Source organism: Triturus cristatus, chromosome 12, assembly GCF_964204655.1.
Source record: "Triturus cristatus chromosome 12, aTriCri1.1, whole genome shotgun sequence".
Classification (NCBI taxonomy): Eukaryota; Metazoa; Chordata; class Amphibia; order Caudata; family Salamandridae; genus Triturus; species Triturus cristatus.
In genome coordinates, this window is record NC_140595.1 from 738,581,611 (window position 1) to 738,725,789 (window position 144,179).

A 144,179-nucleotide genomic window follows, 5' to 3' on the forward strand; every position below is an offset into this window, starting at 1 on the left:
CCACATCCACTGCAGCAAATCCACCGCTCCTTCACATGGGTGGAGGTCTCCCTGCTTCCACGAAGGAGCTCTTATCCCCAGAGGGAGGAAGACCCTCTTTCTTCCACCAAGAGCAGCCTCTTAGTTCTCAGAACATGTCGGCTTTCATAATGATCAAAATTCCGAAAGAGCCTGAGCTATTACAGGAAGGCCAAAACCTTTTTTTATTCTACAAACCTGAGTACTGGTTCCAGAGATATTTGTAGAGGGTAGGTCTTCTAGCTTAACGCCACCTTGTAAATATGCCCCTTTCCGCCTTAGTCCTCTGCGGCAAACTGCGGGTAATGGGTGTTGCAGTGGGCGTTCCATTGCAACACCTATTGCTTTTTGATTCTGCCCCAGATTTACAAGGCTGAGGCAGTGCCAAAAACGAACGCCAGGGAATACCTGGTCTTAGTATGAGGATACACGAAGGAATTATTAATTTCTCCTGTGTTTTTTGCTCTTTCTATGTGTGCTGCAGAATAGCTCTTATAGAAAGAACAAATTGCCATTTTTGATTATTTATGTACAGGAAGGTATCGCTTCCTGCACTGCAGGCACCCTCGCCACACAGCAGGGTGCCTGCACTGGTGCGAACCAGGTTTTTTTTGCGCTAGCTCCAGGGGAAACACAGGGGTGCGCAGTATTCTTGTGAATATTGTGCCTCCCTGCGTTTCAAAAATGTCGGAGCACGCCGTTGCCAAATTTGGCATAGCACAGCGCTCCAACATTGTTTGAAAATATGTTGCCCAGCGTCATCAGATGGTTTGCAGCACACTCCACAGGCCGCACTTCTAAAACAACCAAAAGAACCCACTTCCGGTTCCTTGCCACAAAGTTCAGTTGATAGACACCTTGTCCTACCCCTGATTTGGAAGGGCATTTCCTTCTCGCAAAAGATTGGTGGCCCTGGAACAGAGACTCCTCTGTCCTGACGGCTTCAAGCCCCCTATGACATGGCCGCCACATTTGTCCTTTTCAGTTGAAACAATCTCTCTAGGGCTGAAGACATGCGTTTCTCTTCCCCAGGGGAAGATTGTTTATATGCAGATAGAAAACACAGCTGCTCTGCTGTACCTGAAAACCAGGGAGGGACAGCTCACCGCTTGCAAATCAGCTGTGCGGCTGGCAGGCCACAACAGCAAGTACCTGTCCTGCTCCCATCGAGGGGGAAATCAGAAGCCGATCCCTGCAGCACGTTTATGTGCACCCACACTGTGTACAGATTGCGTTCAGATGCTGTGTGCCACAGATAGGAATTGTCAATGCCCCGAAACAGGAGCTAGGTGGAGTGGAAGAGAGGTTCTCTAGGGAGTGTTTACTTCTCATAACTCTTCGGGGTATCCAGAAGCTCAAGAAATACTGATGATTTTGGGAACACATTTCTGACTTGGCACAATGTGGGGTTTGATTTTTTGCTCGGGTCTCAGAAGCTTCTGTTGTTTCCCCGCCTCAGGCTCCAGCAGATTGGATTTGATCCTTCACTACCCTCACGGAACCTTAAAGGCTTTGTTCCAAAGAAGGTAGTCTACGCCTATGCGGGCATTAGGGTCCAATATTGCCTCTATGCCCTCATTATAAACCGGGTGGAGCAGTGCGCACCAGGGTGGTGGCGGGGTGCATGGGTATGTGTTTTATCAGGTGCAGGACCAAAAACGCTTCCTCAGATATTTTCCACCAAATGACATCTGATAAAAGTGTCCGCAGAAAAGGCCTTTGAGGAACGCGTGTGATGAAGGACGCAGTATTTCCGGGTCTTCCGGTTCTTCTTCACAGTATTTCCGGGTCTTCAGGTTCTTTTTCACAGTATTTCCGGGTCTTCCGGTTCTTCTTCACAGTATTTCCGGGTCTCCATGTTATTCTCCATTCCAGGGCTGAAAGGTTGGAATGTCCAGGCATTTTTACGAGGCCTAGCGGGGAGGGCAGTGAGACCTGAATTGCTAACTCCACATCTCTGTGTCACCCTCTAATACCCGGGTCTCTTGTGATGAGCCCTTCTGCGTGATGCAAACGTTTGTTAAACAACAGTACAAAACACAAGTGGATCCGACTGTGTAACCAGGCCTTCAGCAAACAACTGGTTGTGTTTCTTGGTTCATGATAGGAGCTCATGCATCTTATAGCAGCAAGAGTCATAGGTTTGTCGACCCTACCTCTCAATCCTCGCCTATCTTAACAGACCAGAGGTTACGTCTTCTCTTGCACACGAGGCCATAACACAACAGTTCGATGCATGCCTCGTGTGCCTTCCCCCTGCAGATGCAGCAGTACAAAGGGATCTTCACCTGGTGCAACTTTGCTGGTGCACAATTTCCTCAGGCCCCTGCTGGCTTGGCTTGGAAGACAGGTTGGGATCACCTCTCACAGAAGAATCGATAAGTTTCAAGCATGCTTTCTCTAATTATCCGTTAAAATCTCATCTTACATAAACAGGAGGTAGTATGTGTACTGGTCCCTTATTTCATTTTGAACGAGGAAGTTATTCTGCTACCTTTTCAGTCTAAGGCCACAGACATTCTCCGCCGAAGAATCCCTCTATAACCTGCTTGGTTCCAGAGCTTTGACACTCTACAAGGAGAAAATAACTCCCTGCTGGGTTTCTTATAATCAGGGGCACTGGAATTACGTGTTTCTGCGGCCGCTGCTTCCCCCCTCCCCCCCCCCCCCCCCCGCATAATATTAATATGGCTTTTTCCGCATTTGCCACATATTCGATCATCTGGTGCATAATTTGCAGATTAACAAAAAAATTGTTTCTAGCTCAAACATGTCAAAACGCGTCTGTTTCTGAGCTGTGGAAAGCCCCTCACAATGGTTAACTGGTCATCTTTCAGTTACATATATCTATTTTTGGACTGGTATTAATGAGGTGACATTTTTACCCAGACAGTATTACCATGTGTAAAAATCACAAAATAATGAAGTAGTAATATAAAAAAAGTGCTACTTTATGCCGCATGATTTCGGGAACCCTACCGCATAATTTGGTGCTCCAACATAATTCCAGTGGCCCTGCCTATAATACTTATTGCATGCAGTGAACTATCCTTGGAGAGTAAGGCACTGAACGCTCCTATTGCAATGTGTAGCGTGTCCTATATTTTAAAATCCTATGTAATTGGAGCATGTTGGGAAGGAGGGCGATCCAAGCATAGGAATGGGGATAACCTACCTTCATGACGATTGCAACATGCTTGACCCTTGCTTGACCCTTGCTGTACCTCCTCCTCCCGCACCTTAACCTCAGGTATCACAGCCGTAGGCATGGATGAAGTCAAGCGTCTGGTTGGGTCACTTGGGGTGTACAGGTAGAGCCCTCAAGGGGGAGGCTCTTTGTGGGATCCCTCTAAAGTTTTAGAGTTTGCTTAGAAGCATTGTCCAACCCTGCCTCCCAGACAAGTGTGAAGTGAGGAGAGTAAAGATGAAAGGCCTCATCAAGAATCCTGTTGGAATCCCAAGTCAAGTGGAAATACAGTTTTTGCTCCAATCAGGATTTCAAATTATTAGAGAACATTGATGCATTAAGTGTTCTCTCCACATTTCTTTACCAGGTAAGACCCCGGTGCAAGGAAACACTGCAGGATTGGGAGTCTTGCAACTCAGGATAGGTTTATACCCCATAGTATCAGGATTCCCACGTGTGACTCAGAATGAGTCCCTACAAGTACGAAAGAACCATGATGGCCATTTTCCCTGTATGTTCCATCTTGTGTATGTTCCTTTATGTTTGTGATCCCATACGGGGTTGGTTTTATACACGGTGTACTACTAAAGGATCAGGTGAACAGGAGAATGGAATGCGTGTTCATGTGTTTTGTAGGGTTTTGGAGGTGCCTCTTCGGAGGTGTCCGCGTGTGATGAAGGGCCTCGCTTTGTGCCTGATGACACGATATGGCCCAGAAAATCATCTTGATGAGGAAAGGATCTGATGTGAGTGAGCTTTGGAGCACCATATTATCAAGCGCTCCAGAAGGCCACTATATCACCATTGAACCAATGGGTTGGGAGCGCAATCTAAACATTTCTTAATAGTGTTGACGCTGTTGGTAATAGCTGGGTGTTTGGACTAGTGGACCAAATAACTCACAATATTGTTGGTTACCTCTGAGCTCTTGGATGTCCTTGGTGCACCCTATTGTAACCACAATACACTTTCTATAGGTGGGTAAAGATCATTTCTTTGTAGGAGTGATAGTTGAGAGCAGACTTTGATTTCAATATGTCTGAATACTGGTTCATATGGTATCTTTTTTCCAAACCTTCGTTTCCTCCTAGATTCCGCTTCAACTGTTCCACTGAGCTACTCTCAGAGAGTCCACAGTACACAAAGAGTACTTGGGGCCAGATGTACAAAAAATCAGTTTGCAATCTCCTAATAGTGAATTTTTGCAATTAGGAAATCGCAAACAGCTATTTATTTATTTATTTATTTTGAAAGTCTTATATAGCGCGAACAAGATCCTTGCGGATATCAGAGCGCTTTACATAACGACAATTGTTAGTTGGAACAAACAATAATGTGCAGATAACAGTCATATAAAAACAACATTGGGAGCAGGAAATAGTAGGAGGATTAGTCAGGTAGTGCATTTTAAACAGGCTCTAAAGAGCTCGGGGCATGGATGGCAAGTGTTCATGTAAATTTTGCCATGAGCAAAGCTTTAACTTCTTTTTTGAACGATGCGGAAGAGTCATTCAGTCTGGTTTCAGGGGGAAGAGAGTTCCATATTTTGGGCGCCATCCCTGAGAAGGATCGTTTATAGGTTTTCTTCTTGTTGAACATTTGTGGTTTCAGTAGAAGTTTTCCAGCATTTCTAGAGGACCTTAGGCCCCCAGAGATAGTCAGTTTCTGCGCGAGGTAGCTGGGAGTGCTGTGATGTAGGGCTTTATGAGTCATGCACGCAATTTTTAGATGGATTCTAGCTTCAAATGGTAACCAGTTCAGTGCTTTAAGGTCCGGGGAAATGTGAGCACTTCTTTTCGAGCCAGTGATGAGTCTAGCTGCCGCGTTGATAGTTGCTCGTAGTGGGGCTGTAGCAACTTTTGGGAGGCCACATAAGGAGACACTTCCGAACTCGACATGAGGGATAACTAGAGCTTGAACTGCCAGTTTGAAGTCCTCAAAAGGCAGGAAGGGTTTCAGCTTCCTCAATGTGTTTATCTGGAAGTTAGCTCCCTTTGTAGCGTTACTGATGTGTTTTTGCATCAAAAGGTTGCTGTCAAGGGTAATTCCCAAGGATTTTGCAGAATCCACGATGGTTGGTTGTACGTTGAAGGCGGTAAGCTGTTTGATCAGGTCGTGCATTAAAGGGACTTTGACCTGTGGGGCAATGAGGAGGAATTCTGTTTTTAGCTCGTTCAGTTTGAGATGATTATCTGAAAGCCAGGACTGGGTGGTCCTGAGTGTGGAGTTAAGCATATTAATGTCTTCTAGGGAGTTAATCTTGAGATATAGTTGTGTGTCATCCGCGTACATATGGAATTGTACGTTAGATGCGTGCAGAATTTCGGTGAGAGGTTCCATGAACAAGTTGAATAAGGTCGGCGAGAGTGAGGACCCTTGCGGAACCCCAAGTGTTACAGGAGAGGAATTGGAGAGCGTGTTGTTGACCTTGAATTTTTGTGTACGGTTATGGAGGTAGGAGGTAAACCAGTTTAACACTGTGCCTGACATACCCATTCTATGCTCCAGAAGATCAATTAGTTTCTGGTGTTTGACCGTGTCGAAGGCTGAGGACAGGTCTAGCAGGATGAATAGGCACGAACCGTTCTGGTCCAGGATTTGTAGCGCGTCATCAATAATGTGTGTCATGGCTGATTCTGTGCTGTGACCTGCTCTGAAACCTCAGCTATGTGCAACAGTGTCACACACACCCTTTGCGATTCCCAACGGGTTGCAAATGGACCTGCCTCGTCAATATTCGTGAGGCAGGTAGCAATTTCCGACCCATTGGGAATGGCTACAATCATGGCTAGGGTTAGCAGACCACCATGTCTGTGATTACTTTTTAAATAAGGCAATATTTATTTTTGTGATACAGCCCGTTTTCCTTAAACGGGCTGCATTACATAAATAAAAATGAAAAGATTTCTGTTCATTTTTTTAAAGTAGGCAGTGGTGCTTGGGACCACTGCCTTCTCTTAAAACTCTTAAAGACAATTTTCACCCACATTCACGAAGGGGAAGGAGTCCCTTGGGGAGACCTTCCCATTTGTGAAAGGGTTACCGCCTCCTCTACCGAGTCGGTAAATCATAAACGTTTTGCAACCCCATTCCTGTCACAAAACATTCATAAATACCAGTGCTATTTGGGATTTAGACGGAATGCCTTAAACACACCCCTTCCTAATACTGAATCGCAAAAGCAAGTTACTGAGTCGCGTTTTGTCTTTTGTACATGGCAAAGGGCATTTTATCGGTTTGCGACCAGTAAAATGCTCCATGCATCCAGCCCTTGGCTCCCTAGTCCGCATGCAATATTATCAGTACTAAACCGGAGTAGCCCCCATGGACACTGCACAGTATGCAGTGACTGTAGGACCTCAAGGACAATGTGTGACATGCCCGCGTCAGCATCGGAGCCTCCAAAACACACAGCGGAGAAACAAACGTCATATACCTTACACAGGAGAGGTTTGTGCGCGCGACCTCAGGAGAGGTGGGCGCCCTCGGATCACATCTATGGCCTCCTTTAGAGTCCTCCAATTTGCTCCACATTCATACCCTAGGGTAGTGGAAATTCGGACATCCAACTTCAGAAGTTGGATAGTTTTAATTTCATTTCTCTCCGAACCCTACAGGTCAGGAGGCCACGAGTTGGTGGGGTGCTCTGGGCGGCTCCAGGGTCTCGGCATTGCTGGAGGCGAACGGATGAGACCGCAGGTAACGCAACTTCTTAGTAAAATGTGACGATTGTCACAGGCGCGTTTGAGGTCTCCTTCAGTCAGGGCCATCTTTACATTTCTTTTCCTGTACTGACTTTTGTTTTGTGTTTCTTTATAAAGGGGTGATGGGTGTTCTGTTCGTGTTTAGTTCCTGTGGACTCGCTTGCATCATTGATTGTGGATTCTGGTTACGATGCAACCAGGGAGTGTTGAAGCCAGGAGTGTGGGTGCGCCAGGGCGCGTCACTGTACTCCACGCCCCGGAGCCCTCAGGAATCCAGTCACTTCACAAAAGAATTCTCGTGCGGTGTTCACACAAAAGTGTAGCTGTCGGTCATCGGCGTGGGCGAAGAGTGAAGCTTGTTTTATCAAAGTAATTCTCGGAGGGGCGCCGGCCGGCCCTTCATCCAGAGGGCGCGGGACCAGGAGATGCCACGGGTGACCGTGGCGGCTTCAGAAAGAAAGGGGTCAGTGGCCCGGCACAGTATTTTATGCACTCACATGCCTTGTGAAAGTGTCATACTGGGGAACCTTTGAAGAAATACCCCATGATGCATATATTGACATGTTATTATATGTTACACAGCCCTGAGGGAGAGCTGGTTTTCTCAAGCCGCCCCAGACCTGCTAAGCCTGTAACTCTGCCCACACAGGCCCCCAGCCAGGGTCAGCACCACTCGTTGAGAACTGAACCCACTCTAGAACCGCAGATCTGGTCCATTCACTCCTCCAGAGCCTTGGCTTGGGCTGTCCTAGCCGCAGATGCCACACCGTGAGATGTTTCTCCACCTAACTTTTGGTTAGGAACAGTACATTTGATTCTATACGGAAGAGTAAAAGGGAAAGATCTCTCTTCTAAGAGTGGCCACTTTGCAGGCTAAAGAACATTTCTTTACATTTAAAGTTGTATAATGGCCCTACCGTGCTAGTCAATCACAGGATTAGTTTGTCGGTCGATCAGTGGCTTTGAAAATAAAATGGCTCCCAGGGTTTTAAATGTGCCTAATCTCATTTGAACGAGTTCTGACTCCCTGTAGATTATTCAAAGAACCCAGCATAAACACAGTTTTGGATTTGTTTACGAGTAACAGTTTGAGAGTCTTCCAGGCCTAATAGTTAAGAACAGAGACTGCACGCCAGCAAAGTAATTTTACAGAGAGTCAGTGAGCGTAAAAACATTTTGTGTGAGTTTTGCAAAATTCTGAAATGATACCCTTGAGAATCTGCAAAGGTTGGTCCAGTGACTGGGTGCATATATAGAGAGTGCTAAAGAGAAGCAGAAACCCTACTGTAAGCCAGAGGTAACTTGTGGCTAAGGCTGACACGGAGGTGCCCACTAACGCCCTTGACTTCCAGTAGCATAAGAATGATTTGGACCAATCTCTGGGCCAGGTCGACACCCCCATAATCGCCTTGGTAACAACAGGGGATGTCACGTGTAGGATCATGCATCGATTGCCAAAGGCGCTGTTGAAGTTCCATCCAGAATGTGGCAGATGGTTGAGTGGCCTTCAGGAAGGGCGGTTTCAACCCCACTGTTCAGTCTAGAACCCGATGGCCCGTCAGTGGGCGTGTGCCATCAGAGGCTACCCTGATGAGAGGCATGGTCAAGAGAGAGGGCTAGTTACTGTCATTTAAAATGTGCAAGGAGGCAAGCAACTCTTTCAAACATTTGTAGATCAACATGGATGCTCACGGACCTCCACTCTACGGCTTTAACTTCATCTTATTGATAGCAGCCTAGTCTACCTGGGGATGCTTAGTCAAAGTCCCTCTTCAACAGGGGTACTGAATTTGGCCTTTTAAAACATACGTAATTGAATCAGAGCTCTCCCAAATGACAATAAACAAGTAATTATTACAAGTTTTTAAAAAAAAAAGATACACTTTTTAATAAACTCACACATTTCGAAATAAATGTCAACTCTTTTCATTGGCTTGTAAATTTGATATTATTTCGTACATGCCTTGACTGTACCAATATGTTATTAAACCAATCTGACCAGATGATCTTTAGCAATGCAAGGAAAGCCTTATTTTTTTTTTTTAGCTAGCCATGGTTTTGTTGTCTTCGCTGTTTAATAAAAAAGAAGAAAAAGATGAGTAAGTAAATGAGATGCAAGCGCACACCTCTTCAGTTCCGAACAGCGAATGTCCAATACTATAAGAAGTAAAGAAATACGTCCATGATTTGGGAGTCAAGCAGTAGGGATAATGAGTTGCCCACAGGGTATCCAATAAGAAGCACACCAGTGTTCCCCATCACATACATATATACCATTGCCTGCACACCAATAAGAATTCTCTCATTCATTTATACGAATCATCCAGGAAGCACCCATTATCCAAATCTTCATTAGCTACAAAGTATTCACATGAGATGTGATCACTTTTCCTCTAGCTGACACGTTTCGGCCAATAGGCAGTTCGTCCTAAGACTTCATCAGGCTTAGAAAATTGGAATAGCGTTAGATAACATGGTAATCTCGAAGTCCTCACACGTCAAACTCGTGGAGTCATAATCCATATTGGCTAAAGCTGTGTTGCCTCCTGTGCGTGTACAATTACATTAACAAAAACAATAAAATATTAATATTAGCCTCTTCTGTTTCAGCCAAAAGTATGTTACCCGCTTCTGATGAAAACTCACCATTTTGGACAGATGACCAGGGTCCTTCACATGGTTTCAAAATGTTCAACCTTTCTGTAGTAGAATTGCCAGCATCTCAAATCTTCAATTATGTTTTTTTTATTTTAAACTCTGCTTGGAAGTTAGCAAATTTACATTCTATCTTTATTTCAGGCATACCTTATGTTCTTTTCTGGTATATCTTTGCCATCAACTTTTTATAAGGTCAAGTTATACACTCAGAAAAGGTGTTAATTAGGGGAAATTAAACTGGAGAATTAGAAGAGTTTTTGCTTGTGTCTTTACTCTGATTGGGCCACCTTGTTACAACATGCATGATCTTGATATGGGGCGGGGATGAAAACATTCACTTACTACAAGTCAGTAACAAGTTTTTTGGGAGAATTGTCCATGAAACACTCTAAGAAAATTAAACATTTCGCAATAAAAAAAGACTTAAAGCCCACCTCACCCACCCATGAACTGCCCGTCCTGCTGCAACCTATCCTTGGTCTCTGTTTAACTATGCGTATAAAATGAGCAGTTCCTACTGCCACATCTAAATAACGCATTTCGGCCAACAAATCTATTGCATCCGCCCTTTGCATAATTTTATATTTAAAAAATAAAAGACTTAAAAACGTAATCCTACCAGAAATAAAAAATGCGCCATCCACTAGTAAATGTAACAAAGTTTGTATGGAATGACACAACAGTTCCACATGGCTCATCCTGGTACCAGCAGGATGTGTTAATATCTTAGTTGTTTTTAACTCTCGATAGCCACAGCTCATTCTGCAGTGTAGCTCAGTGCAGGGTGCACAGGAATCGGAGGACCCCGGCTGGACTTCAGGTTCACTTGCTGACTGAGTAAGAATCTGGCATCACCTGCACTCCCCAGAGCCTCCAACTGTCCAGGGCTCCCCCCATGGTGTCACTGATAGATTTCAGTGTTTCCCGGGTGCCACACTGGAGTGTGTCCTCTTGAGCTTGCTGGCGGTCTGCAAGAATTGAGGACTTTTGTCAGACACTTCTCATCCACTGGTCTCATCTTTGCATCATCAGGATATGTCAACATCTAACTTGGTTTACAGCCGTGGTGGCTGCAGGTGATCGCTGATGCTGTAGTCCGGGCAGGCTTTATTCAACCTGCCACCATGCACCTCAGCGAGCTGCCCATGATGACAACGAGGATCGTCTAGTAGCTGTTCACACTCCCCCTTTTCTGTTCATCACTGACCAAAAACCTCTGACCATTGGGTTATAAGCGACCAGTCCTTTGTTCATTTCTATGGTGAGAATCTCGCCCAAACATAGCACTTCCTGGTTCCCCGTTGACATCACAACTCTTGCTCTGTCGCCCATTGGTTCAGAGACCACTAGAACAGATGGAAACTTTCTGGAGTGTGAGTGATTCCCTATTGTCCTGGAATCCTGCCCAGTCTTGGAGGAAGGTCTTTATATCTCCAGGCAGACCACTGCTCGGCCCTAAGAGCTCTGCTTTGGGTGAGCGACACAGAAAATCAATGTCTTAAGTGAACAAACGAAGGCCATTCTTGTGCATTACACAACTTTACAACCATCACAGCACATCCTAACATAAAAATGTATAGCCTTTTACATATACATACAAGGCAGTACTATAGCACATCTAAACAAGTGTGTCCCTGTAGCTTATACTGTACAGAAAATTAGAAATTAAATCTAATACAACTCATAACATTGCAACAACTCACTGATAATACTATATCACTGTAACCTGCACTGTACAGATTGTGAATTATATCAGATACAACACTAATTACACATGACAACACATCTCAAAGGTTGACAAGTAAAAGACTGTTCAATTATTGAATACTTAGAGAATCAGCAACTCCGCCTTTGAGGGAAGGCGGGAAACAAGTAGCAAATTGTAGAGGGTTGAATAAAAGGAGACATCCACCCACCGCATTGGCAGATAATAATCGACAGGCAAAACTATTAATCATCCAGTTTTTCTTAGACAACTTGAAGTTTTCGTGTCAATGATCACACAAAACAAACCCACTCTTTGTTATTCTGGTGCCTCTTACTATAAATATAGGTTTTCAGAAGGCACCGGAAGTAAGACCGGTTGGTCTAGTTTTGGGCTTGCTGTGTTTACAGATGGAGGACCGTGCAGTAGGCGGCTTCAAGGTCCAGTTGAGATCTTTCATCACTCTAACTTAGAATGCACCATCCCCTTTTGAGAGTTCATCAGGGGAAAAGGCATAAAGGTTCCAAAGGAGGAGTGGGGTTAGCACCAATCATGCATGCACGCCATCAGCATGAGAACATTGATCAGCCAGGATGTAAGTTCTAGTGCTCCCATGGGGTGCGCAGGAAGGCGCATAAACTAATAGGTGTGCAAGGGAGAAGATAAACACCCAATCGGGAGTGAATGAGGATAGGTAAACACTCCGGGCCCGATTTAGATCTCGGCGGATTGGTCACTCTGTCAGAGCGGTGACGGATAGTTTGTCAGACAAAATATATATCCCATAGGATATAATGGGATTTATATTCCGGAAGGTGGGATATCCATCACCGTTGTGAAGGAGTGACCCATCCGCAGAGATCTAAATCAGGCCCTCAGTCAGGTGCACAGGTGCATAAACATCTGAGTCAGCATTCAGAGAGGAGGAGGGGAGGTTGTGAGGGGGTGCAACACCAAAGAGGCAAAGAAGGCTACGGAATAAATATACAGTTGGAGCAGAAGGTATTAAACATAACTTAACAATAGAAAAAAGGACAACAGAAGCAGAGATGTACAGTGGTTAGGTAAACATCCTATCGAGCGTTCAGAAAGGGGAATAAATACCTAGTCGTGGACAGAGAAAACGTTTCCAACGGAAGTCTACTGGAGAAATAACATGAGGGTGACACCTTCTGAACGAATGCGGAGATGAACCGTACTAAAGGCCTTGGGAATTCTAGGTCTTCCTCATTGACAGCTCCGACTGAAAGAGGGGTTACACAGATTAGCTGAAGGGGTCTTAATACATTGACAGACGAATAGCGAATACTCCAGGCCCAATAACAATCTGATCCAGAGGCCAGAAGTCCTGCATTAATGGGTCGCCATTTTCTCACACTCATATTTGGTCCAGAGTTTTCAATGGAGCAAATGTCAAATCCCATAGCAGGGATGGAGGGATATGAGAACCTTGCAAGGTGTGTGAGTGGTTGGAGCTCTATTCATAAGGCTTGGTGGGTATGGTGACCTTCCTAGTTCCACCACAACAGACTGCAGGCATTTTTTGGAGGCCTTTGGGTCTCACATTTCATCAAAAATAGCCATTTTCTTCTCTATATTGGATCCAGTTGGTCACATCAATTTACTTGTGTTTACTGGTTGTAAATGGGACTAGTTTATTGACACTACCATCGGTGGGTGGTGGCAGCATTGTCCTCTATATTGGAAACTACCAGTGTCTACTCGTTTTAAATGCTACTAGTTGTAGTGGAATATAATCTTACTCGCTTGTACTAAGGTGGCTGGATGATTCCAGCTGTATTGGATTCTTGCCCCTGTCTGCTGGTGGTGGCTGCTTGCAAGTGATTTTCGTCTACCCAGTGGAAGGATGAGGAAAACCAGTCTCCATGGGAACTGAAAGTGCCCCTGACAGGCTCAAGGAGATCATTCGATGAATGTGTTGATGGACCTTGGTGTTGGCCTAGAAAACTCTTTAGATGAGAAGCTACCATGGACCAGAAGGAAGTAGACACCCGGCAACGCCGACCTAGGTGAAGACTGAGTCCGGCCGCGGTCCCCTGGGTATGTTCGACCATAAAGCAAGTAAGCAGATGAGGATACAGCAGCTGATGATGATCATCAGTCCAAGGAGGATGTAGGACGCCGTGGTCACCCAGAAGGCGTAGAGATACAGCACCTGGTGGCAGTAGTTCACGGCATCGTGGTTTATGTAGTTTGGGGAGTATATGGAATATATCCAGACGTTTCCTGTGGGAGGCAGAAGAGAGATGTTATTGCACTTGCTGGATAAAGAACATCTCACTTCACCAAAATGGAGGAGATATGTAAAAGCAAACCATAAGCGGGAGGGCAGAAGGGGGAATGTTTAAAGGAAGGATGAAAGGACCGAAGGGGCGGAGAGAGGAAGTGAGCCTTTGAGAGGGTAAGAAGGGAGAATGGAACTGATGAGAAGCGGAAAGGGGAGGGATGGATGTGAGAGAAAAAAGGAAAGTACAGGACAATGTGATACTTGAGAGAGGACGAGAGTAGGGAAAGTAATGGGGGAGGAGACAAAGGAGTGCTGAGCAGGCCAGGGACCATTTTGAGAGTGGGGTTCTTCTTAATCCATCGCAAAATGTAAACTTTTAGCATAACCCTTAATTACAGAAGGGCCGCAGTGACAGTTACACCTCTAGGCTCTACAGGAGGGGGACCAGAAGAAGGAAAAGGCCAGCATGAAGGAGAGAGGGTGGAAGAAGGAAGCCAATGTCACCAGGGTGGCAAAATCCTGTAACTGCAACTTTGCCTATGGTAACATCTAGCGTTTTGAAGGCAACCGTCCCATTCCTCAAGTCTGAGGGGTGTTCCCTCTCGCTAGATGTGACCACTTGAATCAGATGATCTTGGCTTCATGATTAATTCGACCTTAATTCTCTACTACTGTGCATTTGCCGCCACCTGGACCTCCTATGAACTGAGCTGGATGTCACACACCTGAGTTCAAAATGGTACAAGTCGTTTTCACGTTTCTCACTGCCAGACTCACTTTACCAACCCCAACAATTGTCTTATGAAGCGTTTTGAGTGATGCGAGTTGGAGGAGTAGAAAGGATAGGGAATAAAATCCACCAAGTGATTGAAGGCTTGAGGTCTATGACTGATGACGTACTCTCTGCCTTGAAGAGGTCACGGTGCAGTTATGAGTCGTTCAGATCTGACCAGTCAGGCTGCCACGGCAGATGCCAAGAGATTATTCCCTAATACTACGGTGTTGGCCTATATTCGGTCACAGGTGACTGCCCTGCGGTTCAAGCTTCTCCGCAGGATATTTGTCTTATGACCACCACTGGAGATGCAAGCCTACGTGTAATGCTTCTCTACAATCTGATCATCTTACAAGTAAATTATTGGTCCTTAGCTAGTTGGATCAAAGTTTTGCTTCAGTGTGGTTCAGCGCCTTCTTGTACAGCTCCAAACCTGCTAATTCCTAGTTGTCTTCTGCCCTTCTTTTATTTTTTATTTTTTATTAGTTTCAATTGTAGTTATGCATACATTAGAATCGACATTTCAGCAATCAATGAGTATATCTGTACATTGACAGGGGTAAGAAAGTCACATTTACATGTTATCTGCTGCTCGATCACTACTACATCTCATTTCCATTTTCCAGTTCCAACGCTGGGGAAATACAAAGATTACCAAGGTATGCATTCCATTTGCTCCATTTCCTATCCCACTTCTTTGAGCATCCCCGAATTGTAAAAACTTCCTTTTCTGCGATCATACATTTATCAACTTTCTGTAGCCATGCTTGTGTAGTTGGAGAACTTGCCGCCCCCCACCTCTTGGCTGTTTCTCTTTTGAAAAGGGTTCTTCTGCCCAAATGTGGCCTTGGTTCTTGTTCTCATCCCGCCTGCCAAGACAGCTCTCTTCCATGCACTTCTGTCAACGCACAGATGTGGAAGAGGGGATCAGCCTGCAAGAGGCAAAAGCCAGAGTCCCATCGACACAGAATCACTCACCTGCGATAAAGAAGGCTATCTTGAAGAGAACGAGAAGTCCTTGGCTGGCCACCATCAGGACGGACAGCTGTGGGGGATCATCATCATATCCACAGGGCAGGGAGGCCAGGAACAGGAGCAGGACGGTTGAAGCACCAGAAATGATCAGGTAGTAGGGGATGAGGTATTGTGCGGGGCAGTCTCTGAAGAACACTGACCCTGTGGGAAGAAGCAGAGGAAGCCATCAAGATATTATTAACACATCTTCTGTTCCACATCCCCCCCAGTCGCCTCTACCGATCGACAGGTGAAGTACACTGCCCCAGCAATAAACTCTGTAAAGGTGGACAATGTAGACTTCACACAGTTTGTAAGCACTAGTCTGTACGTCCCACCAAAAATACAATATTATTAAGTGAAAGTAGCTGTAAGACTGAGGTAACCAACATAGGGGCATATCTACAAGGACGGCGATAAATAGACGCAAAGCGCGCTTAGCGCTTATCTATTTATCGCCGTCTATCGCTTGATTATATCGCCCAGGGCGATATAATTACCAGCGATAGCGGGGAGATCGCCGTTTTGCAGGGAAAATCGCTGGTTTTCGAGCAATGTTCCCTGCAAAACGGCGATAACCTTGCTGATACGACCCACAGGGTCGTATCAGCACAATCCACCCCCATTATAGGTATGCCTAAGTCTGCATTTTAGCAGACGTTAGTTTTTGGAGAAAACTGCGGTTTTCTCCAAAAACTAACATGTGCTAAAATGCTAGGGCAGCCTTGTAAATATCGCGATGTGGACATCAGCGATATTTACAAGGTTGTCCTGCCCAGTGATGCCCACTTTGTATCTCATTAGAGATGCAAAGGGAGGCATTGGGTAAAAGGGTGCTAACATGCGCTAATGCATGTTAGCAACCTCTTGTTAATAGGGCGATAGTTTTATCTCCGCTGGTTTGGCTTTAAAAGCCAAAAAAGCGGAGATAAAGCCCTTGTAATATGCCCCTTAGTTTGTTCTGTCTGTCAAGTTCTGGGTAACCATTGGCCCTTCTCTAGTTTGTAATTGGACAAGGTCGGTCACTCCCCACGTTGCCCGCGAGATGCATGCTCTACTTGGCCATCCAGAGGCAGTGAGGGCGCAGACACAGAGTTTCAGAAATGGTACTCTACAAGGCTGCAATTGCTTTTTTGTGTATTACAAGTTTATGCTTTCAGTTGTAGGTTAACACAACAGCCAATTAAACCTATAACATAAGATAATGAACTAATTAGAACAATAAAGCACATTGTAGCACACATCGAGTGACTCCGGGACAAAGAAACATTTGGATTAGATCTTTTCTAATTTTTCAAAAACACAATCGACAGTAACTGTCTCCCTAAAGAATGGAAATGTTTTACAATAACTCAAAGGAGCCCAGCCTCTTTTCACCTTTCCTGGGGTGCATTTTCTGGAAACCCTTACTCTTGGCACTTGCCATTCAACTTGCCAGCATCAAACTTTGATGTCTAAGCAGCTGTGGCTGTGAGGTGATGTCATCCGTATGGATACTTTGGTAACTGGGAAAGGGTCCCCACTGGAAGTCTGCAGCCAGCACTGACATCCGCACCGGTGATCTAGGCTCTGCGGCCAGGCTTGCATGAGTCCAGTTCACGTGCTGCCTGGTGAGGATCACAAGCCCTATGTTTTTATTGCACCTGCCCTCTTCCCTTGAAGCCCCTTGTGAGTGCATTTGGAACCCATCTTCCTACACTCACTCAAACATAACGCACTAAAGAAGGGCAGTGTCATCACTCCTGTTCAGAGGAGGGCTGTTGAGTGCAGGCCTGAGGGCAGGATTAAATAAAGTCCATGCTTCAGTATATAGCTGAGGCCTTTCCAGAGAATGTGTACTTGTGTGGCAAAATGTAATCTAGTGATTTGTTGTTAGAATCCCTTCCGGGGCCACGTGGCAAGCATGGGTTACCGGGCCTCGCCCGTACGGCTGATGTCCTGGGGCCTGAGCTTCTCTGGCTCTGCAGGCTGGCTGCCAGGTCCACCCTTTTGACACTTGACTCTCAGGGAAGCGAGGCCGAGCAGTCATAGGCGAGGGAGCGCAGGCAATACAGGCTCAGACCTCAAACAAGCAACAGACACACCAAGGACTGTGCAGCTCAGTGCTTTTCTTTATGGAAAAAAAGTAGTACTTTTGTTTCCATACCACAACATAATACTACACAAAGGAGTAGGCACAGGGTTTTACTATGGATGCTGTGGGATTATAATCACACAGAATACGACTAAGGGAGATTATGGCACATGTGTGAGCTCACGGTGGCTAGTGTTAGCCACCTTTTGGGTTCTGTAACCTGAGCATCGGATCAGTAGTGTTCCGCTACTAAAATTGTCTCTCAGGACCACAGAGAATAAAGGACAAAATTCCAATTTAACTTAACAGCAGGAGCAGCGTCAACATTCAAGCTCACTTGGTTTACGTGAAGTGTGGGACACTCAGGAACCTTGACCGTGAGACCCGCAGATAACAGGAGTGTAAGTAGTCCTGCGTGAGGTTTACAGCAGTGGCGCAGATGGCCTTTTACACGGTGTCGGAGTCTCTGGCAAAACAGCAGCACAGACACGGGTGGTAACACTGCCCAAAAACAAGGACGACCCCAGAGTTGGCTGTCACAGGTTGCCCACTCCTCTGCGTTGCTCCATGCTCCGGTCACAGCTCTGGGCTTCTCCTCCCAGAGCAGTGGTCTCCCTGCAGGGTCTAGAACTCTTTCCCCCCTCTCAGAAGGCCAGGAAAGCTGCCACGGCTCTTCCAACAAGATGGCATGAACATCAGGTGATGCCATAGTTTCAAGGACACCAGCCCTGGTCCTCAGTAGATCGAGTACTCTGCTGTGCACGCCCTACGCTTGCTTGAAGGTACTGGAACCAAATGGTATGACCCCTCTCTTATAGTCATTTTCCAGACAGGGATGTTAGTTCTTCTGTCAGAGTTCTGGAACAAGTTTGAAGTGGCTTCCCAATCAGCATTATATAACCAATGGGGTTGAGTCCTTGTATAGCTGGGGAAGGCTGGACTCAGAATTAAGTTATACTGCAAAAGGAAAGGCCACCATCTCAATTTATATCGAATATGAATCAATCAATTTGCATCCGTTTATGAATCATGGAAAGTATATATTTTACGAAAAATGAAATATTCTGGTACAATCAAGGTTTGGAAGCTCAGCTCACCAAGTGCATTGTTTGGAAAACATTTGTTGAACGCCAAGTCTGAAAAATTCAGTGGATCACACTGTCGCTTGAAGATCGGTGAAAGAAACGATCACACATGTAAAAGAGTCGTGGGTGTCAAACAAATTCACTTACGCTCCTATCTGTGACTGCAATCTGTATATCCTTTAAAAACGATTAAAATATTCCAAACATTAGTCCATTCTTGTGTTAGGGACGGGTTGTTGTGGAAGTCACTTGAGGGTGCTCCTGAGTACTCAAAAGATTTTCAGGGTTAGGGTTGTCATCCTAAGGGCCACCTCGGCTGGCTTCATGGGGCGAGGGGCCCCGGAGTAATCTTCTCTATGTTCCTGTACCCTCAGGAAACATTCCTTTCATTCCTGCCATTGCACAACTGGTTTACCCTGGAAGGAAAGGAAAACCTGGAGATGAAAGGAAAACCTGCAGGTGGAAGGAAAACCTGGAAGTGGAAGGGAAACCTGGAGATGGAAGGAAAACTGGAGGTGGAAGGAAAACCTGGAGATGAAAGAAAAACCTGCAGGTGGAAGGAAAACCTGGAGGTGGAAGGAAAACCTGGAGATAAAAGGAAAACTGGAGGTGGAAGAAAAACCTGGAGATGAAAGGAAAACCTGCAGGTGGAAGGAAAACCTGGAAGTGGAAGGGAAACCTGGAGATGGAAGGAAAACTGGAGGTGGAAGGAAAACCTGCAGGGGGAAGGAAAACAAGGCGGAGGAAGGAAAACCTGGAAGTGGAAGGGAAACCTGGAGATGGAAGGAAAACTGGAGGTGGAAGGAAAACCTGCAGGTGGAAGGAAAACTGGAGGTGGAAGGAAAACCTGGAAGTGGAAGGGAAACCTGGAGATGGAAGGGAAACCTATTTCAGAGCTGAAGTGTACATCTGCACAGAACGTAAGATGAGGAATGGATTTGCACTTTGTCTAGTCTTCACCAACACTGGCTGGATTAGTTCAAAGTTTGTCTCATCATCATCCCACAGTTCAGACAATATTTTCCATTTTGAAAGGAAGAAACAGGGGCAAAAATAATTTGACCTTGCAGTAAATGTTATTTACCCAAATATGCATAAAACCTTTGAAATGGAGCTAAGATACGCCACCGCCGACCATAAGTACCATAGGTTTTCTCTACATTTCTTCTTCTGCAGTGTCCAATAATAAGAGTAGTAGTAAAATATTCCTTCTAAATTGGTCTTTAGGGCATCTTCTCTCAGTAACAATTAATTCTGTAGGCATTTCTAGGCCTCTGCGATAAGAAACAAGATAGCCTAAATGTTGGGTCAAGTTGATATGAACTTGTTACTCATTCCGTCGTGACACGACTGTATGAAGCTGGTGACCTAGATCTGCACTGACGATGCATGTGAAGCTAGAGACTCAAAGAACCAGCCCAGCAACAGAGGTGAGAGACTGGTAAGAAGCTGCGTTAGAGATGATTGCAAGCAACACAACAGGAGGCTAGCGGTTGTGGAGGGAACGAGAAGTGTGGAAAAGGTTGTTGGAGATCAAAACTCACTTTTATCATGAAGTATAACAAGTGAAGTACGCGGATTGTAGAATAATCGTCTTCAGGAAGTGGGCATAGTCTCGACAGTTGTTTACATACGCATTGAAAACGAGCGCTCCTTTACGCCAACCCTTGGAGGGGACCATATGTCACCATCTGTTTGGCGGATCTCTTGTGCCCTAGTTTCATCAGTTTGCTGAAGTATTTTGCCTGTTTGGAAGCTGCTGAGCCTGTAATAATACAGGATCTGATCTGGCTTGCTGCATGCTCACATTTAGCCATTGTTAGCTGCAATCTCATGATCGGTGAGCATGGCATGAAGCACAAACAACATTGCAATGGGATTACTTAAAAAGACACAAGATGTGTTTGGCCCTTCTCTTGTAGCAGTCGTAAGAAAAGGCAGCAGCAGCTCTGCGGGTAGCATAGCTCCCAGGTTTCCCAGGTCCCTATGTGAGACGAGGTGCTCCACACCACTTTTCTCTTCATGTAGTCCTGGCTTTTTAATGGGGTAAGCAACACTAGAAGTACCAGAATGCAAAAAAATAACAGACTGGAGCAGATTGTCACACATAAACCTGGGAAACTTGGCAGGGCTGTGATAAAAGGTTACCTGACCTCGTCCAAAGCTTAATATGTCGAGAGGTGCGTGGATGCGTAACATTTTACACATCATGCTTGGACTCATCCTACCTCACAAAACCGAAGCAAGTATTTAATTTAATAAAACAAATGTCAGGATGCCTGGACTGGGGTAATAAAAAAGGGATAATGCTAGCAAAAGGGATAAACATTTAATGGGGCTCAAATATTGGCATTAAGGGGTTTTGGTGACATCATAAACACAAGTCCAGAGACTGAATGGCTTGTTAATGTCATCAATCGAATGGAGGGGAAGAGAGAGTGAACAGCCCAGCACGCACTCATCCTCTCAAATGTATACAATATAGAAAAAACTGTACAGTTCCAAGGGAGGAGAAGTTCACCTCATCCAAAGTATACCAATTCATACCATTGTGTGGTTATCATAGGCTGTGTGGTTGTGGACCACAAGCCCTCACCCATCTAATGGCGGCTTTATCACTGGGCTGTGCTCCTCACTGGGCTGGTGCTGCAATGGCCAATGGGCCCGAGAAGGGGCTCTTTACCGGAGATCTTTTTTGCAGAAGCCGAGGAAGGCCAGGTCTTTATGGCCCTAATGTTGTAGTGTAGATTGGCTAGACAAGTTACAGGAAGGTGAGAAAAAGAAAATTAACTGAAGATGCCCTGAAAAGATTTCTTTAAAATGGTGAGTCTTTGTTAAGACTAAAAACAAGATTTGACCTTGGTGGGTGTCAATGTTCCCGAAGGTCTGAACAAGTAAACATGTTTCCTACATTATCGAGTCCCCAAAAGGATCAATGGAAATTCATCAGGACCAAAGTGTGTGCCTAATCTGCATGAAAGATTCCTAAAATCAGAATCCTCTTAAGGAAAGGGCCTCTTGAGAACCCATGGATGTTTGGACCCCAATATCACTTGCTTGTAGCGTGAAGCTAGTGATCTTAGGGTATATTAGACATATATTCCCAGATATTGTGAGACCCTGACACTGCGACAGTTAAAGTTACATGATTGATTGATTGATTACAGATTTAAGTGCAGTTATCTTTAGAAGGAAGTGTCCGGTGCTTGCAAACTAACCCATATATGGGGTGAAAGAGGATTGTAAAACAATTAGATTCAGCAGCAGGTTGGCAGATTAGTTGGAAAAAATGAATGTTATTAATTGACGTCTGAAAAGGGGTAGATCTTCTTGGGTTCATAGGTTGCATGGTAAACTACTCCTGGCTATAGAAGTAATCAATGCTAGAAAGCACCCCCCTATTCTAGATCTCTTAAAAGTGGGTGTCGTAGCCAGAAAGGCATTTTGTGACCTGGAAGGGCGGGTTTACTGGTACCATGTAAATATAGAAGACATGTATGAGCTTTATTCTACACTGTATATAGCTTTGTGGCATAAAAATAAAGCCATGAACACACACAATTTCTAAATGGGAGCCAGTGAAGTTTTTTTAGCTAGTAAGATTTGGGGCGGAGTTCTTGCGGCCCATGAATAAACGGGCTGCTGGGTTTTCTAAGATCTGAACTTTATGCAACATTTGTTTTGGTAATCTCACTAATAGGGCATTACAATAATCTATCCTGAAGAAAATTAAGGCCTGGATAAGACCCTTCCATGTTGTCGTCAGAATGAAGGGAAGGAATACTTTTTAAGACTCTTCAAATCAGTGGATCATATCTTGTTAATAGGGTGGAAAAAAGTAATTTCTGAATTGACGATCACCCCATAATTACATGGGGAGGGCTGAACAGCCTTCATTTCTGATGGCCATCAGTTTTGTGACCAACTGCATTTAGTATCAAAGATTACTACTTCAGCCATTTAATATATGGAGTTTGTGTACATCCATTTTACAATACCAAGGAGACAGTTCTTTAAAATTAAGTGCAATTTTATCAGGGTTTTCTTGGAGCTTAAGGGCTAAATGTGTATCTTCAACATAAGTATGGATGGAAATTCCAAATGTTTCTATGAGATCAGCCAGATGAGTCATGTACAAGTTAAAGAGTGTAGGGCTTAGCACAGAGCCCTGGCCACTAACAGGATAGGCTTAGGTGAGGATCTATAGGAGCACAGCATCACCAAATAGGCCAGGATATAAACCAGACCAGCACTGCACCCGAAAATCTGAGTCCCTCCAGTCTTTGGAGTAAAATGGAGTGGGAGATGGTATCAAGGCTGCAGAACCTTCTAGTAAACGTCACCACTCCATTTCCATCCAAGGTGTGTCTGATGTGGTCTGTGGCTTTGGCAGCGACCGTCCTTTGCGAAAACCCGATTGAGAATACCAGATGGCTAATGAGCTAGTTAATATCCCTTGTGGGGTTTTTAGATTCTAAAATCAGTTTTTTTGGAAGAACTCAGCCTTTGATTTCCTGATATTTTTGGAATCGGAATGAAGTGGGTAGAGTGCATTTATTTCAAATGATGTCCATAGCCTTTCTGACATAATCTTTTGAGTTTTTTGCTGTCTTTTTAGGTCTCGCCTGACCCAGAGCATGCGCTGGTCTGGCGAGACTTATTGAGAGGGCTCCAAAAAGTGCTACAAGGCCAGCCTACAGCTACAGTGCATGTGCGCGGGTACGCGCGCCGCGCTTTACCGCGATTACTTTCATTTTCACGGCCGCTTTGATGTTTTATCACGATCACTTTCACTTTCGTGGCCACACGGCCACTTTGCATAGCCAATAGGTCTCACTTTTGGGACCTTATAAGTATTTAGTTATGCAACTGTTGCATGGCTAAACACTTATAAGGTCCCAAAGGCGAGACCTATTGGCTATGCCAATGCTTGTTTTTTTGTGTTTTCGGTTCTTCAATGTACCAGAGGGCTGAGGGTTTAGCCCGTCTAGGTTTGAATGCTTTTATTGGCATCACTTGGTCCAGCGAGGATGGTCTCCAGTTCTCTGTGGCATCAGAGTTTTGTGCAGGGCAGTCCTCAGTGAGGATGGGACAGGAAGGATGTTGCACTCAATTCCGACCTTCATAATCAGTTTTTTCATGCTGTCAACAGGAATGTCAAAGAGGTCAAGGGCTGGGAAGGGCCGTGCAAAATGTTCAATTTAAAATAAATCAGACTATGATCAATCGATCAATCCCAGTCAACTTGGGATACTTCAAAATTGATGCCAAAAAAGGGAACATAAAATAGCATCAAATGTATAGGCAGCTTTGTGGGTGGGCTCTTCATTGTTTTCTAGATGTAAAGAGGAGAAATAATGGCTACAAATAACAATGTAATTATCCAATTTGTTATCAAGCTGAATATTAAAATCACCCAGAAGAATTGTATTGGTATTAAGAAGACAGGTTGCCACATATTAAAAAATGAACTGATAAAAATATCAGTAGGCCCCGGGGATTCATAGATGAGAATGCATTTAAAGGAGATTATGGCTGATATTTTAAAAAATAGGCTAGCGCTTCTACTCCTACAATTGGAGGAAAGAGACAATCCGAGACTTCAAGATACTCTTGATAGAAGCACAACACTCCACCTCTCAGTTTCGATGTTCTTTCAAAATGTTAAATAAGATAGCCAGACTTAGAAGACAGGAATATTTCTGGTGCAAAGTCATTTTTTAGCCATGTCTCTGTAATGAAAAAGCAGTCTAAAATGGACTGTTCAATTAAAGACCGTACATTGAGAAAGGCATATTTAAAAGATGGTGAAGGAGCCTTGGGACATTGACATTGGAATGGTGACCCTTGGACATTGACACGGGCATTGAGCTAAGCATAGTAGCTCTGGAGTGCTGACATGGGGACACAAACTGGCAACAAACACATGGACATGAAGATATTGGCTCTGTTACAAGGACATTGCCATTTGGATGATGGAGCGGGTAGTGCAAAATTTTGTATACCTCCTCTATTTCGCATGAAAATATTAATTAAATAATCTATTAATCGTAATATTATTAAACGAGTTTGCATGTATATTAAACCAACATTATTAATATTTGAATTACACGTGAGATTTGCATTTTGCATGGCTAAATAACCTTTATAACTAAAATCGGTACGCATATTAACAATAGTATATGTGGTAAATAGAATACTGCATGATAAATGTTGCTTTAGTAATGTTTTGTAATGTTGCCCAAGAGGAGGACCGAAAGGGTGTATATAATTGCTTTAAATGTCGCTATACGCTAGATAAATACAAGCACATAGAGGGATTAGTAAGGGGTTAACATTAGATTCATTATTTATATATATTAATTACTCTTTTGTGTTTGTTTCGCTTAAGTTCGCATTTGGGCCTAAATCAAAGATGGCCGCTAAAACCACTCGACGAAGTGGCCACTGTCCCACGAGGTGCGGAGTGAGCAACGCATGCGCAAGCAAACTCCTAAACCTCGTCACGACCTTTGTTCACCATGTACCCGAACAAGGACACAGTGGGAAACCCGCCAAGACACGAGAACAATCAACCTTACAATAAACCGGAACAAGCTGATTCTTGAACTAACTGGTGACCTCACCCCTCGAACTGTACTGAGAACCTAAAAATCCTACATTGAAAGATCTCAACCAGCCAATCACGACTGTCATAAAATATTAAAATGTATCTTGTTTACTTAGTTGTTTTATAAAAGAAGCAGTAGAATAGAGAGGGGATGGTCGGCTTCGCTTTTACTTTTGGCTTTCGCAGTCTCTGAATCCTAGAGGGTCCGGATGCTGCCCGATTATCTAATGACTGCAAACTTTTCCTAAATCTACGGGCAATGATAGATGCTTGCAAGTCTCTGGTCCTTTGCCGATCTTTGGGACTGTAGCATGCTGAGCAAAGAACTTTGAGCTTTGGCCTGCTTTCGGACGATTGACTGCAAATTTGATTATGCAGAGCCAATGAATTAGAGGACTACAAATAGCCAGATTAGGTAAATATGATGTTCTGCGATTTACTCAAAATTTTATATAAACTTACCAAACTTTGATGAGACAAATGCGAACTTAAAATCATTTATGAAATATTAGATAAACAATTATTGATTAACTGAACTAGGAGGTGTGAGTTTCATTTAGTGAAGATTCTGAAGTCTTAAAATGTGTTTTAGCTGGTTCTAAATCACCATCAACCAATCCAACTAATTTGGTCCATCGACCAAGTGGGAGGAGTACCTTGATGTTTTAGGATTAAGGATCTGTAGGCGAAGGGCGTTAATGTATATTTTGTAAATAACTTTTTCCTCCCTATAGGTTATAAGGTGTTCCCCTCACATGTCCGGCGCTTGAATCACTCATCCCGCCTGTGTGTGCAGACCGGTGTGAAAGTGACGTGTGAGTGTTGGTGTTATGGGCCCCACCAATGACTGCATGTGTGAATGAGTTAGTGTGACGTCGGGTCTGTGCCGCAGGGAGGATACCGGTACGGGTTGTTTCCCCATTACCAGGGTTTTGGCGCTCTATCATGGACAATGGTGTGGTGACACTGGTATATGGACCTTGTGATTGACACTGGCATTTGGAAACGCACATCGAGTCTAGCTTTGGTACATAGGGATACAGACACACAGTGCCTCTGAAAAGGCCACTGAAAGGTACACAAGGTCACTGGCTCAAGAAGCCACAGAGACATTAATGCACGGACACAAAGACTAGGCCTGTGAGATTGACTGGGGGACTATGGACATTTCGTTCAGGGGCATAAGAACAAACAAATCTATTGTCCCAACATTGTGCTTAAACAGCCCTCAGGACCAAGCGAGCATAAGATTGGCAACTGCTGGAAAGGCCTCTTCTAGCATAATCACCCCCAATGTTTGGACTGAGGCTGCTGGTTTTTCGACTCTCCTAGGTGCAATGAGTCCTGCTAAATAGGTCTCAATGCCTGTGCTCTGACCCTTAAACATGTATGTGTGTTTGGTTTACCCACAACAGGCATAGGTTAACTTACTGATAAGTTCTTAGAATATGGTACCAGAGGTACCCAGGGCTTGTACATCAAAGTGTACCTCATGGACTGTAGCACTTATTGTGCCACCATGAGTGTGACAAAGCAAAGCATGACTCCCAGCTTGCCATTGCTGACTGGCTGAGCTACTAACTCGACTAACTCGACTTTGCTATTTAAAAAAAATGACAAAGCTCAGACCTTTCTTTTTAATATTTACAAGTCACCCCTAAAGCAGGTCTATCGAGCCCTAAGGCAGGGTGTTTATATTAAAAAGTGGAACATGTGGTGTATGTGTTCTTACAGTAAAAACACCAAATGTATATTTTTATTGTAAAAAGGCTAGTAACCCCAATGGCATGTACGGGGTCCCATGCTGACCACTCAGCTGTGCTAAATGCTGAATGTGACTATTAAAATTGGTACTTCGAGGTATCAAAAGAATTGCTGCATTAAACCTGACCTGATGCTCAAGTCATTAATGCAACTCTTACGTAAATGGAAACTTTAGTAAGTTGCCACTCTGGTGCCCCAGGTTTTTCAGTGACCGTATAGTTGCTGGTCACAAGAGAGCCTTCTGCCATCCTGGAGAATGTTTGAATGACTATCAGGAAGGAACACAAATTGCCTGCTGTTGGAAGAGGGTTTACCTCTCCCCGGCAGGATGGCCAAACAGGGTGTGAGCCCAAAAGGCGAGCTTGAAAGGGGAAGCTGCTTTTGAAGGTCAAATGGTGGACATACTAGAGAGGTTGCTCATGTGTTCAGGTAGACTGATGGCAATGGGAACAGCTGGTCTATCAAACTGGTGGAAACCAGTTTTTGCACGGGGTGGGTGTCTGAGCTCCACACACCAACAGAGGGGCCTGCCATCTTGGGAGTGGGCAGAATGTTGCATTCTGTGTTAGGTAGATGCCACACTTTGCAGGGAGCCATCATCAGACCAGAGGGGACCTGGTAGCTTATAGTATAGTAGTCACTGCATCCCCAAAGGGAAAGTTCTGGCCCCCCGTGGCACCAAGACCTCATCTCACAGCTGTAATAAAGAGTGGACCGAAGAAGGACTGCCCTGAAAAGAGAGGTTGCACCAAGCCTGGACCACACCTGATGCTCCTTGGCCTAGCAAAGAGGTCTGTGCCTGTGGTATCCTGCTCAAGAAAAAGTTGTCCCAAGCCTCAGACAGAAGGAGTGACTCCAAGAGTCCGTTGGCTGGCTTCCTATTACAGCTACAGGGTCACAAAATGTGAAGAAGCCTGTGTTAGTGAGTCGGTAGCAAAGATTGCCTGACTGACCAAGTCCCAACCTTCAAAAGTTGCAGCCAAGTCTGCAGGACCCGGGAGTCATTGAGTACAGTGTGATCCCGTACGTCACTTGTAAAAGGGAACAACTGGGATAGCTGTAACTGGAGAGCAGAGGCAATTGGTTTTTGCCTGGACTTCAACTGGACTTCGAGGGACACCAACCCCTATGGGCCAATGGCTCCCCACTGTGACTGCAGACTGGGGAGGGGCCCCAGGAAGATCCTGACAGCAGCATCCTACAGCATCCTGTATCTCTTGCATTAGGACCACTCCATTGAAATCTATGGCATCCTGAGAACCTGAAACTGGCCTGGAGACTGCTCAGTAACTGCTTAGCTAAGCCTCATTGGCCCCTGTGACTCGCTCCCTTTCAGAGTTGATTGCCCAAAGTGGGCTGGAGTAGTAGTCTACAAATGTATAAATGTTTTCAAAGTAACAGCTAAATATGGTAGCTGCCAATGCTTATTTACTATTTCAATGAAAGCTGAGATTTATTATTTCATTATTAATTTATATCTTTGGAACCCTCTGGCAGATTGTGCTTGTTGTGGTGTATAAACATATGTAAAAATAAGACTTATTTTTATAAATTGGTGTCGGATTTCTAGCACTTCTAAATGCTTTGCACTTGTGCCTTGGACAAAGCCTGACTGCTCAAAGTCACAGCTGCCCAGGATTAAGCAAAGGTTTGGCAAACAAGCCTGAATGAACCTGAAGAAGGGTTGGGGAGTTTCCTATACAGTGAGGTCGCACAACCACACCATATAATAAACCACTTTACTCACACTTAGGGGCCTATTAGGATGGCGGGCGGACTTTGGTCCACCCGCCACCCTACCGGTGCTGGGACCGGCTGCCAGTGGTGCGGCAGTCCCGCACCTGCAATTAGGATGTCACCGCTACTGTGGGGGTGGCATCCTCCATCCCCAGCATTGTGGCCGGCAGTGCTCACAGCACCATCCGCCACAATGCTGGGAATGCACTGTGTGCATTGTCATGCAAAAGGTGACAGGCACCGCGCAGTGCCTGCCACCTTGTCCATGACAATATAGGGGGGTACCAGAGGTACCCCCCCATGTGCATTCCCCACCCCCCAATACCCAGGGGGCCTGCAATGGGTCCCCGAAAGCACAATCTGCATGCCTGAAAGGCTGCTTCCCGCTGCCTTCCTAATATGGATGGCGGTGTCTAGCAGACACCGCCACCATATCAGGCCCCTTTTCCGCCCGGTCACCTATGTGACCAGCGGAAAACCGGCGGACAGTCTTTCCGCCCGCTGGGGTCCCCCTGCCATACTAATATGGCGGGGGGGGAATGGATGGCGGGCGGGGTGTGTTGTAGGGCGATCACCACCGCCATGCGGGCGGTGGCGATCCGCCCTACATCCTAATAGGCCCCTTAGTTTTATTGTTGAGAAAATACAGCAGTCTATCATGCTCCAAATAAAACAATTCCCCAGCCCTGCCAAAATGACCCATTAACCAGAACTCTGCGTCAGCCAATGCACATTCCCAGAATGCACCTTTACCATTTAGAGCACCTTCCTCCCTGCTACACCCTTTTGTCACTGTTTCCCTACATTTTTCTTTAACCTTCGCCATCTTTTCCTGTCTTTTCGTCTAAGTCACGGGTACTCATAGTACGGCCCGCGGGCAGTCAGCGGCCCGGCAAGCCTTCCTTGGCGGCCCGCGGACTTTGCAGACATAGTGCCTGTGCCCTGTGCTTGTCAGCAACACCGCTGGTTACAGCAGCGCGGAGCTGTGAGGCCGGGCGATTCTTTTAAAGGCCATTTACTTGTTAATGAGGCTTTGTTGTATTTCACCTCTTCTTAGCGCCCCTGCATCTCCCCTCTGATTGAGCGGAGATGCAGGGGCGCTAAGAAGAGGTGAAATACAACAAAGTCTCATTAACAAGTGAATGGTCTTTAAAAGACCTGTGAAGTACTTGGGTGCGGCGGCCGTGTGCGTTCCCTGGAAGCCATCTCAGCGCGGGGTGAGGTGACAGGGACAGCAGGGTGAGGTGATGGAGGGCAGCAGGGAGTGAGAGCAGGGGGTGAGGTGACAGCGGGAGGAAGCCAGAGTGCGACAGAGGGAGGAAGAGGGAGGGAGAGAGAGGGAGAGGAGGAAGACAGGGAGAGGAGGAAGACAGGGAGAGGAGGAAGACAGGGAGAGGGGGGAAGACAGGAAGAGAGAGAGGGAGACAGAGGGAGGGGGAGGGAGGGAGGGAGAGGGAGGGAGACGGAGGGAGAACGGAGGAGGGAGGGAGGGAGACAGAGTGAGGGAGACAGAGGGAAAGAGAGAGCAATAGAGAGAGCGAGGGAGACGGAGAGAGGGAGGGAGAGGGAGAGAGAGAGGGAGGGAGGGGGACAGAAAGAAAGGGAGACAAACAGTGAGTGAGACAGAGGGAGGGAGAGAGAGGGAGGGAGACGGAGAGGAAGGGAGGGAGAGAGGGAGACAGAGAGAGGGAGGGAGGGAGAGAGAGGCAGGGAGACAGGGAGGAAGGGAGGACAGAGGGAGGGAGGGAGACAGAGGGAGACAGAGGGAGGGAGACAGAGACAGAGGGAGGGAGACGGAGACAGAGGGAGGGATAGGGAGGGAGGGAGACAGAGGGAGAGAGGGAGAAGGAGGGAGACAGAGGGAGAGAGAGAGAGAGGGAGGGGACAGAGTGAAAGGGAGACAAACAGTGAGTGAGACAGAGGGAGCGAGAGGGAGACAAACAGTGAGTGAGACAAAGGGAGCGAGAGGGAGACAAACAGGGAGGGAGACAAAGGGAGCGAGAGGGAGACAAACAGGGAGGGAGACAGAGAGAAAGGGAGACAAACAGAGTGATGGACGGAGAGAGAGACAGAGAGAAAGGGAGACAGCCAGAGTGATGGACGGAGAGAGAGACAGAGAGAAAGGGAGACAAACAGAGTGATGGACGGAGAGAGAGAGATAGATAGAGAGGGCGGGAGACACAGTGAGAGATAGATAGATAGATAGATAGATAGATAGATAGATAGATAGATAGATAGATAGATAGATAGATAGATAGATAGAGAGGGCGGGAGACAGAGTGAGAGATAGATAGATAGATAGATAGATAGATAGATAGATAGATAGATAGATAGATAGATAGATAGATAGATAGATAGAGAGGGCGGGAGACAGAGTGAGAGATAGATAGATAGATAGATAGATAGATAGATAGATAGATAGATAGATAGATAGATAGATAGATAGATAGATAGATAGATAGATAGATAGAGAGGGCGGGAGACAGAGTGAGAGATAGATAGATAGATAGAGAGGGCGGGAGACAGAGTGAGAGATAGATAGATAGATAGATAGATAGATAGATAGATAGATAGATAGATAGATAGAGCGGGAGACAGAGTGAGAGATAGATAGATAGATAGATAGGGCGGGAGACAGAGTGAGAGATAGATAGATAGATAGAGAGGGCGGGAGACAGAGTGAGAGATAGATAGATAGATAGATAGATAGATAGATAGATAGATAGATAGATAGATAGATAGATAGATAGATAGATAGATAGATAGATAGATAGATAGATAGAGAGGGCGGGAGACAGAGTGAGAGATAGATAGATAGATAGATAGGGCGGGAGACAGAGTGAGAGATAGATAGATAGATAGATAGATAGATAGATAGATAGATAGATAGATAGATAGATAGATAGATAGATAGATAGATAGATAGATAGATAGATAGAGAGGGCGGGAGACAGAGTGAGAGATAGATAGATAGATAGATAGATAGATAGATAGATAGATAGAGAGGGCGGGAGACAGAGTGAGAGATAGATAGATAGATAGATAGATAGATAGATAGGGCGGGAGACAGAGTGAGAGATAGATAGATAGATAGATAGATAGATAGATAGATAGATAGAGAGGGCGGGAGACAGAGTGAGAGATAGATAGATAGATAGATAGATAGATAGATAGATAGATAGATAGATAGATAGATAGATAGATAGATAGATAGATAGATAGATAGATAGATAGATAGATAGATAGATAGATAGATAGATAGAGAGGGCGGGAGACAGAGTGAGAGATAGATAGATAGATAGATAGATAGGGCGGGAGACAGAGTGAGAGATAGATAGATAGATAGATAGATAGATAGATAGATAGATAGATAGATAGATAGATAGATAGATAGATAGATAGATAGATAGGTGTGCATACCGTGTCATAGTTTTTTTTGCTCTAGCCCCGCCCCCTCCCCCACTGGCCCCGCCCCCACCGGTGCGGCCCTCAGCCAGAAACCACACTGTAAATTTGGCCCCCGAGAGAAAGTTTGTGAGTACCCATGGTCTAAGTCAAAGTCTGATTATGAAAAATAGGTCAGGGGCCCCAAAGAATAGTTTGGGTGCTCACCACTACCAAACATCCATACAAATAAAGCAATGTCCCAATGATGTGGAATGATGGCCGAGCATCTCCTTGGCTGGTTCTCGCTCCTTTTGACTGGTGGAATTGGGCATATTGCCAGACTCCCTTGCTGAGCTGTGCCCATGATCCCCCAACCGCCCATGCTTACCTTAGGTTTCTGTTCTGCTCTCTTCTTCACTAAGGTCTCTCCTTCAGGAGCCAGGGGCAGTTAGCGCAGTGCTGACTGACAGTGGGATCACAACTTTGTGTGCATTGTTTTTGCGTACTCACATGTTTGACAATGTGTTTAGGACTGCCTTTAGAACTCATCTAGTTAAAGTTATCAACGATTGTCATTAAAATGTGCCTAAAATGCAGCATTTGCCAGAAATTTCCCCAAAGATACATTGATGGAGAATGCACAACTCCATGCATATTCCCTGGAAAGCTCTCACTGTGCCTATAAGGGCATAATTTCCTCTTACTTATCACATATAGCTGTGAAGGTAGAATACCTTACAAAATGCGCCAAGTGTATTGAATTCTTGGACATCTCAGTAATTTGTGTTTTTTAAAGCGTTTTTAGTCAGAGCTACATCCCTGTCCACCCGAGACCCCTTTTATGCTATAGTCATCTTTTAGGGCCTAGCCCCCCTAAACATCTACCCCTGGCTACGGGCCTGTGGCCAGAACTAGTCCCCCAAAACATCTACCCCTGGCTACGTGCCTGTGGCCAGAACTAGCCTCCCAAAACATCTATGCCCGGCTACGGGCCCGTGGCCAGAACTAGCCCCCCAAAACATCTACCCCTGGCTACGCCTGTGGCCAGAACTAGTCCCCCAAAACATCTACCCCTGGCTACGGGCCTGTGGCCAGAACTAGCCCCCTAAAACATCTACCCCTGGCTACGGGCCCGTGGCCAGAACTAGCCCCCCTAAACATCTACCCCTGGCTACGGGCCTGTGGCCAGAACTAGTCCCCCAAAACATCTACCCCTGGCTACGGGCCCGTGGCCAGAACTAGTCCCCCAAAACATCTACACCTGGCTACGGGCCCGTGGCCAGAACTAGTCCCCCAAACCTCTACACACTGCAGTCAAGCCTTTGCATTAGCAGCGGTGCGGATGACAGCCTGGGTCCTCTGATCATGTCCTGTCAGTACAGAAGTCACGTGGTTTACTTTGTGGTGATCTTAGCGCGAGCCAGGCCCCAAATGATCCTCACACAAAGAAATAAAGTAAACACACTCCACCAATTCAGCTCAGGCAAGGAGAGAGGAAGATGGGCGCACGGGGGGAGGGGAAATGACCAGGAGGGGGTGGGCGCATGTGACGTGTGCTTCATTTGAGATATGGCCGAGCAGAGAGCAGGAGTTTAAAATAAAAAATAAAAATCAGTTTTATATAGCGCGAATCCGACCGGAAGGTATCAGGGCGCTTTACATGAGCACCAGTTGCATCACAGAGGGACACATACATTTAATTTTTCTGGCACGGGGAGATTACGTGATTTGCCCAGAAACACAGGATGCTTGCGCGTACGCGTCCCTGCCAGACTCGAACCAGGTTCCCCAGCTTCAAAGTTGTCCGCTCCAGCGGTTAAGCCACATCCTTCCAAGCTTGAAAAGATGGTTAATATGTATGTGGTGGAATGATGTGTGTGGAATGCACAATATTTCATGTGAGAGAGGGCCTGGACTACATCGGTACCTAATTTGGTTAAGGTAGGGCGAGCCTTTCCCTGCCCCCACTTTAGAGGCACCGCCCCACCTAGCCACCCTCCTTTCCTTCTTTGTACAGGGTCACCCTAAATAAAGGTCAGCATTTATGGTGCCAAAGCTGGTTTATGTGGAAATACAAGAGTAGAAATGTGGCCTATGGAAGACACACAAGTAAGAAACACTTTGGAGAATTCCACATTTACAATGTTTACGTGTTATTAGCATAACTCTCTGTATTTCTGTAAACTGACAGATGCATGAACCTTTCCCTGCAAAATCTCTTGCAGACTTGTTTCTAACTTTTTAGTTGACATCACTGTGTGTGCTGGGACTTTTAGCCCAGTGCTTGGAGAGGGGAGGTGTCGCGTGACAATGGCCATTTGGCAGAACTGGCAGCATCGCCTGCTCTAGCTAGTGAATTAAATATGAATTCCTACAAACTCGACATCAAACTCAAAATGTTTGCATTCTCAAACAGGTTAAAAAAAATAAAAATAAAACACCGCCCTGGTGTTTGCCAGAGCGGACATCTTGAATAACTGTTCTAGGTTTGCTTCTGAACTTCTCACGTCCAGTTGCATATTCATAAGATCTACTTAGGTTTTGGTAAAAATAGAAGTCACTCCTTCTGACACCACATGCCCAGTAGAAAGAAAGAACACTTGGCCGGCCTTGACCTAAATTCACACAATCTACTTCCTGAATGTTTGCATTTCCACTATGCTTAGCTCTGGCAGAATATATCTTTACTTGGAACAAACACGTGGGCATTTACTTTTACATCTCCAAATTATGTTGTGTGGTTGCAGGAGTCTGTGGTGTCACACTTGGCAAGTTTGCGTAGACCACCTAGCTAAAGCAGAACTGCTGGTTAACAGCATGGCTTATGGTTCTAGCTGTGCTATGATTGGGCACCGGTCATACCTCAGAGTAAGAAGATTTCACAAAACAGGATGATTAACAGGACACCACAGAGCCTGTTAATATGAGTGCTGGGATCTAGAATGTAGACATACAGTTTGCTTGGCTGCCCACATGCAAATGCACAAATATGTACTTCTGTCTGGGTATTTAAGGTGGGTGTCAGCATCCCACGCTTGACCTCAGTCAAGGAAACATCAAGTGTGTGCAAAACAAGTATTCTGGAAATTAAAATGTGTCGATTAGGCTTAAAGAGGTTTATATCTGCGCTTTAATTGTTGTCACTATATATTTAAAAATGTTATGATTTAAATCTGATGAGGGAGAAGGAAGGTCAGTCCATGTAAGCTAGAGGAAACAGAAACTAAATAAATCTTTGTGAAAATTGACAGCAAGAAGTAGGGTGGAGAAGAAAGACATGGGCCCTGACTGGGCACTGGCAGCCATGACCACAAAAGGAACTTGTGTGTTGATCTGCAGGGCTATAATTATACATTTACATACACTAACATGCAAGAAGAAAGCATTCAGTTCAGACAAGAGAATTTTAATACATGGTCAATAATTATAGACTCTGCATGTGTCCCTCTTCTCTTTCTGTGGTGCTCCCTTGTGTCATAGCTGAAATAACCATATACAATGCTTCACATGGTCAGAGGGTGGGTGTTTGGTCATTTGGGATGTGCTGGGCCTTTCCTTCCACATGGGGTGAAGCAGTTAATCCATAAAGTGTCTATTTAAGGAAAAGTGGACTTGCGTGAATGTTGCACCTCCTGCATGGGTGAGGTCCCTCCTGGTAGGAAGTCACTTCATGAATGGGTTTGCGTGTGGGCAAATGGTGGGGGCTGCTTTATAGAAAGAGAGACTGAGCACATTGTCCATCATGTAGACATTACCAGCCCAGTATTGTCTCCCACACTGTCAGGCAAAAGAAGAGCTCGGGGCAACATGTGTACCAGAGAACAGCATCCCTATGGTGCGCCCCGTAGGGGGTGACCGACAGACAGGGGGTCCAGCATCAGGAGTGGGGGTGACCGACAGACAGTGGGTCCAGCATCAGCAGTGGGGGTGACCGACAGACAGTGGGTCCAGCATCAGGAGGGGGGGTGATCGGCAGACAGTGGGCCCAGCATCAGGAGGGGGGTGACCGACACACAGTGGGTCCAGCATCAGGAATGGGGGTGACCGGGGGTGACCGACAGACAGTGGGTCCAGCATCAGGAGTGGGGGGTGACCGACAGACAGTGGGTCCAGCATCAGGAGGGGGGGGTGACCGACAGACAGTGGGTCCAGCATCAGGAGGGGGGGTGACCGACAGACAGTGGGTCCAGCATCAGCAGTGGGGGTGACTGACAGACAGTGGGTCCAGCATCAGGAGTGGGGGTGACCGACAGACAGTGGGTCCAGCATCAGGAGTGGGGGTGACCGACAGACAGTGGGTCCAGCATCAGCAGTGGGGGTGACCGACAGACAGTGGGTCCAGCATCAGGAGGGGGGGTGACCGACAGACAGTGGGTCCAGCATCAGGAGTGGGGGTGACCGACAGACAGTGGGTCCAGCATCAGCAGTGGGGGTGACCGACAGACAGTGGGTCCAGCATCAGGAGGGGGGGTGACCGACAGACAGTGGGTCCAGCATCAGGAGGGGGGGTGACCGACAGACAGTGGGACCAGCATCAGCAGTGGGGGTGACCAACAGACAGTGGGTCCAGCATCAGAAGTGGGAGTGACCGACAAGACAGTGGGTCCAGCATCAGAAAGGGGGGTGACCGACAGACAGTGGGTCCAGCATCAGGAGGGGGGGTGACCGACAGACAGTGGGTCCAGCATCAGAAGGGGGGGTGACCGACAGTGGGTCCAGCATCAGAAGGGGGGGGTGACCGACAGACAGTGGGTCCAGCATCAGAAGGGGGGTTGACCGACAGGCAGTGGGTCCAGCATCAGGAGTGGGGGTGACCGACAGACAGTGGGACCAGCATCAGCAGTGGCAGTACAGTGGAGTCAGACCCCTTCCTGCAGGAGGGATCATGTATCTGACGCAGAACTCACTCACCGATGCTGATGCTTGCGACGGCGACCATCACGGTGAGGACTTTTCCAGCCACTGCAAAGAAGAGCAGAAGATGAGGTTAAGCACAGGCATTGAAGCAGGGTTAAAAGACAAATTCAATTCTTGGAAAGCATTGTGCATGTCTAAAGCCTGCTTGGTGCTCAACACTGCACCCTACTTTTGGAAATCTCACAGCTTCCTCTATGATTGGTGCAACATGACCCAGCAATCACTGCGTCAGCCACCTGGCGCCGGTGAGCTCCTACTCACAGTGCTTAATTTGTAAAATAATAAGTGCCAGGGCCCTGCCCAGGAGGCCACTGCAGCTTGCACCACCCATCGCACCGGTCATCGCTGAAAAAACAACTACTATCCCTCTCTCTCTCACCTGCAAGTGCGGCAGTTCAGATTATTCCAGGCCCCCAAAGCTAAAGAAATGGCCGGGGAGGCAGATATTAGTAATTTTTAATGTATATTGTATTCATAAACAATCGTTGTTCCGCTCATTTCCAAATTAGAGGAGCAGCGCCACCATGTGGCAGACTGTCCTAAGTGCAGTGTTGACAATTAAGTGCTGGTGCCGAGCACCGGAAACCAATTAATTGCCCTGCTGAGCACCTGAAACCACCGGCTCAAATTAAGCACTGCTTACTCATGATGTACTCTTAGCGAATTACTAGGACAAAGGTGGTGAATGTGAACGTGCCATGAAGCCATGGGTGGCCAATCTGAGATTTCTTGGTGGCTACTAAGTGACAAGTGCCAAACCTGAGCACACCTTGCGAATTACAAAGTAATGGCTGTCAAATTTTAACTTCTCTTAGGACTCCTAAGTGATGGGAGACACATCTGATCGGTTTAAATAATAGGAGCCAGAACTGAGCACACCTTGAGCATTACTAAGTAATGGGTGACAAATCTCAGCTGCCTTCAGGATTACTATGCGATCAGTGACAAATGAGAGCATATCAAGGTGATGGGTCACAAACCTTAGCACGCCCTGAGAGTTACTAAGCAAAGGGTGACAAACCTGAGTAGGTCTGAGAGTTACCGTGGCAAATTTGAGCATGCCTGCAGGTTAACTGTGGTGAGTGATAAACTATAGCATGTCCCGTTGATCACTAAAGTATGGAGGACAGATCTGAAAAGTCAAGGATAGATGCTAAACTGGTGCAGAGGAGATTCAGGCTTAAAGTTCACTTAAGATGTTGAACGTTTGTGGAAGAAGTCTCAATTAGGGTGGAGAAAGATGAAGTGTTAATGCCCAATCAATGCTTTGAGAAATACATTCTAAAGCAGTGTTTCCCAAACTAGGGGTCGCAAGCTGATTTTTAGTGGGATGTGAAAGTCCAAACAAAAACATAAAGATACTTTTAGATTCTGCATTTATTTTGTCATATTTGCTCTGCTTCCATAATAGAGGTAAAAGGCCAGGCTATGGCTTCTGACAAATTGCTGCTTCCTTTGTTTTTTAACTTGGAAATTGGTGTTTATAAACTCCTCTCATTTTGGATCACAGAAAGAAAAGTAAAGTGTATTATGTGACCCTCTGTATTGAACTGTATTGGCAATATTGCTTTAAAATAGATTTTCATTGCTCCGGACTCATCTGAAACTTCATCTTCGCCGCCAAGACCTGGAACACCCTCCCAACCCACCTATGACAGACCCAAGACCTACTCGCCTTCAGAAGACTCCTCAAGACCTGGCTCTTCGAGCAGTAGCAGCCCCCCCTCCCCACCCCCTCAGCACCTTGAGACCCTCACGGGTAAGTAGCGCGCTTTACAAGTACCCTGATTGATTGATTGATTGATTGATTGATCTAACGCCAGAAGTCCTCTTGGAACGTTAGGCTCCCTTGCATGACTTGCGAGCATGCGTTCCTGGGCTGTTACCCCAAGATCAGTGCACACTCAACAATCAAGTGTGTACACTGAGGAGCCTTTTCGTTTTTTTTGCAGTTTTATATAGATTGAATTTGGCCTGAATTATTGGAGCTCTTGACATAAGTACCAGTTACATTACACAAGGGCATATTCATTTTTCTTAGACACAGGGAGATTAAGTGATTTGCCCAGAATCACAGCCGACGCCGAGACTCGAACCCGGTTCCCCAGTTCCAAAGTTGCCAGCTCTGCCCTTACTGCCAAATCCTTTCCCAAGTTTGTGACATTGCCACCCAGACTGGGTATCTGCGGTCTGTCTGTAGGAGGGCACCAAGCGTGCCCTTAGTGCGTGTGACTACCATCAGCTTACTTTATCACGAGACTGACAGTGGTGGCAGTGTTTAAATGTTGAACATTCATATGCATTTTACCTGTGCCTGCAGATGGGCAAATGGTCTACTGGCCTTGCAGTGATAAAGTTTTGCCAAGCCTTGTATAACCGGCATTCAGCTTGTATGTGAGATGTATGTAGTAATGGTGTGGTAGAGTGAGCCAAGGGTGCTTGGGTCCAGTTTAACTGTGGGCCCAGTAGGCCCAGTGGAATCCATTTTGGATTGCCGCTGGATGCATGCTGTACATAATGCAGATAAGGTAGCCTGCCAGATAAGCAACGTGTATCGCTTGTGTTTCTGTACTCAATGGTTGGGAGAATGGAGACAGTTTTTTCTTGCAGGCATAATTCACGTAATTTCTGGAATTTCACGTTACACTTGTCACGCGAAATTCCCAAAAGTATGCCATTACGTAACTTGGTGTAATTCCGCTCCATTCGTGGTAAAAGTTTAAGCAAAATACGGCATTCACTGTAAAAATTTACCATGAACAACAACATAACCTGTGTGACTTTTTGGGCGCTTTTGCTAAATGCGTCCACGCCCCAAAATCTAATATGAGATCACATTTCACATTGAATATAGCGCAAAATTTTGGAAATCTATTGTATTGCATTTTGCATAGTTATGTGTCATTTTGCCAAAAATTCTGATAAAATCTTGTGATTCTGCAAAAGAAAATTACATAAATTTTTAACACCTCTAGTGACAACACCGGAGATCTGCTTCTGGAAAAACCGAGGATCTGCCTTGACTGAGGAGACGGGCTGAGAGAGAAGTGGAGGTCTCCAACCAGAGGGGTCTCCCCAGAGGTGGGTCCAGCTATTGCCCTGGTGGAGGATACACCCAGACAATAGGAGGCTGAACAAGCCTTCAGCATTGATTGTATTTAGGCATCTTTGGGCGGAGGGGAGCCAGCCCTCAGAGTGAGGCCTGCAGCCCTGTCCATAAATGTGCATCCCTGGTCACTAACACTTGGCGTTGAGGTGATGCTCGACCCCCTCCTTAGCCTGGCAGCAATTGTATTGAGGCATCTTTGGGCGGAGGGGAGCCAGCCCTCAGAGTGAGGCCTGCACCCCTGTCCATAAATGTGCATCCCTGGTCACTATCCCTTGGCGTTGAGGTGTTGCTCGACCCCCTCCTTAGCCTGGCAGTGATTGTGTTGAGGCATCTTTGGGCGGAGGGGAGCCAGCCCTCAGAGTGAGGCCTGCACCCCTGTCCATAAATGTGCATCCCTGGTCACTAACACTTGGCGTTGAGGTGTTGCTCGACCCCCTCCTTAGCCTGGCAGCGATTGTATTGAGGCATCTTTGGGCGGAGGGGAGCCAGCCCTCAGAGTGAGGCCTGCAGCCCTGTCCATGAATGTGCATCCCTGGTCACTAACACTTGGCGTTGAGGTGATGCTCGACCCCCTCCTTAGCCTGGCAGCGATTGTATTGAGGCATCTTTGGGCGGAGGGGAGCCAGCCCTCAGAGTGAGGCCTGCACCCCTGTCCATAAATGTGCATCCCTGGTCACTAACACTTGGCGTTGAGGTGATGCTCGACCCCCTCCTTAGCCTGGCAGTGATTGTATTTAGGCATCTATGGGCGGAGGGGAGCCAGCCCTCAGAGTGAGGCCTGCAGCCCTGTCCATAAATGTGCATCCCTGGTCACTAACACTTGGCGTTGAGGTGATACTCGACCCCCTCCTTAGCCTGGCAGTGATTGTATTTAGGCATCTTTTGGCGGAGGGGAGCCAGCCCTCAGAGTGAGGCCTGCAGCCCTGTCCATAAATGTGCATCCCTGGACACTATCACTTGGCGTTGAGGTGATGCTCGACCCCCTCCTTAGCCTGGCAGTGATTGTATTTAGGCATCTATGGGCGGAGGGGAGCCAGCCCTCAGAGTGAGGCCTGCAGCCCTGTCCATAAATGTGCATCCCTGGTCACTAACACTTGGCGTTGAGGTGATACTCGACCCCCTCCTTAGCCTGGCAGTGATTGTATTTAGGCATCTTTTGGCGGAGGGGAGCCAGCCCTCAGAGTGAGGCCTGCAGCCCTGTCCATAAATGTGCATCCCTGGACACTATCACTTGGCGTTGAGGTGATGCTCGACCCCCTCCTTAGCCTGGCAGTGATTGTATTTAGGCATCTATGGGCGGAGGGGAGCCAGCCCTCAGAGTGAGGCCTGCAGCCCTGTCCATAAATGTGCATCCCTGGTCACTAACACTTGGCGTTGAGGTGATGCTCGACCCCCTCCTTAGCCTGGCAGCAATTGTATTGAGGCATCTTTGGGCGGAGGGGAGCCAGCCCTCAGAGTGAGGCCTGCAGCCCTGTCCATAAATGTGCATCCCTGGACACTATCACTTGGCGTTGAGGTGATGCTCGACCCCCTCCTTAGCCTGGCAGTGATTGTATTTAGGCATCTTTTGGCGGAGGGGAGCCAGCCCTCAGAGTGAGGCCTGCAGCCCTGTCCATGAATGTGCATCCCTGGTCACTAACACTTGGCGTTGAGGTGATGCTCGACCCCCTCCTTAGCCTGGCAGTGATTGGCGGGGCCGCTTGTGGAAACAGAAACGGGTCTATGATTCCCCCACATGCCACAGCTTTATTCCGGCACTGAACTGTGCTTGGGGCTTGCAAGTGCTTCTGTCACATCTGACAATCACTATTGTGTGTGTTGGGGATACTAGAGCACATACCTTAGGACCGACTTTACTTCTTACTCCTGATACCTGCTGCAAAAGCCTTTAAGTGGGCGGGACTCCTCCTTTGGGCAGTAAGGTTACTGGACCTGTGAAGCCGACACCTGCGACAACTCACCAGCTCTCCTCTGACCCTCCGCACTCTCCCAAATGACTTCAGGAGGAGAGAGGGCTGAGTGGCAGGGCATGACAACTCCTGCAGAGGACACCAGCTCATGGCACAAGTACCTGCACAAGTTGAAAGGAACATGCTCCTGTGTGAGCAGGAATTGGACACTAAACGTTGCCCCAGACCCCTTTTATAGGGCCAATACAGTACGCGAGAGCGAATCCCCTCCACATCAACCCAGCACGGAGAAGCTGCTCAATGCACCACAAGTGCACCTCGGCTTCTCTAGATTTCTCTTATTATTTTTGCTCTTGTAGGAATGAGTAGCCTCATGTGATGTGAAAGTGATTAGGCTTGCATTCCAGATTTACTATTTATATAGAACTAGGTAATAGTGGAATAAAATATCTTTCTGTATAAATATAAGTGTTGACAGGACAGACCATTATTGAGTATTATTGAGCACACTGTTGAGTTCTGAGTCTCTAACTTCAACCTCACAACACCTCCCTGAGTAACCTTTGGACAGTTCACGTCAATGCCCCATGAGTCAAGCACTTACATGTGTGTACTTGTGCTCAGTTTTCAATATACCAGTGGGTCAGCTGTTGGACATGAAATGTAGGTGGACTCAATCCCCTCAAGACTTAGTAACCCGTGAGTGCACTGGGGGTTCCAAACTGGTTCTGAATTTTGACTGAAAGCCATTGAGATGACTAGATTCTAGTTCCAGCAGTTGGAATAGTGCTTTATAAGTGATGTTTCTTTAAAGATTGTGAATAAACAATGGAAATATGTTGATCTGAACAACATATCCCTAGAGAAGTTAAAGGAATCTATTGGATTAAGTGGTGCACGTTCCTAGATGCAAGTGTAGTAAAGTCTGCTTAGATTTTGCTAAGAACCAGTTAGATAACCAAATAAACTGGGAAAACGCTGGAGAGACTCAGGGAAAGGTACGATGGAAGGGACCCAGGGCGAGAGTGCTGTGGTTTCTGGCCTCAAAGCCACTTACCAGAGGCTTCCTCTAGGCACACCACTTGTGTATTTCCAAGGTTGCTTTCGAGATTTTCCCCGAGTCTATGCTCCCAATGTCAATATCTACAGATTAGTGAATAAGATGCATACTGCATGTCATGGAATGCAGTATAATTTGGGTTGGTTAGAGTGGACAGAACTGATTCAAGGAGCTCTGTTTTATCAATTAATGTTTTGGTTTTATATAGCGCCTATCAGACCCAAGTTAGATAGCATAGCTCTTTACATAGAGTACAATGGTGAAAAACAAAAGCAATAAGAGCAGGGAGAATATACCAAAAGAAATCTCATTGGGTGATAAAATGTGTAATAACAAAAAGAAAATCTACAATTGTTATATTTCCAAGTCAGGCCCATGTAGCGAATCAGCTTATTTCTTACACTGTCCTCACAATTAACATTTTCAGCTGTGACCTTTTGCACATATTTGTGTGCACGACAATGTTGAATTAGTTTCCTTGAAACTAAACTTGCTTACCCATCGAGCTTTGCACACCATTTTCAAAACGCCCTGAACATCACGTACAAGGTCTTGTTTTGCACTATGTACAAATGTCATCTCTATCTTCATCCACAGGATGACAGGGCTATCTACATATCCATAACATCGCTAAACCTATACACACATCGCAAGGGTGCTTTCTATTATAAAAGATGAGTTTCCCGCCGATAGATTAGCAGAGGAGGCACTTCCGCTGACACAGAGTGTCCTTGCTTTCTGAGAAATCACCACACAGCAGTCTGACATCTCATGAGGGGTGTCCAGTTAGTGACCAAGACGGGGTCCCTCATTCTATCTCATCAGGTAATGGGGTTGGATCATCACTTGGGGCGATTCTTTGCTTTACACCTACACGCACTCTCTGTACACTTAGAGTAGGGTTCGCATCATAGGAGTATGCTTGATTACAGCCTTGTTTTATATGCCTGCATACATACTCTGTTTCAGCACCATGGTAGAAGTATATCTACTCTTACCACTTTTGGTACTTATAATCACGTTTATCTGCTTCTATCTATTGATCATTGCAGCACACGTATTTTATGCAAGAATAATTTTGGTTCAATTCAATTCAATTCAAAACTTTATTTCGGTTATTTGCTAACCATAAAAGACACATAAAATATACAAAACATTATCACAAGAACACCAACCATTTCATCATAAACAAGTGCAGGAAAAGAGTACTTAGAAAGTATGGACACAAACATGGGACAAGGTTTCACTGGTCCAGGCAGTTTCTTAGTCTAATACATAATTTTAAAAACTCCTTGATTTGGAGAATACTGTCACTGTGCAAAAGCTGCAAGTACAAAAGTGCCGGTCTGATTTGGTTAAAACCAAGTTTTTTTTAAAGAGTCACTAAATATTGTTTGCGTGGAAATTCATAAAATTTACATAAAAAGAGAAAATGCAGCATATCCTGCGGAGACTTTCCGTCGCAGCCGCAGGGCACTGCCAATTTATTAAAAATGTCACACTTAGGTCGAATAAGCAGATGATGGAACTGGTTGAACCTAAATCTGGTCAGTAAAAATTTCTCATGTGAAGAAAAAGACCCTTCCAAATATGGTTCGATGGCCGCAGTAGTCTTAAGCATAACAAACATTCTCACACTTGGTTTCTGAAGCTCCACTTCTTCTCTCGTAATCCTCTTGTCCATCAGAAATGTTTGTTTGATGAGCTCCAGATCTCCCCTTATAATCAATTGTGGGTTGGCAAAGAGTTCAGGGCGACCAAGTTTATCGAAATTTAATTTTAGGTAGCTTAGCCAAGGAGAGCTCAGTGCTTTGTCCAGCGACAAGAAATCCTTGATAATTAAATGTGTTAGGGGTATGTTCTCATTTAGCCAAATTTTAAGCCAAAACATCAGAGGGCGTAAGGAAAGCAGATCACATAAATATTGAGACCCCAACTCCTCGTGTACAGCGAGGTTAGGCGTACCAGGGGGAACACACAAAAGACGCTTCATGAATCGATTTTCAGCAATCTGTAATTGCTCTCCATTGACATACCCCCAAATTTCACTACCATAGGATACAGTTGCCACAGACTTAGCATTGTACAATTTCAACATAGCACAAATAGGCTTTTTCCCCAGTTTAGTAGCAAAATTAAATATTGATGCGTTAACCCTCACCATTTCACCTTTTTTCTTTACAAGATGAGGTTCCCAATTTAATTTTGTATCAAAAAGAACTCCTAAGTAAGAGAATGTTTTAGTTAAAGGGATTATCTCTTCACCAATCCTAAAGGGGAAGGGTTTTTTTGGTTGCTGACCAATTTGTAATATAAAAGATTTAGTGTTATTTACCAAGAGGTCTCTATCTCTCATAAATATGTTAAACGCTGTTAACAGTGATTGAAGTCCCCTCTCTGTTCTAGATACAAGTACTGCATCATCTGCATAAAGGAGTATCGGAATTCCACGCCTGCCGACTCTTGGGCAGTCAGCACAAACATCTTGTAACACACCATCTAGGTCATTAATATAGAAGTTAAAAAGAAAGGGTGCCAGGATACAACCCTGCCGGACACCCTTTCCAATGCTAAAATTATTTGATACACTCAAATCCAGGGAGTATCTCACATTGGCACTGGTATTACAGTGTAGGGCAACCAAAAAATCAACCAGACCGCTATCAACCCCTTTCATCCTCATGGACTGCCACAACTTACCCCGGTTGACGCAGTCAAACGCGGAAGACAAGTCCATAAAGGCAAGATGAATGGTACCTTTCTGTATTACAGTATATTTGCTTAAGATCAGGAAGAGATTAAGGCATTGAGTAATTGTCGATCGGCCTTTACAAAATCCGTACTGCGAGGGAGACATAATGTTCTTTTCCTCCACCCACTCTAACAATCTTTGCAGTACAATTCTTCCTACAATCTTGACCATGGAGTCTAATAAAGAAATCGGTCGATAGCAGTGTGGGCTACCCTTGTCACCCTTCTTAAAAACCGGGACAATTGTAGAAACACCCCATGATCGAGGGCATCCTTCTTTTGCAGCTGCATTAAAAACAGACTCTAGAATGGGTGCCCAAAAACTAGGATCAGATTTAAATAAATCAGGGGGAATCCCATCCGGGCCGGGAGCTTTTCCGCCTGTGATACCCTGTATGCCCTTCAAAACTTCACCTCTATTAAAAACAATCTGTGCACCAGTATTGCTACAGACAGAAGTTGTTTCCATGTCCCCTGTGCAGCAGTACAACTTCTTAAAGTGCACTTCCCATTCCTCCTTAGATATATAGCTTTCAGTACCATTTCCCGGGTCCTGTGTCAAAAATGGTTTCCTCATCAGGGCCCAGAAAGCTGTGCTACTTCCAAGGGTGGCAGGATCTAAGATCTCTAACCACGCCTCTTCCCTGAGAGATTCCTTATGCCTTGTAATAGTTTTTTTGTAGATCTTTCTACACTGCTGAACATCAGCTTTTATCCTAGGCTTAGATGCCAAAGCAACTCTTAAATTTCTGGCGGCTTTTGAGCAATCCTGATTAAACCACCTAGGACCTTTTATGGAATCTGATTTTTTTATGGGTACTGATAGTAACTGAGATACCTTCACCGCTAGACAGTTGAAGGCATTTAGGACCGTGTTTGGGAGTGCACCCTCTCGTGTGCATAACGTAATTTCGTCAGCACAAGTAGTTTTAATTTCGTTGTACAGCTGATCAGGGGTTACCATGGACCATCTCAGACGACGTCTGCCATCTGTGGTATTCACCCTACCGATAAGGGGTTCCACTCTTTCTTTAGCTATCAGTGGACCCCTCATAAGAGCAGTGAGGGGATTATGGTCACTAAATTCACTGACTTCAATAGAGAAGAATCCCACAAAAGACTGCATTACAGGTGTTAACAAAATAAAATCAATGAAAGTTGCCCTACCATTCCCCTTAAATGTTGGGGTATCAAAGCACTTATTCGGGGCCATCAATGCCATCATGGGAGTTAATTGTAGCTCATTAAGCATGTCATTGAGGTGTTCCCCCTCAGATGAGTGCTCAAAATGGAAATTCTCACATAACGGGCAATTAAGATCCGTAATCATTTTAAAAAGAGGGTCTCCACAGGGATGAACATTAAAATCCCCGACCACCATGAGGTTATGAATACAATCCTTCATGGAGTTACTAATAAAAGTATTCAGTGTAACTATCTGACTAAAATTAGTACTACAATTAGTGGCATTATAAAAATTTACCAGACCGGCCAAACAGTTATCTCCAATTAAAACCAACCCAATAATACCAGTATGGTTTGTTATAATTTTCCGTACCTTACAACATAAAACTATAGAGATAAACACAACCAAGCCCCCTTTAGGTCTGCCCCTAGTAGTTGCTACTGCTGGGACATAATAGGCCTTATACCCTTCTAGGAAGCAATTACAATCGATTGACCAAGTTTCCTGTAGACAGATAACTTGGTACTTTTTAATGTACTCAATCCAGTTGCAATCCTCCATTTTGGTACCTAGACCCGCAATATTCCAAGAAATTATATTATTAGAGTTTTTGATAGCCGAGATACAATCCGTACATTCCAGATCCACTGAGCCCCGAGTTGCCTGCCCAACGGCTACCTCATGTCAGTCACATAACTCTAATCCCGAGAGGGCATCAAATCTGTTGTGAGTTACAATATTAAATCCATTACCTCTCTGTAATCCCACATTGTGAACGTATTCCCCATTGAGAGGCAGTGACTGTGAGAGTATTCGTGATCTAAAGGGGCCAGGGGTTGGTGGATTTCTAATCAAATGGGAATAAAAATACCCCAGAGGACGTATGCAAATACTATTAGGATTATTGGCCAATGCAGCAGCTCTTAGTAAAACTGTAGCAGCATGTTGAGGATGCCTAAAATTGATGATAATGTAGTCACCATTTGTTGCCTTACTAGATGATCCGATCCAACTCACCCTTCTTGTTGTTAATATTTGATCGGCAAATTTAACAGGAAACCCACAATTCTTATTAAGCCAAAAGACCGTCCTATTCTTTAAAGAATCATGATTTTCTTCATGCACCTGATATGTTTGAGGCTGAATGGGTGGAACATTTGTAAGTACAGCCACATAAGGTGCACATTCAGGGGGAAGATTTACATGACGACTTATCTTTACATGGCTATAGGGCAGATTTCCCTCAAAAGTTCCATTATCAGTGGTATTCTGCATTGTTAGTATCGTGGGATCCGATAGGACAGGATCAGCAACAACCACTGTATTCTGCCTATTAGTCTGCCTATTTGATAGAATATTAGGTACATTTCCTTTACATGTTCCCGGATCCTCCACAATTAATTTATTATTTGCTGCATCTGATTTACCTGATGCTCCAGCCAGATGCAATTTTAGCAGGCCACCTAATCTTTCTACTTCTAAGGCCATTATATCTAGTTTGGCTAGCAAAGGATGCATCAACTCCGCAATTTTTGCCTCTATTTTCCCCTCCAATGAGTGAAATAGAAGTGTCAATGGTTCTGGGGCGATGTTAGGGCTGGTTCCGCCCATGCCACTACCCTCTTCTAAGTTCTTTTGCAATGCCCCACTATTAGAGACTCTATTACCCCTCCCTATTTTACTCTTGCAGTGCTTGCCCCCGCGCTTAGCTTGAATCTTCCTGCACAGTCTCACTGGTCTATGGAGGGGCGATGGGAGTGTTGGCTCTTCCTCTATTAGTTCAGATGCTAATTCTAGGTCATCTACAGTCTGATCTACGTGTATTAGTGCTGTGGTAGTTACGGCAGCCCCACTTCCCCCATCATGACCATCTGTAGGAACTGTGAATACCAAAGGAGACGATAGTTCTGCACATTCGTCAGGATCATTGCTTCGCCCTAGGGAAGCTCTACGGGTATTGTTAATTTGGGTCACCTTTTGTACAAGATAGTTATCCATAGAGCCAGCCCCCATGGTGGGTTTATTCTTCTTGACCTTAGACATTTTAACAGCCTTCACAGTAAGCCTTAGGTCCGGGCACGTTTACCGGGGGCTATACCAGACACCTAACTACAAGTAGCACCTACAGATAACCACGTTACACCACACCGTATAATAACTGCACAAGGACTGCGTTACATACATACAGAGTCCGTGGCCCAGTCCTGTCTCTTCTGTCCTCTGAGGGCCTCAGAGGGCCCGCCCTTTGCCCGGGCTTAGCCCGGCGACGCCCGCGCGCGTCCCGCGATGCGGAGGGCAGAGTCAGTTTTGTAGCGCCTTCTGGCGCGAAAATGCGGCACTTCCGGGATGGCAAGGATCTTGGGGAATGTAGTTTCCACTACTCTCCCCCCACACGGCGGTCGCGTTTGTCCGGCGACGGCGGGAGGGAGACTCGCAATCCACAGGGTCAGCTCCACGGGATGTAAAGGCAGGTAAGAGCACACCGAGGCACCCTCTAGCTCGCAGCAACAGCCCCGTTCAATAAAACTTATTGAAAACGTCCCACTGTGTATTCTCTGTATACTTCTCTGAAAGTAAGTAAGCACGAGTGACTGAGTGATGGATTCGGTACGGTTTTCACGATCCCTGAGAGGTTAGGGTAGTCATGTTCAGTGGTTGCCTGAAACCCTTTGCTCCCTGGTAGGTTAGGGGGCTTACGATGGCGCTGTGAGCTAGCTGGTCTATAGGCCATGCGGGGGTGCCCGGAATCAGTCTTGACACCATCTCTCTAGTTTATGTTGTCCAAACAATGTGTAGATCCTACGGATTAGAAGAAACTACACAACACAATAGGACATAAGCAGTGCAGGTTAATGGAAGCAATATATCAAGGCACTGCTAACTGGACTAGTTGTAAGTATCAGTACTGTACAGTCAGGTTTGTGAGCTGGGTTAATGGTGGCATTGCATTTGAAATAGAAGGAACTTTAACTCTGTTTCAATTCTTCATAGTCAAACTAATTGCTGGGGGTAGAGTTCCATACCTAGGTTGCCTTTGCTGAGAAGGTTCAGTGGGAGAGTGTTTTTATTCTTGAAAACTGGGGTTTCAAGAAGTAAGTTGTCCGAATAGGGATTTAGAACCTCCTTAGATGATAAGGTTGTGATACAAATAAAGCAGAGTACTGGTATCCAGAGCATAGCTTTATCTGAAGCACAGGCTCTGGCTTCAAATGGAAGCCAGCTCAAGGTGACCAGGACTGGTGTGATGCACTTAGATAATTAAGTTGCTGAAACCAATCTTGCACCAGAATGGATGTGCGCAAGGTGCAGTATGCAGAAAACAACTACAGTAAGCTACCATTGTTGATACCAGATATCACTGGGCATTGCTTCACAGAATTAAATCGGCCATCTGTTATTTTTCAAATTAAAGTAATAGGCATGGGCAAAAGTAAACCTAAATCTGTACTGTGTTCTGCCCTGCAGCCAGACTGATGAATCTAACAGACTCATGAGTATTCATAATTGGTGGTTTATCAATTTTTCTATTAGTTTGACCAACAAAAGGAAGAATAGATCTAGGCTGATAGTTGGAATGATCCAGTGTATTTACAGAGGGCTTCTTTAGCAGAAGGAGCACATTACAGTACTTCCAAGCTGCCGGGATGTTGACTGGAGAGTAATAGGTTGAAGAGTCCTGCCAAATGGGTACTGAAGAGGGCCAAATAGAAGGAAATAATGTAAAACAGACTGGGATCTTCTGGCAAATGAGAATGTGCGGTCTGCATGGCTTGTTTAACAACCCTGATGGTAATGTCGCTGTAAGCCCCTATGCTGCATAGACGTGCTGAAAGTAGTTGAACTCATCACTGGCGGTGGCTCAACTCAACTTAACTCAAAATTGTCATAGAATTTCTTGATTTTTTTCTCACAAGAAAGATGCTAATGTGGTACATAAATCAGGAGAGTCAGGGATTAGGGATACTGCAAGTATTCTTTTGCTATTTTAAAATTTTCTTTCACTGAAGACTTATCTTTTCTAATTCTCTTGGTGAAGAAATTTGTGAGAGCCATGCAAATACACTTATGGCACATTTTGAGGGTAGATTTTTACCAGATTTTATCTAGATTTGATTTTGAACGTCTCCAATGACATTCTAGGCACTTGCAAAGTGCTTCTGTTGCAAAGATTTAACAGTAAATACATGCCTGCAAAAGAAATCCATGTGGTCTCAGAAATCAATTTTCAGAGCCAGCCTAGCCTTTTATTTTTTTAGAAGTGTCGTTAAATGTTCTGAAAGTTGGTTGATGTTATGAGAAAACAATTCCTAGAAAGCAAACTTGGTTTGGGCAAGACCACTCAAATATATATCATTGTTTTGTCGCGTGGGAGCTGGCCAGAAGGTTCACTACAACAGAAGTGAAACTGGCTGATCCGGTTATCGACCGGCTGGTCGTCAAGACTTGCTGCCTTCAGATTGAATTGGGCAGTATTAGCACTTTGCCATTCAAGCTTTTTGCCTCCGCCGTATATCAGTCGATGCTCGACTGTTTTGAACTGCCCAGATGCCCGTATGACGCAAGTGTTTAACTTCGGCAATCTGAACCATTCATTTTATCTAATCGTGCCGCCCGTTAACAGGACGCTATGCTGCTGTGGGGCTCCAGGATCGCCTGAACACAACAGGACTGCGAGGACCGGGGAGCATTGCGCTCCGCTAACCAGGCTCACCTGCTCCTCTTCCCGTTGACCATCTTGCCCACGTCACGCTACGCCTCGCGGCCCCCACTGCGCGGGTGCCGCTCGAAGGCTCCATCACCATTTAAAAACTCGGCTTGTGCTACGAAGGTTGGGTTTCCCTTTCTCTCCCTGTGCAAGGACGCTACGCTGCTGTGGGGCTCCAGGATCGCCTGAACACAACAGGACTGCGAGGACCGGGGAGCATTGCGCTCCGCTAACCAGGCTCACCTGCTCCTCTTCCTGAAGACCCGCCCTCCTTACTATTTAACTATGTCCATGTGAATCCGCAGCGCGGATCGCAGCGCGGGCGAAGCCCGGGCCAAGGGCGGGCCCGTTGTAGCCCGTTCGAGACCGAGAGAGACCGGACCGGGCTACCCCTCTTTCACCTACGGCTTTAGTGCGTATGTGTTCATTACATGTCATTTCTATTGCATGTGGTTGTATTGTTCATATTGTCTTGTGGAGGACACATCGCTGCTATATTAGAGTAACTGTGCACTGTGTTGCATCCTAATTGAGCATGGCAGCCAAAGAGGGTAGGAAACAAGCGACTAAAGGCAATCTCACTGGTACACTAGATCAATTCATAGTTAGAGCCAACTCGGTGATTGACCAGGGTATTGTCCTTATGGAGCGCAGAGTGTCGCAGGATCTGGCCCTAGCAAGAAGATCTTCCTTGGGCCTCCTTGCATCTGCACGCACCCCAAATGGCACTGGTAGTAATGCCCTTCCTCTTACCCAATTTATTGATGAGACTTCTAGCAGTGAAGCTTCTAGTGACAACGACCCTGTGGTCAACCTTAGAACTACATCCCCCCCAGTGACTAGGTCGGGACCGATTCTACGGGAAAAAAGGGCCACTAAGGTAGGGCTGTCCGCAAACTCCAAGTCAAAAGCCACCAGGCAAGTTCGCTCTAAGCCAGGGGGAGCTAAATCTGCACACCATGGTGCAGCTTTAATGGCAGACTCGGTGGCTAGAGATGGTCAGGGTAGTAGCTCCCTCCCTCCAGCTTCGTCTTCCTCTAAGTCTCCTGGGGATCACCTTGCTCAGGCATTAGCTCTGCCTGAATTGATGACACAGTCACAAGGGGACGCAATAGTTCCGCAACAATTAGATCTAATGCTGCGTGCGCTACTGGCACCCCTGGAATCCAGGTTGGAGGGAATAGTCACCCTTCTGACTAAGCTTGAACAAGGAATTAAGGATCACACTGAGGGTGCCAACAACAATAAAGTATTCCCCGCATGCTTTTGCAATTGCCACTGTACCACTATAGCCGGGGCCTTACCAGTCCCGGCGGCCCATTGCATAGCTCCACGGCTACCATCTGTCCCGAAAGCTACATCACTGGCAATTCCAGCCACACTTAACACTCCCTCACTAGAACATCATGAAGTTAGGCCTCTTACTGACCATCACACAGATAGTAACACCTTGGGAGAGGCCCCCTTGGGTAATAATAGTGACAATATGAGGACAGTGAGAAAGCGAACCCAGGATAAGGCTACTAGGATGACTTCTAGAATAGACCTGCCCCCGGAAGCTAGCCCATACATGGTTGTCCTAACAGGGGTTCCTGAAATGAATGATCATAATACTGAGGAGTTCCTGAACCTAAAAAACAAGGTAATCCACTGGCTCTCAAACCATAGGCCCCTGCCACCGCAGGTTAGTTGTGAGATCATCATGGTTAGAAGGGTGGGGTGGGTAGGGCACACTCCTAAAAACTTAACTGGCGACTGTGTCATAGTTAACTTCCGGGATGCCAGGACAGCAGATTATATCTGCAACTGGAAAAAACCCCGCTTAGACACCAACATTGGGGTGCGCCCCCTCTCCTACTTCTACCCAAATGATCATCTGAGGATAGAAGAGAGCGGTTGGACATATATTCCGCATAGACAAAGGGGAGGTGCTGGGAAATCAAGGCATCTGCCCTCCGACGCAGAATGGGCTTATCCTATTTGCTCAAACAGGTTTAACTGCCTCGACCAGGTCGATTGACTGGCCAAGCCAACCCAGGTAGCTCAGGGTTCTATGGGGGATAGTATTCTAGGTTTAGAACCCCCTGGGCTGCATGAGGAAGGGAATTTGACTTTTGACACCATGGGCTGCACCACTAGTACAGGGGAGACCAGTTACAGTAGTACTAATGGCAATCCCCAAGCGCACCCCCTGCAGTTTTCTGCTTCCCTTCCAATGTCAGCCGCCTCCCATAGTGCTAGTTCCACCCTTATAGGGAGAATTGATCCCCACCAGAGGAGTAGCATTTCGTCTGTACCAGATCCCCCATCCCAGCACACACTTCGCCACCAATGTATGAACTTACTATCATGGAATGTGGCAGGCCTAACAAATAAGCTAGCATGTCCTGAATGGGGCTCTTTTGTGGACACTGCTGACGTGATTCTATTGCAGGAGACCTGGGCCAGGGAGGTGGTTCATAGAGCCGGGTTTGCTTCCTTTAACATCGCAGCTCGGTGGGGAGGCAAGGGCCGCCCTTCTGGTGGCCTGACAACATGGATAGGTGTACACCTGGGTTGCAGTGTGGATTTGATCCAGACCAATTCGGATGACATCCTTTGTGTCCAACTGTCCTGGCCCAACTCGTATAAATTGGCAGTTGTGAATGTATATTCACGCCCTACTGCTATGGCTAAAGAATCAAACACCGTAGGGGAACTATCATCTTTCCTGGAATCCTTGGACCATGATATTAACTGTGTGATTGCAGGAGATTTTAATTGCCACTTTGAGCCCCTTCCAGGGCTGGGTGAGGGGGCATTGCAGGAAGAAGATGAGTTTTGGGGTATCCCACAGTGCAGGTCCACCTATGCAAAGGCATGGACCCCATTGGCTATCCAGGTCATGACTTTAACCTTGCAGTTTTCAGTTAGGGCGGTTAATGGCCGAATGCCTTCGGACATTCCATCCAAATGCACCTATAACAAAAAAGACCATGAATCCCATCTGGACTACTTTTTGGTCCAGACCAGGTTATGGTCTAAAATTATGGATTTGGAGGTCGTGAATAGATCGGACAGCGATCATAACGCCCTACTGTTGAGAATGGAAATGCCAAACTCTGCTAAAGCCCATACGGAACCAACTGTTGAACTAGGATTGGTTCTTACCAACAATAGGAGGAGGGTTAAGTGGGAAACCCTATGTGAAAGGCGGGATGCATTGCCAAGCCTATACTCATCTATTCTCCCCCTGCTCAAGATGGCAAGTGACATCTGGGATAAAGGGCAGTCCGAGGATAACTCTGCACGCTTCCTCAATGTCCACAGGGAATTAGTTGATACCCTTGCAGGCTTTTTAAACCCTATAGTTCCTGCTAGGCAACCAAGGACTATCCCGCCATCCTGGTATAATGCCGCATGCAGGAGTGCTAAAACTGTCTTGATTAATGCCATCAAAACCGGCAGTGACAAGCTAACAATCTGTTCACTTAGGGTTGCCCACAAACAAGTTTTAAAACAGGCTAAGATAGATTGGGATTGGGAGAGATGGGAAAGTTTATCATCAGCCCTTGCAAACAAGGAATTGAGCAGATTCTGGGCCATTGTGAATTCTGGGTGCGCGGAACCCCGCAATGCCATCGAAGCTAATCTTGACCCGGGGGTGTGGGAATCCCATTTTAAAACTCTTTATGCTGCCACTTCTGATCTAGATCCCTTGCCTTTTCGGCTTTCGTCTGTGGGGGATGCCGAAGCCCTGGAATTCACCGTAGATGATGTTACGACTGCCATAGGGAAACTGGCAATGGGTAAAGCACCGGGCATAGATAAGATACCCGGGGATTTGCTCAAAGATCAGCCTAAGATATGGGCACCGTACCTTTGTGCACTCTTCAACTCAATTTTGCACGGTACGGAGGTCCCGGACTCTTGGTTGGGAGCGGAAATCGTACCGATATATAAGAAGGGTTCTCCCCTGCTCCCCGTTAATTATAGGCCTATCAGCCTCATTGACGTCCCCCAAAAAATAATGGCAAGACTTATTTTAGATCGCTTGCAGGACTGGATCAATGAGAATGATATCCTTTCTCCCTATCAGGCTGGTTTCAGAAGTAAAACATCTACCATGGACCAGATCTTCCGCCTAGTAATGTTATACTGGAAGACTGTGTCGTTGGAGGGTGGCAGTCTCCACATGGTATTTGTTGATTTACGCTCTGCGTTTGACACTGTTCCTAGGGGCAAACTTTGGGCTGTTTTACGCGATCTGGGTGTACCCATCTCCTTACTGGGTATATTGGTGAGGTTACATACTGAGAATTTTGCCCAGGTCAGGTGTGCAAGAGGAGGTGTATTGTCTGACAGGTTTGCTGTAAACAAAGGAGTTAGGCAAGGGTGTGTCTTGGCCCCTACTCTGTTCTGTATCTATGTGAATGGATTGATTGCCAGCCTGGATGCAGTCCCTAACAACGATGCACCCAGGTTGGCAGGTAGGAAAGTAGCAGCCATAATGTTTGCGGATGACACCCTGCTCCTTTCCAAGACACCAATGGGCATCCAACGTATATTGGAAGGTTTTAGCAACTTCTGTAGGGAGCACGGACTACAGATCAATGTAGATAAGACCAAATACATGATTTTTAATCCCCCAATACACACTAGGCCACCACCTACCCTTGATTCAGTTGCACTCGAGAGAGTTCACACCTTTCAATATCTTGGTGTTACCCTAGGTGAAAAACTTTCCTGGGGCCCACATCTTGCAAAATCCCAACTTAAACTGACCCAAATAGCTGGGGGAATCTTAAAGATGACAAATGCCTCTACTCTTAAACCCATCAGCCCTAGTCTTGAAATCTACAAGATGAGGGCCAGAGCGGCTGCACTATACGGAGGGGAACTATGGGGGCTTGTTAATAGACCAGGACTGACTAAGGTTGAAAACAACTTCCTGAGACAACTGCTCGCGCTCCCCCAAAGTACACCCCTACTACCGCTGAGGCTTGACTTAGGTATACTCCCCATCCAGGAGGAACTAGCCATCAAACCTCTCAGGTTTTGGAGGAGGATCTGGCTGACCCCCGAGCTGGAGCAGTACAAAACAGAGCTTCAAGAAATACTGAGATTAAGCAGGGCAGCACATATCCCCTGGCTTTCCTATATCAAAGATGAATTTACGAATCTGGGTCTTGCAGATATGTGGGTGAACCCAGCAATAGCTTGCAGAGAGATCCCTGGGAAAACATTCACTGAGTTATACCGATTTCGATGTTTTAATGCGTGGCTCCATGATTCAAAGAATGGTACCATGGTGAAAGCATTCATAGAGATCAAATCTGTTTATTCATTCGAAGATTTTTTGGATGTAATTTTCCCTGTTATGGCTAGGAAGCTATACATACAATGGAGGTTTGGTGCACTCCCCCTAGCGTGTTTAACAAGCAAATGGTACCCGACTAGGTCCTCACACTGTATTGGTTGTGACATGATCAAAGAGGATGAAAGTCACATTCTTTTTTTCTGTCCACTCTATAGCAGAGCAAGGCAGAATTGGATCGTACCTATCTGTAGGAACCTTGGATTTAGGAAATGCTCGGACGCATTAAGGGTTTTTAAGACTGAAACTGCAGGTCACATTGTATTTGCCTTAGCCAAGTATCTGCATGCTTTCTGGATTAAAAGGAGTTTTATACTATCTAATACTGCCTAGTAGCCGGGCATGTTTTCTGCTTGTGTAACGCCAGTTACAGATACAATGTGTGTCCTAAAATTAATATTAATACTGACATTGATTTACATTCCTGATTTGCATTTGCCTATGTCATTTTAGATGCTCTTTTAACACTGTAATTTTAATGTGTATAACATGTTGTGTACTCTTTTATGGCTGAAATATTGCCGAAATAAAGATTTAAAGAAGAAACTGCCCTGCCGATTTGCTGATTTTCGAGCATTCTTTGATCAAGTAGATGGAATTGTACTATCATGGCAGATCTCTTGTCTGAAAAGTCCCTGTGGTGTTTTTAGAATTCTGCAGGTCCTTCATGCCAATAAATGGACCCACATAGAGATCAGTAGGACCGGAAAGCTTACAGAAAAGATTCAGGTTGAAAATAGTCTGAAACAGGAGTCCATTCTTGCTCCATTATTATTTAGTCTTTTTTAATCCGACCTTGCAAGTGATAGACTTATTATTTTTCACTGAAAACAGAGGATGTTCATATTCCATGTCTAATGCATGCAGATTGTTAGACCTGTCAGCCTTAGGGTGGACTGTCTTCAAACTGTTTGCATTTGCCCTTATGTTTTTTCTGAAATTTGTTTTTGTTGTCCTTAGGACTCTGTGCACTTTACTACTACTAACCGGTGTCAAAGTGCTTGTGTTCACTCCCTTAAACAGGGTAAAATTGACTAACAGACGATTGACATATTTAGATTACTTACAAGTCTCTTGTAGAGTAGTACACTATATACTTAGGGACTGCAAATTAAGTGGGCCTGCAGCACTTATTTTACCACCCACTTGAGTAGGCCCTTAAGATGTCTCCGTCTGTCATTGCAGCCTGAATGCAGTTTTAGGCTGCAAATTCAACTTGGCTATAGTAAACCCTTGCCAAGCATTAATCTCCCCTTTTATTGCATATGTCACACCTAAGGTGGGCCTAGGTAGCCCACAGGGCAGGTGCATTGTAACTAAAAAGTTGGACATGTACTTTTAAGTTTTACATGTCTGGTACTAAAAAACACCTAAGTTTGTTTTTCACTACAGTGAGGCCTATCTGTCCCATAGGATAATGTGGGGTCATGATTACCCTTAACTGCTAACTTTTGATTAGGAGCAGATAAACAGTTCATGTTTGGTGTCTGAAAAATTGCAATCCTCTTTAAAGGTAACGTCAGATTTTAAGTTACAGTTTTGAGAATGTCCCTTTTAGGAAGTTGGCATTTTCCTGTACTAACCCTTTGGTGCCTGCAACCTGCTCCTGGGTCACATGACTGGGTGTTGTTGGCAGTTGGACTTTGTTTATTCCTCTCAGATAGCCACACAATAGTGGGATGAGGTGTGCCTGAATGGGCCATCAACTGGAAGGCTGGGGGGATGGAGCTGGTGACACCTGCAAACTGAATAGACTGAGTTGTGCCTTCATACAAAGGACTTGTCACTCTTGCATAGTTCATGCAGTCAGCTTGGAGCCAGGGCAGGGGAGTCAGGAAACTTTACGCATTTCAATGGCAATTCTCTAGAAACTTCTCCTACTTCAAAAAAGGCTCCAGGTATAAAAATATGACCCTCAGATCCACTCTTCATCTCACTTTCTGGACCTGTGGAAGGACTCAGTGGACTACCGGCTTCTGTGCCTTGCTCTGTACTCCACAAGACTGCTTTGCTGCACACAGGAACCTGCCTCGAAACCTCAGAGACCTGCCTAACTGCTTGAGTCCTTTTTCATCACTTGAACCCGGGACGACGACAGTGGCTCCAATGACTACTTGGCTGGCATCCTGATCAGAGCCACAGGGCCGGAAAAGGCTCCAACCACCTTGAGCACGCACCTGGACCCAGCCTGTGTAACTCCTAACCCCTAGGTGGTGCCCTTCCAGTCCTCAACCCTTTGTGGGAGTGTTAATTGCGCTTAGATAGCCAAAGTCCAAAACTTTGGGACTTAAAAACTTTTTTGTTAAAAACTGATCTGAGAACCAAGAGAAGGAGAGGACCAACCCTTCTCAGATATCTACCCTAGGTGCATTGCCAAAAGGCATAGCTTGCGCCCGCTACATTCGTCTGTGCAACAGCAAATCTTGTTTAGCACTCCTTAGCCAAAAACGTATCCGGCATTGCTAAACTCTTGTTACCTACAGCCTCTAGCCTTATCCCACTGGAGATTTTCGACATCCAAAAATGAGACCAACTCCGAACATAGAAATCTTCACTGCGACTTCGTCCAGTGGCTCCCCGTTGACGACACTTCCTCCTCGGACACCCTAAGCAACCTTGCCTGCTAAACTTTACCTTCTCAGAACATTTTTTCACAGAATTTCTTCTAGGTCGGAAGGTAAGTGCTGACCGGGCGCAATCCACTCTTTGTATCCAACCCGGTATCCATTGCGGTTGGCCATATTATGTTTCGATTTTAACCCAGTCTTGTGCGACTAGATGTCTGCGGTTTGCACTTTGATCTTTTCGTTTTCATCTTAAACTTTAAAAATCCAGGACCTTTTACTGAAGGTATTTTTGTCATTTTGGTGTTAAATAATTTACTAACATGTTACTCTTGTTTTTCTAAATTGGTGTGGTGTTTTTCCTTGTTGTGTTTTCACTTTATTATTGTTGAAGTGCTGCATAAATACTTTACACATTGCCTCTAAATCAAATTTTCTTTATTTCGATTCAAAGAATCATAAAAGAATATTTACAAATGTGATCATTAAATAAAAGCATATCATTAAAAAATGATTTCCAATGGAGACAGTAAGTTAAGTGGTGATTATGTAATGAGGTACAGAGGAATTATACTCTTTGAAATTCCTGTTGATCCAAAACATTATTGTACCATAATCACTCCATTTGTTGCGCTAATAATGTAGGGGTGCGGATATATACCCTATTATCCCCCAACCGGCAGATATTATGTAAAAGTTACACACAAAAGAATAAAACATGCACACTAAACCATTAAAATATGGTTTTGCAGATGCAGATTCATTTGGGATATTCTGGACCCATATATTAATTTACATAGTGAGAGAAATAATAAAACTTCATTATATAATAGGGAAATTAAAAATTTTGTCCATCCTTTTTCCTCAGATAGCTGATGGCCAATAAAAATCTACTGACGCCAAATACATTGGGTTTTGAGGTTTCTGTTTTCAATATCCGCAGTGCCTTTAGGTAAAACCTAATTTTCAGATTCTTACACAATGGCCTAATCCACTTTCTCCTGGGCATTACATATGCTGTACAGAAAAATAATACATGTGCAATGCTTTCATTTGTATCTAGGGAACATAAGTTGCACCTGGAGTCCCTTTCCAAAGCCTGGGGCGTGGACCACTTGGACGTAAAAGAATTGATCTGCAACGTCTCATATCTAAACTTCAAGTAAAGTGTCTTTGCTAGTTGTGGTTCGATCTCGTCCAGAAATGGTTCGAAACTCGGTGTCACTTTGAAGGACAAATATTGTGTGGTAAGTCTCCCAGCATTAATATCACAAAAAGGACACTGTTCCTGAAAAGTAGGGTGCAAAAAGTCACCCATACAATAAGGTGCAAACAGTCACCATATGTTAAGAAGAGGAATCAGAAAAAAGAGAAAAGAGGAAGGAAAAAGAAAAAGAAAGAGAGAAATACCTAGGTGAAGGGACCCTCAGATGAAAGGGAAAACCATAATGTGTCCTCTGTTGCCCTCACACACCCCAAAGGGTGTCATGCTTCATCATCGGGCAGTTGCTCCTCGTAGGGCCGGCGCTGCAATTCCCTACGGGTCCCCCGAAGGGTCTCTTTGTCGGAGATCTTTTATAGGACTGCCGGATGGTGCATGTGGGTGTGTGGGGTGGGGGGTTCAATGAGGGTGAAAACAAAAGTGCGTGCAAGTGAGAAGAGAAAATTTGTGAAGGGTAAACCTGCAGCGATTGTCTGAATTGTGTACCCTAAGCAGACTCAACTGCTAAATAAAATCTAGCCCCAAAGGCATACTATGCCCGGGTGTAGAAAGACATAGGTCAACATGTTTCGCGCCTGCGTCGCCATAAGGGTCGTTGGCGCTTCGTCAGGACCAGAACTTTAAAATGTAATGTGCACGTGAAAACCAATTAAAATACCCTCAAAATAGATCAGGGCGGGCAGTAACCTGTATCACCCGAAATCTGGCTACAGCTGCATGATGTAACCGCTCCTGATCAGTACCGGTGTTCGGCGGTGAAAGGTGCCCTCTGCTGGATGGTAAGTTTGCCCCTCTCCAGGAGGTGCCCTCTGTGCCAGTGCCACCCCTAGGTTCACGTCGAACTGCAGCAGCTTCTCGGCGCTAGAGTGAGACCGCCTGGCCCTGGACACGCAGGGGGTGTGCACTTCCTGCTCACTCGGGCAAGTCTCCCAGCCCCACAATCTAAAGTGACTTTGTGCAACATACAATTCCAGTAGATGTGGTTAATCTCTCTCTTTGATTCTGGCGTCAATAGAGTGGGATTTGCCCAGAACTTAGTCAAGCCAAGTTCAAGAAACCATTTTCGGATGTGTACAAACCAAGGGAAAGTGAGATTGACATCAAGTTCCAGTAACTCACGCAGACTCTACCTATATATGGCTAATTCTTCAGTGGTCCAGATTCTAACCCAGTAGAACAGGGATCTTCAAATGGCTAAATGATCCAGTCTTTTTATGCCAGTATCATAAGTTAGCGGAATCACTGGGGTGTTTTGGGGGAGAAGAGTAAACATTCTCAAAATTGTATTTACCCTGAAAATTAGGGTCGGCAAATTTTCTCCACCCCATAGCTCTGATCCATAAAGTGCAGCAGTTTGGGCCTTAGCTTTGTAGACTTCCAGGGCCGGAGAGATGGCCTTAGACACAGTAGAGTGCTGTTTTTTTGCAGTGGGTATATCATTTTGTATCAAGATTGTCTTGGATTTGTTTATTTGTGGCTTCCAGGACAATTTTGAATCTAGCGTCATCCCTAAATAAGCAAAATTAGAAACACACTCCAGTGGCACTTCATTCAAGACTATTTTCCTTTCGAAACTTTTGTTTGGTTTGATGGCCATACATTTAGTCTTAGCAAGATTTACCTTGAGCCCCTTTAGTCTGCAATAGTGGCTGGAACTATCAAGTAGGTTTTCTAATCCCTTTGGCATTTGAGAGATTAAAATTGTGTCATCCGCGAATGTTAAGGCACAAATATATGTCCCTTCAAGTTTGGGTGAGTCATGGGCGGATTTTTGCAGATGTTGAACCAAGTCATTTTCATATAATAAAAATAGAGTAGGTGCCAGGACGCAGCCCTGGTGCACGCCCCTCCTGACAGGGATCTCATCTGAAACTCCCCTCCTATACCCCATCGTACCTTTGCGAAATTACCCTTGTGAAGCCTTATTATCCGTGTTAAAATCTCATCTGGCACTCCCCGCTGACCTAAAGTTTCCCATAAAAGATCTCTTGGGATTAAATCAAATGCTGCCTTTAAATCTATAAAGGCAACATATAAGTGTACAGATTTTAACCATGTGTACTTCCAGGCTAGGCTTAAGAGTATAAAGACTTGGTCTATAGTGCTTGTTTTGAATCTGAAGCCAGCCTAGCAAGGAGAGAGTATGTCATTCTCTAATAACTAGCCATATAGCTTGCCCAAGATTTGTTTGGCAAAGACTTTCTGCACGGTATCTATCAGGCTTATTGGCCTGTAATTTGCAGGGTCTTCTCTTCTACCCTTTTTATAAACGGGGACTTTCTCTGCTCCTTTCCAGGATTCTGGAATGGGTTCTCCCCTAGCTATTGCGTTACTCAGAAGACTGACAAATGGCACCCTTACTTCTGGGGCATGCTTCAAGAGGTCCTCTGGTATTTTATTGCCTCTAAATTAAGCCTGACTGCTTTTCTCACAAGCTACCAGAGGGTTAAGCACAGGTTAATTTAGTGACTTTTGCAGTTCACCATGACAGACATTGGAGCTGTTTCTTGAACAGGGGTCACCCCTCATTCAAATAACAACATAATGTTATAGATTATTTAGTCCAAATTGACTAAAGGCCTGTTAAAGATTTCGGCTTTTAGCAAATTGGGTCAAATAAACTGTTTAATGTTCAATTTTGAAAAAACGAAAACATTAATTGTATGTAGGACTTCCAAAACGTTCACCTGGTGTATTCTGAACACTCTCTTAGAGTCAGTACATACCTGTAAGTATTTAGGAAGCCACTTCTATGTCAGGATACTTGTTTTTTCCTTTAAAAGCAAATAAAATGGGCACAACAAATGCTTTAAAGAGGTTTGACGTACTGTTTGGAGGGCTTTCTTCTGCTCAATAACTAAAAGCAATGCAGGGAAAATTGTTCCCCAAGTCTTATATGGAGATGAGTTAATAGCTTTAGAGCCAAGGGTGGAATGGTATGCCTTGGAAAGCAGTTGTTTAAAAGAAAACTACTCTCTACTCTCTAGTGTTATGGCTCCAAAGCTAATAGTAGAGTTGGATCTAACTTCGTGGGATCTTTTATCTTCAGCTTGGTGCCGTCAAATTCTATACTCTTTAAAACTTTACAAAGATACATTGAAACCCTTTAATAAAGCCTGAAAAGCCATAATGAATGGGATAAATTATCTTTCTCATCCTATTATCTCTTGCTAAGCTAAGTCAAGCCTGGACATCAAATTCTTATAAGTTGAGGACTTTATTACTCAACCCATGATTAAAAACATTTCAAAATTTAAAAATAATGGAAGTTTATGACACATTAGACAGAGAATATTTCCAATTTAAACTTTCTATATCATATATACTCCTCTAGATAGGCTGTTCAGAGACCTTCTAGTACATGTCTAAGCTCTCTAATAAACATCTATAGGACTTACTATTTTGAGTTAGCATAAACCCAGCATGGAGGATAAAGGGATTGATAAGAAAAATATAAGATAATGGTGGATATTGTCCATGCGCCTTTGGTGTTAAAAATAACACATTTCACTTTATTTTGTACGGTCAATTTTCTGTGGGGATAGGAGAAAAATGCTGAGGCTATTATTTTTCAGATTGGTGTGCTTTCCAGACTAGAGGCATTGTACAATTTGTTTCCATGGAATCATCAGAATTCACATTGCACCTGCACTATTTTAAGATAGCTCAAAAATATTGTTCGGATGAAACTGACTTAATATAAAGTGTGAAATGATATATTTATTTTAGAATTACATACAATATTAATAATATCATTTGGTAATTTGTCTTCTTTGAGCTATATTATCCGAATTATAAGTTGAAATATGCCTCAGTATGTAATAGCAATCCTATTTTAATTTTATCTTGCATGCAGTGTATATATGATAATGATGTGTTGATTCCCGCAATGTAGAATTCTACTTCCTTTATGAATTAGTTGATTTTGCAGTTGATATTCGATTCATATTTGGATATTAATTAAGACTGAGGACACGGGCATGCCGGTGCCAAGAACAGAACTTGCACCTGGAAGGTGGTTTAAGAAATGAACTTGCAGTTGAAAAAGTGGGCCCCCTCTTTACTGGTTTCTGATAGATATTTCAATGAGCACTTTCATCACCTTTTCAACAGCCCCAGGCACAATGCTGGATCTAGAAGCTTTGCAAAAGATCACACTTTCCACTAGGTGGTGTTGGCTCTGTCCTGGCACCAGAAACAGTCACTGGAGACATACATCGCCAGTTTGCATCCTAATGTAAGTTCACTTTTTCCATACCCTTCAACACTAAACAGGTCTCTATGATTCTTTTCATTTTTAACAGTGATTTCTATTTCAGAACAGGTTTTCATTTTGTGAAGTGCTTGGGATGGTTCGCCTAAGAAATAAGAATTGAAGTCTTGCCGCATCTTTCATGGCCAAATGTTAATATCTGATGCCTACAACGTCTGTTTATGGTACTTGAGGTCAAAGCAGGACTCGAAGAGTGGAAAAATTAAGCTGGATGCATGATAAGGCCAGCAAGGTGTGGGGGACCCAACTCTCCATGGCATGCACCTGTGATGAGGGTCAACCTAGACACCAGTAACGGTTGAGGTCAGCCTCGAGGTCACACTCTTCTTTATTCTCCAAGTCATCAAAGGAGAAGAGAATGAAACATAAAATGAGAGGCGAAGGGATGATGATACACCTCAATGTTGCGCAAGAGGTAGGTCCCCTCAACGAACTCTACCTCCAGCAGAGTCCTTCTCAGATCTTAAGGAAGCTCCAGAACCAGCACCTCCTCTGGTGCCTGCTCCACGGCTTGTTCCAGCATTTGTGGTGACTCCTGCACCGTTCCTCTGCTGTCACCATCTCCGATGCCATCCCTGGTTCAAGCACCTACTTGAGCCTATCCGCAGTTTCCGAAGCAGGATGCCTATTGGATCAGTTCCTACATGTCATGGTGCATTTTACGAATACAGTCAAACTCTCAGGTGTGCCTCCAGGCCCAATGGGACCGTTCAGAGATCTGTTTGTTGGTACCTGCAAATCCTTCTAATGACACACTATTGTTGTGGAGTCTTGAGCCTAGATATGATTACACACTATCTATGAGGAAACGTAAACATACCCACAATCACACACTATTTCTGATCGGATTTGAAATTCATTAATTTAACAAACTTTGTCTATGGGGACATTGAACATGAACATCGCCACACACTATCTTTGTAGGATAAGAACATTCCTATAATCACCTGTATCTCTGCTGTGAATTGAAAAATGCCATACCATTATAATCACACACTATCTATGTGAAGACATGAACAAGCCTATAATTACACATTGACTCTGTACTCGAACATCATTATCTTCATACACTATGTGTGTGGGGACTTGAACATTATCTTCACACAATATCTCAGTGTGGGCTTGAGCACAATTATCTTCAGACGCTAACCAGGTGAGGGCTTGAACATCCTTATAATCCCACAAGGTCTCACTATCTCTGTAGGGACTTGAACAACACTATAAATACACATGATCTTTGTGAGGATTTAAGATATTTACCTTGATATATCATTTCAATAGGGACTTGAACATACCTAAAACAATACACTGCCTTTGGGGATTTGAACATCATTATTTTTACACACTATCTGTGAAGGACCTGAACATCCCTAGAATCACCAACTATCTCGGTTTGGACTTGAATATCATTATCTTAACACACTATGTGCGAGCACAAACATATTCACACACTATCTTTTACACACTATATTAGGGGTGGGCGTAACTCACGGAGTTCACCAGAAAATCTCTGCGACATTCCACGGAGTTCTGCAAACTGGAGGAAATATGCATGTCGCACTGCTTGCAGTGCACAAGAGTGCAAGGCCATAGGAGTTGATTTTGCTGCCACTCGATTAGAAATTCTACTCGAGAGGCAGCAAGTCTTTTGGAGTAGCAGCCCTCTGACTGCAACCACGCATGACCACCCGCGTTAGAAGATGGTGCTAGGGGATATCAAATCTCACTCATGCTCGCATTTCTGGAGCCTCGCAGGTAAAAATTCCAACACACGATGATTGGCACCATTTGGCCGGAGCTCTGTTTTACAACTGTAACTCAGATGCACCAAATTCCATGGAGGGCATTCCGCCCACCCCTACACTGTAAGGGGAATTTAAAAAGAAAAACATCCCAGTAATCGCACACTGTCTCTTTGGGGGCTTGAAAATCATAATAGACACTATCTGTGTGGAGACTTGGACATTGTCTTTACACACTATTCCAGTTGGAACTTGAACAAGATTATCTTTACACACTATCTCTGGGGAAGTTAAATTCACAATAACCACACACTATATCTATGTGGAGACTTGAACCTCACTAAAATCACACACTATTTTTGTGTGGACTTGAACATCTCTATAATCACACATTATCTTTGTGGGGACTTGAAACTCACTATAATCACACACTATGTTTGTGGGGACTTGAACATATCACACACTATCTCAGTGGGGACTTCAACATCACTATGATCAAACACTATCTCTGTGGGGACTTCAACATCATTATAATCACACACTATCTTTGTGAAGACTTGAAACTCACTATCGTCACACACTATGTTTGTGGGGACTGAACATCTCAATAAGTGCACACTATCTCTGTGGGGACATGAACTTTGCTATAAATACACAATATCTTTGTGAGGACTTGGACATGATTGCCTTCACACATCATTTCTGCAAAGGCTTGAACATTCCTATAATTCAATTTCTCAGTGGGGACTTTAATATAATTATCTTCACACTCTACTTCTGAGGGTACTTTCATTGCAGCTGCAGACACCATCTCTGTAGAGAATATAGCGCTACTGTGATCACACACCACCACGGTGTGCATCATCACTCACCTTCTCTATGCAGTGATCTCATACTACATCTGTGAGCAACAGCAGGCATCCATCATATGCAGACATTAACATTACATGTCATGACTATGGAGATGGGATCCAATAGAGGTGTTGAGAAGAATTTAAGTAACTAATCAAACGCTGGGTTCAACTTGACCACAGTGCTTGATTCCATCTGTTATTTTTCTATGTGCTAGTTCCCTTATTTCCTAGGATTTTGAGCACTAAGCAATTGGTTAATTACAGTTATTAGTGCTTTTCTGTATCATGATATATATTTTATGATACATTATTAGGATAATTTATCTTTTGTGTACATCTATGATAGGTGCATGAATTCAATTATGAATGAACTATGATGCTATTTGTGCACATTGCTGATAAAATAAATATTCAGCCATTGGCCAATGATTGTATTCAATTACAAATGGCAATTATGGAGTAGGTCCTCACAAGGATGGTAGAATGTATTCAAGTCCCCAGAAGGATGGTTCTGTGCGCACAACTAAATAACAATATATCTGCAGATTTAAAGAAAGATCCTGTATAATAAATTTTTCTTAACAATTTTTGGTTATTAGTATATTTTAACAAGCATTTGCAATGCAATAGGTCTCGCATTTACGCAAGTTTTTAGCTATTGGCATTGTAAATGACACTGCGTTTTATTAATGTTTTAAAAACCCAAACATAAATAAAAGGCTTTGTCATTTATAATGCCAATAGCTCAAACTCGCGTAAATGCGAGACCTAGTGCATTACAAATGGTAGGCAACACGGACAACAGGAGGGAGGGGTTGGGGGGAGGAAGGGGGAGAAGGCACGGACAACGGGAGGGAGGGCGGAACAACTAAAACAATACATATGCAAAATGAAGCGTGCTGTACCCCCATCAGCACCTAAAGTGACAAAACGTCTGTAATTTTAATAAGTGAAATTTATGTGAGTGATTGCAAAAGAGGTCCTAGGAGTCTGGCTGTTGGGTGTGGGGTGTGTTAAAGTGAGTTTTTATGAGGGGTCCATGGAACGGACAGTCTGTTTGGGTGAATGTGTTTCAAGATTTGAATAAATTCAACGAGAACTGGTTTGTCATTCAATTTCAGAACAAGTGTTTTCAATGTTCTATTTAGTTTGTGCGCAGCTTGTAATCAATGAATGGTTGTCTGGTGGCTAAATACGGTCAGGAAGCGCAGGAGCATGAGGTGGTAAGGGGGCAGAGAATTTAGGGGTGGGCTCGGTATGTTGCAGCAAAAGTATTAGTGGGGAGGTCCTGTTGGTTGCAACAGCTTCAACCTATAGCTGGGATGATTCTGTGGGAACGATTTACACATCTAATGGAGTCCTTACCCTTGCACTGTGACGCAATTCAGTAAATCAGATTATAAATTTGTATTCATTTCAGGGTTAGATACTGGATTAACTGAATCTCTTCTAGGGAGATTCGAGGCACTTGCAGTAGTATCATGGAAACTGAAGTTAAACTAGCGAGTCGTTTTGGAGTCTAAGGAGACTTGGGCTGACTGGCAAGCACGTGAAAAAGCCAAATGTGAGATTACTTTTGTGACATCCAGGTGCCTGGTGAACAGTCATTTCACAAGTCCGTCCGCCTCCCCATCTCACCTGGAGTCGAACATGCTGCCGTCCGGGAAGGTGGTGTGGTAGTGGTAGAGCTATGAAGTCGGCAGACCTCAGGCACTGAGCAGCGCATCATCGCAGGCCACGAAGCTCATAAACAGGCAGGCCGTCTGCAACCAGGCCAGGGCCTGACACCAGCACCGGCTGCTAAATGACATGGCTTGGCGCAGAATGACAGGGATGGTGGTCGGAGAAGAAAGCAAGCCGGAGGGGGAAGGACAGTGCTGGGTGAGGAGCTGGAAAGGTGAGCCAGAAGGAGAGCAGCCCCTGAGCTGAAGAGAACAAGCAACAAAAAGACGCGCGGCCGCGAGACGCGCTCTGTGGTGGGGGAGGGGGGAGGAGCATTGAAACCGAGCAGGCAAGACTGAGGCGCAAAAGTGAAAGCAGGCTGGCTGGCGAGTGGTGTGCGATGTGCGCGCACCATGACGAGAGAGGAAAGCCATATGGCGCCTCTGCTCGTCATTGTGCGCATAACCGCATGCCCGTCGCCAGTGCACGCGCCAGTGGGCTGAAGCGCTTCCCCAAATGGATTGCATGGCGGCACGATGCACGTGATTGTGCACGTGCTCGCCATTCAATCCACTTTTGGGAGCACTTTGAAATGCCCCTTTTACTAGAGTCTCGCATAGCGATTGCGTAAACGCAATAGCTAGGCGAAACCTAAAAACATTGGGAAAGGTTAGTCCCCACAAGGCAGATATCCACACATAATCCCCACAAGGAGGGGTGTGTGTGTGTGTATGTGGTGTGTGTGTTTTCTGCCTGCTAGAAGTATCGGCTGCCACTGTTTGCAACCCCAGTTACCTCTTCATCAATGCTTAAATTTTAAGAAAAACTAATTACATGCCAAGGCCCTTTTCAGGAAGCCACTGAAGCTTGCACCTCCCATTACCTCTGCCAGTGTTGCCAATGACAGTACCAACACAACTACTAACCATCACACTCCTTCCTACCAGTGTAACAATTCAGACTTTTCCAGGCCACCCAAAGCCTTAAAGTCTTGTGCTGCAGGCATTATTCAGGTTTAATGTATCTTAAATAATGAAACAGTATGTTCTGCTAATTTCCAAATCAGACAAGCAGCATAAGTGGTGTTGTTTTGAATTAGTTGCCAGTTCCGAGCACCAGCAAACACCGGCTCAAATTAAGCCCTGCGTGTCAGTTGCCAGAAAACATATACATTTTAATAATGTGCATAATAATGAATTACTCTAACTGGGGTAATTTTTAAAGCACTGAGTAACTACAGGTACCATACATTACACCCTATGTACATAACAATGAACTATTACTCACATGCACCCTTCACGGTGGAGGCGTTATCTGCTTTTACAAGATCTAGCCAGCGATCGTCATGTGTTTTTTCATAGATATTAGATATCCCAAACACTGAGCCTGCGCCTAAAATACACATTCTTAAGGCATGCTCCTCTCTGAAGGATGTACAAAGAACAAATAATACCTCAATTTCACTGCAATGCAGGGTCATTCTCTGCTTTAGTTAAATCTTTTTAGGGCATTTTCACATTTTGAAAAAAGCAGAAAACAGGAGCAGGGAAGATAAAAGCTCCTTATTGGGTTTACGAGGTTACAGATGGGGAACCTTGGAAGTAGGCGGGGAGGGGCTGCCATTCAATTTGTTTCCAGTCAATGAACCCCCCCTTAGTCCCTCTCAACACCCCTTTGTGCAGAGGAAATCCACCTGGAAATCCAGCCAACTAGAGATTGCCATTTTTGTTGAGGAAGTAATTTACTTCCAAACCTTTGGATATATTGTGTAGACTTCCACTTCCATTTAAAACACCAGGGCCACAGTTAATATTTTGGAAGATCTGCCTTCAGACATGCCCACAATCATTCACCACCTTACTGAGGCACCCACAACAGACAGATCCGACATGGAAGAAGAGTAGTTATGATACACAAAAATCCCTTACGTACCTCCCACTAACCATGAAACAATGATCGACTGTCGTCCACCCATGCCATACCTGGTCTTCCCATTTTCCAAACTCTAACTCACACCCAAAAATGTTCATATGACTGGTGACTTTAGCATTACTTGCGGATGGTAAATCCACCGCTTGCCTAAAAGGATTATTGAGAATATGTAAGAGCCTGAACGTCCACCATCCCATCTGATGCCAAGTACCGTGGGATCAACCCTACTCTCCAGCATGTCTTGCAGATCAGCATCATTAAACCCACTTAGGGCATGTGGTCTGACCACAAAAGTCTTCCCCAAACTATCAAACTCCAAACCCCCATCCAAGCAACAAGATGCAAAGTAAACTCTCCTAAACATTCACTGCATTCAAATCCAAGCTCGCAGATAACCTCACCCAAATCAACCATAACTTACCTGAACAAATACTTTCTCAAAAACTGGCCCCAAGCCATCACACAAGTCATAGAAAGGTACACCACCTTCAGAATGGCTAGAACAGACTACATTACTATTCCCTGGCTCAACAAGAATCAAAGAACAAAAACCATTAGATTAAGGAAAAGTGAAACGGAAAGGCAGGGGCAGCAGAAATAATACATTTACAAACTAGGATTGATTGCTTCAAATTGTTTCCAATAATTTCCATCAAGATATTGATTTCGCAACCTTCTCCACTCTTGGAAGAGATCCAAACGTTATGGATGGATTAGTTCATGGAATCAGAGTATGGAATTCTGGAACAAGAAAGGGCTTCTGCCCATGGCAGGCCCTTGAGGAACAAAGTAGGTCTCATCCTTCTCTATACATTGGAGAGCAATATCTTTCCGCTCTACCAGACTCCTGTGAGTACCTGTGACCCGCCCAGGACTATTGGGCAGTTCTGCTTGTTAAACCTGTTGGAGAAGCACCTGTTCTTTCAGTCCTGCCTCATGACAATGCAGTAAACTGCATCATTTTTGGAATAGTTTTGAATGGTCATATTTGGTGGTGGAGGCGTCTTTGGAAGAGACACCACAGTGATTTTCTTTCATAATTGTGTAAGCGGTGTTGGTCGTTTTGTTAAGCAGTCGTGGTTGCACATGGCTATTACAGTAGCCAAAAACAGGTCATCCATTTTGGAAGACCAGTAACAAACCCTCTTACGGGATAGGGCGACATGTGGTTATTCTTCTAAAAAATGAGGATCTGTAATTGAAGCAGAGGGGTATATAATTGAAAGGCTTGTTTGGCCGCGTTTCACTGATGTGTAAGGTGGAAAAGAAGATTGATTTGCGTTTAATGTGGCGATGTCTATGTGTGTTTGTGGAGTCCCTGATATTGTTGTTTCTTTTGTGCTTCGTGATTGTTGGGGCAGAACAAGTTACCTGCAATCATATATCTTTACCATTTGTCTTTGACACAAGTTGTGATATGGTTTGTTCCCTTTTGTACATATGTGAATCATACTCTAACACAATGGTTTTGTTACATTAGGTGCCAGTACCGAACACTGGCTCAAATTGAGCCCTCCGGTGTCGGTTGCCAGAAATCATATACACATTAATATGACCATAATAATAAAGTAATCTAACTGGGGAACTGTGGGGTACAATACACAGCACTCTCTGTAGATCAATCAATCAATCAGGGGGCTTATAAAGCACGCTACTCACCCATGAGGGTCTCAAGGCGCTGGGGGTGGGGGCGCAGCTCTGGTTCAGTTGAAGAGCCAGGTCTTGAGGTTCTTCCTGAAGGTGTGCAGGTTCGGGGAGCGTCTGATGTTCACAGGGAGCTCGTTCCAGGTCTTGGCTGTGATGTAGTAGAAGGCTCGTCCACCAGCTCTGTTTATACGGATCCGGGAGGTCTCTGCCAGGGCGAGGTCAGCGGAGCGGAGGTTCCTTTTGGGTACGTGGAAGGAAACTCTCTCGTTGAGGTATTTGGGTCCGATGTTGTGGGGGGATTTGTAGACATGGGTGAGAAGTTTGAAGGTCACTCTCTTCTCGACGGGGAGCCAGTGAAGGTCTCGTAGGTGTTGGGTCATGGGTTTGTGACGTGGGGTCCCTAGCACGAGTCTTGCTGCGGCGTTCTGGATGATTTGGAGCTTGTGCAGCAGAGTTTTGTTGATTCCGGCGTAGAGGGCGTTGCCGTAGTCCAATCTGTTGGTTATGAGTGCATGGATGACTGTCTTTCTACATTTGGGGGGTATCCATTTGAAGGTCTTTCGAAGGATACGAAGGCAGTTAAAACTGGCGGAGGCGACGGAATTGATCTGACGGGTCATGGTGAGGGAGGAGTCCAGGATGATGCCGAGGTTCCTTGCGTGGTCTGTAGGGGTGGGCGGACTCCCGAGGGCAGAGGGCCACCAGGTGTTGTCCCAGGAAAGGGTGGAGGGTCCTAGGATGAGGACCTCGGTCTTCTCTAGATAACAACCAACTATTACTCACATCACTGGTCCCACATACTTCCCGTTTAGGATACAATACTATGAACCTCCCCACTGCACTGCTAGTGTTAACTTCCAAGTGGTACCCATTACCACACAGAAGAGCAAAGGAGACAGGCACTTCACTGCATCAGTCCCTGGCCTCAGGAGAAGCCTTCCATTGGACACCCGCAAAATCAAAACTGAATTCTTGAGAGGCCTTGTTCTGCCTTGACACCCGCTCCTCTCCTGCCTCTGGAATGAGTGCCCCCCCCCCCCCCCCTCCCAAAGTATAATTCAGCAGGATGCATTAGACACATCTAAATTAGGTGAGGATATTTAAAGTATGCAGAAGAGCAGCTGGCAAACCCGAGCGCTTCAACATGAAAGTGTTCGCATCATTCTATTTAATTTACTTAAAACTAGGAATTCTTGAAGTACCAAACCAACCTCTGCTTCAGACAGAGGCTCTTTGTCCAGGTTTTGCAGGCTTCCCATACTACATCTTCTATATTATCCAGCAGTCTCCGTTTCTTCTCTTGGTTTTAAAATAAATCGTATCCTCGTTCGCTTTCTTATAATTTAATGAAATTAATTCATAGCATTTAGAAAGCATCTCAATGCAGGTTGTCGATCCTTAGATAATCAGCAAAATTAACAAAATCCAAAGCAAACTGAAGCACACATTTAGTTGGAAATGCTCACAGAATAAAACCGGTTTAGAATGCAATGAAAGTGACTTCATGCCAGCAGGTGGTCCTGTGTTTTTTAAACCGATTTTGCTTTGTGCACCTTGATGTAGATCACAGACCGTGCGCGGGGGGGGGGGGTTGCTTACCGTACGGTTAATGGTGCAGCTGTGCTATTTTTTACTCTTGTTTGCGCAGTATCAACAATGTTTGCTTCACGTGGTGATCCTGCCACTGTGTGGCCTAGTTTTCCTTCACGAAACCTTTCTACAACTGCATTTTAAATTGTATTTAATTTACAGTGACATTCGTAAGGAAAGGCAGTTACATTTATAAAAATAAAAAAGTCGAAGACAAAAAAAAAACCAATCGCACAAAGTGACAACATGCCACCACTAAAAAGCGTAGCCGAAGGGATCTCTACGTCAGTGAGCAATGACCTGTCCTTGGTTCACTACTTCCCTCTTTCAGCTCTTACAGGCACCTATTATCAGTTTCTTCAGTTTGAAACAGGAACTCGTGCAATCTGCTGACCACGGTCTTTCGTTTCTTGCACTCTGTAACTCAGTTGCATTCTAATTTGTACCAAGTTTTTTATTTATCCTCAGAGGATATATTAATTTATCACTAAAGCATTCATGAATCTCAGACATTAAAATTTGAATTAATGAAAACTGAATATATGGTTATTCTCTCAGGAAGACGAATAGTTCAGAATTTGGGTTCATTGCATTTGGCACTGATGCTTTTAAACTTATTAAGTAATTTTGTTTTATTCGTTTTCTTGTGCCTCCCTCATATTTACCTTTTTATTAGCACTAACAGCTTCCATAATTCTTATTCCAGTTGTCCCCTGGTGTTTCCAAGGATACCTCTACTGTCCCCTCTCTTTGGATCTGGTACACAGCAGATGTTCTCATCTGTGCTACAGTCCCTTCTTGCTCTCCATATGTCATTATGTGGAATGCTGCTCATCCATGATCTAAGATAACATGTAGTGCAGTTCCCACCTGTCACCTCTTGCCTCGTGTAGCCCCGGTGGCCCCTCCCTCCTCCACAGTACCTGAGAGCGCAGGCGGTAGGGTGGGCTCACGGATGGCGTTCAGGAGCGGGGTGTAGGGGCTCGCTGAGGATTCAGACATGGTCCAGGCTGGGTCCACTCTGATGCAGAGAAGTCACTGTGCAGAGAGGGAGTTCAGGACAGAGGGTTACATCACATGGTCCATCGCGACCAGTGGCATCGCCGGCCCCGCAGACTTGAATCAATTCCAACTCATCCCCTTTGTGGTCACTGAGGCTCTGAGTTTCCTTAGTTTAAGAAAGCTTTATTAGGAGAAGAGAAGGAACATCATAAAGTGAAGTAAAAAAACTAATAGTTTTACTGTCATAACATTAGATATGCACGATGAACATTATAATAATATTACAATAAAATGAATTACAATGAAGACAGCTTAATTAATTGATTAGCAAACATAAGCTCATTTTTAAGGAGTTTATCAATTTTCTAAGAGACAGAAGGGAGGGAAGTGGAAAGGGAGGGGAGAAAAAGGGGATGGTAGTACTTGAACCATATTGGATAATGACCAGCAAAAGGAACAAAATTGCTAAAGTAACAATATTCAACTAAGCATAAAACAAAGGTAGAAATCAGAAAAATTGATACATGAAAGAGTAATAAAGAGAGAATTCAATAACGATCAGGGAGTTTTGAAAGTCTGATATGGTGAGGGTTGGGTGGAGTAAGAGCTGGCACTAGTATTATTTTAAAAAGTGGTAAGGGGTAACCAAAGTAAATCACTTGCATGGGATAAAGGGATGTGTTCAGCTTAACATCGATGCAATTTATGTGGGTGACACACTGTATACCACCAAGCTTGGTAAGATATTTTGGCTGCACATTTTCAGTTAATGGTAATCTGCTGAAAAGCAATGGCAAGTTAAGGGTTTAGCAATATATTATTGGAAAATCTCGATTGACAATTACCATGAAGGCGACCCACAAAAAAAAAAAAAAGAGGCAAAATTGAAGGGAAAGGAAGTGTGAAAAATGTGATTAATTTGCATCCAAACGGTATGCCAAAAAAAGTAAGACCTTGGAACACTGGTCATGTCTGCTTCAATGGAATGTTTATTACTAGCCTCGAACAATTCAATGGAGTCACACACACCCATACATTACTAGCCTCGTACACTTCAATGGAGTCTCACTCACCCATACATTACTAGCCTCATACACTTTAATGGAGTCTCAATCACCCATACATTACTAGCCTTGTACGCTTCAATGGAGTCTCACTCACCCATACATTACTAGCCCCGTACACTTCAATGGAGTCTCACTCACCCAAACATTACTAGCCTCGTACACTTCTATGAAGTATCACCCATACATTACTAGCCTTGTACGCTTCAATGGAGTATCGCTCACCCATACATTACTAGCCTCGTACGCTTCAATGAAGTGTCACCCATACATTACCAGCCTTGTATGCTCCAATGGAGTCTCGCTCACCCATACATTACTAGCCTTATATGCTTCAATGAAGTGTCACCCATACATTACTGGCCTTGTACGCTTCAATGGAGTCTCGCTCACCCACACATTACTAGCCTTGTACGCTTCAATGGAGTCTCACTCACCCATACATTACTAGCCTTGTGCGCTTCAAAGGAGTCTCACCCATACATTACTAACCTCATACGCTTTAAAGGAGTCTCACCCATACATTACTAGCCTCGTACGCTTCATTGGAGTCTTGCTTACTCATATATTACTAGCCTTGTATGCTTCAATGAAGTATCACCCATACATTACTAACCTTGTATGCTTCAATGGAGTTTGACCCATACATTACTAGCCTCGTGCGCTTCAAAGGAGTCTCACCCATACATTACTAGCCTCGTACACTTCATTGGACTCTTGCTTACTCATATAATACTAGCCTTGTACGCTTCAATGAAGTGTCACCCATACATAACTAGCCTTGTACGCTTCAATGGAGTCTCACCCATACATTACTAGCCTCGTAGGCTTCAATGGAGCCTTGCTTACTCATATATTACTACATATATTACTAGCCTTGTACGCTTCAATGAAGTATCACCCATACATTACTACCCTTGTACGCTTCAATGGAGTATCACCCATACATTACTAGCCTCGTATGCTTTAAAAGAGTCTCACCCATACATTACTAGCCTCGTACGCTTCAATGGAGTCTCACCCATACTTTACTAGCCTCGCACGCTTCAATGGAGTCTCACCCATACTTTACTAGCCTCGCACACTTCATTGGAGTCTTGCTTACACATTTAATACTAGCCTTGTACGCTTCAATGAAGTGTCACCCATACATTACTAGCCTCGTACGCTTCAATGGAGTCTAACCCATACATTAATAACCTTGTACACTTCAAAGGAGTCTCACCCATACTTTACTAGCCTCGCACACTTCTTTGGAGTCTTTCTTACCCATATATTACTAGCCTTGTACGCTTCAATGGAGTCTCACCCATACATTACTAGCCTTGTACAGTTCAATGGAGTCTCTCTTTCATTCATAAATTATTGGGCCCATAAGAGTCTAATCCACTCATACACTACTGGCTTCTTGTGCTACAGTTGAGTCTCACTCATTCGAGCATTACGGACCTCAAACACGTCAATGGAGTCTCATTCATCTGTACGCTGCAGATTCTGTGCATTCTGCAGGGGTGTAACTATCACTTAGCAGGTGTGCAGTAGCCCTGCAGCTCAGAGACCCGAGGGGCCTACTGAACCCTAATTATTGCTGTGTTTTACTACCCAACAGCAAAGGTGCCCCATTTTCCTTGCTTAAACTGGGGCCTATAGCACCCTTGCTATGTCACTGAGGCTCCAATGGGGCTTTCCCTCACCTGTACATTCCTGGTCTCATACAGTTCAGTGCAGTCTCACTCATCTGTATGTGACAGGTTTTATACAACCCAGTGGCGTCCCAGTCATTACCACGTATGCTTTGATTGAGTCTCACTCATTAGTACGTTGCACTGGCTTCATACACTTCACTGGAGTCTTGCTCATCTGTGCAATACCAGTCACATCCATGTCACTGCATGCTCTTTCGTCGGCATGACGGCAAGGAGACTCCCTCTTCTTGAGCAGGACCTGAGAAGCTTTTGCGAATCCTCTGGTGCCCGACTTTGCTACCATACAACATAAGGTGTCGTCCAGTCTCCAGCCTCAGACTCTGCTACCATACAACATAAGGTGTTGTCCAGTCTCCAGCCTCAGACTCTATTTAACATACAACATAGGGTGTTGTCCAGTCTCCAGCCTCAGACTCTGCTAACATACAACATAGGGTGTTGTCCATTCTCCAGCCTCAGACTCTGCTAACATACAAGGGTGTTATCGAGTCTCCAGCCTCAGACTCCGCTAACATACAACATAAGGTGCTGATCAGTCTCCAGTCTTTGATGGAAGCCTCCCTTGGTTCCTCCACACATCAAGCCTTTCTCCTGTCCTCTAGGGACGCACAATCTACATTTGGAGACCAAATATTTACCACCTCGCAGGCGTGGATCCAGCTCCCTATCCCGCCTAGTTCCAGTGGGACCTCTCAGTACTCCTCTGCACAGCCTTCATGACCCCCCAGGCCCTCCGGCCTATATCTGCACTTCTGCCTCATTTGCACTGCACTGCTGAGGACACACAGTTCATGCTCAATCACCCATTACTATAAAACAGAAGCACAATAATATGCTGAGTAAATATTTTCCCTTAATAGGCGTTAGTGCAAGACTGTAAAGGGTCTAAATTGACTGATATGTCTGGATCTGCCTTTGGTTTCTGTGCGATGCGCCCTGTTATAGCTTACATCAGCTTCTGAGGCCTCTGTGGCAAGTAAGGATTGACTGGGGAGGGGGGGGGGGGAGATGGACAGAAAATGCAAAGTCCGAAAGAGAACAGATGGAGATTGTGAGGAAGAAACTAGGTAAGGATGTTCAAGAAGGGAGGATGGCTCTCACCTTTCAGGAGGTGCCGAGGATGTATTCATTTCCCCGTAGGGCACCAAAAGGTATCAGGTGAATGCATCATATGTCATGGCCCATAAGGATGTTGAGGGATGAATACGCTGACTGTGCACAGGGCGGTGTCCAATAAGAGCTCTTTGCTCCAGAAACAGCGATCGGTCCCTTGAAGGGGGAAATAAATCTCAACACCCCCTTTTATCATCATCTGTCCTCCCCAGCTCCTGATCAACAGTGGAGGCTGAAATATGTTAACATAGAATCAATTTATGCTAAGATTCAGCCTAGGAGCTGCTAAGAGTTTGGGATGAGGCTCCACTCACCCCTTATCTGGGTCTCCTCTTGCCTCGAACATGAGCAGCTGTGAGCCTGGAGAGGGCTGGCAGTGGCCACCCTGGCGACAGGCAGTTTTCGCCTAGCGAACAGCCAGACCGTATAACCGCCCACATCATATACGTTTTAGCCCCAGTTTGGCAGAAGAATTTGCAACGTTGACAAAATCTGAAGCAATCTAGAGGGTGCTAAACCTGAACCTTTATCACCTAACAAATAAATTAATGGTTTATGATGGGCGAACAGAGGAAGTTTGGTTTCAAAATGTATGTTTTGATTTTTTCTGTGCCCTATGCACATGTAAGAGCTTCTTTTTCCATGGTACTATACTTTTGCTCAGTTTCTGTGAGTGCTGCAGATGCACAAGCTACGGCGTTCTCAGGTATACTCACTCACTGGCATAAAACAGCGCCTATCACAGTTTTACTGGCATCAAGCGTTACAGGGCACTGGAATTTGTTGAACTTGTCCTCCATTAGCCATCCTGAAAGTGCTGCCAATATTACTAGAATCCCCATGCTCCAGTGAGTTTTGATTGGTTTATTAAAACCTGATGTCAAACTGTCCCACACACATTTCTGTTGACAGGAGAAACAACCAATGAAATAACTGGAAGCACACTGCTGAACCCAGCTGTACCACCCACCCAGTGGTGTTAGAACAGAGTGTTACCGCTGGTCCACCAAAAGGCAAAAACCCCAAGGAGACACTCAAGTTCAAGTTCAAGTTTATTTATTTATGATCTTGGAACTCCAAAGAGGTCCACATGAACTGAAAGACCAATAACATCTAAAAAAAAATTGTGCAATATAGTTTCTACAATCATAAGCGAACGTGACACTCCAGAAAGGGTAAACTTCCTAAACGGGACAACCTGTGGAAAGGAAGTGAAATTATAGAGATACACAGGACCACCCAGCAAAGACTATTCCCTGCTTGTATCCAAGAATACAGTCTGGTGGGGCCCATCACGCTGCCCAAGGAAGCCCCTTAGGGGTTTGGAGGCACCGTGCTCAATGTAGCTCAAAAGGGTTTGCCAATGTCCTCCGGGAGAGAGCTGAATACACTCGGTCGAGTCTACCTCACTGCAGAGTTGATGTGTTCTGTCCAGTGCAGCTGAATGGGAAGTTGAATACACTGTCAGATGTAGCTCAGTACTGAGGTGGACATACTCAGTCCAAATGGTTCAATGGGGAGTTGAATGCGCTCTGTCTAATGAAGCTCAACGGACAGTAGGGCACATGCCACCAAGTGTTGAGTTGGACACACACATTTTACAATGGGTAACCAAAGTGGCAGTGAACTGCATTTGTAGAGGTTGAAAAATCCCCATCGAACACGCTCTGTTCAACGTACCTCGAGGTCGTGTGGCACACAGTCTATGAAGAGTGGCTCAGTGTTGGTTTGGATACACTTTGAACAATGTAGCTTAGAAGGGAGTAGGAAACACTCTACCAGTGTAGCTCAGGATTAAGTTGGAAACACTCTGTCCAAAACAGTTCACTGGGGAATTGGGTACACTGTGTCCAGTGCAGGTCAATACAGAGTTAGACACTCTGGGGCCAATGCAGCTCAGTGTAGTCAGTCGCGGCACATCCCCAGCCAAAGTGGCGGGGCGGACCAGAGGAGGGAACTGAGGGAAGATACAATAAAAAAGAAACTTACCTGAACACCGCCGCCTTCGCCGTCCGCTCCATCCCGCTCTTTCTGCTTCTGGGACAGGCTCCCAGACTGCACTGCGGCCAATCATGATGCTGCAGGAAAGCAGTGTCAGGATTGGCCTGAGCCCTACGACTGCGCGCTCCTAGGCAGACTGGGAGCCTGTACCTGCTTTTTCCAGCCCGAGCAACAAGCTGTGGCTGGAGAAAGCTTCACTGCGCATGAGGTGTTTGGCCGGCCTGAAACGGCCGGCCAAACACCTCATGTGCAGTGAAAGGACAAGGGAGTGCTAACACTCCCCCACCACAGTGTCATAACCTGGACCCACCCCCAAGACTCATCAGGGGGCGGGTCCAGGGGGTTTCAAATAAAACAGGTTGGAAACCCGTTTTATTATCATTTTATTATTATTCATCGTAAATTTCAACTCTGCATATGGTATTGATGTGTGAACCCATGATCGGCTATTTTCGAAAACGAAACCTGGATGACACGCAGACACCACGTAGTGACACTAACCAGGACCCGGGAGAGAACTTGCATTCTTGTTAATCACCAGTAGGACATATAAAATCTAGCAAGGCCTTGAATGCGCAACGCGATCCCACCTTGCATGTCCCTGTCGTCCCCAAAAGACTTAGGCTGCCTGTGCCACTGTATGCAGACATAACGTCCTCCAACTCCCCGATTCTGGCTCACGGCTGAGAAGCTTTTGGCTATAGAACAGGAACACGTCAGCAAAGTCAGTAAGTGCACGAATTGTTGATACTATACTTAACACCAGCGCATAGCTGCCAAGGTTTCAGATTGCCATTTGTGACATTTCCATAATTTCACTGAAATTATAAGTGACATTTCAGCGACTATGAATGACACTTTCTCGCAAACAAAAATCATGCAATGAAGACAAGGGCAACTTCTTAAAATCAGAAATTACAGCCATTTGAGCAATAAGAAACTCCAAGAAGTTCATGAAACTGCTGCAGAGCACCAGAAATGGAAGGGCGCTAACCCTAGTGCTCTCTCCTGACAAATGAGTGAGAGCCCTCCTGGCAAAAGAAAACACCACCATGACCACGGGCACTGGCGCTCCGTAGGTCACACCAGATCAAGCCAGCCCTAGCGGTATGCACCCTTGGGCCCTTGCTGGCTGTCTGGTGACCCTACTGTGCTTCGGAGTGAACGTTGAGTGCTATACCTACTCAGGATTGAGTTCTGATTCGGATTAAAACATGGTTGCGCCTGGTGCGCCCAGCTGTGTCTGCAGGGCCTCTGTAAGTCTGATTGCGACATCATGATACGAAACAAGTTAAACTCACCTTTGAGCATGAAAGACTCACCCGGCACAAAGATGATGAAGTGGACACTGATTTTTCTGTCCCTACTGGTTGTTGTTGCCTATCTTCAAAATGGCGCCGGTCAGGTGATTTCAGGTTGACGCCCTGTGTGGTCCACAAAAAGTGAGCAGAGGGGCCGACTGGACATCAGCCATTGTTTTCTTCCTCATCCTGTTTTTCTATGTTTATTGAATGGTTGGACCCCGGAGGTTTGGGATCGCCATCGGCGCAAATCCTGAGTAAACCCTGGAAATCGAACCTATCAAACCAAGCTACTTGCTTCATATTGCTAAAATATGATATAATAGTATAATATAATATAATTGCTCCCCCACAGACTATTGTTTTGGGATTTTATATTTTGCTTTTTGAGTTTGTGTTTCTTCACCCATCTAATTTGCTCCAATTTTACGATGTAATCTGTTTTGCTACCTAATTTGCTCTTGATTTTTAATTCCTCCTTTGTTTATCCTACTCCCCTATTTTATCGGGTTTTTTACCTATTTAATGTGATCCTTATTAGCACTGTAATCTGCTTTTACTATTTTATCTGCGCCTGACTGTATTTCCTCGCTTATTTTCCCCCCTGCTTGATTTATCATATCTACCGTACTTGTTTTACCTTTTCTACCCTACTGAACATCAGTGATGTAATCTGTTTTGCTATCGAATCTGCTCCCGATTTTATTCCTCTCTTGCTTAACACTACCTCCTTATCTTGCCCCCGATTTTTTTGACCCCACACTCTCCCAGCACCCCCCTCTCCTCTCCTCCCCTACCCCCATCTCCTTTAACTTCCTTCTCTTTACTCTGTCTCACGTCCACCCAACATGCCCCTTCACAGCACTGACCATCACCCTCAGGACCATACCCTCTCTAAACACGGCCCCAACTCCTGGACCATTCTCTACCCCCCAAATCTCTCCAAACACGCAAGGAAAAACTCCTCATCCGCAACCCTGAAACACTCATTGTCGATAACTACCTCAGCCTCACCTCCCCATTATTTCCAACTACATCTTCTACTCCAAACGCCCTTCCAAATTGAAGAGCATCTTCCTCCAACACCTCCCTACCTCTAAATCAACCAATATACCATATGGATTTAAAATATCCACCGCTCCCTCCCCAGCCTTTCATGGTGATATTGATATCTCCATCTTCAAAACAGGTAACATCCTCATACAAGCCTCGCCATCCCACCTTTCTCTCTTTGAACACCACTTTAGCACTATGTCTCTCCTCCTTAACCACTCAGCGCCTAACACTCCTCCTCCCCAAACGAACAGAGCCCCTCAAACCTCTTCCTCCCCCCTCCCCCTCCACTCTACATCCACTCTCAACCTCCAAAAATTGTCCTCACCATCTCCCTCCCTGGACCCCCCTATTGATAACGACTACCCCCATCCCCAATTACCTACTTCTCATCCCCACTTATCTCCCTCTCTCCCCCTAACCCCCGTAACCCTTACTCCTCTGACCCCTCCTTGAATAACGGTAGCCCCAAACTCCTGTCACCTACTTATCATTCCCTTCCCATGACCCGCCCTCCCCCTGTCCCCCAAACCTCCCTCTCCCTGACCCAACCACTCACTTACCCCATCGTCTTTTCCCCGCAACCACCCATCACAACTCCTCACCCCCCTACTCCTACCAATCCCATACACTCTCTGCTCCTCCCCTTCTTCTCTACCCGCCCCCCTCAGGCGCTACCTACCCAACCCCCTAATCCCGCACCTCAACCCCCAATTAACACCCATCTCCCTCACACCCCCTCACACCAACCCTCAATAATTACACATCCCCATCACAACAATATATCAGTTTCTCACTCGCTTCATGCCCTTTTATCCTCTCTGACCACATCACCTGAAGATTTCTGCCCCTTGTATAACCTAACCCCTCCACTCTCACTTAACAGCTCCGCCAGCCATCACTCCATACCTACTACCCTATCTCCCCCCTCACACAGTAGGCCTCCATCCGCAACTAATTACGACCACTCCCTATCCCAGACCACTCTCCTCCCACCTCCTATCCCCCGTCATTCCTTCCCTGTACCCAGAATACCCCGAGCATACACAACACTGTACTCGCCCTACCTACTTTAACTTCTGAACCCCTCACTCCTCCCAGCCCCGTCACCGCTCACCCCACACCATCTACAACATCTCCCCCTCACATATTAGTCCACCCTCTGCAAATAACTCAGACCACGCACTCCCGACACCTCCCCTCTCCTCAATTGCCCAGATCCTACACAAAATTGAATGTGACCCATCTAATTTAACTACTGAATTTGCCCGGCTCAGAAAAGACTTCTTCGTACACAGCACCAGATCCCTCCCTCACCATAAAACCACCATCCTCCCTCCCTCAAACATCCCCAATAACAAACACAACCTTTGGAGATCACTCCCTCTCCGATGCCGTAAGCATAGACCTCTCCGCACCTCGAACCATCTCTCCCCGTCCGACCTCGCCGACCTTTGTAACTCCTACCTTCCTAATCTGCCAACCACCAACCCTCCACTCCCTTATGCCCCCATCCCCGTTATCATAGGGACAAATAGAACCCCCTCCTCCCCCGCTTCCCCCAGGCCACCACCCCAACTTTCGCTGATCCAATCTTGCCCACACTCCATACCCAACCCCACACCACTGACATGCATGCTAGTTAACTGACACTCCGCGGTCCTACATGCCACGGAAATCTCGGAAACCATCCTGAGTTAATCCATTGATATTGCATTCCTCACTGAAACATGGCTAAATGACCACTCGCCATACTTGACCTTCTCTCCCCCCCCCCCCCCCCCCCGGGATACTCAATTCTTAGAAAAGACAGACCTAACAGAGTTGGGGGAGGGCTAGCCATTATCTTCAAAAAGGAACTTCAGATTTCCCTTATCACTAACCCAGGCTACTCCTCATGCGAATACCTGGAAGCAGAACTGTTAACTCAAAACTCCCTCCCAATTCGTCTACACAACATCTATCGCCCCCCAGGACCACCACAGCCCTTCATTGAGGACTTGTCTGATCTACTGGCGCAATCAGCATTATCCAACTCAAAAAATCTCTTTCTTGGGGATCTCAACCTCCATTGGAATGATACCAATGACCCCACCATCTCCCGCCTCACTACACTTCTTGAAATCAACGAACTCAAACAACTCTGCCAATCTCCAACTCACACTAAAGGATCCATACTTGACGTCATTCTGTCCAACTATGATCTGTCCTCCGTTACCAATATCATCCCCACTGACTGGTCCGACCATCACCTTATACTGTTCACCATTGCTACCTCAGCAAACCTTCCCGCCCCTAAAACTACCAGACCTAAGAAATTGACCAGAAACCTAAAAGGCATCCCTCCAGGTGTTCTACAATCGAAACTCCAAGCTCAACTTCTTCTCATTCCCCCCTCCAAAAATGCGAATGAGCTCACTGAACTATTTAACAATACTGTTACTGATATTCTTGACCAACTAGCCCCGCCTAAACTCAAAGACCAAAGAAACACCCACTCAAACTCTTGGTTTAATACTGAGATAAATAATGAGAGACGGGCACTCAGACTGTCGGAAAGAACCCGGAGACACCATCCCTCACCCTCCCATCTTGCACTTCTCAGACATGCTAGATCCACTTACAAAAAACACATCCTCAAGGAAAAGGCATCCTTCTTCCGCACTCAACTTGACCGTGCCAAAAACAGACCCAGGGAACTCTTCAAAATCATCCGAAACCAAACTTCCCCCGCACCTCCTAATATGACAGCCTCATCAGACAGATGTGAAGAAATTGCCCACTTCTCGGAAAAAATTGCCAAAATTGACCAATCCTTCCTTCCCACACAACTATCCTCCAACTTCCCATCCAATCTTGTCCTCACCTCTAATGTCTACTCCACATCCCCCCTTCCAGACGACACTCTCTCTCATCTGCCCTCTATCCTACCGCTCCCCAGCGAGCCTCCTCACCCACCCATTTCCATTCCCCCCAACACTCGACAGGCCTCTCACCTTCCACATCTCCAGCAACCAACTCCCCTAAATCTCAACCTAAGAACAATGCCTCCTTGCTCAACTTTCTCTCCGTCACTGAGCTTGAAGTCCTCAATATAATTGGCAATATAAAACCGTCCTCCCACACAAAATACCCAATACCCTCTAACCTTGTCCCTGCCCTTAAGCACATCATCACCCCATTCTGGACCAAAATCATCAACACCTCTCTCTCCACCGGCTGTGTCCCCTCTTCCCTTCAGCTTGGCCAAATCTCGCCCATAATCAAAAACCCCAATGCTGACCCCAATGACCTAAATAATCTCTGCCCCATCACTAACCTCCCCCTTCTCTCAAAGGTACTTGAAAAATGTGTCCTACTACAACTAAACAAACACATAGAAAATTTCAACCTTCTCGACCCCTTTCAATCTGGCTTCAGAAAAGGTTGCAGCACCGAAACGGCAATGCTCAATGTCATAGATGACATCCATCAATCACTTGACAATGGCGAGACCTGCCTTCTTATACTTCTTGATCTCTCTGCAGCATTCGATACAGTCAACCATTCAGCCCTACTTAATGTGCTTAGGACCCGTTTCGGCCTTAATGGCACCGCCTACAAATGGTTCATCTCTTATCTACAACACCGTACTCAGCAAATCAAAATTCAAAACTGTCTCTCTACCCCCACTCCTGTCTCCTTTGGACTCCCCCAAGGATCTATTCTCTCTCCCTCCCTCTCTCTTTAACCTCTTTATGGAACCCCTCATCCTCATTCTTAACCAAGCAGGCATAAATTACCACCTCTACGCCGATGACACCCAAATCTATTACAAGATTAAAACTCATGCTGACATCTTACACCTGAACAACACCCTTACCAAGATCCAAACCTGGTTCCATTCCAATCATAAGTTTTATCAATGGTGGACGAACCCAATGCTGTGTGGTACGATCACTGTGAGACAGTGTTTGGGAACCCACTAGGTAGGTTAAAAGACCCCTCACACACCAACCTGGTTGGTGTCATGCTTCATCATCGGGGTCCCAACCGGGTGGCTAAATGCCCCCCGGTTGTGCTACGACGCCTGGCTACAGCGGAGCTGGTGTGGTGCAAGAGTGTGATGTAGTGATTGTTAAAAATATCTCTGAGAGTCCTTGCCATTAGAAAATGTATTACTGGCGGCTCAGGATATAAATTAAAAACAGGGTATGTGATGCAACTACGAAAGATATTATTATCTACTAGTTGCCGGTGTTGTAGGTCTACATGTTTCAGCTCTCGTGGGGAAATATGGAGCTTTCGTCAGGACCAGTGAAGTAAGTGAGTGGCAAAGTGCGAAGTGCCACGTGATAAGTGAAAAAATAAAAAGGTTGTTTACCTACACACTCGCTAAGGTGTGTGGACCCAGTGTCGGCACAATTGCGGACACTGCAGCGCAAAACACTATGGCTGAGTGAGTACGCTGCTCAGGAAACGGGAGGAGAGCGCTCCTCGCGTCAATTTTGGTTGAGGAGCTGTCAACGCCTGGCACCTACTGTGGTCTCCCGAAGTCCCTTCACTGCTCCCTGCTGCCACTCACTGTTTCTAATGCTCTGTACTGCGTATCTGTTGGTCAGATGCTTATGGCTGGTTTCCCAAAAAGCTCTGCTGCCTCTGGTGAAAGACCAATGTCTTAGAGATTACTTGCTTTATATGCAAGGCTCATTTTCTCAGTCTTGTGTTCTTCCTTTCGCTCTCCTTATTGCCTCTCAAATCACTCCCTCTGTGCGTCAAGGCGATTATATGATGGCTTAAAAAGCCATACAGAAAAGCAAAATGTCATCTTGAGGCAACCAGAGACGAAAACTATAGTCCCTTTATGCCAACATTCCAGGTATTTCTTTTTTTTACTTTTGAAGCACTTTTTTCCCTTGGGTATCTTTTTGTGGTCTTACACTATCTCTAGATTTTTACAGCTCTCCTTGGATCCCTCTTTCTAGGATATTTTTCACTCTCTCTCTGTCTCTTTCCCACCCCCTCGTCCTTTTCTGAGTTCTTTCTCTGCTTGTCACCCTGCAACCACTTAGGGCCAGATGTATCAAAGGGTTTTACCCATTCTGTGTCTATGGGAAAATGTGTTTGTGCATATGACCCTTAACTCTGCCGCTCCCTTTACCGGTCTCCCCTTAGCCGTCGGCCTACTCAGTCTTCCTTCAATACATCCACCAAAGAGTCTTTCCTCCTCCACCTCTTCTCAGCCACTCTCATCTCTATCTGCATCCTTACCAACGTCATCACTTTTCCTTCCTCCACCACAGTTCATTCTACTCATCTCCCCTCTTAATTTCCTCCACCTCTCTTCTACACCCCCAAATAATGTTGCTCTACCTCTACCTCAGACCTCCACCACAGTGGCCTACTGGGCCTGCCACAAAACAGCCTGGGAGAAGGCTCCTCTCATGTGACCTGCAAGTGCTAGTTGCATCGAACAAACATCTCACAAAGGCAGAAGTTTAGACAACCCAGATGGAGCGGATGCATGTTGCCAGGGGGTCACCACGCCCCCTGCCAGCAACTCGGTCTAAAATAAAAGGTATTAGTACAACCGCGATAGTATCACCCTATTCCACCCTCTGAACAAGAAATGCTACTTCAATGGTTGTAACAGCATTGCACCTTCCCAAAATACACTCTACACACACACAGCAAGGACCATTCATGCATGTGTTTCTCCCACACAAAACATGTACATCATGGGCAGCAGCAACACATACTTCTCTCACAGACAGAGCAGGTACAGCCTGGGCTGCAGAAGATGAGCCTGGGAGCCCCTGACACCAACAGTGTACAGAGGCTGGTGAGAGGGCAGGGGTTTGTATGGGGGCCATCCGTGCATTAAAGTCTGTGTTTGAAGATTGGGTAAGTGCGGAAGTCTGCTTCGAGGTCCCCAGTAATATATGTAGAAGGGGAGGGCAGGGGTAGATGCCACCTCAGAATGTAGGCTCCGTGGGCTCCTGCTGACACCCCTGTTGACATCCCCCAGACCTGTCTTCCCTCAGTGGTTCTCATCACACCACCCAGGCTGTTGCGATTTATAGTTCTCAGCGGCGAAGTGGGAGGTGCGGCGGGAAATCCCATCGCACGAAAACGAAGCAAGACCGCCAGATAGTCAAGGTGGTAAACACAGTCAGGGTGGGAAGGCTACAAGACCCAGAGAAAACAGCAAGGTGGGAGCTAACACACCCAGCCCACAGCAGGCGGTAAATACGCTACAATCAGCACACATGTGTCACTGTGTGTTGGGAGCAGAGCAGAGGCCAGAACATGTTAAAGGCCAGGCTGTCACAAGAGCTCTATAGGCATCCGGAAGGTCTGGGTACCAACTCCAGCAGAATCCAGCGAACCTTTCTATGCCATTTAACAAATGTAAAGTGTGGTGTTCCTCACAGTGATTGCTACAGCAGGTTTTGTAAAAAGCAGAAAAGGGCTGTGTGGCATCTTTGCATTAATCCCAACCAGTGGGAATCACTCAGGACCAAATTCCAGTGAATTATTATTTTGTCCACCATAGCACCCCAGACAGAAACCAATCAGCCTCGGCCCTGCGCCAATGGGAATAGCTCAGCTCAGACTGAAAGGCCAGGGCCCCTCTGAACAAGAGCACAACCGACACTAAACCGTATTTGGCCCATTCGGCCTGGCCATTCAGGGCTTTAAATCCTTCAATATAGTGAGCACAGAACCCAGGTCTGGGCTCCTAGAGCGTGGTGCTGAGGAAGGCAAAAAAGCGATTGGTGGAAAGCTTGAATCAGTTCCTGAGCTGCCTGAGCCTGTATTCCATTCCATCCTTTTTTATCCCCCAAGCCACCTCTGGCAGGAACCAGCCATATGCAAATCAGCCCTGGGCCTGCTCTACATTTTGCATCACTGTAAATAACGTGTTCTATCCTTAACTCAGTGATATCCATTTTATCGGCCTTGGAAAGATGAAGGGTTGGACACCACTGCTTGAATTAGTATTCTCTTCAGGTTGCGCATATATGGCACATATAGCCAACTACATACCCCCAGCTGCATATAAAGAGCAGTCAGCAGGTTTATAGATGGAAGGCTCTTTTGTTTTATTTGATTTAGAAAAGTAATCTTTCTATTGCGCATTTTACTTATAAATAGTGCTACACAATATCCCTGGCTTCAGAGCATCAAGAAATAAACACAACTCCGTTACAATGCATCCTACGGTTGAAACCACTGGCCTCATTGAAGAGTCTTTTTCTTGGGAGGCATCATTCTCCTGGCACAGCGCTGCCTTTCAACCGCCATGTGATGAGCATTTCTTGTGGCTCACATGCTGCAGTGGAAGTGCGGCTGGGTGGGACCCCCACCTTTCAGCTGTTGGTGGGTGTGGGATGCGATAATACCATTGTTATCCCTGCTGACGTCCACCTTAGATATGGGATGTCATTGCCTTTTGTGATGGCATTAAAATGATCATATTATATAATATGAGACATGAAGGCAGCGGCGATTATGGAAAGTAATAGAAACACCAGTGGCTTGTCGGGCCTTTAACCGCCATTGCAGGGAATACTTTGAGATGTGGCTGAAAGCCAAGCCAGTAGCCTCAGCCCTGCCAGCCCACGCAAGGGAACATGATGGGGGCGGTAAAGCCCTCTCAGCCCAATGGTCGTTTCGCGCCTACCTCAGATCAGAAACTCAGCGCGACCAGCCACCTTGCCACCTTTTGCCCGCTTCAGATGAGGTTCTTTGCCCGCCTGCCACCCCTCTTCTGCAGTACGTGGTCTTTGCACGCACCGCTAAACCAGACCTGATTTAACCCCGCCTACTGGAAGAAAAACACACGTCTAAGTTTAAAATACATTATTTAGACAGCAAGTCCATCAAAGTGACGGGAACTAAAAACAAGCATTTGCAATGCAATAGGTCTCGCATTATAAAAGTGTGAGCAGTTGGCATTGTTAATAATAATGCAACACTAGCTATTGGCATTGTAAATGATAATGCCATTTATTTATGTGTTTGTTTTATAAAATAGATTAAAAAGGCATTGTCATGAACAATGTCAATAGCTGAAACTTTTGCAAATGCGAGACCTATTGCATTGCAAATGCTTGTTTCAGTACAGCAGGCTTTTAAAAAAGTTTTAGTCACTACTCAAAATGAAATCCATTTTATCAGCATTGCCAGTGCTCCTTTATGTTTAATGCCCTAAATGAAACACAATGTTCTAAGCAGATTGCTAAACAGCATCTCCAGCCCCGATCACAATGTCTCACTTCATGTTGGACAGTGGGCATCCTGTTTTTATGCAGTGCCAAGACGGGGTGAACTAATGCACAGACTGAGGTCTGTCAGCCTCCGAGGCTCAAAGCATTCCTTGCAACAGTCCGCTGTGTCAAGGTATTGCCATGTGTACAGCACACACTCCGCTACAACAAGGGGTTTCAAAGTTGGGGGTGACTTCACAAACTTTCCCAAGGTGTTCATCGTGTTTGGTGACAGCGTATTTATGCTGACAGCCAGAAAACGGTTTGTGGTTGTGTGTGTGGCTGTGTGTGGGTGTTGTGATTGTGTGTGTAGTAGTGTGTGTGTTGTGGTTGCGTGTGTAGTTGTGGTTGTGTGTGTGGATGTGTGTTTCTGTTATTGTGTGTGCTTGTGTGTGGTTGTGTGTGTGGTTCTGTGTTATTGTGGTTGTGTGTTTGTGTTATTGTGTGTGGTTGTGTTTGTGTGTGTGGTTGTGTGTGGGTGTGGTTGGGTGTGTGTGGTTGTGGTTGTGTGTGGTTGTGGTTGTGTTTGTGGTTTTGTGTTTGTGGTTGTGTGTGTGGTTGTGTGTTTGTGTTATTGTGTGTGTGTGGTTGTGTGTTTGTGTTATTGTGGTTGTGTGTGTTTGTGGTTGTGTGTGGTTGTGTGTGTGGTTTTGTGTGGTTGTGTGTGTGTGGTTGAGTGTGGTTGTGGTTGGTTGTGTGTTGTGGTTGGTTGTGTGTTGTGGTTGGGTGTGTGTTGTGGTTGGGTGTGTGTTGTGGTTGGGTGTGTGTTTGTGTGATTATGTGTGTGTTATTGTGTGTGTGGTTTTGTGTGTGTGGCTGTGGGGTTTGTGTGTGGTGGTGTGTGTGTGTGTGTGGTTGTGTGTGTTTGTAAGTGGTTGTGTTTGTGGTTTTGTGTGTGGTTCTGTGTGTGTGTGTGGTTGTGTGCTGTTGTGGTTGTGTGTGTAGTTGTGGTTGTGTGTGGTTGTGTGTTTGTGTTATTGTGTGTGTGTGTGCTTGTGGTTGTGTGTGTGGGTGTGGGGGGGGGGGTGGGTTGTGGTTGTGTGTGTTGTGGTTGTGTGTGTGTTTGTGTTATTGTGTGGTGGGGTTTGTGTGTGTGTATGGTTTTGTGTGTGTGGTTGCGTGGTGGGGTTTGTGTGTGTGTATGGTTTTGTGTGTGTGTTTGTGGGTGTGTGGTTGTGGGGTTTGTGTGTGTGGTTGTGGGTGGTTGTGGGTGGTTGTGGGTGGTTGTGGGTGGTTGTGGGTGGTTGTGGTTGTGTGTGGTTGTGGGTGGTTGTGGGTGGTTGTGGTTGTGTGTGAGTGGTTGTGGTTGTGGGTGGTTGTGGTGTGTGTGTGAGTGGTGTGTGTGTGTGTGTGGTTGTGTGGTTGTGTGTGGTTGTGTGGTTGTGTGTGTGTGTGGTTGTGTGTGTGTGTGGTTGTGTGTGTGTGTGGTTGTGTGTGTGTGTGGTTGTGTGTGTGTGTGGTTGTGTGTGTGTGTGGTTGTGTGTTGTGGTTGGTTGTGTGTGGTTGTGTTTGTGTTATTGTGTGTGTGGTTATGTGTTTGTGTTATTGTGTGTGTGTGGTTGTGTGGTGGGGTGTGTGTGTGGTTGTGTGTGTGTGTGATTGTGTGTGTGTGTGGTTGTGTGTGTGGTTGTGGTTGTATGTGGTTGTGTTTGTGGTTTTGTGTGTGTTTGTGGTTTTGTGTGTGGTTCTCTGTGTGTGTGGTTGTGTGTTGTGGTTGTGTGTGTGTGTGTGTGTGGGGTGTGTGTGTGTGGTTGTGTGTGTGTGTGGTTGTGTGTGTGTGTGGTTGTGTGTGTGTGCGTGCAATCCTAATCAAAACACAATGGCACAGACTTTAGTTTCATTAGACCTGAGGAACCGTACATAAGAGATGAAGAATTGTTATCGGTAACGGACCCACTAGGCCTCCAGTCAAGTAATAGTGGTCATGAACGTTATAAATTAAAAACAACGAAACGGAAAAATTAACAATCTCATCACTCACCCACTTGAGGGTCTCAGAAGGAGCCTAGATCCCGCTTGGACTCAGAATCTCTCAGGTGCAACAAAGCCCCTTTGGTACAGAAAGATAGGGTGGATAACCCTGGCTCAGTGGTTAACAACGAAAAGTCCACCTTTGACACACCAGTCATGAACTTACAGATACAGAACTGGTGGTCGGTCATTGACACCACACTAACAACCATGGGCTAGGTGGCAATGGTGCATGCTGACTAAATGGACTCTCAGATTGTAATATTACAGTCCCTGGCAAAGAACGTGAAGAAGATAGAATCGCGACTGGATAATCTAAATTCTTTCATAATGAACGCCCAGTTACAGACTGACAAGGAGCGCTGTTATTGCTCACTTCTCCTCGAAAAAATCTCTGCATTCCCTGAAATAAATGTCTAATCTTCTCAGAGAATATAAAGTAACATACATCATAACAGCAATGAAAGGCCCCTTCCCCGTTCCTCATCAAAAAGTTGACCAAATACGGTTTTTGGTGTCAGTTCCCCCGGGGCACAAGCAGGCATCCACTTCTGTCAGGACAGCTGATCGGAGCAAAAAAGACAGAAGTGGATGCCTGCTTGTGCCCTGGGGGGACTGACCCAAAAAAAAACACACAAAGGGAAACAAGGGATATCCAAGGATAAATATGAAGGAATCGCCAAATGGGTGGTGACGCGGATGTCAAAAACCACGCACAATAATGGAGGTGGACAAAGAGGGTGAGAGCCGTTCTCCGTCTGAAGCAGACCGCTCTGATGCTGGAGAGGACGAAGCGCATGAGCCCCGCAGACACTGCGCAGACTCCGCGTACATTTTAAGAATGGAAGGCATAGACGAGAAAGCGGATGAAGGAAGGATGAAAAAAGTAAGGAAGGTTGTAAAGAAGGAAGGGAGGAGAGCAAAGGATATACGGTGAAGGCAGATTAAAAGGAGAGGAAGGTAGAGGAGAAAGGGTAGGAAAGTAAGAAGCAACAAGTGGCGTTGAAGGTGAATCACTGAAAACAGTGGGTGTGCCGGCAGAGGAGGCTGGGTCTGCGCAGCAAAGCCGCGAAAGTGAAAGTGATCGTGATCGCGATCAAAGCGGCCGAGAAAGTGAAAGTAAGCAGTGCAAGCGCGCGCCCGCGCACATGCACTGTAGCTCTAGGCTGGCCTGGTAGCACTTTTTGAAGCCCATATTCAAAATGTCTCTTCGAGCCTTTGGCTCGCGAGACCTAAATATTGTGAGAATAGGAACAAAGCATCAAAAAAAAGAAAACACCCAACGTCGTAAATGAAGCAATCAATTCATAAGTGGTTAAAACCTCTGTGGTGCATAGCATAGTGTTGCAGGCTGATAAGATATCTAAACATTTACCGGTAAAATTACGAGGGCGCGCTAGGAGCAGCCAGGCTAAGTCATGCATGCAGCACAGAATGCAAATTCCAAATACTGTGCCCAAAGACCTGGCGCGGATTCTGGTGTCGCCTCAAGCTTGGCACTGCCAGCGCCTCTAGGCTGAGGTCTGCGGGTGGCGTGGGCGTATGGCCAGAGCGGGAGACTTTGGAGCTGGGGAGTCTCGGCGTCGGATCAGCATCCTGTGATTCTGGGCAAGTCACCTAATCTCCCCACGCCTACCAAAAATGAATGTGTAAAGTAACTGGTGCTCAAGTAAAGCCTCAATACCTTTGGTTCTAGTTCGGGCTATTTAAAAATGCAAAGAAAAAAAACTACTCGGTGGTGAGAGACACTTTGTGTTGGAAGAAGAGAACCACGCAAAATAGCAACATAGCTGGCTATTGACTATGTGCAACCCATCAGAAGCTGCCTGCTTGTTCCCACAGCAACAGATCGACTTTGCCCTCGCCACTGGCCGCCGCTCCCCGCCCGACCATCTGTTCGGTGGTGGCTGTCCACAGCCCACTTGAGGCCCCCATCAGCAGGTCCCATGTGCTGTGTGATGCGCTGCCCGCAGCAAGAATCTCGGAGTGGGCGCTGCAGGGAACCCGCGTCATTTCGTTAAACTGCAGGGGCGGCTCTGGGAGCTGAGAGGGTCTGCACTGCCCATGGTGCTGAAACCAGGAGCGACCCTCGCCTGCCCTGCACGGGTCAGGCAGGCAACAGTACGCATGCGCGCACTGTTTGGCGTCAGCCTAGTTGACCACTTCCCTCGAGGTTATTACGAGACTGTTTCCAGTCCAGGTTTTTAATGTGATAACATAATGCATTCTGGGTGTTGTTGTCTTGTTTACTTCCATTGAACAAAGTAAGCAAGAGCAAAAAAAAAAAAAATCATAAGTGATTTATTTGTAGGGGAAATGTTTAGGGCCAGAGACAGTGTCTATAATCACCTGGAGTGAGGTTTCCTTTGTGTTTAGGCTGCATGGGTCTTGTTCCGGGCTCGACAGAAACACCATGTATCACGTGTAGGAGCCCGGGGTGGCGTCCCTGGTCATTTTGCCACATTCCGCCTCATTCTCCATATATCTCTCGCACATGCAAACACTCACCCGCGGGAACAGAGATCCCAGTGCACCATCCCCTCACCTGGTGTCAGAGTTTGCCCTCTCCGGCTGCCTCTCCCCCTGCGTGGCCCTCCAGGACGCCCCCGCTCACACGGGCACTGTGCGCGGCAGGGAGCTGGGATTTTAAAGAGGCAGGGACGCACAAGAGGCAGGACCGACTAGGCCACACCAAACAATTATCAAACAACCCCGCGTGTGGACATATGATAGGTGCCTGCAGGAGACACGTGTACCTACAATGGGAGCACACCTAGATTCCCGAAGGCGAACATGTCCCTGGCGCGCTGGGCTGTCCAGTATCACAATGCCATGCGTGAGCAGTGCACACGTTTACTTGGAACTCTGGGACTTGTAGTCCTACTTTTAGAACGAGCTCAACAGAGCCTCAAACCCGCAATTTAAAAAATCTGGATTGGATACGCATGGATCTGGGAAGCTTAGAGCTGTGGGGGTGACTGTCTCTGCCCCAGCCCTAGGCCTTTCCAAACAATGACGTGTTGTTAAGTTCGCCACGTTCCTTTTTCGATGGGGGGTGGAGGGGCGTGGACGGGGGGCGGGGGTGCTGGGGGACAGCGTCCGGTACCTGCTTGAACTGGTCCCGCCTGGAGTCTCCCTTAGTTCTTGCAGCCTCCTTCAAAGCACCTCCCTCGCCGTGTGCCTGGCTTGCAGCCCCCAGTATGCCTTCATCGACCGGTGCCCCTGGGTGTGCACTCCTCACTCACACCGTCTGGTGACGACGAGTACGTTTAATCTAGTCAGGCGCTCGGAGATTGGGCCAAAATCCGTTGACGGGCCCCTGTTTCGAGGAGCCTGCGCGGCACTTCCTCTGTGGTTTTCACGCTGTCCGCCGACACTATCGCTCTGCCCTGTTTCTGTTCACACGGAAGCTGATCCGGGCTGGGGCGATGCCCCCCCTCAGCGCAACCACGCGACCCATCATTCTAATGATACATTCTAGCCTCCGTGCCAAGTTCTGAGGCGATGCAGTGTTGTCAAGATTCCGTGCATTGTTACACCTGCATAACACAAGGATATATTGTCTTTTGTGTACAGGTCGAATGGTAAATTCACAAACTTGTTCACAGCAGTGACACTTTCTTGAGTGCGTGACGGTCCGAGGGTAGATGGTCACGCCTGAGTGCAGCAATGAAACAGTGTCGATTGTGTATATAGCGCCAATGCTGCGCAGGCATGCTTGCATTCAGCTGTCATATGTTGTAAGGTGTGTACGTGTCTAATTGGACTTTGTCAGATTGTATAAAGCGCTCGTATGTTGCATCTAATACACAGGCCCTATGGTACATTGTTATAGCTCTGACGTGCCCAATAGTACAGTGTCTACCTTTATATAAGCTCTGACGTATAATTAGTATAATGTCCTCTCGATTCATGCATAGTCACTTATACAGACATGTTAAATTACCTGTACTGAGTGACAGGGGTCTATGTCTCTTAGCCAGGGCTATCATTTTGTGCACAAACGACTAAGCATATGTGTGGGCAACAACCCTAAACTCAGAGACGCGAATGAACAGCGTATAGAGTTATAGGTTAGTCAATACAATAAGTACTGTCTCTTGAGATAGTATTACATCTACTTCATTGGAATGGGTGAAATGAAGAGTCCTTTCTTTTTCATTCAAATCCTAATTACTTTATTTATTCTGGTGATTCTTAGTTTGATCGGTTCATTAACCAAGTCATACAGGAAAGAGAGGAAAAAGGGCCAGCCAACACGTTTCATCCTCTATGGTGCGCAGACCTGAGTCTTCTTCAAGGCATCTCTACTATTACCATATTTCACAACATTTCTTAGGTATCAATGTTTCTAAAATGCCGGTAAATCTGGTGGTCAGAAATTAAGATGGTCTCAGTTTCGCAGTTTTAACACGTTTGCTAGAGCATGAAATTCTATTAGTTGTTGTGACAAAATCTGAGCAAGTAGGAGAAGATGAAGGAGATCAGTTCATGCTTGTAGTGGTCATCTCTTTCTTCAACATTTTGCTGAGATAAGGAAGGTTGGTAATGGGTCACTGGTTTCCAGTGGCAGCTTGCACTGAACGGGTGTGGCTAGGTGAAAATAAATAACACTTACCTCCTCTGCATGGCTGCCGTCTCTCCTCCGTTGTCTCTCCTCCTGGAAGAAGGAAGTATATAGGCAACCAAAGTAAATCACAAGTAAATTGTCGTGATCAGTGGCGGCTGGTGATGTTTCAAAGTGGTAGGGCTCCAGGTGAACCCATGCATTCGCCTAAGAGAGTGAACGCTATGAGCGACCACAATCTCCCCAAAGGGGGAGGGGAGTTATACCTGCACGGTCTACTTATGTTAAAAGCATTCTTTCATTGTTAGGATTTCTCTTCATGTTTGCACTGATAAGTACACTGGATCCAGCTGAGCATTGTAAACCAAACACTGCATGTAACCTAATTATCTGAAAAGAGATTACTTGTTGCTTAAAATATAATTTTTCATATATTTAAGTCATCAGTCACCAAAGAACCCTGTGACAACCACCTGTACGTAAGGGGAAAGGCTGAAGCCTTCATAGACAGAGAGGCTATGCCTGCAGGAACGTGCTATTTTTTTTACTAGACAAGCAGCAAAAGTTAATAATGTCACAGATTACAATCACTAATTTTAATAAATCGACATGTGTACATTTTACTCAACTCTTGAAATATAACACATTGCACAGCTTCACATGTGTAAGATAATTATTTTAAAACTGTACACTGTCAAAATGAAACAAGCATTTGCAATGTAATTGGTCTCGCATTTACGTGAGTTTAAGCTATTGGCATTGTAAATGACAATGCCTAATATTTTAGTTTTTTAAAACATAAATAAAAGGCATCGTCATTTACAATGCCAATAGACTAAACTCGTGTAAATGCGAGACCTATTGCATTGCAAACGGTTAAGCTTAAAAGTGAGCGCGCACCACTATCAGGACACCACGCTCGGTTTCTTACTTTTTAAACTTTAACACTGAACGCAGTGTCCTTGAAGCGGGCGCCGCACTCAGTGTTAAAGTTAAAAAAAATATAAAGAAACCGAGCACGGTGTCCTTGAAGCGGCACCACGCTCAGTTTTACAGTAAAAAAACCCAAAAAACAAACAAACAGAGCACGGTGTCCCTGAAGCGGGCACCTCTCTCCCTATGAAAGTCAAAAAAATAAATAAATAATCAGAACGCGGTGTCCCAGAAATGGACGCCGCGCTCAACATGAATGTTAAATATAAATAAATAAACTGAGCGCGGTGTCCCTAAAGCGGGCGCTGCAATCAGGATACAAATACGTAAAAATAGCCTCCGCCATTGTCCCAATAAGTGCCCATAAATAAAATAGTGCTGACCCCCTACATAAAGCCGACTGTGTAACGTGCCAAGTAAAAGGTCCAATCATTATGGGCGGTAACAAATGGCGACAAGGCGGTAACAAGGAGGGACTAACAAGCCTTATAAAGAATTGGAAGCCAGCATTTACCAAGGACAGTGACACCAGCCAATTAAAATTATGGGAGGAAAGTGGGCGAGGCTTCTACAACATACTCGACTACAACATGCCTCGCACAGCAAGCAGTGAAAGCACGCTGCCGCTAGGCTCGACCTAAAAAGGGACCCCAAATAAGGAGGTACACTAACAGGTCCTCCCACCACAAGAGGCTGCCCACATTCCTTCAGCCATCACTAGGTCTGCAGCCAGCAGGCATGATTTAAGCTGGAGAGGGGCAAGTTTTTGGGAAAAATGTTGCCACTTTATTTATCCTAGTCTTTATTTCGGACATCATTCACGCCTTTAAACTGTGAGTTTAATTGCTACGAAAGTGTCTCTTAAATTGAGTATTTTATGGGTGTCAACACATCTCAAAGTGAGGAACAAGATAAAAACATGTCTTATGAGCAGCCCCCATATTAAATTAAATTCATACTAAACAGAACATCCCCAAGCAGATGGTTTTATCCTTTTCCTCCCCTTGTTTCTGCAGAGTGACTTTCTGACAGGCACATAAAACAGGTCAACCACAGGTAGCCCACAACAGGTAGCATTTAAACATTTTCATGTGGCATAAATCTTTCACAGTACAAAGAAAGGCCGACCCTGGGCCTGCAGTTCAATCACTGCCCGTGCTGTGGTGAAGTGCGATTTGTTGACCTCCGTTTAAATTAAATGAATAAAGCTACCTGCTCTGCCTTGTACTCCTGCTCTCCAGCGCGCGCTACTCTCTTGCCTTGACTGAACCAGTGACTGGGTGTTCAGTCGCTACTGTGGTGTATTTGAAGCACATCCTAGAATCATAACACTGGAGCCTGCACGCAGCATTTTATGAACACTCACGGAGGAAAACTGTTGGGCAGACTTCGATACAGCGTGCTTGGACTAAGTCTCTATCTGATGCTTGCGCAGCTTCTCATAGGAGGGGGTGCTGGGTCAGGGAGGCTTGCTAACCCCACCACAACCTGTGACGATGCTGTGGAAGCGTGAGGTGTCATGGCGCCAGCATTTGATTGACGCTTAGCCCCTGGTGCTACAGGGCTTCAGATTGAAGCGCCCAGGGCTAAGTTTATATCCTTGTCAGTAGTGGAGGAGGGTGGCTCAATGGTTAGAGCGGCAGACCCTGAAGCAGAGTTCTGGCCAGAGACCAGGGTTCGATTCCCGCCTCGGTGGGGCTTGGGCTCAATTTCCTCGGAGCTGTCTATTCTCGCCTCGGTGCCTATTCTAATCACGGGCCCCACGCTGCAACTCTGGGCAATAGCTTGCTTAGCTTCCACACCGGCCCCAACAGCGCTAAGGATGCCTGGCTTCACCCTGGGGGTGCCCAGGAGTGGACACTTCACAGGGAAAGCCAGGAGGGGTTCCACAGCGGTATGAGTATCAGCGCCAGGAAACTGCAAAAGGTGACACCGCAAGGTGGCCGTCTGGTGACAGTGCGCTCTATAAGTACCTTGACATTTACATTTAGGGGGTGGTCTGTAGCATTGCACACAATGGCTGTGCCAGGCTGATGACCTCACAGATCTCAGGGCAGTGAAATCATCAACCCGTAGATGTTGATAAAGTGCAACCTGCCTGCATTTGCGAATTCGTGCATTGCAGCCTGTAGAAAGATATATTCCATATCCAGCTAGCGTTTGACTTTATTATTTTCAGCAAATCACCTTCTTTAACTTTAATAGAAAAGTAACTATTTTGAGGAGAAACTAAAGGGGCGGAGCCCAACGCTCATAACAGGGAGCCGCTGCTGGTCGTGATTGGTCTGAGCACCGTGGTTCGGCACAGACAGGGACTAGGAGCCCTGTGCTCCACGCAGGCTATGCAATACAGTCCGGTGGAGAACATGCTAAGTGCGCATGAAGTGATTGTTTGGCCGGCCCATGATGGGCAGCCAAACAATGATGCACACGTAAGTGCATCAACCACTCCTTCCCCTGCTGGCTGTGATGATCAGACTTGATCTTAAAGCGTTACAACAAACAAATGATGGACGGAATACTGACAATGCAGACATTCTCCCCCAGTCAAGAGATCTGGGTTAAATCCATCGTTCTTTTGCCCACTACGCCACCCCAGTTCAGACATGGCCATATGCAAATCAGTCTTGACCCTGTGCCTCATGGGAACAGTCCAGCCCGAACTGCCAAGCCATGTCTTCCCTGGACCGGAATCAAGCATCCTAGGACCGGTTTCTGGCTATCAGCCGTCATCAGCCAGGATAGCTTGACTCCAGTGGCGTAGTGAGCACGGGTCCCACGTCTGGGAATACCCATCCCACTTAGGGCGAAAAGCGTTACAACAAACAAATGATGGACGGAATGCTGACAATGCAGACATTCTCCCCCAGTCAAGAGATCTGGGTTAAATCCATCATTCTTTTGCCCACTACGCCACCCCAGTTCAGACATGGCCATATGCAAATCAGTCTTGACCCTGTGCCTCATGGGAACAGTCCAGCCCGAACTGCCAAGCCATGTCTTCCCTGGACCGGAATCAAGCATCCTAGGACCGGTTTCTGGCTATCAGCCGTCATCAGCCAGGATAGCTTGACTCCAGTGGCGTAGTGAGCACGGGTCCCACGTCTGGGAATACCCATCCCACTTAGGGCGAAAAGCGTTACAACAAACAAATGATGGACGGAATGCTGACAATGCAGACATTCTCCCCCAGTCAAGAGATCTGGGTTAAATCCATCGTTCTTTTGCCCACTACGCCACCCCAGTTCAGCCATGGCCATATGCAAATCAGTCTTGACCCTGTGCCTCATGGGAACAGTCCAGCCCGAACTGCCAAGCCATGTCTTCCCTGGACCGGAATCAAGCATCCTAGGACCGGTTTCTGGCTATCAGCCGTCATCAGCCAGGATAGCTTGACTCCAGTGGCGTAGTGAGCACGGGTCCCACGTCTGGGAATACCCATCCCACTTAGGGCGAAAAGCGTTACAACAAACAAATGATGGATGGAATGCTGACAATGCAGACATTCTCCCCCAGTCAAGAGATCTGGGTTAAATCCATCGTTCTTTTGCCCACTACGCCACCCCAGTTCAGACATGGCCATATGCAAATCAGTCTTGACCCTGTGCCTCATGGGAACAGTCCAGCCCGAACTGCCAAGCCATGTCTTCCCTGGACCGGAATCAAGCATCCTAGGACCGATTTCTGGCTATCAGCCGTCATCAGCCAGGATAGTTTGACTCCAGTGGCGTAGTGAGCACGGGTCCCACGTCTGGGAATACCCATCCCACTTAGGGCGAAAAGCGTTACAACAAACAAATGATGGACGGAATGCTGACAATGCAGACATTCTCCCCCAGTCAAGAGATCTGGGTTAAATCCATCGTTCTTTTGCCCACTACGCCACCCCAGTTCAGACATGGCCATATGCAAATCAGTCTTGACCCTGTGCCTCATGGAACAGTCCAGCCCGAACTGCCAAGCCATGTCTTCCCTGGACCGGAATCAAGCATCCTAGGACCGGTTTCTGGCTATCAGCCGTCATCAGCCAGGATAGCTTGACTCCAGTGGCGTAGTGAGCACGGGTCCCACGTCTGGGAATACCCATCCCACTTAGGGCGAAAAGCGTTACAACAAACAAATGATGGACGGAATGCTGACAATGCAGACATTCTCCCCCAGTCAAGAGATCTGGGTTAAATCCATCGTTCTTTTGCCCACTACGCCACCCCAGTTCAGACATGGCCATATGCAAATCAGTCTTGACCCTGTGCCTCATGGAAACAGTCCAGCCCGAACTGCCAAGCCATGTCTTCCCTGGACCGGAATCAAGCATCCTAGGACCGGTTTCTGGCTATCAGCCGTCATCAGCCAGGATAGCTTGACTCCAGTGGCGTAGTGAGCACGGGTCCCACGTCTGGGAATACCCATCCCACTTAGGGCGAAAAGCGTTACAACAAACAAATGATGGACGGAATGCTGACAATGCAGACATTCTCCCCCAGTCAAGAGATCTGGGTTAAATCCATCGTTCTTTTGCCCACTACGCCACCCCAGTTCAGACATGGCCATATGCAAATCAGTCTTGACCCTGTGCCTCATGGGAACAGTCCAGCCCGAACTGCCAAGCCATGTCTTCCCTGGACCGGAATCAAGCATCCTAGGACCGGTTTCTGGCTATCAGCCGTCATCAGCCAGGATAGCTTGACTCCAGTGGCGTAGTGAGCACGGGTCCCACGTCTGGGAATACCCATCCCACTTAGGGCGAAAAGCGTTACAACAAACAAATGATGGACGGAATGCTGACAATGCAGACATTCTCCCCCAGTCAAGAGATCTGGGTTAAATCCATCGTTCTTTTGCCCACTACGCCACCCCAGTTCAGACATGGCCATATGCAAATCAGTCTTGACCCTGTGCCTCATGGGAACAGTCCAGCCCAAACTGCCAAGCCATGTCTTCCCTGGACCGGAATCAAGCATCCTAGGACCGGTTTCTGGCTATCAGCCGTCATCAGCCAGGATAGCTTGACTCCAGTGGCGTAGTGAACACGGGTCCCAGAAACCGGTCCTAGGATGCTTGTTTCCAGTCCAGGGAGGACCTGGCTTGGCAGTTCGGTCTGGACTGTTCCCAGGAGGCACAGGGTCAAGACTGATTTGCATATGGCTGGGTTCAAACTGGAACGGCATGGTGAGCAAAAAAACGATGGATTTAGGCCCAGATCTCTGTACTGGGGTGAATGTATGACATTGTTCTACATTCTGTCCATCAATTGTTGTTTTTGCATTTGTCACCCCGAGTGGAAAGGGTATGCCCAGACGTGGGTCCCTTGCTCTCCATGCCACTGAAAATCAAGCAAGCCTGGCTGAAGACGGCTGAAATGCCAGAAACCGGTCCTAGGATGCTTGTTTCCAGTCCAGGGAGGACCTGGCTTGGCAGTTCGGTCTGGACTGTTCCCATGAGGCACAGGGTCAAGACTGATTTGCATATGGTTGGGTTCAAACTGGAACGGCATGGTGAGCAAAAAAACAATGGATTTAGGCCCAGATCTCTGTACTGGGGTGAATGTATGACATTGTTCTACATTCTGTCCATCAATCGTTATTTTTGCATTTGTCACCCCGAGTGGAAAGGGTATGCCCAGACGTGGGTCCCTTGCTCTCCATGCCACTGAAAATCAAGCAAGCCTGGCTGAAGACGGCTGAAATGCCAGAAACCGGTCCTAGGATGCTTGTTTCCAGTCCAGGGAGGACCTGGCTTGGCAGTTCGGTCTGGACTGTTCCCATGAGGCACAGGGTCAAGACTGATTTGCATATGGCTGGGTTCAAACTGGAACGGCATGGTGAGCAAAAAAACGATGGATTTAGGTCCAGATCTCTGTACTGGGGTGAATGTATGACATTGTTCTACATTCTGTCCATCAATCGTTATTTTTGCAGACTTGATCTTAGCCACAAGCTTAGTGAAGAATTGCTTCGGGCGGGCTGTCAATGCCCCTACCTCCTCCAATCACATCATGGCTTCTTGAGTCGGGGAGATAGTCACCCCCACTGTGGGTGGAGGTACAGATGAGCTCTACCTCTTTCCAAACAGTTGTTGAAGCCTCTTCCTGAAAGGTTGAGGACCTTCAGAAGTCTCAAAACTGTTGAGTGACCGGAGAAAAACCTAGAGCAGATCAGAAAGAAATGCTTAGCACAGGGCGGCCATGTTTAAAAGACAGGGAGAGGGCTCGAGTTCCAAATCCTAACACCTAAAACTGATGTAGGAATCCAATCCACAAAACAAGAGCGGTACTGGATTAGGAAGGCAAACTGGACAGAGCCTCACTCTGTGTGCTGCCCAGTGTACCAGGGCTGCAGGCTCTGGTGACTGGGACAGAGCTCAAGGAACTGGGGGAGTCTTACAAGGGAGCAGTCAGTGCTCAGGGTGACACAGGGTACTGGGGTAAGGAGCTGCTTAGTTGCCATTTCATGGTAGTCAGTCAGTCCATCAAGATTGTTTATTTCGGGAACAAGCCCATCAAACATACAATATAACAATGAAAACATTCTTGCAAATACTTGTATTAAAACAGAACACATATACAAAGTATGAAGACAAAGCACATAGCAACAATTGAAAACATTGCAATGAATCCAAATCAATATATAATGGAGCATGGAGGAGGCCAGAGGATGCACACGTGCAATGTGCATAAAGCAGTTTAAATCATTGAATTCCATTCAAGGCAATGTATTGTGTAGCAACAGTACAGCCAGATGATGTATATGTGCACTTTGTCATGACTACACAGACCAGCAGTATATGGGCCCAGGAGACATGTTGAGATGCTACAGCAACATTCCTATGGACTCCCTTATGCACCTGGAAGCTAATAGGTAACAACAGAGACCTAATGCCATCGGGATGCTGCAGTCAGACCTCAGAGTTCGACAGGCTTCACTGTACTGTCTCATATCCAAAGTGATGCAAATCGGCCATATCCAGGACCTCCTGGGTGTGGCGTATGCGGGGCAGAAAAAGAGTAGGTTTTCTACATCCTCGGTGCTATTATTGCACAATGAGCAATTGTGCGATTTCACAATGGCCAGACCCATTTATGCATGACTTTATTCACTAACAAGATACCAAGTCTGAATGTAGTTAACAGGGTGCGGGCTAACAGAGGTACAAAAGCGTCCATGTGTGGCTCAAGTGCAAGTACAGTTTTAAAGTCCATAAAACCATCCGTCAGCCCACCTAACTTTTCATTGCGATAAGAATCTATCACAGGGCCCAACATTTCTCCTGAACAATTGACTTGGAACTAGAATTAATTTGTGATGGGTTGGACCAGTACATAGCCAGGCCTAAAAGGTTCAAGTGGGTTTTGATGTAACTAAACCTTGAAATGGTAATACTGTTCCCTAAACTAGCTACCTCCTCCAGTGCTGACCTGTATGTGGCCAGTTCCAGAGTGGACTACAATCTGACCCAAAAGAGTAAGTGTCTCAGCTTTGATAGATTCCTTTTTCTTGTAAGACCGGTGTCAAAGAACAAGGGAAATGTCGGGGTGATTCCCGGGAGGTTGAATAAATATTCCATAAGGCAATATTCATTAGCCATCAGCTCCTTAAGATTCTCCACTCCACCCCGTAGTTCTGCACCATACAAGGCTGCAGACTTCACCTTGGCCCTATAGATTTCATCAACTGGTGATGCTGAGTTCAGTGCAGTGACCTTATAATGCTTGTTGACTCATGTTGCACCATGAAGCCCTGAGAGTTCTGATTTGAAGGTTTGGACTTCCATTTGGAGGATTTGTTGAACCTCACTCCCCAAATAATAGAACTGGCCTGCCTGCTGAAGTTTGTCCGGCACATGTAAAACCCACTGTTATATGGTTTGTGGGGATTTAGGGTCAGGATCTTGCTTTTGTAAGTATTGACTTCCAGACCTCTAGTGTCACAATACTCAACAAAGCAATTCAGCAGGTTCTGCAGCCCCATGAGAGTGCAGGAACATAGCACGGTATCATCCGCGATGATAATGCCGGTGTTGGCAGTCCCACAACCTATGGCAGACATGTACACAGTTTAATAAATGATCCATCGGGTCATTAATGTAGAGCGAGAACAGAGTAGTGGCAATTCCGCAACCCTGACGCACTCCGCGTGCAATGGGTATACGTTCTGTGAGCTTCCCCTGTTCCCCCACCTCACTTGGGCGAAGGTCCTTTCATGTAATCTAATAAGGATGTCCAATAGGCTTGGTTTGACACCCATTCTGGACAGAGCAGGCCATTGTTGACCTCTCGGGGCCAGGTCAAAAGCGGCCCTCAAGTCAACAAAAACAATGTAAATATGGTCTTTGGAGAAAAACCTAGAGCAGGTCAGAAAGAAATGCTTAGCTCAGGGCGGTCAGCTTTAAAACACATGAAGAGGGCTTGCGTTCCACATCCCAACACCTAAAACTGATCTGGGAATCCAAGCCAGAAAATAACAGCGGTACAGGTTTATGAAGGCAAACTGGACAGAGTCTCAACTTTTGTGGTGCCCAGTGTACCAGGGCTACAAGCTACGGTGACTGGGACTGAGTTCAAGGAACGGTGGAAGTCTTACAACACAGCAGTCAGTGTTCAGGGTGACACAGGGTACTGGGATAATCCCCCTGGTTGTCATTACATGGTGTTCAGAAAACGTATGGGCCAGTATTTCAACAATTCCGTGTCATGGTTATAATTTTCCAACATTGGACACAGGATCAGGATATCAGACTGAGCTAGTTAAAGTCCTATATATTTTTGTTAGGGTGTTTACCTCTGTTACAAGTGTTCATGGGATGGTGGTCGAGATGGTTTTGAGTTCAAGGTTGAAGAACCAGAACCTTTTGGGCCTGGCGGCGCAGGGTACGCCTTAATCTCCTGGATTCACCTGCTTAGCTACACAGAGACACGGGACACTCTGTCGGCGTTAGAAGATCAGGTTTTATTAGCTGCAGCTAGTACAGTTATCCCAGAAGTACACAAGGTAGGTTCTCAGGAGACTGCCACTTCACTCTGTGGCGCACAATCTTATATACCATATAGAAACATATACATTTGTGTGTATTGGACGACAGTTGTGAAACGAGAGAATGCTAGCAGAAGACAGAGAAGGCCAGACGATAAGATAAAATCAGAAAAGAATAGTGTGAACCAACAGATAGTTGAGACGAGGATTAGAAAACCAGACGGGGATTAGTGTACTCGGCCAGTCCTAACACCAGCTTTGCAATTAGAGGCAGAAAGGCTGTTTTTAACATGAAGCTGCAGAAAAAGCAGAATAGACTTTGTTCGCCGTGCTGCCTGAGTGATGGAAACACAAAATGGCAACGGAGCACAAAATGGCGGGTCGATTCGATCGCGATCGGAAATCGAAGTTCCTCAGACCCTCCTTTTGCCAGAACTCAGGCAAGAAAGACTCATGTTAATCTGAGTCAATGTCGATAGCCATAAGGTCATCGAGCTATTGCTGTAACATCATTCTTATATTTTCTGTTACTTGTGGTTTGGATTTAGGGATGCACATAGTAGCACATAGGTCACAGATGGCGGGACCACAGTGCATACAAAGGCAACAGGAGAAAATAGTGGTCAAAATTATTCCAAGAAATGTCAACGCTTTCCAACCCCATTTGGACAGTAGTCCCCAAAACCACTCCGTAAAAGACCAATCTCCTTCGTCCTGATGAATAGACTCAGAGATTATGTGCAACTTGGAGATAGCTTGGTATACTGTCGGAGCCTCATTTGGTATGAAAATACAGCAACTTGACCCGATCAATTTGCACACTCCACCACGATCCGCAAGAACAAAATCTAAGGCAACTCAAAGCGAGCGATCGTTAATTTGCAGACAGAAATTTCCCTGATGAAGAATCGTCCAAATTGGTGGAGATTTTCTTTGTTTGACCTTATCATTAAGGCTAGTGACGTAATGGGTGACATTCCAGTTTGTATACGCTTTTCCTTCATCAACGGAAATCTTACTATATTCCATGATTTTAGCCATAGCTACCATTCCCTTAATTAATGAGCTATGACTAAAATCTGGACCACCAATATATGAACTAATGGATCGTTTGAACTTGCTTTGGTACGCATTGGAGAAGATGACAAAATAAGCCCAAGCAGAACCCTCATAAGAAAACGGAAGAACTAAATATGGCATTCCTTTCTCTGTGGTATGTGGCATAAGTCCACACACCCAACAGTCAGTCGTATTGATCACTAACTGGTGTTGGTGTAACAATTGGACAAAGGAATTGTTATAATATTCAGTTCTTCTAATGAGTTCATGTTGAGTAAGGGTATGAAAGAGATGTGGAGAGACAGTAGAAGAAGACGAAGAGGAAGAAGGAGAGACAACTTTTTGCTGCAGAGCATAAATAATCCAACCTATAAACGCCAAAGCAATACACAATAATATAATAATACATAAGGTCATATTAAAACGACTGTACATTAATTTACAGGATTATTTCTTTATTTCATCCTTTCTTTCTCTTTTCCCTAGTGTAGTTTCCATCTTTCTAATGGATGCTCACGGCAATCTTCCTCGATCACTCAATCACGATTGTCTGCCGTCCTATGACACTGCAAGTCCTGCAGGCCGATTGCCACTACTCAGGTCGCAATCAAGACTCCTACCGTGACCCTGCAACCGGGATAGAATACTACACAAGAGAGACATTTCAAGAGTTCTTTGTTCTAGGTCTTAGATTGTAGTGTTCTTTTCCAGGTGTGGTCTGATCTTGGAACAATGTTCGTGGATTAGTCGTATTCAAGCGACGATTTGAAGGTATCGCTTCCTGCAGAATGTCGTCGTCCTCTTTCTTAGACAGTGTCCCATTCAAGCGTGCATCACTAAAGGGCATGAATCGTAGAACATTTTCACTTTCAAAGTCACCAATGCCCCTGCGCACCCATTGATCGTAAGGTAAAGGCAAAGGCACTTTCTTACAATGCACGCCGTGAATCCAATTTTTCTTTCCTTCGACTTTAACTGCTGTTCTTGTGGTGAGCAAAACCATTCGGGGCTCTCTCCACCTCGGTTCCAAATTTCTCGTCCTTTGGAAATTCTTGGTACAGACCCAGTCACCTGGTCGGATGGAATGACCTGGGTCGGTGGAAGCCTCTGGTAAAGCACTCTGAACCTGTTGATGGAGAACACGCAATTTAGTCGTAAGATCATGCAAGTAGTCAATCAACATTGGATATGGCAAGTCTGAGTATTTCTTAGGGTGAGGGACTCCCCATACGTTAGCCGGATGTCCAAAAACCACTTCGTAAGGGCTAAGTCCCAAACGAGAGTGTACTGCAGTTCTAGTGGACAGCAGAGCTAATGGCAAAGCATCGGGCCAATTGAGTCCTGTACTAGCCTGAACTTTCGCTAGTTTTAACTTTAAGGTTCCGTTGTAGCATTCTACTAAACCTGCTGACTGTGGATGATTTGCCGCATGGAACTTTTGCTTGATACCAAGACCTGCACAAACTTTTTGCATGACTTGGCCAACAAATTCGCTCCCATTGTCACTCCAGACAATGCGCGGCAAAACAAACCTGGGGAAGAACTCTTTTAATAGAACTTTAGATGTGGATAAGGCTGTATTGTCTTTTAAAGGGTATGCTTCTATCCATCTTGAAAAGGCACATACTACCACCAGAACATATTTAAGGTTGTTGCATCGCTCCATATGAATATAATTGATTTGCAACACCTCAAATGGATATGTTGGAGGAGCAAAGTGACCTGCTGGAGTTGGGGTTCCCTTTCCCGGATTATACATTAAACAAACAATACAATGTTTCACTATATTGTCTGCGCATTTTGGGATTTGTTCGTTTTGCCACACTGGAGCCAGAAGTTTGCATATACCCTTTGCACTTAAGTGGGCTCGACCATGCGCCATAGTAACCACTGGAAGTACATAGGCATCTGGTAACAGCCAACGTTGGTGTTCAGATAATTCCACCCAACAACCCATCTCATCCAACATTCCTGTACTTTCTCTCCACTTGCTTAACTCTTTCTCTGAATCCTCTTTCTGAATCGCTCTTACACTTTCCACTGTATCCTCATACATTCCTCTCTCTCTAACCCAATTCGCAGGACCCGCCACATACATTCGACTTGTTGTATTTCTCGCTGTCTTTTTCGCTATTTCTTCTGCAAATGCATTTCCTCGGCCAACATCATCTGTAATCCTTTTGTGTGCACTACACTTCACAATCGCTATTTGGGTGGGTAAGGCAAGTGATTCAAGGAGATCAGTCACTAACTGACCATGTTGTATTTTGGTGCCATGTGAAGTCAGGAAACCCCTTTCCTTCCAAAGATGCCCAAAGTTGAACGCTACACCAAAGGCATACTGACTGTCGGTGTACACGTTCACTCTCTTCCCTTTTGACAATACACATGCTCTCGTTAAAGCTATCAATTCTGCTGCTTGAGCTGAATTGTGTCTGATGCGTGCAGTTTCCACAATTGTATGCAAAGTACTTACAGCATAGGCTGAAACTGTATCTCCATTAGGCATTTTAAAACAAGAACCATCTACCCATAGAGTTCCATCCGGATTCTCTAGCGGTGTTTCTTTCAAATCAATTCTTCCTTTTGTCTCTTCCTCAGTACGGAAGAAACAGTCATGTTGCTCCTCAACATTTTTCTCATCTGGAAGGGGCAACAGAGTAGCTGGATTCAGGGTATTACATCGTTTGATGTGTACATGACTAGCCAAAAGTGTCAGCTCGTATCCAGTTAGACGAGCACTCGTAAGATGCTGCGTTTTTGTTCTGTTTAGTAAGGTATCCACTGCATGTGGTACCATGACAATAAGAGTGTTATCCAACACTATTCCAGCAGACTGTCGAATAGAAATTGCTGCTGCCGCTGTCGCTTTGAGGCAACTAGGCAATGCTTTAGCTACAGGATCTAATGTAGCCGAAAAATAGGCACATGGCCGCTGTTTGTCTCCGAATTGCTGTGTTAAAACTGACAACGCACAACCTTCTCTCTCGTGAACATAGAGTGTAAAAGGCTTACTGTAATCAGGAGTACCCAATACAGGAGCGGAACACAGAGCAGTACGTAAGTCGGTAAAACTCTTTTGGCACTCATCAGTCCATGGAAGGGGCTGAGGCGTATTTTTCAAAGTGAGTGCCAACAAAGGCTTGGCCAACAGAGAGAAGTTAGGGATCCACTGCCTACAATAAGAAGTAATACCCAGAAAGGCACGTACTTCCCTTTGTGTGGATGGCACAGACATTTGCGTAATCGCCTGAATTCGTTCTGGTGTTAATCGCCGTCCCTCCTTTGATAGGAGATGACCCAAATAGGTAACCTCTCGACAGACAGATTATAATTTGGAAGGTGAAACCTTATGATTCAGATTAAACAAATGGCGTAACAATGCAACAGTGACATTTTTGCAAATATCTTCTGAATCAGCAGCGACTAACAAGTCATCCATGTATTGGATAAGAGCTGCACCAGACGGCAAATGAAAAGTATCAAGATGACATTTTAAAGCTTGGCTGTAAATAGAGGGACTTTCACAATAGCCCTGAGGTGCGCGCTTAAACCGGAAGCTTCGGCCTCCAAGAGAGAAGCCAAAAATGTCCCTACTCTCTTCTGCAATGGGAATACTAAAGAAGGCATTCTTTAGATCTATAACAGAGAACCAAGTCGCTGTGGAAGGTATCATCGTCAACAGAGCAGTGATATCTGGAACAACAGGAAATTGTGGTACAACAATTTTGTTTACCTCCCGTAGATCAATTACGAAACGATATACAGGTGGCTGAGAAGGATCAGTGCGTTTAAGAACCGGAAGAATAGGACTATTGCATGTGTTACCTCTTGTTTCTTCAACCACACCTTTCTGGATCAAATCATGAATGATTTCTAAAAGCGCTTTTTCACCTTCAGTGGAAATTCTATACTGCGGGATGCGCGGCAATTCAACATTGGGCTTGAGAGTGACAACATAAGGTGGAATCTCAAGACAACCCACATCATTCGGACCCGTGGCCCAAAGTGTTGCTGGAAGAGAAAGCAATTCAGGTGGGAACTGATCTTTGGACAAATACATTGGGGAAATCAATTTCTGTCCTAAAGTAAGATGTACACCAGAAGGAGAACAATATATCGTAGCATGCATTCTTTTCAATAGGTCTAGACCCAACAGATTCTCACCACAACCATTCGTCAACAGAAGTGAAGCTTCCAAATCGTAAGGGCCAATTGAAATAGGCAAAGGGCAAGAAACCGGATTACGAACAAGGGCGCCACAAAATCCTACAGAAACATTCGTTAAGCCAGACAAAGGTGCCCCAGGGAGTTTAGAATGAATGATAGAACTTCTCATCGCCCCAGTATCTAGAAGAAATGGCTCTGAAACACCCATTGTAGTGACGTTAACATAAGGTCCATTCTGATCTACTGGAACCGACACAACTCCCTTACTTTGTCCATGGCTGTCCTAGTTAGCATGAAGACTTTCATTTCCGTTTTCAATATAATGGTCTTCATTGTAGTATTGAGTAGACCTAACATTCTGCTGATCAAAGTAGTTCATGGTATTGGGAGAAGGAAGGACACGCTGTTCTTGAGTCAACACACCTCGACCTCTACCTCTGTTTGCTGACTGGAGGCCAGCACGACCTCGTGGAGCAGATAATGTTCCATTGAGCTGCAATAAAACCGGACAACTACTCTTAAAATGACCTTCCTCTCTACAATAGGCACATTGATTAGGTCCTAACAAAGGTCGCGGAATGTATGGCTCAGGCTTTTGATACAACCTCTGAAACTGCGGAGGCTGCTGTAACTGAGGCTGAGCATAGCGAGGAGGATAAGCTTGTTGCAAGAGAACCTTTGTTTTTAGTTCTTTCGTCTTTTTCTCTTGCTTCTCTTTTTCTTCTTTATCTCTGTTTTCATAATATTGTGCAGTAGCCAATAACTGGCAGAAGAAGAAACAGCCCATGAACTTTCAGAATCTTTCAATTTGTATGACAGCTCGGGAAGCAAATTAAATACAAATTTGTCCACAAATAATCGCTGTCCACCTTCTGTAGCCATATCTTGACCACTATGATCAATAAATGTCTCCTCGAAACGAGTAAAGAAATCAGAGACACTTTTATCTTTCTTTTGTTTGCATGCTGCTAATTTATCCCAATTAACTCTTAATGCAGGCATCATAGTTTTCATTAATGTAATAATCCTACCAGGGAGTTCTGAAATCAATGCTTCAGGCTTTGCACCACCCACTTGGTCTCTGTCTGTGGTAGTTATAATATCCCAAGTAGCACCTAGTTCCTGGGCGTGATCCTCTTTACGAATCTTAGCCCATATTGTCTGTGGAACTACATTTCCCATTAACATATCGATATCAGCTAGGTTCATGATGCAAACATCAACTGTCTGTGATAATTCTTTATAATAACCTGCAGGGTTTTTACGAGGATCCGGTAGAGTCTGCTTAAGGGCCAAAACTTCAGATATTTTCCAGGGGACATGAACCCATATACGTTGAAAATGTGCAGGAATAGCTGGATTAGCACCTACTCCCGCAACCTCTTCATTCCATACTGGAAGAACCTCTCTGATGGGATAATTTTTCATTGTCAATTTAACCGACGGATCAGAATCAAGGAAAACCTGAGAGAGCAACAAGGATCCATAAGAAATAAGTGTCCTTACAACTTTCTCAACCTTGTAACCCACAATAAGACCTTTATCAAAATCAGTCTGAACATCTAACAGATCTTGTGGGATCGGACTCGAATTCACGTCTTCCCATTCTTTAATGAGAGTATCGCACATTGCATTAAAAATATATCTTTGCGTAGGCGCGTTCCATTGTGAGAAGGTAGGCATAATATCAAGCACACTATATTGAGGACCCTTTTTGATCCATTTACGTGCGAGAGAGTCTAACCTTTCTCGTTCTTCAAAATCTGGGAACTGACTACGAGACTGTCTTCGAGCAAAAGCCGGAGACACATTCAAAGCTCCAAAGAAAGGAGATAGAATACCAGTGACAGTGTTTGTGAGACGCTTACGCACAGACGGAGAATTGGACATAAGAATTGGAGACAAAGTATCAGGAGAACTGACAGGAGGAGAACTGATTATTGCAGGAGGAGCAGAAGGCAAAGGAGATCTAAGATCAGGAGATGAGGGCAAAGAAGTTGAAGTTAACGGTAAAACCGGCAAAGGCGGTAATACTGGAGGAGGCAAATGCGGACGAGCCAGAACAGGCGGAGGTACCGCTAGCGGCTGAACAGGCTGTAACAATTGGGGTGCATTGGCACTTTGTACATAGGGGGGAGGCAACCTCAATAAATGGGACATTAGGGGATCTTCTTCTATTTCTTTCTTGTTTTCAGAAGGAGAAACAGGCATCACCAGATAGCATTTATCTATCGCCATGCGATGCTGTCTTTCTGAAATTTCAGTCGCATTATCAATTTCATCATCTTTGAATTGTTGGGCAGCCTGTATAATTGTCATACCCTGTGCTTTTCTATCTCGTTTTGCTTTCTTAATTTCTTTCTGTTTGGCTTCCTTACGCCAAAGGCGGAAAGAGTCAAACATTGCCGGCCGGGCTTTTCTTATGAATAGAACTGTTTCTAAATTATCTAGCACATCGGGATCAAAACTACCATTTTCTGGCCATTTTAGAACACCCTCTTTCTTCGTGTATCGGGTCCATGCCTCGTTAAAGGCCATGGGGCCAATACCATGTTTCGAATATAGCTCATATGTGGGAGTTCCAACCGAAGGAATCGGACAAGAGTCCTCAAGTCGGGAATCCCTATTACAACCAAAGCAACAAATTCTTCCAAACTTAGTCAGACCAGGCCTCTCGTGATTTCACCGGACTGTCCACAAACTTCAAGGGGGTAAAACTCAGTTTACGCAGCACAAATGCACTTACCCTCGGCTTCGGCTATTGCAATAGTCGAATCTAAGGACCACAAATACTAAGAAAACAAAGGACAAAAATTGTGGGCACGACCCACGAAGATACTTAACTAAGGACGTCTTCTCACACCAACAGAGGCCCGTCTATCGTCTCGCCTTACCATACATCATCAAAGGAAGGGCCAAGGCAGGGCAGCAGTCAGGGCAGCGGTCGTTAGTAGCCATCAGGAAGGAGTAACCGCGCTGCAAAAGACCTTCGGACTACTTTCGACATACAGGGGTCGCTTAACGTGGCTCGCGAACCCTCCGGAATTTTCTTGCGGGGTTCCTCACGACCTTCGGGCAGAACCGGTACCACTGAAGCCGCCCCACGTTGGGCGCCAGTTGAAGAACCAGAACCTTTTGGGCCTGGCGGCGCAGGGTACGCCTTAATCTCCTGGATTCACCTGCTTAGCTACACAGAGACACGGGACACTCTGTCGGTGTTAGAAGATCAGGTTTTATTAGCTGCAGCTAGTACAGTTATCCCAGAAGTACACAAGGTAGGTTCTCAGGAGACTGCCACTTCACTCTGTGGCGCACGATCTTATATACCATATAGAAACATATACATTAACCAAATATACACCCAGAGCATACAAGAAAGAGCCAATAAGAAAAGTTGGAAAACAGGACAGAACCAATAGGAGAGATTGGAAAACAAAGTGTCAGATGACTCGAAGAAACCTCTCCTCCAACTATGTTTGTCACCCCTCCTTCCAGCTAATTTATTAACGGATTCGTAACTAACTTGCAGGTGGCGAGATACGTTTGTGTGTATTGGAGGACAGTTGTGAAATGAGAGAATGCTAGCAGAAGACAGTGAAGGCCAGACGATAAGATAAAATCAGAAAAGAATAGTGTGAACCAACAGATAGTTGAGACGAGGATTAGAAAACCAGACGGGGATTAGTGTACTCGGCCAGTCCTAACACCAGCTTTGCAAATAGAGGCAGACAGGCTGTTTTTAACATGAAGCTGCAGAAAAAGCAGAATAGACTTTGTTCGCCGTGCTGCCTGAGTGATGGCAACACAAAATGGCGGCGGAGCACAAAATGGCGAGTCGATCGCGATCGGAAATCGAAGTTCCTCAAGGTGATCAGCCTTAGCCAAAGAACCGTACCAGGGCTACACTGAAAAAGGAACCTACAGCTATGTCTGGGCTCTGAAAGTAACAATACAGGCTCCTCAAAGTTACAGAAGAGGGTTTCGACCATCTACAGGCCCCGTCCTGTACACCACTGAGTCCAGAACCCAGGAGCCCACTACAGACTATAGGGCTAGTGCACAATAGGCAACTCCAGGGGGCTGTACATGCTCACCAGTAGAGACAACCATTCAGAGTCTCTGTCCATCCTTCACACTTTGTGATGAAGGTATTGCAAAGATGCTTCGCGGGTTTGGTGTAACTCATCCAGACCGCAGGGCTTCTGAGCACGCTCTCCTCTTGTCCCATCCTTCACGAAGGCTTCAGTCAGTGGAGTCTTTTGTTTGGCCACCAGGTCAAGGCAACTCCCCTCCTCTCTGGCTAGTCCTGCAGCTGAAGCCTATCTTCCAGGTACATCCAATGGAAAGCTATTCTTCAATCTGCATCCAATCAGAGCAGTGAGCGGCGTCATAGGAGCCTTCGCCGACCTCCTTTGACTGGAAGCACGAGAGCCATTGGTCAGTAGTGTGTGCAGGAGCCGGGGGAGAACAGATGGTTCCAAGAGGGTTGGATTCCGTCTTGTGCAGCTGGAGTGGACTCCAGTAGATTGGTTTGGGGAGAGATCTAGACAGGAAGGAAGAGTTAATTTGTTGAGCCCTAAATCCACCATTTTGGATTTGAGAAGCCCATAGAACTTTGGGATGGCTTTCGCAAGAGAGTGCCAAGCGAAAGCTGAAAATGTGCGACAGTATGGTAAAGAATTGAAGGGAATGTGCGTGAATCCTAACATAAGTCAGGGTGATTTGCCAATGACAGATTATGAAAACTGTTGCAACCACCCTCAATGCAGAGTGCTGACTGGGACAAGGGAAGAGTACAGACTACCACTGTGAGCTGGAACAGTTCCCGTCTCCCAGTGAAATGCTGGGCAGAGAGGACTGGTTTGCAAGCCCTAGTGCTGGAAGGCTGCCCTGAGGGCTGAGGGAGTTCTTTTACTGCTCACCCCACATGGGCGAAGGGTGTCAGGAGAAGCAAAACCTGGTCTTTAAAACCTCTTTGCCTGACGTTGGGAAACCGAGAACTCTGCGTCTGCTGGGAAAAGCATTAAGACCAGTGGTGACAGGTTTTGATGACATGTTGTGATATGCTCATGCACGGTATGTATATGAATATTTTCTGCACGCATTTTCAATGGCTCCATCCTTGTTGTTGATAAATAAATAAAAAAGAGCATTGGTGACTGACGTGTTGGTTGTGTTCCTGACTCTTATGTTTGGAAAGTCTCCTCCCCCTTGAAACCTTCCTTGGTGTCCAAGAAGCAGTCCCTGAAAGTTTTGAAACTTAGTGAACCAGAGAACAAGTTACAGTCCAGGAGAGCTGGGCCTTTATTTATCAGCTACTGTCAAAATCAGCACAACTGGTGCACGTGAGTGATGCTTAATTTTAAAGGAAAGCATTTTCTTCACAGCTGCTCGGTGTTAAAAACATTCCTTTGCCAAGGTTCGTTTCCAAAAACAAGCCCTTTGCTGCATTCAGAGCATCTTGAGAATCCGACCAAAATCAGTGGTATGTTAAATTTTTACTTTGAGAAGCTGGCTTTGCTGCAAAATGTATCCCAATAATTGATAATATCTTTTTAATATCTTCTTATCTCTATATCAGATTTACTTATTTTGGTGTCATTTTAATCAATACACGTTTTTCTTGTTGATTAAATTGGTTTGGTGGTTTTTATCTTGTTTATTTCTTTACTGTCATGTTATTTTGATGTTGTTGTTCATGTGCCACACACACATTTCTCTGACAAATCCTTCACTGCTCGTGGCCAAGCTTCTAAGGTAGAGCTCTGAACTCCTCCCAGAAACCTATTTTAGTTCTGCGCACTAGATTGATTCGACTGTGCAGAAGTTCCACCCCATCTTCTATCAAGGCTAAGGATCTCCCCCATAGTTTCACCATGGGATTTCCAGAAGTCCCCAATAAGACATTACTCGGCTGTTCAAAGTGCTGATCAGGAAATATCCTGAAACATTTGTAAAAACGTGCGGAAACTTTGGAAGGGCCACCAGTTTGAGAATAGCTGCCTGGCCCACATCTGACTGCGTAAGATGGAGGGGGAGCGGGAGCCATTTTGTACACTGTGTACGCTGATTCTGCAGCCTAATGTGTTCCCTTTGGAGACGGTGCCCATGCACTGCTCACTATGACTCCTATTGTGGACGCATAAACCTTCTGTGGACCATCCATCGGGGCGGTAGATGCTGACCCCAGCCCATGCACAGTCATGGGAAGACATGCATGTCAGTATCTTCCAAAACGGTGGTAATTAGCACCTAATTCCCTAATATGCAACAGCAGATCGTCTGCAAAGGATGCAAATATTAGTTGATGGGAAGCCACGTGCAACCCCCTCATGGCAGGTGATGTTTCATTAAACTTGCCAGATGCTGAAATGGCCGTGCAATCAGCACAAGTGATGGGGAGCCGCCTGGGCAACACCACTCACTGGCCCCAGCCCCAGGGCTTAGACCCCTGTCCTAAGGATGCCCGTCCGAGGTGCACCGTGCAATGCCTGGACTCATGAACCAAGAACTTTGAAGAAAGAAGGCTTTTCACTGGGGTGGAACGCCATTTCAGCTTGTAAATGGCCTGGTGGCCCACGTCAGTGCTGAAGGGTCTTCCTTTGTTATCTCCGTTGTAAAGTGGCAGGTCTCCAACAGGTCGATCACCAGTAGATCCCACAAGATACTTACCTGTCAACTGGTTTGACTACAAGCAGCTGCAGTCCACAGTGCATCGCTCTCTGTGGGGCATGTGAAGCTGCAAGCGCAGGACCATTTCACAGTCACTCTGACAAAACAGAGATAGTAATTTCAAATACCAGACTCCATCACTGGACGCCTGGACACTGGCCAGCTGTATCGGGCACCCCACCTATCCCTAAGAACTCTGGGGATCAAAATCAATTCCATCGTATCCATGCACGAACAGATCAGTCTGGTCACTTCCTCATGCGTTTATCATCTAAGGACTTTCAAGAAAATCAGGAAGTTTTTTACTAGGGAGGCAAGCATGGTGATCATGCTGGCCTTGATTATGTCAAGGCTGGTTTACGTCAATGCTATCTATTTGGGTCTCCCTGCCAATCAAACCCATAGATTGCAGCTGATTCAGAATCGGGCAGTGTAGGAGAGTAGGATCTGCACTTATCTTGCCCCCACTTTTTTTCTGATGTATACACTGGTTTCTGGCTATAATCTGGCTGGGTCCCTGCTAATCAGGGCCCCAGTCTCTCTGTTCTCCCTAAACAACTTTGAGTGCATACTAGATGCACTAGTGATTGGATACTGTGGTACCTTATGAGCCCCTAGTATATGGTACCCTAGGTACCAAGGGCATAGGTACTTCACAGGCCTACCAGGGGCTGAAGCATGTATTATGCCACCCCTGGGAAGCAGACTAAATCTGACACCACAGGCCTGCTACTGCAGCATGGGTGAGGTAGTGTTAGCACTCCTCACTGAGGTATAGGTTCCTATATCTCACCATACACACACACATAAACCTATCAGCCACACCTATGGCAGGCCCTATCAATCCTGAGGGCAGGGTGCTTGGTTTACAATGTGAGGGGGTGCCTCTGCATGAGCAGGGCCCCTCTGCAGCTGACAGGGTCTATTCCTTGTGGCTGTTTGTAGATGTGGTTAAACCATATACTGTTAAGTGCATTATAACCTCCCGGTAAATGCTAACTTTGGAATGACTGCATCAAAACATGTCGTGTTTGGTGTCAAACAACTTGGAATCATACCCCCACACCAGTAACTGGTGTGGGAGTATGATCCCACCCTTCTAGAGGGGACGACATGTACCTACTGTGGTAACACGGTAGAAATCTGAAAGACCCCTGGCATCACAAAATGGATGCCACCAGCACACACACTAGGCTGCCCTCCTGCTGCTGACTGAAACTCGCAGTGGAGGAGGCCCAACAATAGGCATCCTGTCACAGGGAGGTGTCACTACCTTCCAGACAGGATTTAGTGTATTGGGGCAGGGTGGGTGCACTCCTAGAGTGCTTTGAAGTCCTGTACTGGGGGAGCAATAGGCTCCTCTGTGCATATGCCAGCTCAAACAGGTTCAGGGGCTACCTGTCCCTGCTCTGGCGCGAAACTGGGCAAAGGAAAGTGGGTGTAACCACTCCCTACCCTGACCCTCCCAGAGGAGTGGTCCTAGAGCTTGTCCCTCCCCTATCTTCAGTATAAGATAGGAAACCTTGCCATTGCAAAGTAGATAACCCTGGACGATGCTCTACAAAGAAGAATCCTGGCCCTTCAACGTTCCACTACCTTTGGAAGACAGAAGAATCTCCCTTGGAGTCAAGGAGTGACTCCCCTGCTTGGCAGGCACCAAAAACTTGAATCAACGGTCGCAAACTTTCCCACTCTCGCTGGAGTCCGAAGTCCCTGCAGCCCCGGAAGTGGATTTTCTGACTTCTTGACAGCCATTGTGAGGCTCCAGCAGAGCTGAGGCAAGGGGACCCCACGAGTGACGAGGAACAGCAATACCCAGGTACCGTGCACTATTGTCAAGTGCAACCCCTTCATGACATTCTACAAACTTGTGCTTTGGAACACTTGTGGCCCAAGCCTCCAGCAGGCTTTGCAGCGAAAATCAGAGGCCTACCCCATCCCGAGTGACCGTGGGCTCCTGTGAAGCATTTCCTCAAGAGGCATCTTTGCGATCCTTTGCCCATTGGCTTATGGGTACTCCAAATGCTTTCTGATTGACTCAAAGGACTTCCCTAGTTGCTCCAGGCCAGCCCTCACTCACTCTTGCTGGGTGAGTCCCTCAGACCTTGCTGGTCTGCACCATCGACTTTCTTCACTCTTCACAAGACTTGCTGTTGCCAAGGCTTGTTGGCTCCAATCTAGTTGCCAACACCGCAGTCATCTGCAGATGTTATGGGACACACAGAATCCAGCTGCTGGTCATCGTCGATCTCTCCTGGACCTCGTGAGCAAAGAGTCAAAACACCCTTGATCACCTGAAATCACCCAACATCTGTGGGCATCCATCTTCCTGGCCCCGGGTCACTGGCAAGTGACTGTGAACACTGTCCCTTCAATTTTCAGGTCATCTAGAATCCAGCCTTGGATACCACCGGACACTTCTTCAGTATTCGCAAGCAGCAAATCTTCTTTGGTCTCCATAGAAAACAGCGAAGCGACCCGACACCAAAAGACACCTATGCACCCGGCTTCCCTGGGTGAGGTAACTCGTACACTCCAGTGCCCTAGTGTGTGTTGGCCCTCAAATTACTTACCTTGTAAGTGGCTTGCTTGTAGACTTCCTCGAAGTACCCTAAAACTTTAAAAATCAAACCGCGACTTGCTCCATTGTAATCAATAGGGAACCCGCGGCTGTGTTCTCACACTGCATGCGTCTCCCGTGGGTCTGTTACTTACCTGCTTTCACTGCAGTAGTGAAGCCCCAGTGATTCTACAGGCCCTAGGCCTTGTCATTCTGCAGGTCAACTTCCCTAAACCTCTCTTTTAGTATATGGTCTGGGACGCCCCTAGGGCCCCAGCCATATTTGTGCCTAACTTATTGTGAAACGTTGCTATTTGAATGTGTTCCTGACTTCTAATCTCATAAAGAGATTAGTAGAGTGTGTCTAGAAATAAATACATATATATTTGATATATATACCTGTGTGGTGTCCTTTTATTTGGTAATTCAAGAGATTATAAGGTAAAACAAGCTGCTTTACATACCTCTGAGACTTAGCCTGAAGGCTGCTCTCCACAGCTACCATTAGGATAGCTTTCTTTAAAAGGTTGTCTTAAACCTATCTACCATAAGAGTCGAATTGGACTGGTGCAAGGTGGCCACTATAACTAGTGACCAGCATATGCCAGGCCAACTTCACATATTGGTGGGCAGCGTGTGGGATTCCAGCTTGCCATTGTTTTACCAGAAAATCTCTATTTGAATTACTAACTGAAAACCACTTAAGGTACTCAAGGTACATATAAAAGTCAAGCTTAGTATCAATAAGTTCTACTGAACTTAGAGTTGTTTGTGAAGGGATAGCACACCCTTGCTACAGCTTAAGCTAGGATCAGTAGGCCACAAACTAGTGTAGGTAGTGCAACACTGCATAACACTAGAATGTCCTCAAGGGATGGAGCCAGTGGGCCACCCAACCCCAGTATAAGGACATTACCTTCTTTGACTTGAAGGCCGTGTGTGTTGCAAGACACCTGGGATTAGGACAGAGTCCCTCCACACAACACCTGATGAATCTATTTATAGCAGATGATCTTAGGCTGGCTCTAGGAGCTAGTGGATCTGGATCAGGGGGTGGGTCAGCCATAGTCTCTGGGTCAGATGATTAAAATCAAGATGACCTGGAGTCTGTGATTGAAGGGCCAGACCCAGAAAGGTCTGAACAGGACAGAGGAATTCTCCCTAAGAGAGTTGACAGAGTGGGAGAGAGGCCTAGGTCCCCTTCAAGGGAATCTAACCACTCATATCACTCTGTCAAAGATTCTGTCCATCAGAGGAACTCATACTCTCATAGAGAGACCTCCTCTGAAAGACAGTACAAGATGCTCCAGTATGAGGAAGCTAGGCTTGCCCTCAGAACCAAGCAATTGGCCTTAGATAGAGAAGCCTTTGAGCTCCAGAGAGCTTCTAGAAAAGAGGGGTTAGATACCCCTGGTGGCAGCAACAGTGTCCCTAGAGGCAGAGATTACATTCCAGACCATCGGAACCTGTCCAAGGTTGTTCCTCCCTACCAGAGTGGGGACTTCAATAAAGAAACTGCATACAGATATAAAAATGGACACTCAAAAACAACATGTAGCTATCCAAAAACTACAAGGGGCTGTAAATAAAGTAGGTAGTACCTGTTTAGCAATCTCTGAAAGGATGGTATCAGTTGAAACCCGGACCGACCATCTAGAAAAGGAGGTTACTTACCTACAAAAGTAGGAAAAAAATCAAGAAAGTATCATACAGGATTTAATGACAAAGGTTGAGGAACAGGAAAACAGGGCAAGGCGAAATAATCTGCGATTCCTAGGGATCCCAGAAGGGGCCGAAGACAACGACCCTAGGGGGTATGTGATTAAACTCTTAAAAATATCTATTCCTGAATTGCAAACTTGGGACCTAGAGAGAGAAGTTCAAAGAGCCCATCGTTTTCCCCTCACTCAGTCAAAGAAAACACAGAACCAATCAAAATATCCAAGGGCAATGTTGGTATTCTTTGGAAATTACTTACTTCGAGATTCTATATACGATCTAGCTCGTCCTACAAGCAAGATAGAGTACAATGGCAGTAAATACTTTGTCAGGCCAGACTTCGCCCATGCAACTGTTGAAAGAAGATGGAGACTGCGGCAGCCATTTACTCCATTTGAACAGACTGGAGCTAAAGTATATCTGCTCGACTAAAAATAATATTTAAGGGGGCAATCCGTAGTTTCACGAGTGAAATCCAAGCGGAAAATTATCTCAAAGAAATTTCAGAGACGGTTAAAAAATAGCATCTGAAAACGAATAAGAATTAATATCTTTCTTATAAATATGTATTGCACAAAAAGTATTTTTTATAAGAATAACCCTACTGTGAGTAATTACATGAGATCGATAATAAATATAACTCATGTAGGAAGTAATATCTGAAAATATACTCAGTAGGATTATAATCCTGGACTTAAAAGATCTCTTTATTCTCTCTTTCATTCATTTGAAATATAAAACTCACGCAGGGTGGGGGGGGGAGCACTGAGACATACTAATCTTCGGACGCCCACACCTGGTTCCGGCTGGACCCAGGATGCCTCAAGTGGAGGTAAGGGGGTGGGGGGGTTGTTTGGGGAGGAAAGGGGGGGGGGAAATCATCATCAGAAAAGGAAAGTAATCTAAAACGTATGGAAAAAAAGAAAAATGATGCGCATAGTCACAATTAATGTGTGTGGTTTAAATGATGCAAGGAAAAGAAGGGAGGTGAAAGAATATTTTAGAACTTTGCAAGCTGACATCATCTGTGTTCAGGAGACGCATATAGAGATATCACAGAAATCTTTATTGGAACACCTGGGATATAAAATCTTGACTTGTACGACTCAGGGCACCAGAACACGTGGGGTCGCAATACTAGGACGAAGGAATGAAATCATACTAAAAAAACAACAGGGGGGAGGAGCCAAGATGGCGACCGGGACGGCAGCGTAGATTCCCGGCTCCGTGAACCTCCGCATCCCGCACGGATATCCTGCACGAGATCCTCAGTCTGCGCTATGAGATCGTGTTTGTGAATGAGAGCGGCAACCGATCGTGTGACTCCGAGGTTTCTGGCTGCCGTACCGCCGGAGAAATCTGCAGTTGAACTTTGCGGCCCGTGCAGCCCCGGAGCCGGGACCTCGAGTGGACGCCTTGGCCGGGTGGCAGTTTAACAACAGCGGCGTGTGTGACTGGGTGGAGTCGGTCCACCGGAGCGGTACTGCCCTCGGCCTGCATTTTGATGTAGGCGCTCCCACTGCTAAGCGTAGCGGACCGAGGACATGCCCGGGGGTGCAACTCTCAGATTCTTCGGTGCTTGCCCCTGCCTTTGACGGTGAGCTGCCCGGACGCCGCCCCTAGCTCGCCCTGATCCTGGCGGGCTGCTCCCGGCTTTTCGCGGGAGCTGGTCCGTGGCGGGGACGACTGTTGCCCGTGACCACGCAACGGCTGAATTTGTGCCTGCCCCCGGACCCCTGTCTTCAGCGACGTGGACCTCGAGGTGCTTGTCCCTGGGTCCCGGCTCCAATACGAGTCGGGCCTTCCCGGCGGCCGTCTTGTTGCTATGCAGCCTACCATCCTGTCCACAGGGTCGCAGCAGGATTGGGAGTGTGTGACTTTTGGGAGTGTGGCGGAGCGCTCGCAGAGAGCTGTGCTGGGGTATGGCGACCTCCTAGAGGCCCTTGGTGCCCTTCATTTCTCCTTGGCTCGTGGCGCCGGGGTCTTGGGGAGTAAGCTTGATGGTGTGGCATCAGCGTTGGGACAGTGGCGGCATGCTGGTCCACAGGTACACAGGGGCTTCCCACACTGCACACAGGAGGATAATGTCGCGGCCACCCCTGCGATTAGTGCACAGCCGGACACTCCGGACAGTATGCTACCGTGTGATCGGCTAACTGAGGGTTTGATCTGTTCCGGAGGTATTGGACCTGAGTGGAAGGTGGTGGCCTTGTCCCGTGCACGGCCTCCGGCGACCCAGGGACAACTCCAGCAACGTTTGCCTACTTTGGCTGATTCACCCTTCCTGGACCTTGTGTGCAGTGCGGATCCTGGGGCAGCACTGGGAAAGGCGTCCCTCCATGATGCGGACTGTGTTGGTACTCAGGGACTTCCACCCCACCTGTGTGCGTCGCTTCCCGGTTGTTTTTGGACACTCCTTTACCCTGGAACATCGGACATGGTGCTAGGTCGAGGGGTAGGCATGGGCAGAATTGCAAAGAGTGGTCAAGGATGAGGCTGATCCTTCGGGGGTGGTCATCCAGTAGACGGGCGGACTCATGGTTGCGTACTCTCACGGTTATTAGCATAGTTGGTGCATTATGCTCCTCATTCCCCACCCCTTTTTTTTTTTTTTTGATATGGTCGATTTGGTGCTGCTTATTGTTTGCTGTGGGGAGACTTCACCGTGCGGGAGGGAGAAGCCGGGGGTATGTTTTGAAGGCCCTCCTCCAGTTTATTATACTTTCTCCACCCCCCCGTCTGGTGGGGTTCTTTCTTACTCCTTTTTCCCTGTTTCTTCTATATTTCGGCTCTAGTTCCAGGGCGACAGGCACACTGCTGGGGGGGGGGGGGTCATACTCATTTGCAGAGGTGCAGGGTGGGGGGTTGGGGGAGGGGACTCTTTAGTCTTTATCTCTTTTTCCATGGCCTCCTTTTTCTTCTCCGCTTCTTCTTGTTTTTTCTTTTCTGGGATCAGCGCGGTGCACCTCCTTTGTTGTGAATCGTCGCCTCTTCATGTGTGCCACAGTTTCCGGGGTGTTCTCTGGGCGTTAGGTACCGGGGCCTGCAGGCGCAACTGTTTTTGATATTCTTCCCCATCCGGAATTTCCCGTGTCTGCGCCATTGATCCAATAGATTGCTGCTTATTGCTTACGTCTATTATTCTTGCCCCTTATCGTTGTTGGGAAATTGTTTGGCACCTGATCCTACTGTCTTGTTTCATTATAAAATGAAAAACCCTTTTCTCCTGGTGTCCTACCTGCGTGGCTCACTGGCCGGACTATATTGGAATGAAGATTCCGCTCTCCGAGGTGCCGCCTGTGTTTACATTGGCTCTTATTGCTCTGATTGCTTAGCGGACGGCCCCGGGGGGTTGTAGGCCCATACTTGTTAATGATTGAAATGTCAATAAAGGTTTTTCAAAAAAAAAAAAAAAAAAAACAACAGGTAGATAGTCATGGCCGATGGGTCTTGGCGGAGTGTCATATACAAAATTTTAAGTTTACGTTATGCTCTATTTACGCACCAACAGTTGATGACCCGGAAACCCTTATTTATATAAATTCTCAATTACCAAACTGGTCTCTCCCCATTATACTCTGTGGTGATTTAAATATAAATGGTATTAATGGATTGTGGAGAGACGATCCTGTAAGGTTCATGGGCAAAAAGAAGAAAACCCATAGAGCATTGATACAACTTATGCAAGACAATGGTTTAATTGATATTTGGGAACATAAAAATGGAGGAGGAGGCAGCACATATTATTCGGCCCCCCACAAAACCCTAGCTCGACTAGACTATTTTTTGATTTCTCCTTCGATAATACCGCAAGTGAAAATTAAAAAGATGCCCAGATTGATTTCAGATCATAATCCGCTTTTTTTGGAGATCTCTATACCAAACTCACAGAAAAGAATAAATAGCTGGACTTTTGAGAGAGCATTGTTACAGGATACAGATTATGTCACACATATGGAAACTTGGTTAAGAGAATTTTTGGAAAATAATAGGGATACAGCGCCACCTCAAATAGTATGGGACGCAATGAAGGCAGGTATCAGGGGGGAAACTTTAAGTTACTCTCTTAGACGGAGTAAACAGGAAAAAGAAATTATGGAGAAGAAGACAAACTTAGTAGCAAAACTAGAGGAAGATCTGGTAAGAAGTATAAGAGGGAAGGAAGATGTGACAAAAGCAACGCAAAAATTAGCTTTAGCCAAAGCAGCAGTGGGTGAAGTATATGCTGCAAAGGCAGCTGGTAAATACCTAGCTAGAAGAGAAGAGCAACATGAATATAGCGAACAGGTAGGACGAATCCTGGCGATAAAAACCCGGCGGGCAGCTACTCAGGGGCAGATAACAGAAATAATTACTGAGGCAGGAGGACTAGTAAAAACACCAAAGCAAATCTGCTCTGTATTTCAGAACTTCTATAAGAAACTGTATCCTAAGGATCATGGAGAACCAGAAGCAATAGAAATCGAGGGATATTTAGAATCCTCCTCTCTAGATAACCTTACAGAAGAGGACAAGAACTCTCTGGAAATCAATTTCACCCCGGAAGAAATACAAAGAGCTTTCATGTATCTCCCGTCAGGAAAAGCAGTCGGACCTGACCTAATACCATTAGAATTTTATAAGAAATTTTTTTCAATTCTAAAAGCAGACATTAATAAACTTATGGGGTTAATACAAAATGGGGCTGCCCCTCCTGTGTCTTGGGGAGAAGCTTCAATGGTGGTGTTTTTAAAAAAGAATAAAAACTCTATGGATCCCGGATCATACAGACCAATCAGCTTAATGAATAGTGACACTAAGGCCTATTCTAAAATTCTGGCAAACAGGCTGAGTACGATAATTGGGAAGATAGTAACACCCTGGCAACATGGGTTCATACCGGGGAGGGGGACAGCTGATCATATTAGAAGGGTATTTACGTTGTTGGACGGTACGACGGCCTCACGAGACCCTATGTCCTTAATATTGCTTGACGCTGAAAAAGCATTTGATAGGGTCTCGTGGGATTTCTTATGGGCAACATTGAATAAATACAACTTTGGGCAAGTCTGTATAGGAGCATTAAAAGCCCTGTATAAAAGTTCAAGCATTAGACTGAGAGTAGGGGGGGAACTGAGTGAAGTAATAAAAATCGAGCGTGGGACCAGGCAAGGATGCCCATGTTCCCCTCTACTTTTTGCTTGTTATATAGATCCATTTATTAGACATATAGAAAAAAATAAAAATATCACCCCAATTGTGTTGAATGGATATGAGACCAAAATCTTGGGATATGCAGACGACTTAGCAATTACATCATCAACACCAGCTATAGCAATAGGAGAAATTGGGAAGGAGGCTAAGAAATATGGATTATTGTCAGGATACAAATTGAACCAAGGGAAAACACAAATAGTCGTAAATCAATTTGCAAGAATTAATGATGATAGAGTTATAGAGTCTGCGGTCTACTTAGGGGTTATTATAACATCCGATCTAACTAAGGCAGTGGAGAAAAATTTGACCCCATTAATTAAAAAGGCAAAACTAGATTTAGATAGGATTGACAATCTACATCTAACAATTATAGGGCGATGTAATGTTATAAAGATGTTGTTTCTGCCCAAGATTTTGTATCTATTCCGCACAATTCCTTTATTATTTGTCAATAATTGGTTCAAGGAAATAGAGGGGATGTGTAATCGATTTATTTGGGCAAAGGGTAGAACTCGAAGAGCTATAAAAAGGCTGGCATTCCCTAAAGAACAGGGGGGGCTCGCAGTTCCTGACTTTAAGGCATATTATTTTGCTTCAGTCCTTCAGTATTGTAAAGGACTTCTCGGTGGGAATACGAAAGATATTTGGAAGAGTAGCGTGGGTATTCCGGACATTTACGATCTGCTGGTTTTGGATTCTAACAAGGGACTTCTTACATATAAAGAACAAAACTACTACAAAAGAACGAAGTTCAAGGTTTTGGGGGCGGCCATTTCACTATGGTCAATTATTAAGAAGAAAATTAAATTAGGAAGAATGAATTTTTATACCCCTTTATACTTGAATGAACTTCTTCCAGATGTATTTCATGATGAAGTTATGAGGCGATGGGATAAACTTGTGGTTGGTATGATAGGAGATATTATGGACCAGTCAGGATTAATAACATTTGAAAGGGCACAGCAATTATATAAATTGGATCGGAGAGATTTTTTCAAATACTTACAGATAAGATCAGTACTGCAGAGAAAACAAGCAGGCTATTGTAAGGTTACTAGGATAGACCTGATGGAACTTGTTCGAGCTGAGAAGGGATGCTCAATTTCTCAACTCTATGGTGCATTATGCCAATATAAGGAGGATGATAGAGAAAAGGTTTTTGAAAAATGGAGAACTAAACTTAATTTAGTTGGGAACGAGGGGGAAAAATCACTCAGACTTGGAAACACTGTTCTAAAAGTCGCAAATTTACAGGCACAATATTACAAGACTCTGCATGAATTATATTATACTCCGTATAGAATTGCCCGTTGGGGGGGTACGAGTGGGATCTCTTGTCCTAGATGTCAGAGTTTGGAGGCAGACACGATACATATGTTTGCAACCTGCCCTAATCTAGATCCCTTTAAACAAGCTATAGAAAACTTCTTTAAAGACGAATTGGGGATCTTTATTAATTTAACTAATGAGATCATGGTTCTTGGTGTGGTAAAGGAAGGGCAGGACATACTCCATCAAGAATTTCTGTTTATCGCAATGACGTTGAGCCGGCTTTGTATTACAACGGCATGGAAAGATTCTAACCCTCCTTCATTCCAACAATGGCTTACAAAACTATTGGCTATTTACAATCTAGAGAAAGCTCTATACAAAAAAAAGGTGGGAATACAAGGCAGCTTGGGAAACGGATCTGGGCCCCACTTGAAAAATGGAAACTTAAAACAGATGGCTAATCTAAAAAAAGGGGGTAGACATATACTCATACAGATATGGTGTTAGATGGGAATATTGAAACTGCTCGATAATTAATTATATACATCTCTGATCGTATGTTTCCTTCCCAAGATCTTTCACCATGTTTTTCTTTTTCTTTTCATATATACAAATGATATATTGTATTTTTATATTTACTTTAAGAGACTAAAACCTAAACCGAAGGAATTTTGCTGTATCAGATATTTATGTTAAAGTAAATTTATGTATATATTTTGTTTTGATGATGTTCAATAAAATGTAAAAAAAAAAAAAAAAAAAAAGAAAATCAGAGGCCTACCCCATCCCAAGTGACCGTGGGCTCCTGTGAAACATTTCCTCAAGAGGCATCTTTGCGATCCCTTGCCTGTTAGCTTGTGGGTCCCCCGAAGACTTTCTGATCAACTCAAAGGGCTCCCCTGGTTGCTCCAGGCCAGCCCTCACTCACTCTTGCTGGGTGAGTCCCTCAGACCTTGCTGGTCTGCACCATCGACTTTCTTCACTCTTCACAAGACTTGCTGTTGCTAAGGCTTGTTGGCTTCAATCCGGTTGCCGACACCGCAGTCAGCTGCAGAGGTCATGGGACACGCCGAATCCAGCTGCTGGTCATCATCGATCTCTCCTGGACCTCGTGAGCGAAGAGTCAAAACCCCCTTGATCACCTGAAATCACTCGACATCCGTGGGCATCCATCTTCCTGGCCCCGGGTCACTGGCAAGTGACTGTGAACACTGTCCCTTCAATTTTCAGGTCATCTGCATCTAGAATCCAGCCTTGGATTCCACCGGGCACTTCTTCAGTCTTCGCAAGCAGCAAATCTTTGGTCTCCATAGAAAACAGCGACGCGACCCGACACCAAAAGACACCTATGCACCCGGCTTCCCTGGGTGAGGTAACTCGTGCACTCCGGTGCCCTAGTGTGTGTTGGCCCTCGAATTACTTACCTTGTAAGTGGCTTGCCTGTAGACTTCCTTAAAGTACCCTAAAACTTTAAAAATCAAACCGCGACTTGCTCCATTGTAATCAATAGGGAACCCGCGGCTGTGTTCTCACACTGCATGCGTCTCCCGTGGGTCTGTTACTTACCTACTTTCACTGCAGTAGTGAAGCTCCAGCGATTCTACAGGCCCTAGGCCTTGTTATTCTGCAGGTCGACTTTACTAAACCTCTTTTTAGTATATGGTCTGGTACGCCCCTAGGGCCCCAGCCATATTTGTGCTTAACTTATTGTGAAACGTTGATATTTGAATGTGTTCCTGACTTCTAATCTCATAAAGAGATTAGTAGAGTGTGTCTAGAAAAAAATACATATATATTTGAAATATATACCTGTGTGGTGTCCTTTCATTTGGTAATTCAAGAGATTATAAGGTAAAACAAGCTGCTTTACATTCCTCTGAGACTTAGTCTGAAGGCTGCTCTCCACAGCTACCACTAGGATAGCTTTCTTTAAAAGGTTCTCTTAAACCTATCTACCATAAGAGTCGAATTGGACTGGTGCAAGGTGGGCACTATAACTAGTGAAACCAAAGGAAATGATGGACGGAGTGTTGAACATTGCAAGCACTCACCCCCAGTCAACTGATCTGCTTTGTTCGCCATAAGTTGGCAGGGTATGCTCAGACGTGAGTCCCTTGCTCACTTTGCCACTGCATTCAAGCAAGCCTAGCTGAAGACGGCTGAAATGCCAGAAACCGGTCCTAGGAAGCTTGTTTCCGGTCCAGGGAAGACATGGCTTGGCAGTTCGGGCTGGACTGTTCCCATGAGGCACAGGGTCAGACTGATTTGCATATGGCCATGTCTGAACTGGGGTGGCAGAGTGGGCTAAAGAACGGTGATGGATTAAACCCAGATCAGTTGACTGGGGGTGAGTGCTTGCAATGTTCAACACTCAGTCCATCATTTCCTTTGGTTTTGCACTATAACTAGTGACCAGCATATGCCAGGCCAACTTCTCACAGGCAGCCAGATCAGTTTCCAGCAACCGAGACACTGTCATACTAAGCCACTAATGAAGCAGCTTTACTAGCTTCCTGTGACCCAGCGTTCTATGTTTAAGACAGGCTGCATGATTTTCAACGCACTCCACCAGACTGGCCCGTAATTTATCTCCACAAAGAGTTCACGGTACCTTCCCAAACGGAATCTCAGATCAGCCTCTTTTTTTTTTCCTTTTTTTTTTTTCATTTTTGCGGTGGTGGGGGAGGGATTGGCGATTTATACTTCATAGAAACAAATACAAATATAAGTACAATACATTAAAAATAAACAAAGAAAAAATACATGACAGTTTATGACAAAAAACAACTTATTAGTTTGCTAACCAATCCTGAAATGGAGCCCAGTTTTTTGCAGCAATTAGATGTCTTCTCCTTCCCTGAAACTTACGTACAGCAGTTTCTAATTTGAACCATGCCAACATCCTGGCCTGCCAGTGAAAAAAAGTGGGAGGTTGAGGGTTTATCCAAATAGAAGTAATACAAAGTCTGAACATTGCCATTGCAATAAACAAAAAAGAATGTAAATGTCTTGATCTGGTGGGATCCATAGCATATTGATAACCTGTGATCACCATTTCAGCAGAAATTTTGATTGAAGATTGAGTTATCTGTGTGAGAAACGTTTCAATTTGGTTAATGAAGAGTGATAATTCAGGGCAGTCAAAAAACATGTGAAGAGAATCCGCAGATGGAAATTTGCATCTTGCACATGATAGACTTATGCCTCCGGGGGCTATCCCCCATCTGACTAGTTTTGCTGGGGTATAATAAAGATTAAACATAGCCATATAACTTTGGGTACGAAGAGTACCAGAGACAAAAACCGTCTTGGCTAACATCAATGGTACCTTTAAATCTATAGAGGGTACCCCAAATTTGACCGCCCATTTATTATTAAAATCAGAGAGATCATCTGGTAATTGAGACAATAAAGTTTGATACAATGTACCAATTTTGGCTTTTTTTTTAACCAATTCAAATATCAAAATCTTCTCAAAGAGTGCAGGATTTTCTGAGAGTTTTTTATCGAGAAAACTTCTAATTTGAAGATATTTAAAAAAATGATTGGATTGCAATTCAAATTTGTGTTGCAAATAAGAGAAAGATGCTAGCATGCCAGAGTCAGGTAGGTCGCCTATATCAGTCAGGCCTTGCGAGGCCCAAATAACAGTTATTGAATCTTGAAATATCACTGGAGGGAGCCCAGACGCATTCAATGGTGTATGATAATTAAATTTATAATTAGAGAAAAGACGACGAATTTTTTGCCAGATCGTAAACAGGGCCCATGCTACCTTAAACCTCGTTTTTTTGAAGTAACTTGGTTCTAAAATACGTGTTAGTATCCCTTGTGTAGCGTCGCCTAATGAAATTGAGTATATTGAAGGAGCCAAAAATGGCGGTAATACCACCTTCTTTCCGAATAATGGAAAAGCAAAATGTTGGATCATCGCGGCCCAATAATAATAAATAAGATTTGGAACTGACCAACCCCCGCGTTCTTGCGGGAGATAGGTCCATTTAGCAGCTCGTCGTGGCTTGCGGTATGCCCATAAGAACCTCTGACAGATTCTTTGTGCTTTTATTAAAGTAGGGTTAGAAATTAATAACGGGATAGACCTAAATAAATATAAAAATTTTGGAAGTACCAACATTTTAAGAACATTGCAGCGCCCGAATAAGGAGAGATGGAGGTGATTCAGCCGTTCTAGTTTGTTATGAAGCTGATCAATAATAGGTAAATAGTTTAAATCTGAAATTTGACCAACATCCGCCGAAATCTGAATGCCTAAGTATGTCGCTTGTGGGGCAATGAGAGCAGTTGATATTGGCATAGCTGACGATTGCAAAATTTGAGTTTTAGTGATATTTAACTTATAACCTGAAATTAGACCAAATTGGACTGCTAGGGTCTCCAATGCAGGAAGAGAAACAGTGATGTTATTTGTTAATACTACTATATCGTCAGCATATGCCAATATTTTATACTCGATGCCATGAACAATAAGTGGAGAGATGTTTTGGGCTCTTTCTATCAAAGATAAAAAAGGATCAATATATAAAGCAAAAAGGAGAGGGGAACAGGGGCACCCTTGTCTGGTGCCACGTGTGATAGGAAAGTAACTTGATTCCTCTCCTGAAATACGGATTTTGGCAATTGGGGAGATATACAATGTTTGCAGAGCTAGGATAAATTCAGGCGGTATCCCTTTCCAATGAAGAACGGCCCAGAGATAGCCCCAGGAGACCCTGTCGAACGCCTTCTCGGCGTCCAACAGGATCACACCCAGGGGAGAGTTTGTCACCTGGGCCCAATCTAAAAGAGCGATAACACGCTTGATATGATCGGTAGTGTCTCTACCCTGAATAAAACCATGCTGGCGAATGGAAACTAACGGAGAGATAATTTGAACGAGACGAAATGCTAAGACTCTGGAATAAATTTTACTGTCTGTGTTAATTAATGCTATAGGCCGGTATGATGCTGGATTTAGTTCGTCTTTACCTTTCTTTTTAAATAATACGATGGTCGATTGTCGCCAGGTTTCAGGAATGACCCCCCTCTGAGCAAGTTGAAAAACTTCAAGAATCTGTTGTTTAAATAAATGTGAAAAAGTTTTATAAAATTCGAGATGTATGAGATCAGGTCCTGCCGCTTTACCAGAGGACAAAGATTTTATGGCAGCTTCAATTTCTTCCCAACTAATAGGTTCAACCAAGATTGACTTCTGGTCGGGAGAGGACTTCCGAGTTTCAAGGGATTTTAAAAAGTGATCTAGTTGTTTTTGTTGCTGCTGGAATATGTTTGGTTCCTCAGTATATAAAGTTGAATAGAAATCCACAAAGGTGTTTAACACACCAGATCGATCTTTGACCTTTGTTATATAGCTAGCTATTGCCCTTTGTTGTAATCTTTTTGCTAAAACCTTACCAGACACTTCACCAAACTCATACATTGATGTACGAAATTGAAAGTACTTGGTAGCTATATCAGCATTTAAGGGATCCAGGAGATTAGCCTTGGCAAGAGCAACCGCTTTCTGACAAGATGTTAGATCTTCACCGATATGGATACTAGTGCTTAGGTCTAGCTCAGCTTGTTGGAGTACTAAAACTCTATTTTTGAAGTTTTGCTGTTCAGTGTGCCATCGGTAGGACGCAATTCTCTTAGTTTCACCGCGTAAGGCAGCTTTAAAGGTATCCCAGACTAAACCTACAGATGCTGTATGGCTATTAATTGCAAAGAAGTCTGGAATCCAAGCTAGCATCCGTTCCTGATATAGTTTATCCAACAATAACTTCCTATCGAAAGTCCAGGGTCTAATATGATGCGGAGGTCGATCCCAAGAAAAACTAAAAATTATAGAATTATGATCGGATATAGTCCGTGGGTCAAGCCGAACCTTAATAGATTTCAAAACTTCAAAAGAAGCGAAGGCGTAATCTATACGAACCAATTTTTGATGAGGTATTGAGTAAAAAGTAAATCCGTTATGGGCTGAATTGCTGACATGCCATATATCTACCAAACCATGTTCAAGTAATAATATACGAAGTGCTTTATAGACCTGGGGTTTCCGGCCAACATAATCGGTAGATTTGGTGATATCTAACCAGCTAGGAATATTAATATTGAAATCCCCACAGAAGATTAACGGGTGCGGCCAATTAGCTAGTTCTACGTTTAGATCCATCAGGATCTGTGGATCATCCAAGTTGGATGCATATATTGAGCAAATCGAAAGTACAGATTTATTAATAAGCAATTCAACTATTAACCATCTACCTGTGTTGTCTTGCTTAATTCTCTTAACTTGGGCAACCCCTACTTTTGAAATGATAGCAACACCCCTAATAGTAGAAGTTTGTCTGGTAGTAGCCACTAAATCATAGCCCAAAAACTTAAGATAGTGCCGATTAGCCCAAGCGATATGAGTTTCTTGCAGGCAGATCAAATCCACTTGCATAGCCTGCATCAACTTATGAAAAATCCTACGCTTCTTAAGATCATTTAACCCACATATGTTCCAAGTTGCACAGGTCAATCTACGATTTGCCATTTAAAGATAATAGAGAGGGAAAACATCATGTATATATATATATGTATACCTAAGAGAAAATTATATGGATTATAATAAATATAGCACCAACATGTCATAAAAAAACACATAGTTAACATCCTAAGCGTAATTGAAATCACACTGCCATGTACGTTACTAATATCGCCAATCACCTCGAATACCCACCACAGTACCACCCAGTGACCCCCCCAACCCCCCCAACCCACCTTCCAACCCACCTCCCCCCCCGTTGCCCCCCCCTAACCAAAATCGGGAGCTCAGGACCGAGGTCCTTGTGATGGTTGAGTAAGCGTCACACCACACTCCGCTGGGCCTAAAGCAATACACATAATATTATAGAAGAGTCAGTCCTATTAGAATCACATTAATATAATAAAGAAAAAAAAGGTCATTTAGTTGATGCTATTTGCATACTATTAGCACTCTTTTAACACATTAACTTAATGGAAAAAACAAATGCAGCAACATTTTTTGTATTATATAAATCAATCCCCAAAAGTGTACGAAAATCCCCATTCTAAACAGTGATAGCAGTCATCATTTTTTTTGCCCCTTTTCCCCCCTTTTTTTTTTTTTTTTTACTTTGAAAAAAGAGCCTTAGTGACAGCTAACTAAAAAAAAAAAAAAAAGAAAAAATATATATACTACATTGTGTCCAAATAGTCCCTTGCAGTTATTTCAGAGAGAAAAAATTTTGTTTCTGTCTTATATATTATTTTCAGCTTTGCTGGGAAAAGCAAAAAAGCCTGGGCACCTTTCGCCTGAAAAAGAGGGATCTGCTGACGGAGATGCCAACGGCGATCCACTGTCTCTGCTGCAAGATCGGGTCGAACAAAAAATTGGCAGCCCTTGGCAGATCTCTTCTTATTAGGTCGAGCTAGATCAAATATACATTCACGGGCAAGAAAGGTGTTAAAGCAAACCAAGATGGCACGTGGATAAGAACTGTTAGTGTTGGTAGAGGGTGATTTCTTTTTTTTTGAGAACGGGAAGCGATGTGCTCTCTGGATTTCTAAGTTCCAATTCCATTGAGTAACCTCTGGGAATGCTTCAGTAAAAAGCTCAACTATAAACTGACGGACATCGCCTCCTTCAATATCCTCCTCAACTCCCAAAACACGTAGGTTATTCCTTCTTAAGCGATTCTCAAGGTCCGATAGCTTCCATATTATATCTTTTCGCTGTTCCTTAACCTCAGTAACCAAATCCTTTTGGGCAGCTGCGGCATCTTCAAGGGCTGAAATCCGCTCTTCAGCTTCAGTAACTCTTGTATTAATCTCAGCTGTTGATTTTATTACACGTCGGAGGGAATTTTGCAATTTACGACACACAGATTGGGTGCGTAAGTTCTCTTGCTTAGTTGCTTCTCTGTGTTGGATAATCGTATGATATATTGTTGACAGAGAAACCTCCTCCGGCACGTCAGGTAAGGCCCCACCGTTGGAATTTAGTGATATCTGAAGATCGATTTGGGATTGGTCTTCTAGAGGTTTAATGCCAGGGGCCTTACGGACTGTATCAGTGGCTAGAGCTTCTGTGGTCACACTAGGTCGCCAATCAACAGCTTCGCTATCGTAGTCTGACCACTCTAAATCAGGATCGCCCTCCTCTTCAGACAGCGAGTGATCTGATACAGAATAGAATTTTTCGGTTGAGTCACTGATTGCCCCCGTAACATGAAACTCCGCCGAGGCTCCCGAAACGATAGCATCTGGGGATCGATGACCAGTTGAAACCACATCATCCATAATGCACTGGGCCGAAACAGAGCCGGATGCGGACACCAGGGGAGCCGAGAGAAGCGAATCCACCAGAGAAGAGGGGTACACTGTAAGCTGAGGTATGTCGGGTATATCAGGAATAGCCGCTGAGGGAACCAAATGGGGAGAATCAATCACCGCATGGGGAGGAGGAGCATGAATACCCATCGAGGAAGAGTTTTGCGCTGAGACAGACAAAGTAGCAGATGTAGAAGCTACTGTTGCAGATACCAATGTAGCGGATGAAGCGGAGGAAACAGATAAAGCAGTTTTTTCCCTAGCTCCCAGTTTGGCAAAAATGTCAGATAAAGTCTGCACCTTACCCGGTATTGAAGATGGAGCTGCAGCTGTAACAGCAGATGAACCCTGAGCAGGGATTTTATCCGACATCGGAGCTTTGCCCTTCCGAGTGGTCCGTGAAATGTTAGTATCAGCGTCTGGCGGGTGATTACGGGTAGAATTACGAGACTTCACCGGTTTGGGAGCTGACTTCGACGCTTTCGGTGGCATCCCCGGTACAACAGGGAAATCCGAAAGAGACCTGGAAGGGAGCCGGGAATCCACGGAGAAGGTAGGCTTTGTGTTAGACGCCGTATAGAATACGTTAGAATTCAAACACCGAACAGCCCGCCAACGCCAGCACAGTCTTAATGAGAGGGCGGGTCTTAGGATGTCCAGGCAAGATACAAGTGCCATATGTATTGCAATGGCTTTCAGCTCCTCCGTCTTATTTTAGATTAAATTTCGTTGTATTTCGCTGTACTTCTGGTAAGAAAAAAACCCGATCTCCTCGGCATCTCCCCAGCGATTCCCCGACCCAGCCAACTGCCTAGAAGGGATAAGACCGTTAGGATGTTAACACGGTCCAGCGGAGTGAAAAACGCTGCCTCACTCGGCCAATGTCACGGCCGCCATCTTGCTTCAGAACAGCCTCAATGAATATGCTGACTATCCCTAGATGTAAGCGTAAGAGAATGGGTGCTTCTCGTTTCTATATATATGTGTAAATTGGGTAAGATCTAACCCTCCCTCACTTATGGGGTGGATTAACCACATACATAGGATCTCAGGACTGGATAGAGGTGGGAAGGGTAATAAAAAATGAAAATTTTGGGAAATCTGGGAACAACAAAATGTTTCGGCTAGTTAACCAAAACGCTGCCCTAAATGGGTCCAATGATTATGCAATAGCAATACAATAGAAGCTGTGGCTTCTGGAGTAGCCTGAAAGGCTAGCTCTTCCCACTTTCCATAAAAGGGTAAAAGAGATACAGGGACCTTGACAGAACAAGGGAAGCTCCCCTATCCACACTCTGTAATGGGGGCAGCGAAGGAGAGAAATACAAATGTTAAGAGATCCCCGAGAAATCTCAATACCCAGTATTGCAAAATGAGGACTAAAAAAAAAAAAAAAAAAAAAAGACACACAATTGATGGACGGAATGCAGAACAAATCAAAACATTCACTCCCAGTCAAGTGAGCAAAAAAACGATGGATTTAGGCCCAGATCTCTGTACTGGGGTGAATGTATGACATTGTTCTGCATTCTGTCCATCAACTGTTGTTTTTGCATTAAAATAAATAATGAGCAAGGAAAAGAAACAGTCCCTTTTATGACTTCTCCTACGATATCAAAGTATCAGTATGCATAGTAGTCAAGTGACTATATCGCGTACTTTCAGTTGTCCTAAAGATACCTCAGGTACAGTGACCTACTGTGATGCATTCACTGTCTGCTGTTCTACTCGGGGTCACATACTCCATGCAAGCCCCTTATTCTTTCTGATATCCAGATGTAGAGCCCTCTGCAACTGAAACATCTAAAGAGGTGCCCAATAACATGTACATGTGAAGAAAAGGAAAAATGTGTACTGACTGCTAAAGGTCCTATTTACTCACTTTGGCCAGACCCACTCATCTAAAAACATTGTAATTAATCACAGAGCAAAACATAAACAAGTTCAGTGTCATAGTTACAGAGCGGTTACTGGAGTCTCATAGACCTGTACATATGAGACTAGCCCAAATGGACCTTCATCTTGGTTCAGGCCACCTGGGTGCGTGCTGTTGAGACAAACTATATATTCTGACTTCAATCTTCGTAGGTCATGCTCTCTGTCACCTCCTCTGGGATTCACCGGGACCCTGTCAAAACCAAAAAATGCAATGTCATTACAGTTCGGTCCCTGTACCTGGTTGCAATGCCTCACTGCAAGATAGCTAGTGTCATGATTCTTAATGGCCCGTAAATGTTCCAAGATACATTTCTTTACTGGGAAAATAGTACTGCCCGTCGCCTGGCACCGACCTTGCCTGGTGGATGTGACCTTGTTCAACACAGGAACCTAGATGTGGATATATTTATATCTCTATATACATTTGCATATTGTTTCATTTGACATCTGGGAAAGCCTTTCTGTTAGAGAGCGTTGAACAAACAAAACCCCGCGCTTTATTCTGAAAACTGTCTTTTGATGTGCCTCATTTTATGAGAGTGAACTCCTTTTCAGTGTTTTCTTGCTTCGCAGTGTGAGTGCCTCCGTGTGGGAATGCTATTTTGGGAGTGCGAAGCAAGACAGGACATCGCCAGATTGGAAGCTAGCAACTGCAAAAGAGAAAAGCCAGAAGCCGGACCTTCTCCAGCTGTGCTCCCAGAATCTGGAACAAGGCCTTTGTCAGTATCAGCTCTGCCCCAACCCTAATGCAAACCATAAAGAATGTACCTCTTCAGGGAACAACTCCATCCCCGAGTGATGGGAGTCCAGACCAGGATCACTCTGCTCCTTGTAAAGGATTCTGAGCCCATGTCCAGAGCTCTGCTGCTCTCCAGCTGGGTTCACGCTTTACAAATACACAGATCTACATGAAGTCCGAAACCAACTGAAGCATCTTGCACAATAAACTTGGCAGACAGGTAGACAGTAGTTAAGAAGTTTATTGCAATAGAGAAGATCCCATCCATCAGCCAGCAGTCAATCCAGTAACTGAAGATTTACAGAACATTGTAATGTACAACCATCCATGACATCAGCAGGTTCTACCATGAGATGTTAACCCCTCAATGCCACTTCACGTGAGATACCACACCAACTCAAGCCGTCCTTTGACTAAGCATTCACATTTAGTTGAATACAAGTATATTTTAATAAAAATGGTGTGATAAGAAGGTGCTGGTCCTTGGGGCTGGGGTCCGCGACATATGTGATGTTACTTTTGTTATCAGATTGTGAAACTATACATTGACTGGCCCAATGAGGTGTTAGCATTCATTCTTTTAATGTTTGTCTTGCAGAGAAAAAATAACATATAAAACTTTTCTTTGGGTTTGAACCGACCCGGGCCCTAAGACAGTTTGCACGAGATTTGGAAGCTATGCAATGTGTACATTGGGGGTTATGTAGCCAACGAGACATTCATAGAAGGGCTATCGACATGATGAAAAACGTCAATCCCCTACAGCATAAATATGATGCAACTAATTGTGCGAACAATATATACATATATCTCATCCGTATTGCTCCAACCCATCGAGCTATCCTAGCACTTGCTACCAAGACTGCTCTCTCCTGCTCTCCTACGAGGCCCTGTGAGGAACAAGTCCTGTCCCCTCCCTCCTTGTGCTGCCCTGCCAGGAGCAGGCCGGGAGTACACAGCCCCTCCCGACTAGAGAGGCTGTGCGCTGAAGATGTGTTATCCTAACTCAATTACACACTGGAGCCATTAGGCTCTGACTGGGGCACAGGCAGAAGCCTTACTCGTCATCACCCTCGTCCTTGCACATCTGTGCCTAAGGCTAGCTTCCCTTTTACACAGAGGACACCTGGTACATTGCATCTCCAATCCTGTCCTATAACATCTATAGGAAGCAGCATGTATGAACGGTCTGTGCTACTGTAATGCTTGGCCCGCGGCCCCTCTCTTCCTGCAAGGTATATAATGTCACCCACGTAGGGTCTCTGGAAAGAAGGCATCTGACATCCTTGGAGCGCTGGTGTCTGATCGTGCCTGGCCAGATAAACAAGCACTGGCGCATGCAATAAATCCCCTTTGTTGCTGAGCAGAACTGGCGCATGTGTAGTTCTTCTCGTCTCTCCTGCGAGTGTGGATTTCTGGTTCCCCATCACTAATGTCAACATGTTCTAACAGAAATGTTACCAGGGTATCTAAATTATGTCTCAGTAATTACAGCAGGATTAAGAACATCTGGCCGGGGACCTCTGCTACATGGTATAGTAAGGAAAACAAGTCAAAGAAGGCAACACTGCTCAACACTGAGACGAATCAGGTACAACAAAGCACACAGCCCAGAGTATGAATGAGGTCTTGGGAAAAATGAGGAGTATCAACAGCTCCACATCGGTGAAAAATACTGTTGCTATTCACACATTATAGAATCATGCCAATAATCTGGATGAATGACGCCCGAAACCAACCAATTTCAGAAAAAGAAAAAAAGTGGTTAATAATTGTTTCATGGTCAAACATCTGGAATCTATAAGGGATACGAAGACTTTACATCAGGGTTCGACAACTTTCTTCTGTAGTGAGAGCTACTTCTCGTTACATAAAGTCCACACAATGTAAACACCGCCCCTGGAGTATCCCAGCCCTGCTCCAGTGCGCATCGGGCATTAATGAGATATTTGGAGAGATCCATGCAGAATTCATAACTATCTACAAGTAAACATATCTTGTCAGTGACCGGCGCACTATACATCAGTCAGACAAAAATGACCCACAAATAATTTTATGAAGAATTTAATTTAATAAGCTGAGCACTTGCAAAAAAAGACAAGAAAGAACGGAAGAATCAAATAGAGCATCGGTGAA

The 144,179-nt window shown here is 45.4% G+C and overlaps 1 protein-coding gene across 6 annotated transcripts; it reads right to left on the bottom strand.

The window, feature by feature from the left end:
* Window positions 1–8,938: 8,938 nt before the first annotated feature.
* Window positions 8,939–97,310, bottom strand: LOC146782632 (transmembrane protein 272-like). 6 transcript variants are annotated; one of them, XM_085637467.1, is made up of 5 exons: window positions 97,016–97,308; window positions 75,370–75,629; window positions 36,878–36,928; window positions 15,274–15,471; window positions 8,939–13,519 (listed from the first exon to the last, which is right to left on the bottom strand). In XM_085637467.1, exons 2-5 carry the CDS (start codon window positions 75,446–75,448, stop codon window positions 13,299–13,301), a joined length of 549 nt encoding a protein of 182 aa, XP_085493593.1. In that variant the 5' UTR covers window positions 75,449–75,629; window positions 97,016–97,308; the 3' UTR covers window positions 8,939–13,298. The 6 variants fall into 6 exon arrangements, with proteins under 6 accessions (XP_085493593.1, XP_085493594.1, XP_085493596.1 ...); XM_085637468.1 differs by lacking the exon at window positions 97,016–97,308 and adding an exon at window positions 96,670–96,738; XM_085637470.1 differs by lacking the exon at window positions 97,016–97,308 and adding an exon at window positions 96,683–96,702.
* Window positions 97,311–144,179: the final 46,869 nt, after the last annotated feature.

Coding starts and splice junctions, on each gene's coding strand:
- LOC146782632 (XM_085637467.1), bottom strand. CDS start 75,448: ATGTCTGAATCCTCAGCGAGCCCCTACACCCCGCTCCTGAACGCCATC. Junction 36,929..75,369: donor CCTACCGCCTGCGCTCTCAG/GTACTGTGGAGG, acceptor TCTTCTTTGCAG/TGGCTGGAAAAGTCCTCACC. Junction 13,520..15,273: donor GATAGCCTTCTTTATCGCAG/GTGAGTGATTCT, acceptor TGCCTCCCACAG/GAAACGTCTGGATATATTCC.